Source organism: Carcharodon carcharias, chromosome 15 (assembly GCF_017639515.1).
Source record: "Carcharodon carcharias isolate sCarCar2 chromosome 15, sCarCar2.pri, whole genome shotgun sequence".
Taxonomy (NCBI): domain Eukaryota; kingdom Metazoa; phylum Chordata; class Chondrichthyes; order Lamniformes; family Lamnidae; genus Carcharodon; species Carcharodon carcharias.
The window spans coordinates 63,436,403-63,577,927 of NC_054481.1; the positions used below are offsets into that span (position 1 = coordinate 63,436,403).

Below are 141,525 nucleotides of genomic sequence, written 5' to 3' on the forward strand. Positions count from 1 at the left end.
TTTTATGAAGCACCTGCTGATCTGAGAGTCGTAAGTTTCCTTGCCGCACATTTCACTGTCCTGTGAGCTGGTCCATGTGAGCTGGGCCCTGTGAGCTGGGTCCTGTGAGCTGGGCCCTGTGGCACCATCTTCATTGGCTGGCACCTGTTGAAAGACCTCATGCTTATCCTCTTCCTCTGAGGATACGGCTCTCTCAATGTCTTCCCCTGCTGCTAGAGCACCCCTGGCTACACAGCTGCTCAATGTGACCAAATCCCCAATCTGTGCCTCTGGCCTGAAAGCATAGCAAAATCAGAAAAAGGCAGGGAGTTTTTTTTTGTATTCGCTCTTAGGATATGAGTGTCACTGGCAAGTCCAGCATTGCCCATTCCTAATTGACCTTGATAAGGCAGTAGTGAGTCAGATTCATGAACCACTTCAGTCCATGTGGTGTAGGAACACCCACAGTGATGTTAGGGAGGAAGTTCCAGGATTTTGACTCAGTGACAACGAAAGGACATTGATATAGTTCTAGGTCAGGATGGTGTGTGACTTGAAGGGGAACTTGCAGGTCGTGGTGTTCCCATGCCTCTGCTACCCTTGTCCTTCTAGGTGGTTGATGTCATGGATTTGGAAGGTGCTGTTGAAGGTGCCTTGGCAAGTTTCTACAGTGCATCTTGTAGATGGGACACACTGCTGCCACTGTATGCCAGAGGTGGAGGGAATGAATGTTTATGGTGATATGTAGGGTGCCAGTCAAGTGCCCTGGATGGTCATGAGCATTGTTGGAGCTGCACTAATCCAGGAAAGTGGAGAGTATTCCATCACACTCCTGACTTGTGTCTTGTAGATGGTGTACAGGCTTTGGGAAATAAGGAGATAAGTTACACACTGCAGAATTCCCAGCCTCTGACATGCTCTTGTAGCCACAGTATTTGTATGGCTACAATTAAGTTTCTGGTCAACAATGGCCCCATTGATGGTGAGGGATTCAGTGATGGTAATGCAATTGAACATCAAGGGGAGGATGGTTAGATTCTCTCTTGTTGGACATGGTCATTGTCTGACATTTATGTGGTGCAAATGTTACTTACCACTTACCAGTCCAAGCCTGCATGGTGTCCAGTTCCTGCTACATATGGACATGGGCTGCTTCAGTATCTGAGGAAATACGAATGGCACTGAACAATGTGCGATCATCGGCAACCATCCCCGCTCCTGACCTTATACTGCAGGGAAGGTCATTCCTAGTTGCCCTTGAAAATGTAATGGTGAGTGACCTTCATGAACTATCGCAGTCCATGTTGTGTAAGTACACGCACAATGCTGCTAGGAAGGGAGTTCCAGGATTTTGACCTAGGGACAAACGATATAGTTCCAAATCAGGATGGTGTGTGACTTGAAGGGGAACTTGCAGGTGGTGGTGTTGCCATGCATCTGCTGCCCTTGTCCTTCTAGATGGTAGAGGTCATGGATTTGGAAGGTGCTGTCAAAATAAACCTTGGTGAGTTGCTGCAGTGCATTTTGTAGATGGTGCACACTGCTGCCAATGTACACCACTGTAAGCAGCTGAAGATGGTTGGGCGAGGAATCTACCCTGAGAGATGCCTATAGTGATGTCCTTGGGCTAATATAATTGACCTCCAATAATCACGACCACCTTCCTTTGAGATAAGTATGACTCCAACCAGTGGATACCCCTCCCCCACCCCACAATTCACAATGACTTCAATTTTGCTGGGAAATGACCTGATAATTGGTTGTTTGAAGCCTTTAATGACCTGCCTGCCACCGATTTGCCAGTCAGTGATCTGTCTTGCTGCCCGCATCAGGCAAAATTGGTCAGTGACAGGATAACTTCAGGAGGCTGGCCCCTCTCTGCATCCATTCCCACCTCTACTGGAGGGGGAGGGGTAAAATTGTGCCCAATCTTTCTTTCTGCCTGTGTTTCTATCTATGTGTGGGTGTCTTACTCGGGGGTGGCTAACATGTGAAACATGGCCACATTCAGGGAAGTGGGAGAGAAATGGCGGGGACTTGAAGTTTCTGAGCCAATGAAACAGGTGTGAAGGGGGTCAACCAGATGCAAAGTTCCTCCAATTGGTCATAACAGCTGAACTGAAGCTCACCGATGTACACAGCATTTTAAAATGGATGCAAAAAGAGGAAAAAAAAACGGTTTCAGTGTCTGAGTCTCCATCAATGCCTCGACCAAAGCAGAAGTGAGAGGTTTTACTTCAAAGAAACCAAGGAAGAAATAATTGTATTTCTCTATTTTCACATGATTTCCCCATTTGCGTTTTTGTCCAAAACATAAACACTGCTGGCAGTTTCTGAGTGAGGGATCCTTACACGTGTACGAGGGCTGGAGACACGGATCCTTCACACAGAAGCATGTCGTATAAATTGTTAACTGTATGAGAAAGTGTGGCGGTAAGTAGTGAGTGTTATCCCAAGTGTGGTATTAAACATCTTATGCTCTTGGCTAACAACTGCTCTCTGCTGGGTCCACCTCATAAAGCAGAACATCGCCAATGGACACGTTACACCTCCGGGCAGCGGGAGTCAGGCACCGAGCCACAACATTGGGTTCCCGAATCCCCAGCTCCTCGGCAGAACGGAGCACAACAGCTTCATCCCGTTAGAGAATTAAGTCAGGATGCAGTGATTGGCCTTACCGCCATAGCTTGGATTTTAAAAGATGGCGGTTTGTAAGTGGATGGTTGAAAAAAAGCGTAGGATTTGTGTTTCATTGGGTTGGTTTGAGATGATCAGGTTGTTGCCAATTTCCCTCCTAATTTAAGAGAGGATGCAACAATTCCCAGTGTCAAGTTTAAGTATGGGAGGATGGGGAGTGTGGACATGAGAAGCCACAGAATCGAGCGGAACTGTGGCCTTAATGGGGCCAATGAAATACTGGCAGAGTGTGTCGGAATGAGAGGTTGGAGTGAAAGGGGATTTTAGCTTCCACTTGCTGTGAAATTTCCCTGTCCGTAATATGAGCAGTTTGTACGGATCATGCAAACCAAAGAGGCTCAAGTTTGTTCACCACAACCAGTGAGAGTACCTTAACCCCCTGGGCAAAACGGACTCAAAGACTAGTAGAGTAACGGTGCCTGGGGATTGCGATAACTCACCTGCCTGGCCTGACACCGGCTGTGAGCTTTTCAAAAGCGGAAAGAAAAAATCTGATCCTGCGGCTAAACATGAATTCATACTTCTTAATAAGAGCAATGAACAGCAACAGGTGCAGCCTGAGACTAGACTTTCACTAACTGGCAATGATCTGTAGTCTGACGGCTCTAGGTTACAAACTGGTGTTTTCCTTAAAACAGCTAAGAATAATTGGATTAAAACAGTGACATTTTATTCAGTTGCATGATTAGTGAATTGGAGTGGTTCCGTGTGACTGTTTTGAGTTCTGAATATCTCCCCTTTATTAACTGGAATTAATATACAAAAAAACAACTATATTACAGCTTGAATATTAACCCTGTGACTGGCTGGGCAAATGCACTGTTCAGTCTGACGTTGAGTCAATGAAACCCGGGAGAATTGTTCACATGTGTATTCCCTGGCTGTGGGTGACATTGGCGAGGCTGGATTCACCGGCCAGGCCAGTTGGGTTGGTGGTGGGCGATCTCCCTGAGACACCGCAGCCCCATGTGGTGAAGGTACTTCCGGGATGGTGTTAGGTCGGCAACTTCAGACCCTGGCTTGGCGATGAGGAAGGGACCGGGGGTTTGGGTGGTTTGTAACGTGGAGTGGAACTGGGGGTGGGGTGGGGTGGGGGGCGGTGGTAATGGGTCCCCCGCACCTGCTACCCTTTGCCGATCTTGGTGGTAGAGATCACGGGTAGGGAGATTCTGGTAAAGTGACCTTGCTGAGTTGGTGCTGTGCATCCTGCAATGCGGGGAGGGTGAAGGTTAAGCCCAGTGGCCAGGGCACCAAACAAGCAAACTGCTCAGTTCTGGGTGGTTGGGCCATGAAACATGGTGGAGGTTGGCGGGGGGGGGGGGGGGGGGGGGGGGCGGGTTGGTGGCGGGGGGGTGGAGAGACTTTAAGGGATGTGGAGGTGAGCCACATGATGCGGAGTACCCAGCCTTCGGCCTGCCCTTGGAGCCACAGTGTTAATGTGGCTGCTCCAGTTCTGTCTTTGGTTTATAGTGACCCCATGATGATGGGGTACTCGGCAACACAGGTGCTATTGAATGTGAGGGCCTGCTGCTTGGGTTTTCTCGTGCTCAAAGTTGTCGTCCTCGTGTAGTGAGCCGCACAAAGCGGGCAGGCGCCTGGTTTCGCTGTGCCTGTGTGCCTGAGTCATTTGACCTGAACTGGGCATGAAGGCTGCAATTGGCCGTGATCGGAGTTGGAGAGGGCTGTGGGGAACAACCCGTCAGTATTTCCCTAGATCACTTGTCGCTGCTTGTCACCGACTGGAAATTACCAATGTGTAAATGTCAGGGGAGGGCGCAGTGGGGTCGGCTCTGATCCCCTTCTCGACGGGAAAGTCCACTGCCACCTGTGCACAAGAGACATTCTTCAGTGAATCGTGTTCCTAGAGGATGGCTGCGGTGGGACAGTCCGAGTGCCAGTCAATGCCTTTTGGTGATGGGAAGAAGGGATAGTGCCGCTGTCATTCTCAATTAGTCCTGTCTGTTCCATTTACAGATGATTAACCATTTTATCTTTTTCTCATTTTGACAGTCTTCCCCCGTCCTGCAATCCCCTTGATTACGGCTCTGATTGTGTCTTTCCATCTGACTTTTCAACTATAATTCTAAGACTTGTGTGGGCTTATTTTCATGCTGCTGCGGTTTTGTAAAGCCGAGAGAAATTCTTCAGCTATCGCTTCTCAACATCTTACGTTTATTCTATGAGAAACTTGCAAAACGTTGCACTCTGGCTTGGTGCAGAATTAGTGCAGATGCATCTCCCAAAGCTGGCCAGCAGCACCATGGTACACAGCACACAGAGCGCGGGCGGTATCCCTGCTCCCTCTTACCCTTGGCTATAGCACAGCCATTCTCAGTGCTTCAACTCAGTGTCATTTTTGGCTCTTAATGCCAATGCTCAGTTGCCCCAATACAACTGGGAAGCCTATTGGGCCATTTCAGAGGACAGTTAAGAATCAACCATATTGATGTGGGACTGAAGTCTTGTATAGGCCCAAGGGACAGTACTGAGCCATTGGATAGTTTTATGACAATCCAACAACTTCATATTCAATGAGCTCAAATTTTTTGAGGAGGTGGCGAGTTGTGTAGATGAGGGTAGTGCAGTTGATGTAGTCTACATAGACTTCAGTAAGGCTTTTGATAAGATCCCACATGGGAGAATGGTCAAGAAGGTAAGAGCCCATGGGACCCAGGGTAATTTGGCCAACTCTATCCAAAATTGGTTTAGTGGCAGGAGGTAGAGGGTGATGGTCAAAGGTTATTTTTTCGATTGAAAGCCTGTGATGAGTGGTGTACCACATAGATCGGTGCTGGGACCCTTGCTGTTTGTGATGTACATTAATGATTTAGACATGAATATAGCGGGTGTGATCATTAAGTTCGCAAATTATATGAAAATTGGTGGTATGGTAAATAGTGAGGAGGAAAGCCTGAGATTACAGGATGATATAGATGGGCTGGTAAGATGGGCAGAGCAGTGGCAAATGGAAGTTAATTCTGAGAAGTGTGAGGTGATGCATTTTAGGAGGACTAACACAGCAAGGGAATACACAATGAATGATAGGACCCTAGGAAGTACAGAGGATCAGTGGGAACTTGGTGTACATGTCCATAGATCCCTGAAGGCAGCAGCACAGGTAGATAAGGTGGTTAAGAAGGCATATGGGATACTTGCCTTTATTAGCTGAGGCATAGAATATAAGAGCAGGGAGGTTGTGTTGGAGCTGCTAACATAAAATGCTAGTTAGGCCACAGCTGGAATATTGTGTGCAGTCCTGGCCGCCACACTATGGGAAGCTTATGATTGCACTGGAGAGGGAGCAGAGGAGATTCACCAGGATGTTGCCTGGGCTGGAGCGTTTCAGCTATGAAGAGAGACTGGATAGGCTAGGGTTGTTTTCCTTAGGGCAGAGAAGGCTAAGGGGGGACCTGATAGAGGTATACAAAATTATAAGGGGCATAGATAGGGTAGATAGGAAGAAACTTTTCCCCTTAGCGGAGGCATCAATAACCAGGGGGCATAGATTTAAGGTAAGGGGCAGGAGGCTTAGAGGAGGTTTGAGCAAAAGTTTTTTCACCCAAAGGGTGGTTGGAATCTGGAACACACTGCCTGAGGGAGTGGTAGAGACAGGAACCCTCACAACATTTAAGAAGTATTTGGATGAGCACTTGAAACGCCATAGCATACAGGGCTACAGGCCAAGTGCTCGAAAACTGGATTAGGATAGGTGCTTGATGGCCGGCACGGACACGATGAGCCGAAGGCCCATTTTCTGTGCTGTATAATTCTATGACCCAAATCATCAAACAGCCATGGTGGGTTTGTAAAAGTGAATTATTTGAATTATTAGCCTCGTAACATGGAGCACTCCACCACCGCACCCAACACACTTCCCAAATTGGAGTCCCTGGCTAGAGATCAGGAACAGGATTCCAGGTTCCTCCCTCGTCTCCCGCCAGTGAAAGTTCCTCCCCTTTCACTGCCAGCTCCACTGAGATCAGTCAAGTATGAAGATCGAAGCTCGGGACTTTCCTGGGCCCTGTGTGTATGTAGGTGTGTGTGTGTCACATTGCACCCACTCATGGAGGGATGAGGAGTTCCCGCTCTGCAAAGTACCATTCAGGTTGTATGAAGAGGCCTTTAGTGAGATGTGGATGTCATTCGGTCACGGTTCAGAGAGCAGCACTGAAGGATGCAGATCGTGAATCGATTTTCTGTACTTTCATTTGTTTTTTTTTACTGTAAATGTTACTGAAGTATTGCAAGGCCGGAATCATCTTTCAGTGCAACCTCTGTGTCGTTGCTTCTTGTTTTCACCCCAGCTGCAGCTGTTTTGCTTTAACTCACCCCACCACACTAATACTGCCCAGAAACAAAGAGCCTTCTGCATCTTCTCAGCACAATCTAGAGGCTCCCTCATGGAGGAGGGGGCAATTTCACCTGATCACCATGTGTTGACAGCTTCTGGTGGTAACTCTCTTGCTGAACACTTATGGAGATTCCTCATCGGTTGCATTAGTGGCTTCACCACCGTGATCCAGACAGCATTCATCCCTCAACCAACAGCCTATCAAAAAAAACCCCAGATTAATAGGCCCTTCATATCGCTGTTGTTTGTGGGATCGTGCCGTGCGCAGACTGGCTACCGTATCAGCCCTCATTAAAATGTCAATGGTTTAGCCTGGGATGAAATCCCTTGAGGTGTTGCTGAAGATTTGATTAAGTGCAAATGGTACCAATACATCATAACTAGACCCCCTTCTCTCCCACTCCCAGGGACATCTTTCCTTGTGTAGAGTTAAAGAGGACTTATTTTAGTAAAACTAGAAGACCATAAATGACAATTTAATTAAAGAATGTTTCCTTTAACTTTGCGAACTTTGAAACCCCACAATGTCAAAATTCAACCCCTCCTGCCCAGTGACTCGGAGACTGGTGATGATTGTCTGAGCTGGTTTATGATTCTACATGTCTCATTTTTAACCTTAAACCACATCCTGACCTTTTCTTAATCTATGATATGTGACGTCAATGATCTGCACGATTTATTTGAATGTTCCATGTATTTACTGTAGTGTCGAGCGTGTCATCTGAAGGAGGGGGTTCAGTTTTTATTTCTAGTACCTGACCAGTCCCCTCCCTCCCCCCACACCCCCCCACCTCCCCCACATTCCGCCAGGGAGACAATGGCCACCCAACAACGTCAGCACGTAGCCGCTGTTTCTATCGAGTCACACAGATGCCTTTGGGGTCACAATCTGCAACTAAAAAGCGGGCTCGAAGAGTGATGTGCCATTTTCTGGCCGTTTGGGGGTTAAACAAGGACTGTGAAGCTGGTAAGTGGTAAAGTGAGGTAAACTGAAGTAGGGTTGGAACTAAACCCACTGGCTTGCAGATGGGATGTGGCTTTACTTCCAGTCGGCCTTCTTACCGCAACAACCAATGCTGTTGACCATAGTTTCTTGTTTTTTTTCACAGCGCTCAGAGTCTGTAATTCCTCTGATTTCAGAACCTCGGTCCAACCAGCTGAATTATTATGTAGCCTGCGTTATAAACAGGCATCATCAACTGCTTGGGTCCTGTAACGTTTTAACCAACAATGATTCGAAGCTGAGGATCTTTAAAAAAAAAACTTCCCACTCTCTGATACCCAGCAAATGTCCGCATTAAAGAAACTGAAATGAAGGAACAAGGCTGTGAGGTTGGGTAGAGTCCACCGAGATGGACCAGGTGGCTCAGTGAGCGGAGGTTAGTGGACGCCAAGGTTGAACTTTCTGAGAATGATTGTAAAAGTAAAACAGGACGAGCATAGCGAGAGAGAGAGAACATTAAATGAATATTCACCACCGAATTGTGGAATATTTGTCGGATTGAGCCATGCCTGTGGAAGAATACCGGATTTCCAGCCTTGATTCTAACTGGGATCCAAAGAAAACTGGGGTAATAGTTAGGAACTCACTGGAGGTCGGGGCGGGGGTGTTGGCCGAGGGTTATTGGGACGGGTTTCTTTGGACAGTTGAAGTCTGCCCCTTGTGAAATGCTCTTTTTTCAGCCGAGTAACTTGGTGTTTTTGCGAAAGGCCCCGGGAGAAGGGATGACTGGGCCAGACTCCTATGTCCTGCTGAGAGGGCCGGCATTGAAGAGCAGCCAGAATTAGAGTTCAGAGCGACAAATCTCTTTTTACCGTGTCTTCATTGAACCCTTTCCAACAGCATCAGTCGGGTGTCACAGTGATTATTTATCCGTTGGAGAATTGGCGGTGGCCGCGGATTACTTCCTGAAAAGCCACAGGACTCTGAGTGGGGGTCGGGTGGGGGATGGGGAGGTGATTATTTGATATTGTCACACAAACTTTACCCCCTTTGGGGAATATTGGGAAAGGATCAGCAGGTTGAATATCAACGTAAACAAAAACAGAAATACCTGGAAAAACTCCGCAGGTCTGGCAGCATCGGCGGAGAGGAATACAGTTAACGTTTCGAGTCCATATGACTCTGCAACAGAACAGAACAATACTGAGTAACTCTGGCAGCTAATACAGCAATATCTAGTGCCCTCTACTGCTCTCATCCAAGCTTTCAAAAACAGCATTCTATTCCAGGTTTATGTCAAAATAAAGTAATCAACAGTGGAAGGAACACTGGGCCTGACATGCACACACAACTAGGCAGTAAAGATTGCTGAACTGTCAGTAATATATTGTGCTATGTGTTGGAATAGTTTTATAAGAAGGATCAATGTTAGGGATAAACAATCTTAATAAATATGGTAAACATTGTCAATGGACCTAAACACCCACAGTAACAAGCTCTGTCATCCACACAACCTGTCCCATTCTCAGATACAAACTCCTTATCTCACACACACAACCTGTCCTACTCTTGGATACCAACTCCTCCTCACACACATGTCCCACTCTTAGATACCAACTCCTCACCATACACATGCAATCTGTCCCACTCTCAGATGCCAGCTCATACATGCACAAACAACTGGCTCAAATCTCAGGTACCAACTCACACACTGGTATCCACTCATGCACATGCACATGCACAGCCTGCTCCACTTTCTGATACCAGCTCTTTCATTATCCATGAAAGTACACAGCCCTGTAACAGTGTGTGAATGTACACAGCCCTATATCAGTGTTGAGTGTACACAGTCCTGTAACAATGTGCCAATGTACACAGCCCTGTAACAGTGTGTGAATATACACAGCCCTATATCAGTGTTGAATGTACACAGTCCTGTAACAGTGTGCCAATGTACACAGCCCTGTAACAGTGTGTGAATATACATAGACTTTTATCAGCATTTACATACATACAAGTCTGGATCGTCTGTAAACTCTGCCCACACCCCTCCCCATTTTATGTAGCTCACTTCAAAAATGATCTCCCTTTGCTACCTTTATGCTTGCCTGCAAACTCTATGCTCACTACTTGTTTCCAAATTCAGCCTCCTCTTTGCTGCTTGTTAATACATGTGTTCTGTATGTGGTTTTATGACAGTATAAGTCATTGTCTTATATACGTGGCGTGTGTGGTGTACTGACGGACCTGTACTTCATCAGACAAGTGACCCTGATATTAATCCTGGTGCTTCTCCTCTACAGAAGGTTCCCACAATGAGCTGCCTCTGGAGGATCCTGCTGCCCACAGTGCTCCTTCTTCTCCTGTGTAGACGGGCACAATGCAGTAAGTTCAAACTAATGGCACTTTGTGTTGAATTTCAATTGTCACCAGTGGGGGAGAGGTGGGGAGATTTTTGCAGGGCTACGAGGACTGTTCGTGGTCCTCTTGTGATGAGGTGTTCCAATTTAGCAAATTGCAAAGCAGCCTCTGCCTGAAACATGTAGGGCGTCTGACCTGCCCTCTCAGAGGCCTGCAAACAACATGATGTAGAGTGGGAATGGGGTGGCAACCAATGTTAAACTTCTGACAACCAATTGGAGGAGGAGGAAACCAAAATCAATCTTTGCTCAGTTTTAGATTTATTCAGAAAGTGAAACATTATAAATGTATATCTCCTAACTCTACAACCCATCACCAGTCTACCAAAGTATCCCTTTATATCTGCTTAAGTAATTATCCAAAGAGTTCCCCTCCACCTGTATACACATAACCTTAATTTATACAATCAACAACGAAACCACCACAATGATCAGTAATTCTACCCGCTGTTCCCAATGGGCAGATAATTTTGTAATAACACAATGTATTAATTCTATCACCAAAATTAATTCATTGCAAAATTAAAAAATGCACCAATGTTTGTGCTTCAACTGAAAATTACATTTCTACTCCATTCAATGCTCTTCAGTCAATAATAGACTCAAGCACTGCTTTTTAACTAACAAGGTTATTATCCTGTCTGGTTTATGCAACACTTATTAACCCGTTAATCTCTCTAAACCCCTGCCAAACCACTTAATTGGATTCCAGCCTGGATATTATTCTATATGTAAACCTGAACCCCACCTCCAAAACTCTTGATTATAATGCAGCCATTAATTCACTCTGGGAATAGATAACTCTATATATAAATCCCCTCGATTATATTTCAGCCTGCAACTAACTCCTGGGTATCTGTTATTCTATATATAAAGACCCCCACAAAATCCTCAATTATATTTCAGCCTGCAATTCACTCCTGCTACACCCCAGCTTTAAAGAAGAGTCACATGGACTTGAAATATTAGCTCTGTTTCTCCCTCCATAGATACTGCTAGACCTGCTGAGTTTTTCCAGCATTTTCTGTTTTTGTTTCCCTCACTCCTGGGTATCTGTTATTCTATATATAAAGACCCCAACAAACCCATATTTCAGCTTGTACTTCATTCCTGGAAATCTGCTATTCGATACATAAACCACCTAAACCCCTCCATTGGATTCCGCACTGTAACTCACTCCTGGATATTATTCTATTTATAAACCCACAACCTATCTCGAAACAATTTGATTATATTCCACCTTGTAACTCACTCCTGGGTATCTGTTATTCTTTATAGAAACCCCTGAACTCCTTGATTATATTCCTGTCAGCAACTCACTCCTGGGTAGTTTGCTGATAATATCAAGTGAGGTGGGAAGGTAAGCTGTGGGCAGGACACAGAGAGGCTGCAAAGAGATATAGACAGGTTAAGTGAGTGGGCAGCAAGATGGCAGATAGAGCATATAAGAATAGAAAAGCAGAATTTTTTTTTAAAAATGTGTGAAACTTGTAGGTGTTGATATTCAAAGAGACTTGTACAAGGAATGCAGAAAGTTAGCATGCAGGCGCAGCAAGCAATTAGGAAGACAAATGGCAAGTTGGCCTAAATTGCAAGGGGATTGGAGTACAAGAGTAAAGAAGGGCTTGGCCTAAATAGCCAAGTGGTTATGGTACTGGGTTTGTAACCCCAAGATCAAGAGTTCAAATCTCACAATGGGAAACAATGTAACTTCATCTGAAACAGATGGGAACGGGTTTGTACTCGAAAGAGTTACAAGAGTAAAGAAGTCTTGCTACAGTTGCTCAGGGTTTTCTCCCCTGGGCACGCAGCAGCAAGCGAGCTTCTTTGAAGAAGTGTCCACTCATCTCGGCTCCATCGACGCTGGCGAGCGCATCGTCCTCGGGGGGGATTTCAATTGCACCCTCGGGGTCCGGGACCATCACGGTACCCCGCACTGCACGCGAGGTGTGAGTAAGTTGCGGGACCTGGTCAGGTCCTTCGACTTAGTGGACGTCTGGCGAAATCTCCATCCTGACTCCAGTGTGTTCACCTTTGTGTCACCTGGAGTCGGAGCGTCCAGACTCGACCGCCTTTACGTTTCGAAGGTGTACGTGTCCTGCGTTCCGGCTGCTTCTATACAGCAGGTTCCGTGCACGGACCACCGTCTGGTGTGGGCGGAGCTCACTTCGTTCTGCGCTCGGACGGGGTCCGCGTACTGGCATTTTAATAACCTGTTGTTGGAAGACCAGCGGTTCCTGGACTCGTTCCGTCGCTTCTGGGCCGGCTGGAGAAGGAAGCGGGGAGGCTTCCCCTCCTTGAGGCTATGGTGGGACGTGGGCAAGACTCACGTCCGAGTTTTCTGTCAAGAGTACGCGAAGGGGTCGATAAAGAGACGCAAATCCAGGGTCGAGGAGTTAGAGAAGGAGGTGCTCGACCTGGAGGCACGTCTCCGTCAGCCCGACGCGGACCCGGCCCTGCGGTCGGTGTACGATGAGAAGAAGGGCGCGCTGCGGGACCTGCAACTGGTCAGGTCTCGGGGCACGTTCGTGAGGTCGCGGATCTGTTTCCTTAAGGAGATGGACCGTGGCTCTCCCTTCTTCTACTCACTGAAAAAAAGGCACGGGGTCCGTAAGCAGCTCTTTACGCTGCTGGCCGACGACGGATCCCTTGTCTCGGATCCGGAGGGCATCAGGGCCATTGCCCGAGATTACTACACTGCCCTGTTCTCTCCGGATCCGTCCAGTGAGGAAGCTTGCAGAGTTTTGTGGGAGGACCTGCCGCAGGTCGACCCGGAGTGCGCCGGAAAGCTCGACTCCCCTATAAGTCTGGGGGAGCTGACCGGCGCACTCGACGGTCTTTCTAGGGGCAAAACCCCGGGACTAGACGGGCTGACCGTGGAGTTCTTCAGGGCGTTCTGGGACGTCTTGGGGAGCGACTTCGTGGGGGTCCTGGGGGAGAGCATTGCTACCGGGGAGATGCCCCTTTCGTGGCGCAGGGCCGTGATTGCCCTGCTGCCGAAGAAGGGGGATCTCCGCCTTCTTAAAAACTGGCGCCCGGTCTCCCTCCTCAGCACGGACTACAAAATCTTCGCCCGAGCCATGTCTTCTCGGCTCGGCACCGTGCTGGACCACATGATCCACCCTGACCAGTCCTACACCGTCCCGGACCGAACCATTTATGATAACATCCATCTGGTCCGGGACATCATCCACCATTCCCAGAGGGCTGGTCTGTCGAGCGCCTTCCTGTCTCTCGATCAGGAGAAGGCGTTCGACAGGGTGGATCACGAATACTTACTCGGAACTCTGCGAGCTTTCGGGTTCGGGACGCATTTTGTCGCCCGGATCTGACTTCTGTACACCGCCGCGGAGTTCTAGTGAAGGTTAACGGGTCCCTGACGGCGCCCCTTCGCTTTGGGAGAGGGGTACGTCAGGGCTGCCCCCTGTCTGGCCAGTTGTATTCTATTTGCGTGGAGCCTTTCCTGCGCCTCTTGCGGAGGAGGTTGTCGGGATTGGTTCTGCGCAGGCCGGGCATCGGGGTGGTCCTTTCGGCTTACGCCGATGACGTGCTCCTTATGTTTAGTGACCCGGCTGACCTGCGGAGGATGCGCGAGTGCCAGGAGGTCTACTCTGCCGCTTCTTCTGCCAGGATCAACTGGGGTAAATGTTCTGGACTCCTGGTCGGTCAGTGGCAGATGGATCCCCTACCCGAGGAGCTCAGGCCTTTCACCTGGAGCAGGACCAGCCTCCTCTACCTGGGGGTCCATCTCTGCCCCGCTGAGGAATCCTGGCCAGCAAACTGGCAGGAACTGGAGACGAAAGTCACCGCTCGCCTGCGGCGCTGGACAGGACTGCTCCGAGTGCTATCTTACCGAGGTCGAGTTCTGGTCATAAACCAGCTGATCGCCGCCATGTTGCGGTATCGGCTGGTCACTTTGACCCCTCCCCCGGACTTTGTCACAAGAATCCAGAGATTGTTAGTCGACTTCTTCTGGGACAAAAGATTGCACTGGGTCGCTGCCGAGGTTCTGAGTCTCCCGCTTAGGGAGGGTGGTCAGGCGCTAGTGTGCCTACGCACACAGGTGGCGACTTTCCGCCTTCAGACCCTGCAGCGATACCTCTACGTCGAGCCTCCTCCTAGATGGTGTGCCCTGACGACGTATTTCTTCCGTCAGGTGCACGGCCTGAATTATGACGTGCAGCTCCTGTTTATAGAACAGCTGGGCCTCGGTGGCTCCTTGCAGGCGTTGCCCGTCTTTTACCAGGACCTGATCAAAGTCTGGAAAGTGGTCGCCTCGCGACGCAGCTCTCCCCCGTCAGGAGTAGCGGCTATCGTCAGAGAGCCGCTGCTCAGGAATCCGCCCCTCCGTCCTTTTCAGTGGTTGGCGGAGAGGAGGGCTGTGGCCGCAGGGGTGACCAGGATCGGGGACGTGCTGGGTGGCGGAGGACTGGGCTGAATGCTCCCGCAGGAGTTGGCACGACGCGCGTCTGTGAGTGTCCAGGTCGCAGCCGATGCCATCCAAGACCTGAGAACGGTCGTGCTCGGACCCGACGTTATTTTGGGTCTTGAGGTGGCCCAGGTGCGCGGTGGTCTTCCGTCTGAGCGTTCCCCTGTTCGGACAGAATTCCACATTGGCCCCAAGCCCCGAACCCTCCCTTGGGTGCTGGTGCCCCACAATATGAGCTGCCTCGGGGACATGCCCTCTGTGCCTTTTGGCACAGCAAAGAGGAGCTTTTTGTACGGACTGCTGCTGCACACCTTCCATTTTCTCGCCCTTGTCCGTCGACCGGACACGCCCTGGCGTGCCTTGTTGCCGTCCGGCGGCGGAGGCCCCCGATGGGAGGCCCTCTACGGAGGTGTCCTCCCCCTTTCTATCGGGGACCTGGGTTGGAGGGTGTTGCATGCAGCAGTCCCCTATAATAAGAGGATGCATTGGTTCACGGACTCTCAGGACACGTGCCCTTTTTGCGGTCTTGTGGAGTCCATGGACCATGTATACATAGGGTGTTGTAGGCTGCACTCCCTTTTTAGTTATTTGAAAAACCCTTTATTGATGTTTTGTTTGCACTTCAGCCCCACGCTCCTGATCTATGGGCACCCGGTGCGGAAGGGGGTCGGGAAGGAGGAGGACCTCCTCGTGAACCTGCTCCTGGGCCTGGCCAAGTTGGCCATTAACAGGTCCAGGCAGCGGGTGATCGACGGGGGAGTCCTGCCCGATTGTTTGTCCCTCTTCCGTGGCTACGTTCGCTGCCGGATGTCCCTGGAGAGGGAGCACGCGGTGTCTGCTGGCACTCTCGAGGCCTTCCGTGCTTGGTGGGCACCGCGGGGACTGGGGTGTTTTGTTGACCCCTTTAATCACATTTTGATTTAAAGTTTGTAAGTTTCCTTTAAACTTTGTTCTTGGTTTTACAGCTGACCTGAATTAGGGGCTGTGCCTGATTTATCCCAATTTTGTTGATTTGGTTTTCATTTAAAAGATTATCAAGAGTTCAAATCTCACAATGGGAAACAATGTAACTTCATCTGAAACAGATGGGAACGGGTTTGTACTCGAAAGAGTTACAAGAGTAAAGAAGTCTTGCTACAGTTGCTCAGGGTTTTGGTGAGACCACAGCTTGAAAACTGTGCGCTGTTTTGATCTTGACATTTAAGCAAGAATATACTTGCCCTGGAGGTGGTACGGTGAAGGTTCACTAGATTGGTCCCTGGCATGATGGGGTTTGTCCTCTTGTAAAAGGCTCAGTAAATTAGGCTTATATTCTCTGGAGTTTAGAAGAATGAGAGGCGATCTCGTTGAAACCTACAAAATTCTAAGGGGGTTTTCATAGGGTAGACGCTGAGAGAATGTTTCCACTGGTTAGGGAATCTAAAACACCGGGGCATCGTCTCAGGATAAGGGGCCAATCATTTAGGACTGAGATGAGGAGAAACCACTTCACTCAAGGGTTGTTAATCTTTGAAATTCTCTAGGCTAGAGGGTTGTAGACGCTCCAGCATTGAATACATTTAAGGCTGAAATAGACAGATTTTTGGTCTCTCAGGGAATTAAGGGATATGGGGAGCAGATGGGAAAATGGAATTGAAGCCCAAGATCAGCCATGATCATATTGAATGATGGAGCAGACCCGATGGGCCCTATGGTCTACTCCTGCTCCTATTTCTTGTGTTCTTGGTAGCCATTATGCTGCATATAAACTACCTAAACTCCTCAATTAGATTCCAGCCTATGACTTACTCCTGGATATTTGTTATTTTATATAAAAACAATGCTAACCTGTCAATTGTGTTGACCTTACAGGAGATCAATTCATTCATTCACTGTGGTGAAGGGCTCAAATATTGTGAGATAAGTGAAAATGGGGCAGTCAAATTAAGAAGGAAGTCTGGGAACACTTTCATGCAACAGGAAAACAAATGCCAAATATGTTATCATGGGAAAAAAAGGTCAGTTAGGTCAGAAGATTATTGGATACCTTTCTGGAGAGGGAAGAGAGAGAGAGAGAGGGAAGATGAGACTGAGGATGTGAGGAGACGTTGGGTAGCTGGGATTAAGGGATATGGGAGAAGGCGGGTAGGTATAGTTGAGATATATGGGGAGAAGGGGAGAGGTGGGATTGAGGGAGATGGGGAGAAAGTGGGTAGGTGGTGTTGATTGAGATGGGCGAAGGTGGTTAGATGGGGAGGCAATGGCATAGTGTTATTGTCACTGGACTAGTATTCCAGGGACCCAGGAAAATGCTCTGGGGATGGTAAATGGTAGAAATTGAATTCAATAAAAATCTGGAATTAAAAGTCTGATGATGACCGTGAAACCATTGATGATTGTTGTAAAAATCCATCTGGTTCACTAACGTCCTTTAGGGAAGGAAATCTGTCATCCTTACCTGGCCTGGCCAATATGTGACTCCAGACCCACAGCAATGTAGTTGAATCTTAAATGCCCTTTGAACAAGGGCAGTTAGGATGGGCAATAAATGCTGACCTAGCCAGTGACACCCACGTCCTGTAAATGAATTTTAAAAAAAGGTGTAGTTGAGGCAATGGAGAGAAGGGTGTTCAGTGGGATTGAGCAATATAAGAAGCTTGTTGGTGAGGTTGAGGAATTTGGAGAGAAAGTGGGCAGGTGAAGTTGGTCTGTTAGAAAGGGAAGGTTTGTTGACCTTATCTTGTTTGAGTTTTTGTATTATTTTGAAGGTTGAGGTGACACTGGCAAGGCCTCAGGTATTATTTATTCTTAGTTTCCAACAAGACATTAACTATCATCCACACACTGTGTGACTAGAGTCATATATAGTCTCAGATTGGGTAAGGACAGTCGGTTCCCATCTCTGGTGGACACTGGTGAGCAAGTTAAGTTTTTAACATCAATCCAGTAAATTTCAAATTCATTTATTTGGTGCCAGCCCATTAACTATTAGATTATTTGAATTTAACCTCATTATTTGTAATGGTAGGATTTGAACTCATGACCACTAGATTTTTGGTCCAGAACCCGGAATCTGGCTTCACAAGGATATAGGACGCAACTGTCTCTCGGACACCCCTTGACTTCAGTTTCTTTACTACTTTAAGTCAACGGTGATGATATTTGAAGTTAGAAAACAATGAAATGTGAAAGAAGTTCTCTCTGAAAAATTATGAGCATTAACTGAGGAGGATTTAGGCAGATTTAGATTGCGTTGGGTTTGTTTAGGTAGGCACTTCTCTCCCAATCCTGGTTCTCCCTAGCATCAGTGAAATTAGAACTTATTACCCCGTTTCCTACTAAAGCTCATTCATCACCAAGGCCTCAGAACTGTGAAACTCCTCCCCTCACTCAGCAATTCCAACCTCCTACAACATTTAAAACCTTGTGCATTGAGTCAGCCTGCACTTTAACTCTGCACCCTGGGGTGGTCCTGGGTTCTATTCCAAACTATCTGATTTTGTCTGGTTATGATGGGGACAGGGTCATTGGCCTCAGTGCCCTTGGTTAGGGAGGGAGAAATCCAGTCGGGGTTCTGCCTCTGCTCGTTGAACAGTGTGGGAAAGAAAGTGAATGTGCAGCCATTAGGCATGAACAGGATTGATATCAGGCATCATGGTTAGGTGTATTATGGGGCAGCCCAACAATCAGGGTAGATTCACATGGGGGGATCTGGTCAGTGGGGCAAGGTGTCCTTTCAGACATTATGGAAATATAACCCAGTGAGTCAGTGCTTTCAGGGGAGAAAACCTGGTAGGGATGAGGAGAGCAATAACATTATTCATTAAGTAGCAAGTAGAAAAGAATTCAGTTTCATTTTGTTCCAAACGACTGGCATGTGACGAGTGGGCTTGTGACCCATGAGTGTGTGAGCTGGGCAGGAGTATGAGCCGGGCAGGAGTGTGAGCTGGGTTGGGGCATGAGCAGGCAGGGGCATGTATGGGTGGGGGCATGAGCAGGCAGGAGGACAAGCCAGCAGAAGCATGAACCAGCTGGAATATTAGCTAATTGGGATCTGACACTTAGCCCCTCTCTGTCAACTATGAGGTGTTGAAGTGAGGCCGGGCTCAGAAGCCAATGTTTGTATATGACCGGAGGTCTAGCCTGCAGTTATTTTACGGTAAAATTCCACTTACAATTCAACCTCGAACTGACAACAGCACTTTGAATATTGAGAGTCAGTGGAATCCCTCTGAGACTGGCCAGTCAGATGTCTAAAGTCCTCAACCAGCTTCAAATTGCCTCACTACAACTGACTTGCACACTTCTCTCTTGCACTCTTCTCTCCTACTCCCCTGAAATCACTGACGCAGTAGCGGGTGTAAGAAATGTGAGAGCTGAGGTAGAGTTTCAATGGAATGATCCATTGCGGACAGTCTTGCTAATGCACCCAGGTTCCACTCAGTGAGCAAGTGGAAGAGAGTCAAATATGATTCCTTCAGGGTGACTTTGTTGCTACTGAGAGTCCCACTTAAACATAAGATTGGGAGCCTTAAGAGTAACATGTGCTGGGAACGTAGAGCGACATGGATTAATGATAGCCAAAATTAATTTATAAAAAGCTAATTGTGATTCACAGGCTAATGCTCTGGGGATCAAATCCCACCATGCCTGGCCTGGCTTACATGTGACTCCAGACCCACAGCAATGTGGTTGACTCTTAAATGCCCTCTGAAATAGCCTGCTCAGTTGTATCAAATCCACTATAGAAAAGTCAATAAGGAATGAAAATGGACAGACTACCCAGCATCGACCTAGGCCTTCACTGTCACTAGGTCAAAATCCTGGAACTCCCTCCCTAACAGCACTGTGGGTGTACCGACACCACATGGACTGCAGCAGTTCAAGAAGGCAGCTCACCACCACCTTCTCAAGGCAATTAGAGAGGGGCAATAAATGCTGACTTAGTCAGTAATGCCCACATCCTGCAAAAAAATAAACAAAATTTAGAGCTTTTTGAAGATATAATGGAGTGTATTGATAAAGAAAATGCAGTGGACATGGGTTTTGAAAAGGTATTTGATAAGGTGTCACCTTGGATACTTGTTAAAAGCAAGCTGTACGAGATAGAAGGAATGGGCAGCATGGGTAGGAAGTAAGTTAGAGGACAACAAACAATAGTGGTTAATACATGTTTTTCAGACACCCAGGGTCAGTGTTGACAGGATTGCTCTTCTCAATATAGATAAATGATCTGGACTTGGGCAGAGGTAGTATGCAGGAGAATAAAGAGCATGGTTAACTGTGAAACAAAAAATAAAAAATACCTGGAAAAACTGAGCAGGTCTGGCAGCATCTGTGGAGAGGAGCACAGTTGACGTTTCGTGTCCTCATGACCCTTCAACAGAACTAAGTAAAAATAGGAGAGGGGTGAAATATAAACTGGTTTAAGGGGGGTGGTGGGGGGAGAAGGGGGGGGTGGTGGTTGTAGGGACAAGCAAGCAGTGATAGGAGGAGACAACCAAAAGATGTCACAGACAAAAGAACAAAGAGGTGTTGAAGGTGGTGATATTATCTAAAAGAATGTGCTAATTAAGAATGGATAGCAGGACAAGCAAGGTACAGATAGCTCTAGTGGGGGTGGGGTGAAATAAGACTAAAAGGGCATAAAAGGTATAGATAAATGATTGGTGGAATTCATTAAAAATAATGGAAATAGGTGGGAAAAGAAAAATCTATATAAATTAATGGAAAAAACAAGGAGGTGGGGAAAGAAACAGAAAGGGGGTGGGAATGGAAGAGGGAGTTTAAGATCTAAAATTATTAAACTCAGTATTCAGTCCGGAAGGCTGTAAGGTGCCTAGTTGAAAGATGAGGTGCTGTTCCTCCATTTTGGGTTGGGCTTCACTGGAACAATGCAGCAGGCCAAGGACAGACATGTGGGCAAGAGAGCAGGGTGGAGTGTTAAAATGGCAAGCAACAGGGAGTTCTGGGTCATGCTTGTGGACAGACCGAGGGTGTTCTGCAAAGCAGTCACCCAGTCTGCGTTTGGTCTCTCCAATGTAGAGGAAACCGCATTGGGAGCAACGAATGCAGTAGACTAAGTTGAAGGAAATGCAAGTGTAATGCTGCTTCACTTGAAAGGAGTGTTTGGGCCCTTGGACGGTGAGGAGAGAGGAGGTGAAGGGGCAGGTGTTGCATATCTTGCATTTGCATGGGGAGGCACCGTAGGAGGGGTTTGAGGAGTAGGGGGTGATGGAGGAGTGGACCAGGGTGTCCCGGAGGGAACGATCCCTACGGAATGCCGCCAGAGGGGCTGTCCGAGGTTGGGCAACTGTCAGGTTGGAAGGTTGGACAGATAAAGAAAAAAATTCTGTTCATACAGGATCATTGACATTCTCAGGATGTCCTAAAGCACTTCACAGCCAATTAAGTACTTTTGAAGTGTAGTCACTGTTGTTTAGAACACAATCACAGCAACCTATTTTCACACAGCAAACTGCTACAAATAACAATGAGATAAGGGACCGGATCATGTTTGAACAATGTTGGTTAAGGGGTAACTGTTTGACAGGGAAATATAGAAGGCATATAAAACTTAATGCAGTGAAATGTAAGTAAGGAGATGAAATATATACCAAATGATAAAACTCTAAAGGAGCAGAGACTGATGGGGTCAGGTACACAAATCTTTAAAAGTGGAAGAACATGTTGATAACACTCTTTTTCTAAAGCATACAGAATCCTCGATATATGGATTGGGGTAGGATGTTAAAGTAAGGAAACAATGTTAAATCTATTCAAATCAATGGGACACATGATACCTATTTTCAAAGAGCCATCGAAGGTGTAATGGACCAAATGGGGAAAGGGCAAAGGAATGGGACTAATTGGATATTTATTTCAGGGTTTCAGTACAGGTTTGATGGACTGAATGGCCTCCTTCTCTGCTGTAAAATTCTATGATCCTTATGCTGAAGGAGCTCCTAGTAGAAGATCAATCACACAGACAAGGGAGTGATGAACCCAACAGGATCACCATAATTCACTTCAGTCATGGTTGAGGACCAAGCCCAATGCTCTAGGGAACAGTGTTCAAGATGGGGGATGTTGATGCCAGCACTTGAGTCTTACAACTTGTAAAAAATATTTAAGTAGCTAATTCATGTGCTGCTTGTAACAATTACAGAGAAACGTTAATTTTATTGAAATACTTTAATCTGTATAAAGTCCTTAACTTCTTGGGCTTCACACATGCAATGAGTTGTAGTGAATGTTGTCATGTTGACAAATGCAGCAGCCATCTTAAGCACAGCAAGCTCTCACAAACAGCAATGCATCTTCCACATCTGTGGTGTGGGTTGAGGGAGGAAGCTGTATCCAGAATGAGTCAATATATACAGAGGAGTTAACCACCGCCGCCCCCCCCCCCCCCCCCCCCCCCCCCCCCCCCCCCCCAAACCAACCCAACCCAATAATAACATCTTCTTCCAATAATCTCTTCCAAGCTACAGGTTGTGATGGCCTAACCTGTGTCACCGACTACTTGCAGTACATAACATGCATCTGGAGAGTTACAGCTCCACAGGAGCCTGGAGTTTCATACCATCTTACTGCAGCATCGTAAGTAAAAAATTATTCAAAGTTGCATCTTTGGTGATCTGTGACATAGTGGAGTAAAATGAAACCAAATAACAAACAAATCACACACTTCACATTGCTCCCTCTTACATCATTCGCTCTTACATCATTTGCTCTTATATTGCTCGCTCCTACACCACTCGTTCCTACACCACTCACTCCTACACCGCTCATTCCTACACTGCTTCCCCCTATACCACTCATACCTACACCACTCATACCTACACCGCTCATACCTACGCCACTTGCTGTTACACCGCTCGCTCCTACACCACTCGCTCTTACCACATTCACTATTACATTCCATAGTCTTACATCATTCAGTATTGTATCACTTGCTGTTGCAACATTTGCTTTTACATCACCAGCTGTTACATCACCTGCTCGTGCATCGTTCACTCTTTTTTACATCACTCGCTATTATTTCACTCACTGTTACATAGCGCACACTTGCATCGTTCATTCTTATGACACTTACTGTTATTTCACTCACTCATGTCACACACTTTCGTGTCACTCACTGTTACGTCATTCATTGTTACATCGCATGCTTTTGTACCACCAGCTGTTACAGTACTCACTTGTACATTACACTCTGTTAAATTGTTTTGTTCTTACATCACTGACTGCTAATTCATACGCTCCTACATCATCATACATGCTGACAGCCTAGGTAGCAGCAAATCTTTCATAGTAACAGATTCCCGGAGTCACAAGCTGCTGATGAAAATGTTTGTTAAATTTAACAGTAAGTTGAACATGTGTGTAAATGAACATGTGCACCACAGGTAAATGTAACTTTTCAGTCCATCAAACTCGTCTTTCCAGGTGAAGGGGCCAGTCCCAAATTTTCCCTGTTCCAATCCCTGATGGCCCAATTCATAGAATGGCAAAGCAGTGGAAGGATGCAATGTAATGAGGTTCTAGGGGCAGGTCCACATGGTAGCGCAGCCAAGAAAGGGTACAGTGAAAGAGTCCAGTCTCAAAGGCAGGGCAACAGGCAAAGGGCCCAGTCCCACAGGACACCAGCAGAAGAGCACAGTCCCACAGCGCAGGTTATCAGGGGAAGTGCTGACCACCAAAGTGCATCACACCAGAAAATGATCCAGTTCCACAGGGTGAGTACCAGAGGAAATGCTACTACCACAATGCAGGCCAGTAGGGAAGGGCCCAGCTCCAGAGTGCAGGGCACCGGGGAAGTTGCCAAACATACAGGGAACTAGGGGAGAACGCCAGTCCCACAAGGAAAGACACCAGAGAAAGGATCCAGTCCCACATGGCACCACGGAGAGAGCCCAGATATATGGCAAAGGGCACCAAGGAAAAGGCCCAGCCCAAACATGCTGGTAACCAGAGGAAGGGCCATGCTCCACAGTGCTGGACACCAGTGGAATAGCCCAGGACCAGAGTATAGGGCACCAGGGGAAGGCCAACACATGCAGCGCAGACACCATCAGCGGATGGGCACAGCCACACAGGACACCAGGTAACGGGCTGAGGACATCACCAAGATTGTAAGGAAAAGGAGAAGACAAGGTAAAGCAGGAAGCAGTGACACCAAATTTGGTTTTAGAGGCAACAGTGTAGCAGGAAAGGAAGTCAGAGTGGGATAAAGGGATTCACAACTTTGAAATTGAGAAGAATGGGTTAAAGCCACAGAATGAGAGAGATGGATTGAGAGTGGGGGCAGATAATTCGAGAGACAGAAAGAGGGAGAAGGACAGATTGAGAGTGAAGGACAGTGAAACAGAGGGACCAGCTGGAGAGGGAAACAGGCAGATGTAAAGGGGGATGGTGGAGTTGGCTAGTTGGATTGAGATGGGGCCAGGCACAAATATGGAGAGGGACTGACTAAGACAAATAGGAGGGAGAATGATTCAACAGAGAGTAACAGAATGATAGTTAGACAGAGGGAAAGAGACAGCAAGAGAAAGCATGAGATGACAGGCAAGTGAGTGGATGGAAACAGAACTAGATAGCGAACAAATGGTCATATAGGCTGTTAATGGGGAGAACATCAGGTATAGAGAAAGCTCAGTAGACAGACTGAGCTGTGAAGGTCTTTGAAGTCAGGCTGACTACTTGGATGTCTGAGCTCAGACGTTGTGGTTTCCCCTAAGATCTGGAGCTGTGTTTGAAGTACATTCTGTGCAGAGTTAATGTTATTGTGGTATGGAGATTGCAGCGCAGTCACTCCCGCTCAAGCCCTCTCTCTGTATCTAGTATAAATAGAATTGTAAAACTTGCATAAAGAACCACTGGTGAAAAAAATAACAGAAATTTGCCTCAGTGCAATGTCATATGAATAAAGTGACATCACTAAACATTCCACTGAGTTATTCGGGCTTAAAAATACAAATCGGCATAAGGCCATTTTACAGTTCTGTGGCCCTGGGGAATTTCCAGTCTCCCCAGGTCATTTTTGAAAAGGTTTTATTTCAAGCTGTTTGTGCTACTATAGATTTTTTTGAGTATTTTTGAGAGTTGTTTCATTACTCAGATAATAACTCTATTGAACTCGAAAAAGAAATAAAGTTTCCCACTGCATCTCGCTGTCCCTATCACATCACTTGCTATTTTAGTTTACTATCACTTTTTTGCAACCTATTCCAGCAGAATTCAGTGCTGCTTTCCACCACTATGTCAGCTGTGTTTCAGTGAGTAGCACACTTCTCTCAGACTCAGGAAGTTATGGGGTCAAGTCCGATGAGACTTGAGCCCATAATTCAAGCAGTATTGAGGCGCTACTGTGGCCATCAACGTGACTCCAGGATGGTATGTTGCCTCCCGGTGCCGGGGTCTGAGATGTCACTGAACAGCTGCGGGGCATCCTGAAGGGGGAGGATGATAAGGCAGAAGTCAAGGTACATGTTAGTACCAATGACATACGTAGAAAGAGGGATGAGGTCTTGCATCAAGAATTCAGAGAGTTAGGCAGTAGACTAAAAAGCAAGACCTGTCAGGTTGTAATCTCTGGATTACTCCCAGTGCCATGTGATAGTGAGCTCAGAAATAGGAGAATAGCACAAATGAATACGTCGCTTAAGAGTTGGTGCAGGAGGGAGGGTTTTAGATTCCTGGATCACTGGGACCGTTTCTGGGGAAGCTGTACAAGCAGGACGGACTACATCTGAACCAGAGCGGCACTAACATCCTTGCGGGTGTGTTTGCTAATGCTGCTGGGAGGAGTTTAAACTAATTTGGCAGGGGGAGGGGACACAGAATGTTAGCAGAATAGGGACACATCATAATACAGTAAAACAATCAAGTCAGAGGGAGTACAGCTGCATTAAGCTTCAAGGGACTAAGGCTAGGCTGGATGACCTCGACTTTAATGCCAGGAGTATTACAAGTAAAACAGATGAGTTAAGGGTGAGGATTGACATGTGGAATTGTGATATAGTAGCCATCACTGAGACGTGGTTGAGGGAGGGGCAAGATTGGCAGCTCAACATTCCGGGATATAGAATCTTCAGGCAAGACAGGGGAGGGGGTAAAAGAGGAGGAGGCGTTGCATTATTAGTTAAGGAGTCAGTTACTGCAGTAGGGAGAGATGATATCTTGGAGGGGGCATCAAATGAAGCTTTGTGAATAGAGCTTAGGAATAAAAAAGGGGCAACCACATTATTAGGTGTTTATTATAGACCCCCAGATAGTCAGCAGGAAATTGATGAGCAAATATGTGCACAATTTGTGGAGGTGTGTAAAACAATAACAACAGGGTAATTATATTAGATGATTTCAACTTTCCCAACATTAATTAGGATAGACGTAGTGTTAAGGGCTTGGATGGAGCGGATTTCTTGAAATGTGTACAGGAGAACTTTTTAGGTCAATATGTAGAGGGTCCAACAAGGGATGGTGCATTGCTGGACCTAATTCTGGGGAATGAAGCTGGACAGGTGGCTGAGGTGGTAGTTGGGTGAGCATTTTAATGATAGCGACCACAACATGGTACAGTTTAAGTTTGTTATGGACAAAGAAATAGACAGGTTGCAAAAAATGTTTTGGATTGGGGGAGAGTAGATTTTAATAAAATAAGGCAGGATCTGGCCAAGGTAGACTTGGAACAGTAACTTGTGGGGAAATCTACAGAGGTACAGTGGGGGGTGTTCAGAAAGGAAATGGCGAGGGTACAGGCTCAACATGTTCTCTCTAGGGTGATAGGAAGGAGTAACAAGCCCAGAGAACCATGGATGACCCGAGATATTCAGGTTACAATGAGAAGGAAAAGAGAGGCTTTTAGCAGGTACAAGGGAAGCAAATCAGCAGTGGCATTAGTGATGTACAGACAGTGCAGAGTGGAGCTTAAGAAAGCAATTAGGAGAGCAAAGAGGGGATATGAGAAAGCTCTGGCGGGTAAAAGTAGGGAAAATCCCAAGCTATTCTATCAGTATATCAATGGGAAGAGGATAACCAGGGAAAGAGTAGGGCCCATAAGGGACCAAGGGGGATATCTATGGGTGGAGCCAGAGGACATCGCTAGAGTGTTGAATGAATACTTCACATCTGTCTTCACCCAAGAGAATGAGGATGAAGATATCGAACTCGGGGAGAGAGACTGTGAGGTTCTTAAGCAAATTGATGTAGGGAGTGACAAGGTATTGGAGGTGTTGGCAGGCTTGAAAATGGACAAATCTCCAGGTCCGGATGATTTGTATCCCAGAATGCTGAGGAAGGCAAGGGAGGAGATTGTAGGAGCTCTGACCCAAATTTTTAATTCCTCTCTGGCCCCGGGGGAGGTGCCAGAAGACTGGAGAACAGCTAATGTGGTTCCGCTGTTTAAGAAAGGTTGTAGAGATAAGCCAGGGAACTACAGGCCAGTGAGTCTCACGTCAGTGGTAAGGAAACTCTTGGAGAAATTTCAGAAGGAAAGTATCTGTCTCCATTTGGAGATGCAAGGTTTGTTCAGGGATAGTCAGCATGGCTTTGTCAGAGGGAGGTCATGCCTAACAAATTTGATTGAATTTTTTGAGGAGGTGACCAGGTGTGTAGATGAGGGTAGTGCAGTTGATGTATGTTACATGGATTTCTTCAAAGCCTTTGATAAGGTCCCGCATGGGAGACTTATAAAGAAGGCAAAGGCACATGGGATACAGGGTAATTTGATATGGTGGATTCAAAATTGCCTTAGTTGTAGGAGGCAGAGGGTGATGACAGAAGGGTGCCTTAGTGACTGGAAGCCAATGTCCAGTGGTGTACCACAGGGATCTGTGTTGGGTCCCCTATTATTTGTCATTTATATAAACGACATAGATGACTATGTGGGGGGTAAGTTTGCGGATGACACAAAGATTGGCCGGTTGGTTAACAGTGAGGTTGAGTCATAGACAGGATGGTCAAATGGGCAGATAAGTGGCAGATGGAATTTAACCCTGAAAAGTGTGGGTGATACACTTTGGAAGGAGTAATTTGACAAGGAAGTATTCAATGAATGGCATGACACTAGGAAGTTCTGAGGAACAAAGGGACTTTGGCTTGTGTGTCCATAGATCTCTGAAAGTGGAGGGGCATGTTAGTGGAGCTGTGAAAAAGGCATATGGGACACTTGCCTTTATCAATCGAGGCATAGATTACAAAAGTAGGGAGGTCATGTTGGAGTTGTATAGAACCTTGGTGAGGCCACAGCTGGAGTATTGTGTGCAGTTCTGGTCGCCACATTATAGGAAGGATGTGATTGCACTGGAGGGGGTGCAGAGGAGATTCACCAGGATGTTGCCTGGGATGAAACATTTAAGTTATGAAGAGAGGTTGGATAGACTTGGGTTGTTTTTGTTGGAGCAGGGAAGACTGAGGGGTGACCTGATCGGGGTGTACAAGATTATGAGGGGCATGGACAGGGTGGATAGAGTGCAGCTATTCCCCTTAGTTGAAGGGTCAGTCACAAGGGGGCATAAGTTCAAGGTGAGGGGCAGGAGGTTTAGGGGGAACGTGAGGAAAAACCTTTTTACCCAGAGGGTGGTGACGGTCTGGAATGCACTGCCTGGGAGGGTGGTGGAGGTGGATTGCTTCACGTCCTTTAAAAAGTACCTGGATGAGCACTTGGCACATCATAACATTCAAGGCTATGGGCCAAGTGCTGGTAAATGGGATTAGGTAGGTAGGTCAGGTGTTTCTCATGTGTCGATGCAGACTCGATGGGCCAAAGGGCCTCTTCTGTTCTGTGATACTGTGGGTGTTGCACTATTGGAGGTATCCACTTTTGGATAAGCCATGTCAGCTCTCTTGGGTGGACGTAAAAGACCCCATTGCGCTATGCAAAGAAGGACCTTAGTGGTTCACTTGGTAGTGCTTCTGCCTCTGAAGTGAAAGTCCCTGGGTTAAAGTCCCACTCCAGGAGCAAAGTTTTAAAGTCCCCCATTGCCAGGTTTGTTAATGGATCCATGCTGGTTGGTGAAGTTAAAGCTAAGACACAGCTGCTTTCTTTGCTGGAGAGAGTTTATTGATTTAGTCCACAGTGAACACTATTCCAACACCCCAGTGTCCCAGCTATCCCCATTTATAGGTGTATAAATAGCCATCACCTGTTTAACAATGTAATTGCCATTAAGCCTTAATGATGTAATTAATAAGACATTGACAGGTTTGCAGGCTGGGGTGGGGGTGAGAGGGGGCCCATAAAATTATGCGGGTGAATATCCTGCCACCGACCCACCTGCCCCTCACCTGGCAATGATTTTATGGCCCCAATTTTTCGGCAAATGGGAGGAGGCCAGAGATCGGGGTGTGAAGCCCGGCAGGTTAGCCTGTTTGGGCTTATGCAGAAAGTGGTGGGGGAGTACCTTCTTCACTGGCCTCCTTTTCCAACAGGCTCCCCCCCAACAAGGCCTGTCACCCTGGTGTCCCTTCCCCTCCTTGCCCTTTGCAACCCAGTCCCTGCCGCTCTTCTCCCCCGACTCCAGCCTCCCACCAGGGCCTCCTCTCCTGGCCCCACCAAGAGACCCCCAGAATTGTCTGCATTCTGGGCTCCCAGCACTTTGTTCTGTAGGAAGCATTGTCGATTGTTGTAAAAAGCCATCTGGTTCACTAATGTCCTTGAGGGAAAGAAATCTGTCGTCCTTACCTGGTCTGGCCTACATGTGACTCCAGACCCACAGCAATGTGATTGACTCTTAATTGCCCCCTGAAATAGCCTAGCAAGCCACTGAGTTATAACAAACTGCTACAAAGACACAAAACAGGAATGAAACCGGACGGACCACCGCCATCGACCTAGGCAGCGGAAATGGCAACGGCAAAGCCCTTCTTACTAACATCTGGGGGCTGGTGCCAAAATTGGGAGGGCTGTCTCATACTAGTCAAGCAACAGCCTGACATAGTCATCCTCACGGAATCATACATTACAGATAATGTCCCAGACTCCACCATCACCATCCCTGGGTATGTCCTATCCCACTGGCAGGATAGACCCAGCAGAGGTGGTGCATATTGGTATACAGTCGGGAGGGAGTTGCCCTGGGAGTCCTCAACATCGACTCCGGACCCCATGAAGTCTCATGGCATCAGGTCAAACATGGGCAAAGAAACCTCCTGCTGATTACCACATACCGCCCTCTCTCAGCTGATGAATCAGTGTTCCTCCATGTTGAAATCACTTGGAGGAAGCACTGAGGGTGGCAAGGGCACAGAATGTACTCTGGGTGGGGGACTTCAATGTTCATCACCAAGAGTGGCTCAGTAGCATCACTACTGACCGAGCTGGCCGAGTCCTAAATGACATAGCTGCTAGACTGGGTCTGCGGCAGGTGGTGAGGGAACCAATAAGAGGGAAAAACATGCTTGACCTCATCCTCACCAACCTCCCTGCAGATGCATCTGTCCATGACAGTATCGGTAGGAGTGACCACCACACAGTCATTGTGGAGATAAAGTCCCACCTTCACATTGAGGATACCATTCATCATGTTGTGTAGCACTAACACTGTGCTAACTGGGACAGATTTTGAACAGATCTAGCAACTCAAGACTGGACATCCATGAGGTGCTGTGGGCCATCAGCAGCAGCAGAATTGTCCTTGAATGCAATCTGTAACCTCATGGCCCAGCATATCCCCCACTCTACCATTACCATCAAGCCAGGGGACCAACCCTGGTTCAATGAAGAGTGCAAGAGGGCATGCCAGGAGCAGCACCAGGCATGCCTAAAAGTGAGGTGTCAACCTGGTGAAGCTATAATACAGGACTACTTGCATGCCAAACAGCATAAGCAGCAAAGTGATCCCACAACCAACGGATCAGATCTAAGTCTGCAGTCCAGCCACATTCAGTCCTGAATGGTGGTGGACAATTAAACAATTCACTGGAGGAGGAGGCTCCACAAATATCCCATCCTCAATGATGGGGGGAGCCCAGCATAGCAGTGCAAAAGGTAAGGCTGAAGCATTTGCAACAATCTTCAGCCAGAAGTGCCAAGTGGATGATCCATCTTGGCCTCCCCCGGAGGTCCCCAGCTTCACAGAGGCCAGTCTTCAGCCAATTCGATTCACTCCATGTGATATCAAGAAACGGCTGACGGCATTAGATACTGCAAATGCCATGGACCCTGACAATATTCCAGCAATAGTACTGAAGACTTGTGCTCCAGAACTAGCCAAGCTGTTCCAGTACAACTACAACACTGGCATCAACCCAGCAATGTGGAAAATTGCCCAGTTATGTCCTATACACAAAAAGCAGGACAAATCTAACCCAGCCAATTGCCGCTCCGTCAGTCTACTCTCGATCATCAGTAAAGTAATGGCAGGGGCATCAACAGTGCTATCAAGCAGCACTTGCTTAGCAATAACCTGCTCACTGATGCCCAGTTTGGGTTCCGTCAGGGCCACTCAGCTCCTAACCTCATTACAGCCTTCAAACATGGGCTAAAGAACTGAACTCCCGAGGTGAGGTGAGAGTGACTGCCCTTGACATCAAGGCAGCATTTGACTGAATATCACATCAAGAAGCCCTAGCAAAACTGGAGTCAATGGGAATCAAGGGGGAAAATTCTCTGCTGGTTAGAGTCATACCTAGCTCGAAAGAAGATGGTTGTGGTTGTTGGAGGTCAGCCATCTCAGCTCCAGGACATTACTATGGGAGTTCCTCAGGGTTGTGTCCTCAGCCCAACCATCTTCAACTGCTTCATCAATGACCTTCCTTCCATCACAAGGTCAGAAGTGGGGATGTTCGCTGATGATTACACAACGTTCAGCACCTTTTGCAACTCCTCAAATTCTGAAGCAGTCCATGTCCAAATGCAGCAAGACCTAAACAATATCCAGGCTTGGGCTGACAAGTGGCAAGTAACATTTGCGCCACACAAGTGCCAGGCAATGATCATCTCCAACAAGAGAGAATCCAACCATCACCCCTTGATGTTCAATGGCATTACCATCACTGAATCTCCCATTATGAACATCCTGGGGGTTACCATTGACCAGAAACTGAACTGGACTAGACATACAAATGCTGTGGTTACAAGAGCAGGTCAGAGGCTAGGAATCCTGTGACAATAACCCACCTCCTGACACCTTAAAGTCTGTTCACCATCTACAAGGCACAAGTCTGCAGTGTGATGGAATACTCCCCACCTGCCTAGATGAGTGCAGCTCCCAGAACACTCAAGAGGCTTGACACTGTCCAGGACAAAGCAGTCCACTTGATTGGCACCACACCCACAAATATTCACTCCCTGCACACTGATGCACAGCAGTATGTAAGTGTATACCATCTACAAGATGCATTGCAACAATTCACCAAGGCTCCTTGGACTGCACCTTCAAAACCCAAGACCACTACCATCTCGAAGGACAAGGACAGCAGATAGATGGGAACACCACTACCTGGAAGTCCCTCTCCAAGTCATTCACCATCCTGACTTGAAAATATATCGCTGTTCCTTCACTGTCGCTGGGTCAAAATCCTGGAACTCTGTTCCTAACAACACTATGGGTGTACCTACACCACATGGACTGCAGCAGTTCAAGAAGGTAGCTCACCACCACATTCTCAAGGTCAACTAAAGATGGGGAATAAATGCTGGCCCAGCCAGCAAAGCCCACATTCTGTGAATAAATAAAAGAAATAGGACTTGGTGTAGTCCCAACATTGGCAACCACTTCCAGTGGGGCAGTTGGGACTGGAGAGCTATTGACAGGTGGCCAGCAGCCTCCTAAGATAGAGCAGGTGGAAGGCCCACCTTGAGCCAATTAATGCTCCACATTGGCTGTCGGGCAGTCACCGAGTGGGAGTGAGTTCCCCGTCGACTTTTCTGGTGGCAAGATGGGAAACTCTGCCATCCAAAAATTTCTGTCCCAGGACTTGCTGGCCAAGGGAGGAACTTTGACACAGCTCAAAGCAGGTTTAATATCAGCCTACAAAACCCTTCTAACACTTCATTCTCCAAGTGAGAAAAGAGTGTGAAGATACACATAACAAACAAACTATGCAGAGGAGAGCAGGAGATATTTCCCAGTGCCTTTGTCAATATATGCTCCTCAAAAAACTTTACTAAAACATATTATCAGATCATTGCAGTTTATGGACGAATTGGCTGCTACATTTCTTGCATTACAATAATAATTTCCAAAGCATTTGATTATGATGTGGCACTTTGGTCAAGAGAGGCACTATATAAATGCAAGTTTTTTTCTTTGCTGGCCATTCTTCATGTCTGAGTTTAAGTATGTTGTTGGAGTGGCAGGGTCATAACTAAGTCTGATGCTGCCCTCACTCTAGGTCCACACACCTTCCAGCAGGGAATATTGGATAATGATCAGGATGCAGAATCCCTCTGGGAATTAGTTTCAAGCTCTGGAGTACCCAGTGTCAGAACCAATACCATCTCTTGCTTGAGATTCCAACTGACTGTTGGAGTGTAGAATGTGTAGGGGGGAACTTAAAAAGGAAATTAGGAGAGCAAAAAGGGGGCACGAAAAAACATTGGCAGGTAAAATAAAGGGAAATCCAAAGTTATTTTACAAGTACATTAAGAGTAAGAGCATAACTAGGGAAAGAGTAGGGCCCATTAAGGACCTTGGTGATAATTTGTGTGTGAAGCCGGAAGACGTAGGTAGGGTTCTAAATGAATATTTTGTGTTGGTGTTCACAAGTGAGAGAGACAACTTGGGTATGGAAATCAGGCAGAAGGACTGTGATATAATTAAAGAAATTAGCATAGAAAGGGAGGAGGCTCTAAGTGGCCTGGCAGGCTTAAAAGTAGATAAATCTCCACACCCGGACGAAATGTATCCCAGGCGGTTGAGTGAGGCAAGGGAGGAGATAGCAGGGGCGCTGGCAATAATTTTCAATACCTCTCTGGCCACAAGAGAGGCGCCTTAGGATTGGAGGACAGCCAATGTACCATTATTCAAGAAGGGAGGAAGGGATAAACCAGGGAACTACAGGTCTTCTAGTCTAACCTCAGTGGTGTGGAAACTATTGGAAGCAATTCTGAGGGACAGAATTAATCTACACTTGTAGAGGCAGGGATTAATCAAGAACAGTTAACGGTTTTGTTAAGGGGTGGTCATGTCTGACCAATTTGATTGAATTTTTCGAAGAGGTGACCAGGTGTGTAGATGAGGGCAATGCATTTGACATAGTCTACTTGGACATTCAGCAAGACTTTTGATAAGGTCCCACATGGGAGACTGATATCGAAGGTAAGAGCCCATGGGAGCCAAGGCAATTTGGCAAATTGGATCAAGAATTGGCTGAGTGGCAGGAAGCAGAGGGTGATGGTCGAGGGGTGTATTTGTGACTGGATGCCTGTGTCCAGTGGGGTTCCACAGGGATCTGTGTTGGGTCCCTTGCTGATTGTGGTATATATAAATGATTTAGACTTGAATGTAGGAGGGTTGATCAGTAAGTTCGCAGATGACACGAAAATTGGTGGGATGGTAATCGTGAGGAAGATAGCCTTAGATTACAGGAGGATATAGACGGGCTGGTCAGATGGGCTGATCAGTGGCAAATGGAATTTAATCTGGATAAGTGTGCACTTGGGCAGGACAAACAATGCACGGGAATACACAATGAATGGTAGGACCCTGGGAAGTATCGAGGATCAGAGGGACTTGGTGTATATGTCCACCGGTCCCTTAAGGTAGTGGGACAGGTAGATAAGGTGGTTAAGAAGACATATGAGATACTTGCCTTTATTAGTTGAGGCATAGAATATAAGAGCAGGGAGGTTATTCTGGAACTGTATAAAATGCTGGTCAGGCCACAGCTAGAGTATTGTGTGCAGTTTTGGAATCTGCATTCTAGGAAGGATGTGATTGCACTAGAGAGAGTGCAGAGGAGATTTACCAGGATGTTACCTGGGCTGGAGAGTTTTAGTTATGAGGAGAGATTGGATAGACTGGGGTTATTTTCTCTGGAACAGAGGAGATTGAGGGGGGACATGATTTAGGTGTATAAAATTATGAGGGGCACAGATAGGGTAGACAGGAAGGAACTTTTCCCCTTGGTGGAGGGATCAATAACCAGGGGTCATAGATTCAAGGTAAGGGGCAGGAGGTTTAGAGGGGATGTAAGGAATAATTTTTTCACCCAGAGGGTGGTGGGAATCTGGAACTCACTGCCTGAAAGGGTGGTAGAGGCAGAAACCCTCATAACATTTAAGAAGTATTTGGATGTGCCATGGCATACAAGGCTATGGGCCTTGTGCTAGAAAATGGGATTAGAATAGTTAGGTACTTGTTTGAATGGCGCAGACTCGATGGGCTGAAGGGCCTTTTTCTGTGCTGTCGACCTCTATGACTATATGACTCTATGACTGGGTATTGTACCCGGAATCGGCCTGATGTGTTCGGGATCAGTGCCATGCTCATTATGGAGCTCCCCTATTAGACTGCAAATCATGTGCCATTTCTTCCTATTTTCAACTCTAGGCTGTATGATGAGATTTCCTGCAATCTAAATGTGACATCCTGTTCTGATGCGGATAAGGGTCTCACCGAGTGCAAGTGTGAACTCTATGAAGAAATAGGAATTACATCGGAAAATTACACCATCAGCATCAAAGTGAAAAATGAAGGGAAAGCGGAGTACAGTGAGGAATGCCCTTACTTCAATACAGCACAAAACGGTAAGCGTCAAAGCATAACGGTGTCACTATCAGATGGATTGGTCATCTCAAGAGTTCATGTCTGAGGCAGCAGTGTTATTGGGGAATAAAACCCTTTTCACATTTAGCCTGTTTCATCAAACATTCCCAAGGCAGGTATAACATAAGTCAGATACAGAGTAAAGCTCCTTTGCACTGATCCATCAAATACTCTCAGGGCAGATTCAGCACAGATGAAGAGTGAAACCATTTGTACGTACATGTGAGAAATGAGTGATTTTAATTTGATACCTGTTGTTTTCCTTGGATGGATAGTAAATTAAAATGAGTTTCAAACAGAATTAGACCCAGCTTTCTAGTGAATGGGGAGACAGTTGTCCACGTACAGATTTTGCACTCCCCTAGTGACCATGTGTAATCGCATGAGCACCTTTCCAACATACCCTTGATCATCTCTCTCTCTCTTTCTCTCTTTCAAAATATATCCTATTGCATTTTCACTTCATTTCTTTCCATTTCAAGGTTCTACTCCAGGAACTAATTCCACTACCCTGTTACCCTTTGGGTGAAAATGTTCCTACAGCTACCCTGCTTCCTCCTCCTCCTGTTTAACTTGTGTCCTTCTGGGATTTTCCATAACCACCACCAATCTGATCAATTCACTTCATTACACAGAGCCTTAACACAACCTCAACTATATTCACAATGTCTGTCCCACAACCCTGACCCTCTGCGAGGACCTTTTGATCTGCATTAACGTTCATTTTGTAATTCATAATTCAAACTTGTAAAACAGATCTTTATCCTTTACAGTTAAACCACGTGCACCATTCAATCTGGATGTCTCATATTTTGCTCCATGTGAAGCATACAACTTCACCTGGCAAATAGCCTATGGAAATTACGATTACTTAGAGGACTTCGAGTATGAACTGAGATACAAGAGGATAGAAGATAGCTGGGAGGTAGGACTGTGCCTATCCCTCTTTAATACTGTTACATTGCCTCTTCCCAGAGGTTTTCCCATTGTACCCACGCAGCACTGTTCATGCATCCTTGACCTCTCTTTTGTACTAAAAGCACATATACTCACTGACTTCTGATTCTCAGTGGGGTATGGGTTCAAAGGGCACCAATTCTTAGTGGAGTAAGGGTTCAAAACACACAGATTCTCAGTGTGGTATGGGTTCCAGGCACAAAGACTCCCACTGGCCTTCCACAGAAACCAAGTCCTATTAGGGTTTGGTTTCCACAGATACTGGGGTAGAAGTTCAAGAGACACTGACTCTCAGTGGGGTGGGTGTTCCAGAGGCACTGATTCTCAATCGGGTACAGTTCCACACACACTAACTCTCACTGGGATACAGATTCACAGATATTAACTCTCAATGGGGCTTGGGTTCCACGGACCATGCTTATCACTTGGGCACATACACTGACTCCCATTGGGCTACACTTCAAAAGGGACTGACTCTCATTGGGGTACAGCTCCACACATACTGACTTTCACTGAGGTACGGTTTCACAGACATTAACTCTCACTAGGTAGGCGTTCTACGGGCACTGACTGTCACTGAGATATGTATTCCACACGCACTGAGCATCATGTGATACAGGCTCCACAGACTGTGACTCTTACTTGGCTACAGTACCACAGACATTGACTCTCACTGAGGTACATGCTCCGCAGATACTGACTTTCATTGAGGTAATGTTCCTTGGGCATTAACTCTCACTGGGGTATGTGTTCCAGAGATAGTGAGGGACAGATGGAATAAAGGGAAGGATGTGAAGTAAATGGTGAGCAAGTGGTAGGAAGGCATGCTAGGAGCAGCACCAGGTATACCTAAAAATGTGGTGCCAACCTGGTGTAGCTACAACCCAGGACTACATGCACGCTAAGCAGCAGAAGTTGCCAGCGTTGGACAGAATTGAGTGATCCCACAACCAATAGATAAGATCAAAGCTTGCAGCCCTGCCACATCCAGTTGTAAATGGTAGTGGACAATTAAGTAACTAATGGCTGGTGGAGATTCTACAAACATCCTCAACAATGGCAGAGCCAGCACATCAATGAAAATGACAAGACTGAAGCACTTGTAACCATCTTCAGCCAGAAGTGCCAACTGGATGATATAACTGTGTCTCCTCCTGAGGTCCCCAGCTTCAAATGCCAGCCTTCAGCCAATTTGATTCACTCCATGTGATGTCAAGAAATTACTGATGGCACTGGATACAACAAAGGCTATGGGCCTGACAAAACTCCTGCTGCAATTCTGAAGACTTGTGCTCCAGAACCAGCTGCTCCCTGAGCTGAGCTGTTCTAATACACCCACAATTCTGGCATCTACCTATCAAAGTGGGAAATTACCCAGGTATGTCCTGTTCACAGAAAGGACAAAAAATCCAATTCAGCCAATTATTGCCCCATTGGTCTCTTGATCATCAGCAAAATCATGGAAGGTGCTATCAAGGGCACTTACACAGCAATGGCTGCTACTGGTGCTCTGTTTGGATTCTGCCAGGATCACTCAGCTCCAGACCTTATTTACAGCCTTGGTTCAATCATGGACAAAAGAGCTGAACTCCAGAGGTGTGGTGAGTGACTGCCCTTGACATCAAGGCAGCATTTGACTGATTGTGCCATCAAGGAGCCCTAACAAAACTGAAGTCAGTCGGAATCAGGGGGAAAACTCTCCACTAGTTGGAGTCATATTCAGCACAAGGAAGATGGTTGTGGTTGTTGGAGGCCAATCATCTCAGTCCCAGGTTATTGCTGCCAGAGTTCCTCTATGCAGAGTGCTAGGCCCAACCATCTTCAGGTGCTTTATCAATGATATTCCTTCGAACATAAGGTCAGAAGTTGGGACATTCACTAATGATTGTACATTGTTCAGTACCATTCACAACTCCTCAGATCCTGGATCAGTCTGTGTCCTCATGCAGTAAGATCTGGACAACATTAATCTTGGGCTGATAAGTGGCAAATAACATTTGCATTATGCAAGTACCAGGCAATGACTATCTGCACCTTGAGAAAAAAAGCAAATTCTAGAGATGAGATGAAAGTGACTGCCCTTGTTATCAAGGGAGCATTTGACCAAGTGTGCCATCAAGGGGCCTGAGTAAAATTGAAATGAATGAGAATTGGGGAGAAAAACCTCAAAGGCCTGGAGAAACTTAGCTGGACCAGCCACATTAATACTGTGGCTACAAGCGCAGGTCAAAGACTGGAAATTCTACGATGAGTAACTCACCTCCTGACTCCCCAGAGCCCGTCCACCATCTATAAGGCACAATTCAAGAGTGCAATGGAATACTCTCCACTTACCTGGATGAATGCAGCTCCAACAATACTCAGGGAGCTTGAAACCACCCTGAACTAAGCAGCCTGCTTGACTGGCACTCCATCCATCACCTTAAACTTTCACTCGCTCCACACTGATGTGTTCCACAGTGGTAGCACTGTGTACTGTCTACAAGATGCACTCCAGCAAGTTGCCAAGGCTCCTTTGACAGTGCTTTCCAAACACCTTACCTCCACCACCTAGAAGAACAAGGCCACTGGACACATGGGAACACCATGACCTGCAAGCTCCTCTCTGTGTCACACACCACCCTGACTTGGAACTATATCGCTGTTCTTTCACTGTCGCTGAGTCAAAATCCTGGAACTCCTTTCCTAACAGCACTGTGGGTACACCAGATGGACTGCAGCGATTCAAGAAGGCAGCTCATGAGCACCTTGTCAAGGGCAGTTAGGGATGGGCAATAATGCTGTCCTTGCCAGCAACTCCTACATCCCATTAACCAATATAAAAAAATGCTTCCTCCAGCCAGTGAGGTAATTCCAAGAGATTCAAATTTAATATAAACTTGGAAAATACCTTTACACGGAGTGTAGGATTCTGGACACAAACCCAGGTTGGAAAAAGTCCAGCAAGGTTATAATAAGATAATTAGGTAGTTGCTTGAATTGGATGAATATTAAAGGGTACAAGAAGAGAACAGGAGAGTGTGATTGTACTGGGTGTGATAATAAAGGGTCAGGGAGAGAGTGGCATTAGACTGGGTGAGATATTGTAGGTATAGGGAGTGAGTAGGGGTGGGATTAGACTGTGTGATTCATGTGGACTAGATGGGGTTGTGTCCTGGAACATTCCATGGCCCTGTGTTCACTTTGCAACACTGAGCTGCCCATTCTCAGGTTTATTCCTTGTGCAATTGTCACCTCACAGCTGCCCCATGTGGCTACTTGACGTACTGCCTCATTTTGCCAGGTGAACAATTTCCTCCAAATTCTGAGGCTCCTTCCATGTCAAGTATCGACGGGAAGTTTAGAAAACATTTCTGCTTTATTTTGTGCTAGCTTGTGTCTCAATACAAGACACAGCAACAATAAAAGCAAAAAATGGTTACTATGAAGAAAGGTATCCATTTAATGATGGGATGATGGCTGGAATGGGAGACTTTTCCAGACAGATTGCTGAAAGTTCTCCCTCTCATATTCAGAAGGCAATTCCTAAGCGGCCTTCCCAGGGGCTCTTGCTTCCTCAGTACTGACCCTCAAACTGACCCTCCAATAGTGCAGACCTCCCTCAGTACTGATCCTCCAACAGTGCAGACCTCCCTCAGTACTGACCCTCCAACAGTGCAGACCTCCCTCAGTAGTGACCCTCCAACAGTGCAGACCTCCCTCAATACTGACCCTCCAACAGTGCAGACCTCCCTCAGTACTGACCCTCCAACAGTGCAGACCTCCCTCAGTAGTGACCCTCCAACAGTGCAGACCTCCCTCAGTAGTGACCCTCCAACAGTGCAGTGCTCCCTCAGTACTGAGCCTCCAACAGTGCAGACCTCCCTCAGTACTGTCCTCACTGTAAAAATCTCCCTCAGTGCTGCCCCTTCAGCAGTGCAGAGCTCCTTCAATACTGACCCACTAACAGTGTAGCGCTTCCTCAGGGCTGACCCACCAACAGTGCAGACCTTCCTTGGGACTGATCCTCCGACACAGCAGTGCTCCCTCAGTGCTGACCAACAGTGCAGTTCTCCCGCAGTACTAAATCTCCAACAGTGCAGATCTCCCTCAGTACTGACCCTCCAACAGTGCAGTGCTCCCTCAGTACTGACCCTCTAACGGTGCAGTGCTCCCTCAGTACTGACCCTCCAACAACACAGTGCTCCCTCAGTATTGACCCTGTAACGGTGCAGTGCTCCCTCAGTACTGACCCTCCAACGGTGCAGTACTCTCTCAATACTGACCCTCCAACAATGCAGTGCTCCCTCAGTACTGACCCTCCAATGTTGCAGTACTCCCTCAGTACTGACCCTCCAACAGTGCATTGCTCCCTCAGTACTGACATTTTAACAGTGCAGTGCTCCCTCAGTACTGACCCTCCAACAGTGCAATGTTCCCTCAGTACTTACCCTCCAACATTGCAGTGCTCCCTCAGTACTGATGCTCTAACAGTGCAGTGCTCCCTCAGTACTGATCTGACAGGGCAGTGCTCTGTCAGTACTGACCCTCCAACAGTGCAGCGCACCCTCATTCCGGACCCTCCAACAGTGTAGACCTCCTTCAGTATTGACACTCCAACAGCGCAGTGCACCTACTGTACTGACCCTCCAACAGTGCAGAGATCCCCAAGAATTAACCCTCCAACAGTATAGTGCTTCCTCAATACTGACCCTCCGACACTGCAGTGCTCCCTCAATACTGACCCTCCAACAGTGCAGAGCCCTCTAAGTACTGACCTGACAGGGCAGAGCTCCCTCAGTACTGACCTGACAGGGCAGAGCTCCCTCAGTACTGCCCCTCCAGCAGTGGAGAATTCCCTCAGTACTGACCCTGCAACAGTGCAAAGCTGCTACGTACTGCCCCTCTACCACTGCAGCACTCCCTCAGTACTGACTTGACAGGGCAAAACTCCCTCAGTACTGACCCTCCAACACTGCAGTGCTCCCTCAGTACTGACCCTCCAACAGCCCAGAGATCCCTCAGTACTGACCCTACAACAGTGCAGAGCTCCCTCAGTACTGAACCTTCAACACTGCAGTACTCCCTGATTACTGACCTGACAGTGCAGAGCTCTCTCAGTACTGACACTCCAACAGTGCAGTGCTTCCTCGCTACTGACCCTCCCACAGTGCAGTGTGCCCTCACTACTGACCATCCAACAAGGCATTGCTCCCTCATTACTGACCATCCAATAGTGCAGTGCTCCCTCAGTACTGACATGACAGTGCAGTATTCCCTCAGTACTGACACTCCAACAGTGCAGTGCTTCCTCACGACTGACGCTCTAACAGTGCAGTGCTCTCTCAGTACTGAACCTCCAACAGTGCAGTGCTCCCTCAGTACTGACGCTGTAACAGTGCAGTGCTCCCACAGTACTGACGCTCTAACAGTGCAGTGCTCCCTCAGTACTCACCCTCCAACAGTGCAGTGCTATCTCAGTACTGACCCTCTAATAGTGCAGTGCACCCTCAGTACTGACCCAACGACACAGCAGTGCTCCCTCAGTACTGACCAACAGTGCAGTTCTCCCACAGTACTGAATCTCCAACAGTGCAGATCTCCCTCAGTACTGACCCTCTAACAGTGCAGTACTCCCTCAGTACTGACCCTCTAACGGTGCAATGCTCCCTCAGTACTGACCCTCCAACAACGCAGTGCTCTCTCAGTATTGATCCTGTAACGGTGCAGTGCTCCCTCAGTACTGACCCTCCAATGGTGCACTACTCTCTCAATACTGACCCTCCAACAATGCAGTGCTCCCTCAGTACTGACGCTCCAACAGTGCAGTGCTCCATCAGTACTGACCCTCCAATGTTGCAGTGCTCCCTCAGTACTGACCCTCCAACAGTGCATTGTTCCATCAGTACTGACACTCCAAGAGTGCAGTGCTCCCTCAGTACTGACATTTTAACAGTGCAGTGCTCCCTCAGTACTGACCCTCCAACAGTGCAATGTTCCCTCAGTACTGACCCTCCAACAGTGCAGTGCTCCCTCAGTACTGAACCTTCAACACTGCAGTACTCCCTGATTACGGACCTGACAGTGCAGAGCTCTCTCAGTACTGACACTCCAACAGTGCAGTGCTTCCTCGCTACTGACCCTCCCACAGTGCAGTGTGCCTTCACTACTGACCATCCAACAAGGCATTGCTCCCTCATTACTGACCCTCCAATAGTGCAGTGCTCCCTCAGTACTGACATGACAGTGCAGTATTCCCTCAGTACTGACACTCCAACAGTGCAGTGCTTCCTCACGACTGACGCTCTAACGGTGCAGTGCTCTCTCAGTACTGAACCTCCAACAGTGCAGTGCTCCCTCAGTACTGACGCTGTAACAGTGCAGTGCTCCCACAGTACTGACGCTCTAACAGTGCAGTGCTCCCTCAGTACTCACCCTCCAACAGTGCAGTGCTATCTCAGTACTGACCCTCTAATAGTGCAGTGCACCCTCAGTACTGACCCAACGACACAGCAGTGCTCCCTCAGTACTGACCAACAGTGCAGTTCTCCCACAGTACTGAATCTCCAACAGTGCAGATCTCCCTCAGTACTGACCCTCTAACAGTGCAGTACTCCCTCAGTACTGACCCTCTAACGGTGCAATGCTCCCTCAGTACTGACCCTCCAACAACGCAGTGCTCTCTCAGTATTGATCCTGTAACGGTGCAGTGCTCCCTCAGTACTGACCCTCCAATGGTGCACTACTCTCTCAATACTGACCCTCCAACAATGCAGTGCTCCCTCAGTACTGACCCTCCAACAGTGCAGTGCTCCATCAGTACTGACCCTCCAATGTTGCAGTGCTCCCTCAGTACTGACCCTCCAACAGTGCATTGTTCCATCAGTACTGACACTCCAAGAGTGCAGTGCTCCCTCAGTACTGACATTTTAACAGTGCAGTGCTCCCTCAGTACTGACCCTCCAACAGTGCAATGTTCCCTCAGTACTGACCCTCCAACAGTGCAGTGCTCCCTCAGTACTGAACCTTCAACACTGCAGTACTCCCTGATTACGGACCTGACAGTGCAGAGCTCTCTCAGTACTGACACTCCAACAGTGCAGTGCTTCCTCGCTACTGACCCTCCCACAGTGCAGTGTGCCTTCACTACTGACCATCCAACAAGGCATTGCTCCCTCATTACTGACCCTCCAATAGTGCAGTGCTCCCTCAGTACTGACATGACAGTGCAGTATTCCCTCAGTACTGACACTCCAACAGTGCAGTGCTTCCTCACGACTGACGCTCTAACAGTGCAGTGCTCTCTCAGTACTGAACCTCCAACAGTGCAGTGCTCCCTCAGTACTGACGCTGTAACAGTGCAGTGCTCCCACAGTACTGACGCTCTAACAGTGCAGTGCTCCCTCAGTACTCACCCTCCAACAGTGCAATGTTCCCTCAGTACTGACCCTCCAACAGTGCAGTGCTCCCTCAGTACTGACCCTCCAACAGTGCAGTACTCCCTCACTACTGATCCTCCAACAGTGCACTGCTCCGTCAGTACTGACCCTCCAACACTGCAGTACTCTCTCAGTACTGACACTCCAGTGCATTGCTCCCACAGTACTGACCCTCTAACAGTGCAGACCTCCCTCAGTGCTGTTCCTCCAACAGTGCAGTGCTCCCTCAGGGCTGACCCTCCAACGGTGCAGTACTCTCTCAATACTGACCCTCCAACAATGCAGTGCTCTCTCAGTACTGACACTCCAGTGCAGTGCTCCCACAGTACTGACTCTCTAACAGTGCAGTGCTCCCTTAGTACTGACGTGACAGTGCAGTGCTCCCTCACAACTGACCATCCAACAAGGCAATGCTCCCTCAGCACTGACACTGCAACAGTCTAGAGCTCCCTCAGTACTGTCCATCCAATAAGGCATTGCTCCCTCAGTAAAGACCCTTCAACAGTGCAGTGCTCCCTCAGTACTGACCCTCCCACAGTGCAGTGCTCCCTCAGTACTGACCCTCCCACAGTGCAGTGCTCCCTCAATACTCACTCTCCAACAGTGCAGTGCTCCCTCAGTACTGACCCTCCAAAAGTGCAGTGCTCCCTCAGTACTGACACACCAACAGTGCAGTGCTCCCTCAGTACTTACCCTCCAACAGCACTGTGCTCCCTCAGACTGACCCTCCAACACAGCAGTGCTCCCTCAGTATTGATCCTCCAACAGTGCAGTGCTCCCTCAGTACTGACTTTCCAACAGTGCAGTGCTCCCTCAGTACTGATCCTCCAACAGTGCAGTGCTTTCTCATTACTGACCCTCCAACAGTGCAGTGCTCCCTCAGTACTGACCCTCCAACAGTGCAGTGCTCCCTCAGTACTGAACCTACAACAGTGCAGTGCTCCCTCAGTACTGACCCTCCAACGGTGCAGTACTCTCTCAATACTGACCCTCCAATGTTGCAGTGCTCCCTCAGTACTGACCCTCCAACAGTGCATTGCTCCCTCAGTACTGACACTCCAAGAGTGCAGTGCTCCCTCAGTACTGACAATTTTACAGTGCAGTGCTCCCTCAGTACTGACCCTCCAACAGTGCAATGTTCCCTCAGTACTGACCCTCCAACAGTGCAGTGCTCCCTCAGTACTGACCCTCCAACAGTGCAGTACTCCCTCACTACTGACCCTCCAACAGTGCACTGCTCCCTCAGTACTGACCCTCCAACGCTGCAGTACTCTCTCAGTACTGACACTCCAGTGCAGTTCTCCCACAGTACTGACCCTCTAACAGTGCAATGCTCCCTCAATGCTGATCCTCCAACAGTGCAGAGCTCCCTCAGGGCTGACCACTCTACAGTGCAGTGCTCCCTCAGTACTGACCCTCCCACAGTGCAGTGCTCCCTCAATACTCACTCTCCAACAGTGCAGTGCTCCCTCAGTACTGACCCTCCAAAAGTGCAGTGCTCCCTCAGTACTGACACACCAACAGTGCAGTGCTCCCTCAGTACTTACCCTCCAACAGCACTGTGCTCCCTCAGACTGACCCTCCAACACAGCAGTGCTCCCTCAGTATTGATCCTCCAACAGTGCAGTGCTCCCTCAGTACTGACTTTCCAACAGTGCAGTGCTCCCTCAGTACTGATCCTCCAACAGTGCAGTGCTTTCTCAGTACTGACCCTCCAACAGTGCAGTGCTCCCTCAGTACTGAACCTCCAACGGTGCAGTACTCTCTCAATACTGACCCTCCAATGTTGCAGTGCTCCCTCAGTACTGACCCTCCAACAGTGCATTGCTCCCTCAGTACTGACACTCCAAGAGTGCAGTGCTCCCTCAGTACTGACAATTTAACAGTGCAGTGCTCCCTCAGTACTGACCCTCCAACAGTGCAATGTTCCCTCAGTACTGACCCTCCAACAGTGCAGTGCTCCCTCAGTACTGACCCTCCAACAGTGCAGTACTCCCTCACTCCTGACCCTCCAACAGTGCACTGCTCCCTCAGTACTGACCCTCCAACACTGCAGTACTGTCTCAGTACTGACACTCCAGTGCAGTTCTCCCACAGTACTGACCCTCTAACAGTGCAATGCTCCCTCAATGCTGATCCTCCAACAGTGCAGAGCTCCCTCAGGGCTGACCACTCTACAGTGCAGTGCTCCCTCAGTACTGACCCTCCAACAACGCAGTGCTCTCTCAGTATTGACCCTGTAACGGTGCAGTGCTCCCTCAGTACTGACCCTTCAATGGTGCACTACTCTCTCAATACTGACCCTCCAACAATGCAGTGCTCCCTCAGTACTGACCCTCCAACAGTGCAGTGCTCCCTCAGTACTGACCCTCCAATGTTGCAGTGCTCCCTCAGTACTGACCCTCCAACAGTGCAGTGCTCCCTCAGTACTGACATTTTAACAGTGCAGTGCTCCCTCAGTACTGACCCTCCAACAGTGCAATGTTCCCTCAGTACTGACCCTCCAACAGTGCAGTGCTCCCTCAGTACTGAACCTTCAACACTGCAGTACTGTCTCAGTACTGACACTCCAGTGCAGTTCTCCCACAGTACTGACCCTCTAACAGTGCAATGCTCCCTCAATGCTGATCCTCCAACAGTGCAGAGCTCCCTCAGGGCTGACCACTCTACAGTGCAGTGCTCCCTCAGTACTGACCCTCCAACAACGCAGTGCTCTCTCAGTATTGACCCTGTAACGGTGCAGTGCTCCCTCAGTACTGACCCTTCAATGGTGCACTACTCTCTCAATACTGACCCTCCAACAATGCAGTGCTCCCTCAGTACTGACCCTCCAACAGTGCAGTGCTCCCTCAGTACTGACCCTCCAATGTTGCAGTGCTCCCTCAGTACTGACCCTCCAACAGTGCAGTGCTCCCTCAGTACTGACATTTTAACAGTGCAGTGCTCCCTCAGTACTGACCCTCCAACAGTGCAATGTTCCCTCAGTACTGACCCTCCAACAGTGCAGTGCTCCCTCAGTACTGAACCTTCAACACTGCAGTACTCCCTGATTACGGACCTGACAGTGCAGAGCTCTCTCAGTACTGACACTCCAACAGTGCAGTGCTTCCTCGCTACTGACCCTCCCACAGTGCAGTGTGCCTTCACTACTGACCATCCAACAAGGCATTGCTCCCTCATTACTGACCCTCCAATAGTGCAGTGCTCCCTCAGTACTGACATGACAGTGCAGTATTCCCTCAGTACTGACACTCCAACAGTGCAGTGCTCTCTCAGTACTGAACCTCCAACAGTGCAGTGCTCCCTCAGTACTGACGCTGTAACAGTGCAGTGCTCCCACAGTACTGACGCTCTAACAGTGCAGTGCTCCCTCAGTACTCACCCTCCAACAGTGCAATGTTCCCTCAGTACTGTCCCTCCAACAGTGCAGTGCTCCCTCAGTACTGACCCTCCAACAGTGCAGTACTCCCTCACTACTGATCCTCCAACAGTGCACTGCTCCGTCAGTACTGACCCTCCAACAGTGCATTGCTCCCTCAGTACTGACACTCCAAGAGTGCAGTGCTCCCTCAGTACTGACAATTTTACAGTGCACTGCTCCCTCAGTACTGACCCTCCAACAGTGCAATGTTCCCTCAGTACTGACCCTCCAACAGTGCAGTGCTCCCTCAGTACTGACCCTCCAACAGTGCAGTACTCCCTCACTACTGACCCTCCAACAGTGCACTGCTCCCTCAGTACTGACCCTCCAACACTGCAGTACTCTCTCAGTACTGACACTCCAGTGCAGTTCTCCCACAGTACTGACCCTCTAACAGTGCAATGCTCCCTCAATGCTGATCCTCCAACAGTGCAGAGCTCCCTCAGGGCTGACCACTCTACAGTGCAGTGCTCCCTCAGTACTGACCCTCCCACAGTGCAGTGCTCCCTCAATACTCACTCTCCAACAGTGCAGTGCTCCCTCAGTACTGACCCTCCAAAAGTGCAGTGCTCCCTCAGTACTGACACACCAACAGTGCAGTGCTCCCTCAGTACTTACCCTCCAACAGCACTGTGCTCCCTCAGACTGACCCTCCAACACAGCAGTGCTCCCTCAGTATTGATCCTCCAACAGTGCAGTGCTCCCTCAGTACTGACTTTCCAACAGTGCAGTGCTCCCTCAGTACTGATCCTCCAACAGTGCAGTGCTTTCTCAGTACTGACCCTCCAACAGTGCAGTGCTCCCTCAGTACTGAACCTCCAACGGTGCAGTACTCTCTCAATACTGACCCTCCAATGTTGCAGTGCTCCCTCAGTACTGACCCTCCAACAGTGCATTGCTCCCTCAGTACTGACACTCCAAGAGTGCAGTGCTCCCTCAGTACTGACAATTTAACAGTGCAGTGCTCCCTCAGTACTGACCCTCCAACAGTGCAATGTTCCCTCAGTACTGACCCTCCAACAGTGCAGTGCTCCCTCAGTACTGACCCTCCAACAGTGCAGTACTCCCTCACTACTGACCCTCCAACAGTGCACTGCTCCCTCAGTACTGACCCTCCAACACTGCAGTACTGTCTCAGTACTGACACTCCAGTGCAGTTCTCCCACAGTACTGACCCTCTAACAGTGCAATGCTCCCTCAATGCTGATCCTCCAACAGTGCAGAGCTCCCTCAGGGCTGACCACTCTACAGTGCAGTGCTCCCTCAGTACTGACCCTCCAACAACGCTGTGCTCTCTCAGTATTGACCCTGTAACGGTGCAGTGCTCCCTCAGTACTGACCCTTCAATGGTGCACTACTCTCTCAATACTGACCCTCCAACAATGCAGTGCTCCCTCAGTACTGACCCTCCAACAGTGCAGTGCTCCATCAGTACTGACCCTCCAATGTTGCAGTGCTCCCTCAGTACTGACCCTCCAACAGTGCAGTGCTCCCTCAGTACTGACATTTTAACAGTGCAGTGCTCCCTCAGTACTGACCCTCCAACAGTGCAATGTTCCCTCAGTACTGACCCTCCAACAGTGCAGTGCTCCCTCAGTACTGAACCTTCAACACTGCAGTACTCCCTGATTACGGACCTGACAGTGCAGAGCTCTCTCAGTACTGACACTCCAACAGTGCAGTGCTTCCTCGCTACTGACCCTCCCACAGTGCAGTGTGCCTTCACTACTGACCATCCAACAAGGCATTGCTCCCTCATTACTGACCCTCCAATAGTGCAGTGCTCCCTCAGTACTGACATGACAGTGCAGTATTCCCTCAGTACTGACACTCCAACAGTGCAGTGCTTCCTCACGACTGACGCTCTAACAGTGCAGTGCTCTCTCAGTACTGAACCTCCAACAGTGCAGTGCTCCCTCAGTACTGACGCTGTAACAGTGCAGTGCTCCCACAGTACTGACGCTCTAACAGTGCAGTGCTCCCTCAGTACTCACCCTCCAACAGTGCAATGTTCCCTCAGTACTGACCCTCCAACAGTGCAGTGCTCCCTCAGTACTGACCCTCCAACAGTGCAGTACTCCCTCACTACTGATCCTCCAACAGTGCACTGCTCCGTCAGTACTGACCCTCCAACACTGCAGTACTCTCTCAGTACTGACACTCCAGTGCATTGCTCCCACAGTACTGACCCTCTAACAGTGCAGACCTCCCTCAGTGCTGTTCCTCCAACAGTGCAGTGCTCCCTCAGGGCTGACCCTCCAACGGTGCAATACTCTCTCAATACTGACCCTCCAACAATGCAGTGCTCTCTCAGTACTGACACTCCAGTGCAGTGCTCCCACAGTACTGACTCTCTAACAGTGCAGTGCTCCCTTAGTACTGACGTGACAGTGCAGTGCTCCCTCACAACTGACCATCCAACAAGGCAATGCTCCCTCAGCACTGACACTGCAACAGTCTAGAGCTCCCTCAGTACTGTCCATCCAATAAGGCATTGCTCCCTCAGTAAAGACCCTTCAACAGTGCAGTGCTCCCTCAGTACTGACCCTCCCACAGTGCAGTGCTCCCTCAGTACTGACCCTCCCACAGTGCAGTGCTCCCTCAATACTCACTCTCCAACAGTGCAGTGCTCCTTCAGTACTGACCCTCCAAAAGTGCAGTGCTCCCTCAGTACTGACACACCAACAGTGCAGTGCTCCCTCAGTACTTACCCTCCAACAGTACAGTGCTACCTCAGTACTGACCCTCCAACAATGCAGTGCTCTCTCAGTACTGACACTCCAGTGCAGTGCTCCCACAGTACTGACTCTCTAACAGTGCAGTGCTCCCTCACAACTGACCATCCAACAAGGCAATGCTCCCTCAGCACTGACACTGCAACAGTCTAGAGCTCCCTCAGTACTGTCCATCCAATAAGGCATTGCTCCCTCAGTAAAGACCCTTCAACAGTGCAGTGCTCCCTCAGTACTGACCCTCCCACAGTGCAGTGCTCCCTCAGTACTGACCCTCCCACACTGCAGTGTTCCCTCAATACTCACTCTCCAACAGTGCAGTGCTCCCTCAGTACTGACCCTCCAAAAGTGCAGTGCTCCCTCAGTATTGACCCTCCAAAACTGCAGTGCCCCCGCAGTACTGACCCTCCAACAATGCAGTCGTCACTCAGTACTGACACTCCAACTGCACTGTGCTCCCTCAGACTGACCCTCCAACACAGCAGTGCTCCCTCAGTATTGATCCTCCAACAGTGCAGTGCTCCCTCAGTACTGACTTTCCAACAGTGCAGTGCTCCCTCAGTACTGATCCTCCAACAGTGCAGTGCTTTCTCATTACTGACCCTCCAACAGTGCAGTGCTCCCTCAGTACTGACCCTCCAACAGTGCAGTGCTCCCTCAGTACTGAACCTCCAACAATGCAGTGCTCCCTCAGTACTGACCCTCCAACAGTGCAGTGCTCCATCAGTACTGACCCTCCAATGTTGCAGTGCTCCCTCAGTACTGACCCTCCAACAGTGCAGTGCTCCCTCAGTACTGACCCTCCAACAGTGCAGTACTCCCTCACTACTGACCCTCCAACAGTGCACTGCTCCCTCAGTACTGACCCTCCAACACTGCAGTACTCTCTCAGTACTGACACTCCAGTGCAGTTCTCCCACAGTACTGACCCTCTAACAGTGCAATGCTCCCTCAATGCTGATCCTCCAACAGTGCAGAGCTCCCTCAGGGCTGACCACTCTACAGTGCAGTGCTCCCTCAGTACTGACCCTCCAACAGTGCTGTGCTCCCTCAATACTGAGCCTCCAACAGTGCTGTGTTCCCTCAGTACTGACCCTCCAGCAGTGCAGTGCTCCCTTAGTACTGAACCTCCAACAGTGCAGTGTGCCCTCACTACTGACCATTCAACAAGGCATTACTCCCTCAGTACTGACCTTTCAACAGTGCAGACCTCCCTCAGTGCTGATCCTCCAACAGTGCAGTGCTCCCTCAGTACTGACCCCTCAATGTACTGTTGTCCCTCAGTACTGACCCTCCAACAGTGCTGTTTTCCCTCAGAACTGACACTCAGGCAGTGCAGTGCTCCCTTAGTACTGACCCTTCAACAGTGCAGTACTCCCTCAGTACTTGCCCTCCAACGGTGCAGTGCTCCCTCAGTACTGACGCTCCAACACTGCAGTGCTCTCTCAGTACTGACACTCCAGTGCAGTGCTCCCACAGTACTGACTCTCTAACAGTGCAGTGCTCCCTTAGTACTGACGTGACACTGCAGTGCTCCCTCACAACTGACCATCCAACAACGCAATGCTCCCTCAGCACTGACACACCAACAGTCAAGAGCTCCCTCAGTACTGTCCATCCAATAAGGCATTGCTCGCTCAGTAAAGACCCTTCAACAGTGCAGTGCTCCCTCAGTACTGACCCTCTCACAGTGCAGTGCTCCCTCAATACTCACTCTCCAACAGTGCAGTGCTCCCTCAGTACTACCCTCCAACAGTGCAGTGCTCCCTCAGTACTGACACACCAACAGTGCAGTGCTCCCTCAGTACTGACCTTTGAACAGTGCAGTGCTCTCTCAGTACTGACCCTCCAACAGTGCAGTGCTCCCTCAGTACTGACGCTCCAACAGCGCGGTGCTCCCTCAGTAGTCACCCTCCAACAGTGCACAGCTCCAACAGTACTGTCCCTCCAACACTGCTGACCTCCCTCAGTATTGACCTGACAGTGCAGAGCTCCCTCAGTACTACCCCTCCAACAGTGCAGAACTCCCTCAGTACTGACGTGACAGTGCAATGCTCCCTCAGTACTGACCCTACAACAGTGCCGTGCTCCCTCAGTACCGACCCTCTAACAGTGAAGTGCTCCCTCACTACTGACCCTCCAACAGGGCAGTGTTCCCTCAAAACTGTCCCTCCAGCAGTGCAGTGCATCCTCACTACTGACCCTCCAACAGTGCAGTGCTTCCTCACTACTGACCCTCCAACAGTGCAGTGCTTCCTCACTACTGACCCTCCAACAGTGCAGTGCTCCCTTAGTATTGACCCTCCAAGAGTGCATGTGTCCTCAGTACTGACCCTCTAACAGTGCAGTGCTCCCTCAGTACTGACCCTCCAACAGTGCCGTGCTCCCTCAGTACCGACCCTCTAACAGTGAAGTGCTCCCTCACTACTGACCCTCCAACAGGGCAGTGTTCCCTCAAAACTGTCCCTCCAGCAGTGCAGTGCATCCTCACTACTGACCCTCCAACAGTGCAGTGCTTCCTCACTACTGACCCTCCAACAGTGCAGTGCTTCCTCACTACTGACCCTCCAACAGTGCAGTGCTCCCTTAGTATTGACCCTCCAAGAGTGCATGTGTCCTCAGTACTGACCCTCTAACAGTGCAGTGCTCCCTCAGTACTGACCCTCCAACAGTGCAGTGCTCCCTTAGTATTGACCCTCCAAGAGTGCAATGTGTCCTCAGTACTGAGCTTCCAACAAGGCATTGCTCCCATCAGTACTGACCCTTCAACAGTGCAGAGCATCCTCAGTACCGACGTGACAGTCCAGAGCTCCCTCAGTACTGACCATCCAACAAGTCAGTTCTCCCTCAGTACTGACCCTTCAACAGTGCAGATCTTCCTGCGTACTGACCTTCCAACAGTGCAATGCTCCCTCATTACTGACTCTCCAACAGTGCAGTGCTCCCTGAGTACTGACCCTCCAACAGTGCAATGCTCCCTCAGTTCTGATTCTCCAACAGTGCATTGCTCCCTCAGTACTGACCCTCCAACAGTGCAGTGCTCCCTCAGTACTGACCCTCGAACAGTGCAGTGCTCCCTCAGTACTGACCCTCGAACAGTGCAGTGCTCCCTCAGTACTGACGCTCCGACACAAAAGTGCCACCTTTTCTGTACTGAGGTGCCAGCCTGGCTAAGTTTCTGGAGTGGAACATTAAACATGACCTTCTGACCCTTGACTCATTCAATGATGAATTTTCATGAACGGGCTGTAATGACCACAGTCTGTCCTCACAAAGCAGCTGATTCTGTCCCGAGGCAAAGAGTTTATATTTTCAATAATGAATGAAATTATTTCTTTTCATTTGCAGCACCAGAATGTCCACCAGAAGGCTCCAACTATGCAGAGCTTCTACAGTGCTGACCCTCCAACACTGCAGCATTCCCTCAGTACTGACCTGACAGTGCAGAGCTCCCTCAGTACTACCCCTCCTACTGTGCAGAGCTCCCTCAGTACTGACCCTCCAACAATGCAGACCTTCCTCAGTACTGCCCCTCCCACAGTGGAGAGTTCCCTCAGTACTGACCCTCCAACAGTGCAGTGCTCCCTCAGTACTGATCCCCAAACATTGCAGACTCCCCTCAGTATTGACCTGCCAGCGCAGAGCTCCCTCAGGACTGACCCTCTAATAGTGCAATGCTCCCTCAGTACTGACCCTCCAACAGTGCAGTTCGCCCTCAGTACTGACCCTCTAACAGCGCAGTGCTCCCTTAGTACTGACCCTCTAACAGTGCAGTGCTCCCTCAGTACTGACTCTCCAACAGTGCGGATCTCCCTGAGTACCAACCGTCCAACAGTGCAGTGCTCCCTCAGTACTGCCCTCCAACAGTGCAGTGCTCCCTCAGTACTGACCCTCCAACAGTGCAGTGCTCCCTCAGAACTGACCATCCAACAGTGCAGTGCTCCCTCAGTACTGCCCTCCAACAGTGCAGTGCTCCCTCAGTACTGCCCTCCAACAGTGCAGTGCTCCCTCAGTACTGACCCTCCAACAGTGCAGTGCTCCCTCCCTCAGAACTGACCAACCAACAGTGCAGTGCTCCCTCAGTAGTGACCCTCCAACAGTGCAGTGCTCCCTCAGTACTGACCCTCCATCAGCGCGGTGCTCCCTCAGTAGTTACCCTCCAACAGTGCACAGCTCCAACAGTACTGTCCCTCCAACACTGCAGACCTCCCTCAGTATTGACCTGACTGCGCAGAGCTCCCTCAGTACTACCCCTCCAACTGTGCAGAACTCCCTCAGTACTGACGTGACAGTGCAGTGCTCCCTCAGTACTGACCCTACAACAGTGCAGTGCTTCCTCACTACTGACCCTCCCACAGTGCAGTGTGCCCTCACTACTGACCATCCAACAAGGCATTGCTCCCTAAGTATTGACCCTTCAAAATTTCAGTGCTCCCTCAGTACTGACCCTCCAACAGTGCAGTCCTCATCAGTACTGACACTTCAACTGCACAGTGCTCTCTCAGACTGACCCTCCAACACAGCAGTGCTCCCTCAGTATTGACCATCCAACAGTGCAGTGCTCCCTCAGTACTAATTCTCCAACAATGCAATGCTCCCTCATTACTGACTCTCTAGCAGTGCAGTGCTCCCTGAGTACTGACCCTCCAACAGTGCAGTGCTCCCTCAGTACTGATTCTCCAACAGTGCAGTGCTCCCTCAGTACTGATTCTCCAACAGTGCAGTGCTCCCTCAGTACTGACCCTCCAACAGTGCGGTGCTCCCTCAGTACTGACCCTCGAACAGTGCAGTGCTCCCTCAGTACTGACTCTCCAACAGTGCAGTGCTCCCTCAGTTATCACCCTCCAACAGTGCAGTGCTCCTTCAGTACTGACCTTCCGACACAGAAGTGCCACCTTTTCTGTACTGAGGTGCCAGCCTGGCTAAATTTGAACATTAAACACAACCTTCTGACCCTTGACTCATTCAGTGATGAATTTTCATGAGCGGGCTGTAATGACCACAGTCTGTCCTCACAAAGCAGCTGATTCTGTCCCGAGGCAAAGGGTTTATATTTTCAATAATGAATGAAATTATTTCTTTTCATTTGCAGCACCAGAATGTCCACCAGAAGGCTCCAACTATGCAGAGCTTCTACAGTGCTGACCCTCCAACACTGCAGCATTCCCTCAGTACTGACCTGACAGTGCAGAGCTCCCTCAGTACTACCCCTCCTACTGTGCAGAGATCCCTCAGTACTGACCCTCCAACAATGCAGACCTTCCTCAGTACTGCCCCTCCCACAGTGGAGAGTTCCCTCAGTACTGACCCTCCAACAGTGCAGTGCTCCCTCAGTACTGATCCCCAAACATTGCAGACTCCCCTCAGTATTGACCTACCAGCGCAGAGCTCCCTCAGGACTGACCCTCTAATAGTGCAATGCTCCCTCAGTACTGACCCTCCAACAGTGCAGTGCTCCCTCAGTACTGACCCTTCAGCAGTGCACAGCTCCCACAGTACTGTCCGTCCAACACTGCAGACCTCCCTGAGTACTGATCCTCCAACACTGCAGAGCTCCCTCAGTACTGACGTGACAGTGCAGTGCTCCCTCAGTACTGACCCTCCAACACTGCAGTGATTCCTCACTACAGACCCTCCAACAGTGCAGTGCTCCCTTAGTATTGACCCTCCAAGAGTGCAATGTGTCCTCAGTACTGAGCATCCAACAAGGCATTGCTCCCATCAGTACTGACCCTTCAACAGTGCAGTGCTCCCTCATTACTGACCCTCTAATAGTGCAATGCTCCCTCAGTACTGACCCTCCAACAGTGCAGTTCGCCCTCAGTACTGACCCTCTAACAGTGCAGTGCTCCCTCAGTACTGACCCTCCAACAGCGCAGTGCTCCCTCAGTACTGACCCTCCAACAGCGCAGTGCTCCCTCAGTACTGACCCTCTAACAGTGCAGTGCTCCCTCAGTACTGACCCTCCAACAGCGCAGTGCTCCCTCAGTACTGACCCTGTAACAGTACAGTGCTCCCTCAGTACTGACCCTCCAACAGTGCAGTGCTCCCTCATTACTGACCCTCTAATAGTGCAATGATCCCTCAGTACTGACCCTCCAACAGTGCAGTTCGCCCTCAGTACTGACCCTCTAACAGTGCAGTGCTCCCTCATTACTGACTCTCTAATAGTGCAATGATGCCTCAGTACTGACCCTCCAACAGCGCAGTTCGCCCTCAGTACTGACCCTCTAACAGTGCAGTGCTCCCTCAGTACTGACCCTCTAATAGTGCAATGCTCCCTCAGTACTGACCCTCCAACAGTGCAGTTCGCCCTCAGTACTGACCCTCTAACAGTGCAGTGCTCCCTTAGTACTGACCCTCTAACAGTGCAATGCTCGCTCAGTACTGACCCTCCAACAGCGCAGTGCTCCCTCAGTACTGACCCTCCAACAGTGCAGTGCTCCCTCAGTACTGACCCTCCAACAGTGCAGTGCTCCCTTAGTACTGACCCTCTAACAGTGCAGTGCTCCCTCAGTACTGACCCTCCAACAGTGCAGTGCTCCCTCAGTACTGACCCTCTAACAGTGCAGTGCTCCCTCAGTACTGACCCTCCAACAGTGCAGTGCTCCCTCAGTACTGACCCTGTAACAGTGCAGTGCTCCCTCAGTACTGACCCTCCGACACAGAAGTGCCACCTTTTCTGCACTGAGGTGCCAGCCTGGCTAAATTTCTGGAGTGGAACATTAAACACTTCTGACCCTTGATGAATGATGAATTTTCACGAGCGCGCTGTGATGACCACAGTCTGTCCTCACGAAGCAGCTGATTCAGTCCGAGGCAAAAGGTTTATATTTTCAACAATGAATGAAATTACTTCTTTTCATTTGCAGCACCAGATTGTCAAGCATATAAGAAATAACCAGAGAACTTTCCCATTGGTGGCCTCGGAGTTGACCTCGGACACAGAGCATTTAGCGCAGATTCGCAGTTGCCCTGCAGAAGGTTCTGATTACACAGGGACCTGGAGTGACTGGAGCCCCACAGTGAACTGGAGAACAGGTTAGTGACCCACTCAAAACCATGGGCAGGCTCAGTGGATTTCTTTGTTCAGTGGGTCTCCATTTACACACCTGGGCAGAATTGGAGAACGTTAAGTTCCCTCAGTTCTGAACCCCATGTTAGCAGAATACTCGGGAGGAGATCGGGGTGATCTAGGGAGGAGGGGAGAGGACTGAGGTCAAGGGGACAGCTGAGGAAGAGCAGACACGGGTGGGAGGAGAGAGGGAGGAGGATCAGATGGGAGAAGGGGTAAGGAGCAGAGGGGAGGAGTGGGGAGGAGTTGGGAGGGCACAGAGGTTGAGAAAGAGAGGACTGAGGCAGAGAACAGAGGAGGAATTGAAAGGATAAGGAGATGAGATGGGAGGAGGGGGAGACGACTGAGAGGGAAAGGGTTGGGAGGGGAGGATGAGGAATAGGGAGAAAGGATTAGAGGAGATCGGTGAGGAGATGGGCAGGGTGAGGAAGAGTCCCACTGTGTGCCGCTCACCAACATCACTAACACTTTGATATGATGCTAATTCTGTCGTGATCGATAGAATTCTATTTCCTGTTGTATTAAACTCATCTCAGTCCCTGAAGATGTCAGTCACTTTCTACTGGAGCTGGTTAGTTTTGCTCCCCCCTCATCCCCTAGTTCTCCTCTGCTTCCCAGAATTGCCGATTCCTCCTGAGACTCAGCTCCACTGACTCCTCCAGCCCTTGACCAAATGACTATTCTCTAAATGTTGGCAGTGAGTATCGACAGGGGCAACAGGTTCAGAGATCACAAAGGCCTCCTTGTCTGAGTCATGTACGTGGACCCTGGATCTACCTTCCATTCTTAGCCAGGTGCTGAGACACCTCCTAAAGGCGCTGACACGATTGCCAGTCACTCGCCCAAGTGAACATTTTTCATGTGTAAACCTAAACGGTGGAATGTCCACTAACTTTTTGACTATGGTGGGCCTCACAGCCGTCCAATCCTATTTTTGTGCCACATACCCCATCCCCACCCATATCTGTGGGTGCCTGAATAATGATCAAAGGCTGGGACAGTGGATGTTTTGCTTTGCTTTATTTCTATTACTCAGGCCAAGCATCAGAGCATCAGAAAATCTGGAAATACTTAGCGTGTCTGGCCGCATCTGTGGAGAGGGAAACAGGGTTATGTTTCAGGTTGATGAACTTTCATCAGAATTGGGAATACTTTGCGATGTAATTATTTTAAGCAAAGCAGGGAAGATGGGAAAGAGATGAAAGAACAAAAGGGAAGGTCTGTGATAGGGTGGAGGGCAGGTGGGATGAGATAGCAAAAGGCATGATGCACAATACAAAAGCAAGTGTTAATGAGACAATGGGGGTAGAGATTACGATCTGAAATTGTTAAACTCAGTGTTGAGTCTGGAATGCTGTAAAGTACCTAACCAAGAGATGAGGTACTCTCCTTGAATTTATATAGAATCAAGAAATGTAGAAAAATTTACTGCACAGGAGACAGTTTGGCTCATTGTGACTGTGTTAGCCGAAAAAGAGTTATCCAGCCTAATCCCACTTTCCAGATCATGGTCTGTAGGCCTGTAGCTTGCGGCATTTCCAGTGCACATTGGGGAGGTGATGGTGCAATGGTATTGTCACCGGACTAGCAGACGCCCAGGCTTATGCTCTGGGTCATGGACTCAAATGGCAGCTGGTGGAATTTAAATTCAATTAATAATACCTGGAATTGAAAACTAGTCAATGGTGACCATGAAACTATCGATTGTTGTAAAAACCCATCTGGTTCACTAGTGTCCTTTAGGGAAGGAAATCTACCGTCCTTACCTGGCCTGGCCTACATATGACACCAGACCCATGGCAATGTGGTTGACCCTTATTTGCCCTCTGAAATGGCCTAGCAAGCCATTCAGTTCAAGGGCAATTAGGGAAGGGCAACAAATGCTGGCCTTGCAAGTGACACCCATATCCCATGAAAGAATGAAAAAAAACAAGTATTTTTAAATGCAGTGGGTTTTCTGCCTCTACTACCCTTTCACGCAGTGAGTTTCAGGCCTCCACCACTCTCTGGATGAAAAAAGTACTCCTCAACTCCTCTCTAATCCTCCTGTGAATTACTTTAAACCTATATCTTTCTGCTCAGGGAAATAGGCCCTTCCTATTCACTCTATCGAGGCTCCTCCTAATTTGATCCACCCAATCAAATTTCCCCTCAGCCTCCTCTGTTTCCAAGAAAATGACCACAGCCAACCCAATCTTTCCTCATAGCTAAAATTCTCCTTTCCCAGCAACATCCTCGTAAATTTCTTCTGCACCCTCTGTAGTGCAACCACATCCTTCTGGTAATGCGGTGCCCAGAATGATACACAGTACTCTGGCTGTGATCTAACTAGTGTTCTGTATATTCCCTGCTCTTATACTCTATGCCTCAGTCAAGTGCCCTGCACTCCTCCTCGATCACTTTTTCTACCCGCGCCCCAAACTGTCTCTGCATGTTCCTCTACATTTCTCAGAATCCCACCAGTTATTGTGTGCTCCCTTGCATTGTTTGACCCCCCTAATGCATTACCTCAGCTGCTCTGGATTGAACTCCATGTGCAAAACTTTGCAGCAACAAAGTTCCGCCAGCAGGAAATAAAGTGTGGACAGGAGGGCGGTCTGAAGCAAGAAAGCAATATTGTTGGGAGCATCCAATTGATGATTGACTGGCAGGGGAGGTGGAAAATAAGGAAGATGAAGCTCACAGGGGTGGAAGAGATTTTTTTTTTCGCTGGGGCCAATCAGGTCGGCCCCCGTGATTGGAGGAGAAGCCCCACCAGTGGCGGTGTCGAAGCTGTGGTGGCTAACTTTGCTAGTCTTGACCCCCCCCCTCCTTGGGCCATGGAGCTTCTGGCTCTGATGGCCAGCCCCATACCTGGGAAGCCACTGAGAGGCTGCCTCCACGCAGTTGGTTGTCTCCACAGGCGGCAGGGAGGGCCGCTGTCAGCGACCCGGGAAAACCCCCTTAATCGAGCATTTAATTATTCAAACTGGCTGCCCTCCTCTGGTCACAGGGCAGCCAAGCAGATGGAAACTGGGAAACTTCAGCAGCATGACTGCATCAGGGAGTCAGCCTGACAGGGTTTCCTGGTATTTTACCCCTCCACCGCCTCTCAGCTTTGTTGCCCAGGGGTCAGTAAAATCTGACCCATTTTTCACTTTTCTGCCTATCTGATACCTTCCCGCAATGTACAACAACTTTTTATTTCTTCATTCGTGGGGTGTAGGCCACATGGGCAAAATGTGTACAGGCGAGCAGATTATTGGTGAGTAAGTGTCACTTGATAGCACTGTTGATGACATATTCCATCACTTTGCTGATGATTGAGAGTAGGCTGATGGGGTGGTAATAGGTCAGATCAAAATTGTCCCAGCTTTTTGTGGCTATCAGCCACACAGGCAATTTTCCACATTATCAGGTAGATGGCAGTGTTCCAGTTCTACTGGAATTGCTTGGCCAGGGGTATGGTTATTTCTGGAGCATGCGCCTTCAGTACTAATACCAGGAAGATATTGAGACCTTTGCTGTGCCTGCACTCAGCCATTTTTTTCATTTCACCTGAGTGAATCGGATTGGCTGAAGGCTAGCATCTGTGATGTTGGGGACCTCTGCATGAGGCCAAGATGGATCATCTTGGTACTTGTGGCTGAAGATGGTTGCAAATGCTTCAGCCTTGCCTTTTGCATTGATGTGCTAGGTTCCCCCACGATTAAGGATGAGGATATTTGTGGAGTCCCTTCCTCCAGTTACTTGCTTAATTGTCCAAATCTGTTGGTGTTGGAATCACTTAGCTCTGTTTATCACATGCTGCTTCTACTGTTTAGCATGCATGTGGTCCTGTGCTCATGAGGTTTTTCTTATTCATTTATGGGATGTGGGCATGCCCCTCCCAATCTGCCCTTGAAAAGGTGATGGTGAGCTGCCTTCTTGAACCACTGCAGTCCATGTGGTGTAGGTACACCCACATTGCTGTTAGGAAGGGAGTTCCAGGATTTTGACCCAGGGACAGTGAAAGAACGGCGATATATTTCCAAGTCAGGATGGTGAGCGGCTTGGAGGGGAACTTCCAGGTGGTGGTGTTCCCATCTATCTGCTGCCCTTGTCCTCCTAGATAGTAGTGGTCGTGGGTTTGGAAGGCGCTGCTTAAGGAGCCTTGGTGAGTTCCTGCAGTGCACCTTGTAGATGGCACACTCTGCTGCTACTGTGCATCAGTGGTGGAGGGAGTGAATGTTTATGGATGTGGTGCCAATCAGTGCCAATCAAGCAGCTGCTTTGTCCTGGATGCTGTCGAGCTTCTTCAGTGTTGTGGGAGCTGCACTCATCCAAGCAAGTGGAGAGTATTCCATCACACTCCTGACTTGTGCCTTGTAAATGGTGGACAGGCTTTGATGAGTCAGGAGGTGAGTTACTTGCCTACAGGATTCCTAGCCTCTGACCTGTTCTTGTAGCCACAGTATTTATATGGCTAGTCCAGTTCAGTTTCTGGTCAATGGTAACCCCCAGGATGTTGATAGTGGGGGATTCAGTGATGGTAATGCCATCGAATTTCAAGGAGCGATGGTTGGATTCTCTCTTGTTGGAAATGGTCATTGCCTAGCACTTGTGTGACATGAATGTTACTTACCACTTGCCAGCCCAAGCCTGGATATTGTCCAGGTCTTGCTGCATTTGGACATGGACTGCTTCAGTATCTGAGGAGTCGCAAATGGTGCTGAACATTGTGCAATCATTAGCAAACATCCTCACTTCTGACCTTATGGTGGAAGGAAGGTCATTAGTGAAGCAGCTGAAGATGTTTGGGCCTAGGACACTACCCTGAGGAAACCCTGCAGTGATGTCCTGGAACTGAGATGATTGACCTCCAAAAACCACAACCATCTTTCTTTGTGCTAGGTATGACTTCAACCAGCGGAGAGTTTTCCCCCTGATTCTCATTGACTCCAGTTTTGCTAGGGCTCCTTGATGCCACACTTGGTCAAATGCTGCCTTGATGTCAAGGGAAGTCACTCTCACCTCAGCTCAGAAGTTCAGCCCTTTTATCCATGTTTGAACCAAGGCTATAATGAGGTCAGAAGCTGAGTGACCCTTTTGGAACCCAAAGTGAGCATCAGTGAGCAGGCTATTGCTAAGCAAGCATTGCTTGATAGTACTGTTGATGACCCCTTCCATCACTTTACTGATGATCGAGAGTAGACTGATGGGGTGGTAACTGGTCGGGTTGGATTTGTCCTGCTTTTTGTGTACAGGACATACCTGGGCAATATTCCACAAAGCTGGGTAGATGCCAGTGTTGTAGCTGTACTGGGACAGCTTGGATAAGGGCGCGGCAAGTTCTGGAGAACAAGTCTTCAGTACTATTGCCATAATATTGTCAGGGCCCATAGACTTTGTAGTATCCAGAGCTATCAGCAATTTCTTGATATCACATGGAGTGAATTGAATTGTCTGAAGACTGGCATCTGTGAAGCTGGGGACCTCTGGAGGAGGCCGAGATGAATCATCCACTTGGCACTTCTGGCTGAAGACTGGCTGAATATTGTTGCGAATGCTTCAGCCTTATCTTTTGCACTGATGTGCTGGGCTCCTCCATCACTGAGGATGGGGATATTTGTGGAGCCTCCTCTTCCAGTGAGTTGTTTAATTTCCACCACTATTTTTAGGTATGTCTGTTCCTGGCATGCTCTCCTACATTCCTTGTTGAACCAGGGCTGATCCCCTGGCTTGATGACCATGGTAAAGTGAGGGATATGCTGGGCCATGAGGTTACAGATTCTGAATATGATTCTGCTGCTGCTGATGTCCCAAAGTGCTTCATGGATGCCCAGTTTTGAGCTAGTAGATCTGATCTAAATCTATCCCATTTAGCACAATGGTGCACAACATGATAGACAGTGTCCTCTAATGTGAAGACGGAACTTGTCTCCAAAAGGACTGTGCAGTGGTTACTCCTACCAATCCTGTCATGGACAGATGCATCTGGAACAAGTGGATTGGTGAGGATCAGGTCAAGTAGGTTCTTCCCTCTTGTTGGATTTCTAACCAATCAGGCAGATAATTCCTTGAGGACTTGGCCAGCTCACTCAGAATTGGTACTACCAAGCCACACTTGGTGACAGACATTGAAGTTCCCCACCGAGAGTACCTTCAATGCCTTGCTACCCTTAGCGCTTTTCCAAGTGGTGTTCAATATGGAGGAGCACTGATTCATCATTTGAGGAAGGGAGGGCGGGACGTGATAATCAGCAAGAGGTTTCCTAGACCATGCTTCAGCTGATGGCATGAGACTTCATGGGGTCTGGAGTCAGTCTTGAAGACTCCCAGGACAACTCCCTCCTGACTGTATAGCGCTGTGCCACCATCTCTGTTGGGTCTGTCCAGGGATGGTTTTGGAGTCTGGGACTTTACCTGAAAGTTATAACATGGCGAGTTTGATTATGTCAGACTGTTGTTTGATACCTGTGAATCAGCTCTCCCAATTTTGGTACAAGTCTAACTGTGGACTTGTGTAGCAGCAAGCATGGAATTAGCTGATAGCTTGGGCTCTACATTGTACCATACGTACATACTTATGTGTTACCGATAAACAGTTAATGTTCAACCATACAAGACTCAGAACACCTTTATGAGACTTACTGAACATATAAGACCTAACAATCCCTTTTGTCATTTTATCTATCCTGCCTTCCACCATGTGTCAGATCTGCCAGTTTGTTCTTTAGTCTTAGCCACTCTTTCCCTGCCTTGCCTAAAAATTGTTATATCTCCCAGGTCTGATAAAAGCAGGCTACTGATCTGAAATGTTCACTCTATTTCTCTCTCCACAGGTGTTGCCAGACCTGCTGAATATTTCCAACATTTTCTGCTTTTATTTCAGTTTTCCAGCACCTGGAGTTACCTTGTTCTTGTACAAGCATCAGAGCAGCTGCTTGTATAACATTAGGGCAGACTGGAACCTGGGTCTGAGCCTTCAAGAGAGAAATCTCTTCTAAAACTGAAACCACGATTAAAATTGAAAACTACCACTTTTAATGTAATAAGCTAGTTTTTTTCTGCATTCTATAGCAGCGTGCAAGACAGACCTTGAACAGATACCGTGGCTCCCATTTCTCTGTGGCCTCATCCCTACACTGATCTTAGTTGTGGCAGTTGTGATATTCAATGTACCTCAAAGGTAAGATCACCTGGCATTTCCCTCACCTCCTGTCATGTACACTGGTTCTATCACAGTTCACATATCCTATTCGGTGGGTACAATGTTAGCATGGTAGTGTATTACCTGCCAGTTCATTCCTGATGTACAACCTAGTAACTTCTGTGTCCTTTTCATGCGTACACACCCACACATCAACACACACATGCGCGCGCGCTCTCACACATACTCACACACACATATATACACCACACATACACAAACACAAACACACACATAAACCACACACACCCACAGATGCCACAGACACACAGACACACACGCACACACACACCACACCACACGAGCACACAACCACACACACCCCCATACACACACATACAAACCACATACACCATACACACACACCACAACCACATGCACAAACACACACACGCACGCACACACACACACCAAACACACCGCACACACACCACACGCCCATACACATACACCATACCCTCACACACACTAGACACACACACATACACACAGACACACACATGCCACATACACACCACACACAGACACACACGCCACACAGACACACACAAGCCACACACACACACACAGACACACACATGCCACACATCCACAGACACACACACGCCACACACGCATGCACACCGACACACATCATAAACACACACACACACCGAACACACCATACACACACACCGCATGCCCATACGCACACATCGCATCCTCACAGACATCTCTCACACACACACACACACACACACACACACACCGTGCATGCACACACCACACACATGCGCACACACACACACACACCACACACAGACACACACACACCACACACACACACAAACATACACATCATATATCTACATACACACCACACCCCCACACACAACAAACACGCCACACACACACTGAACACAACAACACATATACCACACACCATACACACACACCACATCTTCACAGATATTACACACACACACACGCATTGAACACACCATAAGCACACACCACACGCCCATACGCACACACCACATCCTCACAGACATCACACACACACACACACTTACACCATGCATGCACACACCATACACCCATGCACAACACACAGCACACACCACACACCCACTACACACACACACAGACACACCACATACATACATCACATGCCCATATGCACACACCCTCACAGGCATCACACACACACAGACACAAACCACACGCACATGCCACACACCACACACCAGACACACACACAGACACACCACACACACACCACATGCACACTGCACACACCACACACCATACACCATACACCACACACACACAGACACACCACACACACACACACACCACATACAGACCGCGCCACACACATACACCACACGACTATACACAGACACCACATCTTCACACACACATACACACACACACACGCGTGCGCCACACGCGCACATGCCACACACACACCACACACACACAACCCACACATACAAACCAAATACACACACACTCCACAAGCACACACACACACACGCCCATACACACCACACACACACCACACACATACGCCCCCCCACACACACACACACACACACTCACATACACACCATTCACATTTGGCCACACACACACATATGCCCACACACACACACAACCACATAGCCCACACACACACACACACACCACACACATACGCCCATACACACACACACACACCATATACATGCGCCCACACACACACATACACACACACACACACACTTGCAAACACACCACACACATACACCCACACCCAGACACACCACAACCACATAGCCCACACAGACACACACACCACAAATACACTCACGCACACGCGCACACACCACACACACACCATAACCACACCGCACCCACACACACACACCCCCCGCACCCACACACACCGCATATACACACCACACTAATGCCACACATACACTCACACATACATGCGCACATCACAAACACTCACACCTCACACACCACACACACCCAAACACACAACACATAAGCTCACACACACGCACGCACACCACACACGCACCACACACCACACGTACGCTCACACACATGCGTGCACATGCACACACACACACACACACACACCACACACAGACACATATGCTCACACACACGCACGCGCACACAACACATTCTCTCTCTCTAAATCTGGTCAAACCTTCTCTCCCCTTAACCTTCTCCCATTCTTTTCCTTGGCCCTTTCCTGCTCAAAGTCCTTCTCTCATTATGTGCAATAGTTTGTTACACAAAAGATGTTCTCCACACACGAATTGTTGCGAAGGTTGTAAGAAAAGTGATCAGATCTCACTTGTGCACAATGTTGTAGAAACACCCTGAGTTGATAAGATATGGCAGGGGAGGAGATGTAGATTATAGAGCTTAATACAGAGATTAATTTCAGAGGAGCTTGATGAAGTTACCCATTTCTGGTATGTCCGTGTAAATAGTAACTGATCACACTGTAATGGTTCCAATAGACTAATAACTGAAAATGACTGGGAGTAATCTTATTTCATGAATGAATGAATTAACTAATGTTTGCAATATTATATTGCACCACATCCTCAGTCAACTGTCTCAAGTGGTCCTTTCAGTCAACACAATCAAACAAAAGTAAAATAGCGGTGATATTGAAAAGCATCAACATGAGGAATGTGACAGAGTTGAGCTGTTGCCTTAGATAACTTTCCATATAGTGTGTCATACGGGAGTTTAAACCCGTCCACAGCCTCATCCTCCCTATATCTGTAATCTCCTCCAGGCCTACAGCCTCCAAGATTTCTGCATTCCTCCAGCTCAGATCTCTTGTGCATCCTCCATATCCTTTGCCCAACCCCTTGACAGCTGTTTTCAAGCTCTAAGCTCTGGAATTCCCTCCATAAACCTTTCTACCTCCTTCTCCTTTAAGTACTTCTTAAAACCTAATTCCTTGGTTTATCTGACCAGACTTTTAGACTTCTTAATCTCTTAATTAGTTCAGCATCCAAATTTGCCTGGTTACACTCCTGTGAAGTGCCTCGGGATAATTTTCTGTGTTAAGGGTGCTTATTGTAGTTGAATGTCAAATACAAGATTCTGTGATTCTGTGAAAATAGCACTCCTCAGTTAGAGACTCAGATGTACAGAACAGCAATGTCTCAGGCTCATTTTTGGAATTCCTGTGCCGAATTAGCAGACCTCATGGCTCAGGATCCCTGGGTTAAAAAGTGAGAAAAAAAATCTGTTAACAGTCAACTTCCTTCCTCCTATAGTTCACAAGAATACTTTTGAGCGATCTCAAAACACTCTGTAATGTTGTATATAGATCGGACTTGATTAATGATCGGTTTGAATCATCAACTCAAGTTCTATCTTTGAGCCCTCTGAAGAATTATTGAAAATCATGCTCTTTAATACAGCACATTATGCCTACATTAAAGGTACATGATATAGATAACACCTCAGAATGTACCTATTCCCAAATCCTTTAAAGACATGCTGTTCATGTAAACAGTTGCAATTGTTTACTCCAAACCTATTTCCCTGAAACAAGACTTCCTGATGCAACTGTTCTTAAGTCCTTTGAAAAACTGGCTTTATCAACTGTTATCTTTCCATACCTCTACCTCTACCATGTTTATTACCCTAGCCCCTAAAGTTACACTTCAATTTACTCATGGCTGATGTCATTACTGTCATGTGTTTCTTTATACAAGCATTTAACAGAACAGAAGACAAGGCCATGCTTTCCCCTCCATGACACTTCAGAGCCATCCTGTTTACATTGGAAAGTCTATTGTTCCATGATACAAGGAAGTTTGACTGTTAATCCTATAACTCTCCACAATGTTTAATAGATTAATAGAATAGTGGTAAGCCAGAGGATTGGGAAAGCTTTTAAAACCAACAGAAGATGACCCAAAAAAATAATAAAGAGGAAGAAAATAAACTTTGAGGTTAAAGTAGCAAGTAATATAAAAATGGACAGTAAGAGCTTCTTTAAATATATAAAAAGGAAGAGAGAGGCCAAAGTGAACATAGGCCCCTTAGAGAATGAGGCTGGGGAAATAATATTGGGGAACCAGGAAATGGCAGAGGAGTTGAATAAATACTTTGCATCAATCTTCACGGTAGAAGACACTAATAGCATTCCAAAAATATTAAATAATCAAGGAGCAAAGGTGGTGGGAGGAAATAAATACAATAACTATCACAAGAGAAAAAGTACTTGGGAAACTAATGGGGTTAAAGGCCAATAAGTCCCCTGGACCTGATGGGTTGCATCCTAGGATATTAAAGGAAGTAGCTGCAGAAATAGTGGGTGCACTGGTAGTAATCTTTCAAGAATCTTAGATTCCAGAAAAGCCCCAGAGTAGTGGAGAACTGCCAGTGTAACACCCTTATTCAAAAAGGGAGACAAAAAACAAGTAACTATAAGCCAGTTAGCTTAACATCTGTCATTGGGAAAATGTTAGTGTCTATTACAAAGGATGCAATAGCAGAGCATTTAGAAATGCATAATATAATTAAGCAGAGTCAGCATGGCTGCATGAAGGGGAAATCATGCCTGACAAATTTATTAGAGTTCTTCAAGGAGTTAACAAGCGGTATAGATAAAGGGGAAGTAATAGATGTAATATATTTTGATTGCCAAAAGGTGTTCAATAAGGTACTGCACATAAGGCTACTTAATAAGATAAGAGCCCATGGTGTTAGGGGTAGTATATTAGCATGGAAAGAGATTGGCTAACTAATAGAAGACAGGGAGTTGGGATAAGGGGGGCATTTTCAGGATGACAGCCTGTAACTAGTGGAGTGCCACAGGGATCAGTGCTGGGGCCACAATTATTTACAATATATATTAATGACTTAGATGAGGGAAATGAATGTACTATCGCCAAGTTTGTGGATGACACAAAAATAGGTGGCAAGGCAAGTGGTGATGATACAGAGGGATATAGACAGGTTAAGTGAGTGGGCAAAAACTTTTCAGATGGAATATAATGTGGGAAAATGTGAGGTTATGTACTTTGGCAGGAAGAATAGAGGAGCTGAATATTTTTTAAATGGAGAAAGACTGCAGAAAGCTACGTCACAGAGGGATTTAGGGGTGCTCGTGCATAAATCCAAAAAGCTAACAAACAAATCCAGCAGGTAATAGGGAAGGCAAATGGAATGTTGGCCTTTATTTCAAAGGGAATGAAATAAAAATAGGGAAGTCTTGCTAAAACTATACAAGGCATTAGTTAGACCACACCTAGAATACTGTGAACAGTTTTGGTCCCTTATCTAAGGAACGATGTACTGGCTTTGGAGGCAGCCCAGAGAAGGTTCACCAGGTTGATCCCAGGTATGGAGGGATTTTCTTATGAGGAGAGGTTGAGTAGGTTGGGCCTGTACTCATTGGAATTTAGAAGATTGAGAGATGACCTTATTGAAACATATAAGATTCTTAGGGGGCTTGACAGGGTAGATGCTGAGAGATTGTTTTCCCTCGTGGGAGAGTCTAGGACCAGAGGGCATAATCTCAGAGTAAGGGATCACCCATTTAAAACAGAGATGAGGAGGAATTTCTTCTCTTAGAGGGTAGTTAACCTGTGGATTAACCACAGAGGGCTATAGAGGCTGAGTCGTTAAGTATGTTCAAGGTTGAGATAGACAGATTTTTAATTATTAAGGGAATCAAAGGTTATAGAGAAAAGTGGAGTTGAGGATTATCAGATCAGCCATGATCTCATTGAATGGTGGAGCAGACTTGAAGGGCCAAATGGGCTACTTCTGCTCCAATGTCTTATAGTCTTACTCCTACTGGAAAGTTTGTGGACATCAGGCAAGGACTGGATCAGGCTTTGTAACTTTACATGGATTCATCCAATCCATTATCAACTAAACCCCTGCTTGTTCATTGTATAGAATCAAAAACAGTCAAAATACCATTGTATAGAATCTCAACAAACCAAACTCTTCCAATTCGTTCCCAGAATCTCACTGGATCAAAGCCTTACCAATTCACATCCATTGCATAGAATTCCAATGGACCAAATCCCTGCCCATTCACTCCTATCATCCAGAATTCCAGTGAATAAAGCCCCTTCCCATTCATTCTCATTGTGCAAGATGCCAAAGGATCAAATTCCTTCTATTCTTCATGCCTGAATCCAACAGTCACTGTTGGCAGGATATTTCACCATGGGGCTTCATAGGCCAGACCAATATTAACCTCTTTTAAGAAAGACATACACATTTTCAATGGGAATAAGTGGAGTAATTAGGACCAGAAAGTGGAGCTGATATTTCTTGTTGATCCCAAGGCAACTAAAGCCATGATCGGAACACTAAGTTAAAGGCAAAATTCTGCAGATTCTGGAAATCTGAAACAAAAACAAAAAATGCTGGAAAAACTCAGCAGGTCTGACAGCATCTGTGGAGAGGAATACAGAGTTAACGTTTCAAGCCCATATGACTCTTCTTCAGAGCTAAAGGGGAGTAGAAATGTGGTGAAATATATACTGTTTAAGCCGGTGGGGAGGTGGTGGGGAGACAGGTGAAGCTGGATAGAAGGCCAGCGATAGGTGGAGGCAAAGGAGAGATTGTGAAAGATGTCGTAAACAAAAGGTCAAAGGGTTAATAGTGGTGGTTCTGGCTAAAGGAGGTGCTAATGGTGACATTAAGAGTGGAAAGCAGAATGTGATAATGGCAGGACCAGGGTAAGCACTCTGGAAAGTGACAGATGGCCCTAGTAGGGGTGAGGTGGGGGGAAGGGAAAATAGTGGGGAAAAAGATCGAAAAGGCTGAAAGCTGGGGATATAACAACGAATAAAAATGGAAATAAATAATGTTAATGAAAATAAGTGGGGGAAAATAAATAAACAAAAAATTAAAAATAAAAATGAATAAGAAGAAAGGGGGGATCAAAAAGGGGTGGGGGTAGAGGAGAGAGTTCATGGCCTCAAGTTGTTGAACTCAAAGTTAAGTCCGGAAAGCTGTAAAGTGCCTAATCGGAAAATGAGGTGCTGTTCCTCCAGTTTATGTTGAGCTTCACTGGAACATTGTAGTAGGCCAAGTACGGACATGTGGGCAGGAGAGCAGGGTGGTGTGTTGAAATCGCGAGCGACAGGGAGGTCTGGGTCATGCTTACGGACAGACTGAAGGTGTTCCGCAAAGCGGTCACCCAGTCTGCGTTTGGTCTCTCCAATGTAGAGGAGACTGCAGTGGGAGCAGCTAATGCATAAACCAAATTGACAGAGGTACAAGTGAAGCGCTGCTTCACCTGAAAGGAGTGTTTGGGCCCTTGGACGGTGAGGAGGGAGGAAGTAAAGGGGCAGGTGTTGCACCTTCTGCGTTTGCGTGGGGAGATGCCGTGGGAGGGGGTTGAGGTGTAGGGGGTGATGGAGGAGTGGACCAGGGTGTCCCAGAGGGAACGATCCCTGCAGAATGCCGCTGGGGGGTTGAAGGGAAGATGTGTTTGGTGGTGGCATCATGCTGGAGTTGGCGGAAATGGCAGAGGATGATCCTTTGAATGTGGAGGCTGGTGGGGTGAAAAGTGAGGACACGGGGGACCCTATCATGGTTCTGGGAGGGAGAGGAAGGTGTGAGGACAGAGGCGTGGGAGATGGGTCGGATATTGTTGAGGGCCCTGTCAATCACCGTGGGTGGAAAACCTTGGTTAAGGAAGAAGGAAGACATGTCAGAGGAACTGTTTTGGAAAGTGACATCATCGGAACAGATGCGATGGAGGTGAAGGAACTGAGAGAATGGGATGGAGTCCTTACAGGAAGCGGGGTGTGAGGAGCTGTAGCTGAGGTAGCTGTGGGAGCCAGTGGGCTTGTAATGAATATTGGCGGACAGTCTATCACTAGAAATTGAGACAGAGAGGTCAAGGAAGGGAAGGGAATTGTTGGAGATGGACCATATGAAAGTGGTGGAGGGGTGGAAATTGGAAGCAAAATTTTTCCAGGTCCAGACAAGAGCATGAAGTGGCACCAAAACAGTGATCGATGTACTGAGAAAAGAACAGTAGGAGTGGGCCTGAATAAGACTGGAACAAGGAATGTTCCACACACCCCATAAAGAGACAGGCATAACTGGGGCCCATGCGGGTACCCGTCACCACACCTTTTATTTGGAAGAAGATTAAAACACATACTTACATTGCAGTTGAGAAGAACTAACCCCACATAGACTGGGGATCAGGTCCTTTGTGTGCTGATGTGCAGGACTTAATTCCACATCAGCTATTGCATAATGAAATCGGTTTTTAGTGTAATTAATGTTCTAAAATCAGAGAGTCTAGGGGAGGCTGTGGGATGTATTGTGCAGTGTGGAAAAACATCTAGAAGCTGCATAGCCACTTCTATCAAATAGACATTCTGCTAGTTTGGCTTGGCTGTTGTCCCTCGCTGCCTCCTCTCATTTTTACTCAATCACATTTCCTCAGGAAGCTGCTTGTCAGCTTAACTAAAAATATAAAAACGCAAGCAGGGCAAACTGAACCTAAAAATAAAAACATGCAGCTGTGGCATCAACCTCAAACCAGCCAGTGGTCTTCCTAAAAGCGGAAGTCACATCTGTTCAATCCTCTTGGATCCTACAGAAATTCACTTTGAATTGGCTGCTATCCTCGAATTATAATTCATTGCAATTATACAGAATGGCTATATAGAAACAACCCAACCAATCCTCCACAAGAGCCGTATCCTAATCCCACATGTCCACCTTGTTCCCATATCCCTTTATCCCAGTCCAGACTGTCCTCAAATGTTGACGTGCTTCAATCACAACTCCCTGTGTAAAGACTTTCAGTGATGGGTTTTCATAAGGTGAGTAGGGAAAGACAATTTCCCCTGTTTAGGGAGGCAATGACAAGGAGTAAAATAATTAGAAGGGTGAGGAGAGAGGATAGGAGCCATATCTTCACACAGTGAATTGGTGGAGAATGCATAGGCGATGGAATTAAATGCAGGCCGTTGGAGTGGGGACTGGGGTGGGAGGGCTGTAAAATTGCGTGGGAGGCTGCATTTTGGAGACCCAGCCCCAGGAACTCTAGGCTGAAATATGCAGGCAGCAGGGAGGCTGTATGTCACATGGAAGCAGCAGGAAGGCACTTGAGTTTGTTAAAAAGTCATTATGTCATATTTGCATATCTCTGACTGGAATTAAATGGTACCTTCCAAATTAAATGTGTGGTGCACAGGGATCACAGGCTTACAGATCCCTAACCATTGAAAGGTATCTGTTTAGTCATGTGTTCGGAGTCTAGATGGAGTTCTTTGGGTCTTATTTGTTCTCCCAAAGTCAGCTGTCCAAGACTATAGTTTGTTAAAACCATTACTCTTTATTTACACCAACTCTATACATATTAAGAATATTGCATGAGGCTGAAGCTTCTGTTCTCTCCAGATTTCTGTTATGCAATCATGTGGTGTTACATCATCATTACAACAGCATCATTTGCTTCTGATGCTAACCCTCTACATCTCCCCCCAAGTCTTTATCCCAATTATATACATCCTCTTACATATCACCATAAAGTCTCAGACCTCACAGGATTAGTCTCCGAGGTTTCTTGACCAATCTTCCTGACTTTGTTCTAATCTCTTTCTGAGGTCGAGGACATTCTGCACTCTCCCTTTTGTCAGCCTAAGGGTCCTCCTCCTGGGTGACTGTAGAGCTTTGTCTTGTTTCTCTGTTCTTCCTCACACTGTTTTACCTTCTAATGGTCATTCAAGGTAATGTTGGGTTTTAGTTTCTGTTGCAGAGCTGGAAGCTGTGTTCTCCAACTCCTTCCTATCAACAACCCTGATGGTGAAAAACCATTTTGTAGTGAAGGTTCTGTAACTCAAGAGCTAAATTAAGTTCTTCATTCTTCTTCATTAAGTCTTTGGTTTGCACACCTCTTTCGGCTTCTCCATTTGTCCGAGAATATAGAGGTGAGTCAGCTGGTTACGTGAATGAATATAGAACCTTTTGCAAAATTTTGGAATAATTCATTTGCAAATTGCAGACCATTGTCTGACACCTCAATGTCCAGAATGCCATGTGATTGCACAAATTCTCTTCTGTGATTGAATGACTGCTTCCACCGTGATGCTGTGCAATCTGTTCACTTCAATCCACCTTGACTAGTAATCAATGACAATAAGGAATATCTTGCCTTTAAAATAAAATAAAAATCTATTCCAAGGCACTCCCAAAGTCTTGATGGAAAAGTAGAAGTTGATAGTGGTTCTTTTTGCTCTTAGCTGTACACTGCACACATAAGACAATTGGAAATCATTTCTTCTATAGAACGAGTCATGCCTGGCCACCAGACTGATTGCTGGGCTCTCGCTTGACATTTTGCTTTCCCTAAGTGACCTTGGTGAAGTCTTTAAAGAAATAAAGCCGAAGTGTTCTCAGAGTGACTATTCTGCCATTAAAAGCTAGGAGATCATCAATGATTGTGAGGTGCTTTCTCTGTACGAAGTACTGCTGTAGTACTGGATTGTTAGGAGTATAGTCTTCCCTTCCAGACATTATTTTCTTGTCTGGACACATTCGTCATCTTGCTGCTGTGCCTGTTTTATCTTTGCAACTTCTTTGCAGTAGCCCCCTCCTCAATAAAATGCATATCCTCTAGATTGGTTCATTCAGTAGGTATCCTCAATAGCGTGTCTGTTGTTGCCTGGTACTTCCTTTGAATGTACTCTGTTATGGAGTCATATCTCATTAAACTTAATCAGAATCTTGGATTCTAGGCAGCATCTTCGCAATCACTTTCATGTTTAAAAGAGTGATGAGTGGCTTAAAGTCTTTTCAATTTTGATCTGCAATCCTATCACGTAATCCGAGAGTTTCTTGCACGCCCTTGTTGCTGCCGATGCTTCCTTCTCAATTGTAGCATATCTTTTCCCTGTGTCTGTGAATCCTTGAAGTGAAGTAAACTGGTCTACATTTACCGTTTCTCTGTACTTGATATAATACTGCACCCAAACCTGTAGATGATGCATCTGCTGCTATAATGGTTGTTAGCTCATGTGCTAAAATTTCAGAGCATTTTGTTGGCCCGCTTTCCAGAAACACTGTTGACCCTGTCTCAACAGCTGTCTCAAAGACTCACTGACTTCTGCCAGATTTGGTAGGAGCTTGCCCCTTGGTTGACCATCCTGAGAAATCTCTGAAGTTCAGTAATGTTCTTGGGTTGTGAAAATTCTCTGATCACCTTTGATTTTTGTATGTCAACTGTTATTCCAGAGGCTTATACAATGTGACCTAGGAATTTAATCATAGGTTTGGCGAACTCACATTTTTCATTCAATGTTAGGCCTGCATTCTGTAAGACTTTCAGGACTACTCCAATTCTACGGTCATGCTTTTCTCTCATGGAGCCATGTTGTACAAATTGCAACTTACTCCTTCCATGCCTTTTAGGGTTTGAGACATTGTTCTCTGGAAAATTTCAGGAGCGGAGCACAATTCTATTAAAGCAATAATGACCGAATGGTGCTATAAAAGTGGATTCTTTGTCCAGAGGCAACTGCCAAAATCCACTGTTTGCATCCAACTTGGTGAATAGAGTACGTTTGGCTAGTTTGGCAAGACTCTCATTGACTGTGGACTTCACATTCCACTGATTAAATCCACACAGATTCTAATTGAGCCACTTAGCCTTGGAACATGACCTATTTTGTTGGCATGGTTACTGGTGAGATAACCCCTTGATACAGCATGTTCTCAATTCCACCCTTGACTTTGTCCAAGAGTGGGTAAAGGAATTTCCTTGGTGTAAAAAGGCAAATTGGTTTAGCATCAGTTTGCAGGGTAATATGGTACTCAGTCTTCAGAATTTCCAAGCCTATAAATAATCTTGGAAATTCATTCCTGAATGTATTGCTGTAATGCTCATCAGCAACTTGATCAACTTTATAGATTAGCTTCAATTTTAAGCATGCCTTCCTGCTTAGTAAAGAAGATTCTTGATTCTGGATGATATACAGAGGTCCAATGATTTCTCTATCTTTATACTTCAATTTTACCATGTGTTGGTCTATGACTTTCAGTGTATTCTCACCTAGAACCTGTAACTTGATAGATGAAGTCGGTAGCATAATACGCTTAAGCCACTTTATTTTGTAAGATAGGACAGAAACTCCTCCCACTGTGTCTAATTTAAACTATGTGAAGTGTCCATCCACTACAGGTTTAAACTCCATTATTTATTTTCCATTTCATTTACTTCCCCTTTAAAAGTTATTTCCTTTTTCTGTGTTTCTTCCACTTCTTGTATGCGGTATGGCTTTAATATTTTCCTTCTTTCTGTGTTTTAGATCAGCCAACAATTTTTAAATATTCTGTTTTTCCACAGTTCCCACCTCACTCTTGGTATCCTGCAGCCTCAGTGGAGGGATGACATACAAAGCTGGCACAGGGGTTGGTGCCGGGACCCCATAGACTAGAAAGTTTTGTCTGGACACAGTGAAAAGTAGAACATTTCTGGGGCTATCAGCTCTTCTACTGACTCACCCAGCCCCAGACAATCTTCTGTCCTGGGATCTCTGCCCCATTTGAAGGGCTCTCAGTGGGTAACCCAAGACGGAAATCACTCCTCCAGCAATCCATTGGTGATCTGATGTGCACAGAAACAGTAAGATATTCAGTAAGGAGCATTCAGAATCAGATCTGCACATGCTGTTAGAACAGTGGATCCTTCTTTATTTCTCTTAGGCCCCTTCTGCTGGTACATATGTGTATATAGCCTCATGTGGGCAAAATGCATAATGCAATTTTCAGTAGAGTACAAAAATGGCTACATGTCTGTACTTTAAAAGGAGTTAATTGTGCGCAGTCTTTGGATGCAATAAACTGAAATATAAATGCAGGTTCTGACTCCCTCTTTTTCTTTCTCTCACTGAATCATCTTATTTTACAGACTGCGGAAGAAACTGTGGGTGATGACTCCCAATCCAGCCCCATTCTTCAAACCACTGTTTGTGGATCACGGAGGAAATTTCACGGTAATAATCCATCAGATGTTTAATGGGAGTTTGAATATTGGGGATTCGTGCAGCACAGAGCAAATGCCTCAACTCTAAGGCAGGGACGTGGAAATTAAAATAGCAGGCAACATAGGAATGTAATTACAGTGTAGAGTGATATGGGGAGGGAGGTTAGTGACACTTGCATAACTATAGTGCAGAGCAACACAGGGTTGGAAATACCTTCAGGCTTGAATTTAGGCCCTCTTACTGAGGGGTGCCTAAAACAAGTTATAAACCAGTAACTAATGAAAGATGGCCCAACCAGATATTGGGTTGGGTACCTTTCAGGTGTACTTTGGGCAAGGGACTTTGGTCCCCAACATTTGTACTTGTTACACTTGATTTATGTCTATGAAACAGACAATACAAGGTCCCATTTCTTCCCCATGTTTTAGTACTCTTCATTGGAAGGCGTTCTGTGAGACACTCTCTCGTCTCATGGTGGGATGTTATCTTGTTGGGGCTGGAACGAGACAGTGTCTTGATAGTCATTTTACTGTCCTAACGGGACTTCTCCCACCTAGAAGGAGCATGGGAACTCCTTTGCCAAACCCAAGCTGACTGAGCCTTGGGCACGAAAATGACCAGTAAGTACTAACTTCAGCAGAGAGTGAGCAGGATATAGAAACAGGTTGTTCTCCGTTGGTGATCCTCTCTCACGGCGGATCTCTTTCTCACTCTTTTCCCTCCCTTTTACTGATCCCATTATGATGGGAACATCACTTGTTCATTGTTCCTGCACTGTCCCACCTCCAAATCAACATTCATCAAAACTCTGGAACTGCTCCCCCCTCAGTCCTTACCTGCCTCCTACACCCTGCTACCTTTTAAAAACCAAGCATGGGGTCAAATAAAATCATACTATGGTTGTAACAGCCAATTGTGTCCATGCCAGCTCTCTGCAAAAGCAACTCAGGTACTCCCTTTACCCTACCTTTTCCACTTAGCTCTGCAATTTTTTCTCCAGATAATTCACTTTTGAAAGCAATGATTGAATCTGCCTCCACCACATTCAGGTAGTGCCTTGCAGATCCTAGCCACTCACTGCACAAAAAAGCTTTTCCTCATATCACCATTGATTCTTATGCCATTATATTGGTGTCCTTTGATTCTTAATTAATCCCCCTGCAATGGGAACAGTTTCTCCCTGTCTCCCCAGTCCATATCCCTCACAGTTTTGAACACCTCTATGAAATCACCTCTCAACCTTCTTTTCTCTAAGAAGAACAACCTCAGATTTTCCAGTCTATCCACCTAAGTTCCTCACTCCTGGAAAACTTCTCGGAAATCTCTTTTGCAGTTTCTCTGAAATTTTCACATCCTTCCGAAAGTGTGGTACCCAGAATTAGACACAATATTCCAGTTGAGGCTGAGAGTTGAGAGTGACTACCCTTGACATCAAGGCAGCATTTGACTGAGTGTGGCATCAGGAACCCTGGCAAAACTGGAGTCACTTGGAATTAGGGGGAAAACTCTCCACTGATTGGAGTCATACCTAGCACAAAGGAAGAAGGTTGTGGTTGTTGGTGGTCAACCATCTTAGCTCCAGAACATTACCATGGGAGTTCCTCAGGGTAGTGTCCTAGGTCCAAACATCTTCAGCTGCTTCAGCAGTGATCTTCCTTCCATCATAAGGTCAGAAGTGGTAATGTTCGCTGATGATTGCACAATGTTCAGCACCATTTGTGATTCCTCAGACACTGAAGCAGTCCATATCCAAATGCTGCAAGACCTGGACAATATCCAGGCTTTGGCTGACAAGTGGCAAGTAACACTTGTGCCAGCAAGTGTCAGGCAATGACCATCTCCAACAAGGGAGAACCTAACCATTGCCCCCTGATGCTCAATGGCATTAGCATTGCTGAATCCCCCACTATAAACATCCTGGGGGTTACCATTGACCAGAAAATGAACCAGACTAGCCATATAAATACTGTGGCTACAAGAGTGAATAATAGGCTAGGAATCCTGTGGCGAGTAACTCCTTCTGACTCCCCAAAGCCTGTCCACCATCTACAAGGCACAAGTCAGGAGTGTGATGGAATACTCCCCACTTGCCTGGATGAGTGCAGCTCCAACAACACTCAAGAGGCTTGACACTGTCCAGGACAAAGCAGCCTGCATGATTGGCAAATCTTCCATAAATATTCACTCCCTCCACCGCCAATGTACATTGGCAGCAGTGTGTACCATTTACAAGATGCAGGGCTCCTTAGACAGCACCTTCCAAACCCATGACCACTACCATCCAGAAGGACAAGGGCAGCAGATAGATGGGAACACCACCACCTGGAAGTTCTCCTCCAAGTCACTCACCATCCTGACTTGGAAATATATCGCCGTTCTTTCACTGTCACTGGGTCAAAATCCTGGAACATCCTTCCTAACAGCATGTGGATGTACCTACACCACATGGACTGCAGTGATTCAAGAAGGCGGCTCACCACCACCTCCTCAAGGACAACTAGGGATGGGCAATAAATTCTGGCCCAGCCAGTGAAGCCCACATCCTGTGAACGAATAAAAATAAATTTTATCATTCCTTCCTTGCTTTTATATTCTATGCCTCGATCTAAAAAGCCCAGGTCCCTGTGTGCCTTATTAACCTCTTTTTCAACAATTTGTGTACATATACCCCGGTCTCTCTATTCCTGCACACTGTTTAGATCCGCATCCTTTGTTTTATATTGTTTTATATTGCCTCTCCTCATTCTTCCTACCAAAATGTATCACTTCACACTTCTCTGCATTAAATTTCATTTGCCACATGTTCATCCATTCCACCAGCCTGTTATACTGTCCACAGTTCACAATAATTCCAAGTTTTGCATCATCTGCAAATTTTGATGTTGTGCTCTGCACCCCAAGTCTAGATCGTTAATATAGATTAAGAAATGCAGCGGTCCTCATACCAAACCCTGGGGAATCCCGCTATATAGCTTTCCCTAGTCTGAAAAACAATTCTTCACCATTCAACAATTTCCTGTCACTCAGCCAACTTCATTTCCATGTTGTCACTGCCCCTTTTATTTCATGAGCTTTAACTCTGCTTACAGGCCTTTTGTATGGCACTTTATCAAACACCTTTTGGAAGTCTATGTACACCACACTATTATTGCCATCAACCGTCTCTATTACCTCATCAAAAAACTTAATCAAGTTAAAAACAAAAGCAAAAATACCTGGAAAAAGCCAGCAGGTCTGGCAGCATCTGCGGAGAGGAACATAGTTAATGTTTCAAGTCCGAATGACCCTTCAACAGAACTAAGTAAAAATAGAAGAGAGGTGAAATTTAAGCTGGTTTAAGGATGGGGGGGGCGGCAGTGGGACAAGTAGAGCTGGATAAATGGCCAGTGATAGGTGGAGATAACCAAAAGATTTTACAGACAAAAGGACAAAGAGGTGTTGAAGGTGGTGATATTATCTAAGGAATGTGCTAATTAAGGGTAGAAAGCAGGACAAGCAAGGTACAGATAGCCCTAGTGGGGGTGGGGTTGGGTGAAGGAATCAAAAAAGGCTAAAAGGTAGAGATAAAACAATGGATGGAAACACATTTAAAAATAATGGAAATAGATGGGAAAATCTATATAAATTATTGGAAAAAAAAGGGTGGGGGGGGTGGAGAAATCGGAAAGAGGGTGGGGATGGAGGAGAGAGTTCATGATCTAAAATTGTTGAACTCAATATTCAGTCCGGAAGGCTGTAAAGTGCCTAATCAGAAGATGAGGTTCTGTTCCTCCAGTTTGGGTTGAGCTTCACTGGAACAATGCAGCAAGCCAAGGATGGACATGTGGGCATGAGAGCAGGGTGGAGTGTTAAAATGGCAAGGGACAGGGAGGTCTGGGTAATGCTTGCGGACAGACTGAAAGTGTTCTGCAAAATGGTCACCCAGTCTGCGTTTGGTCTCTCCAATGTAGAGGAAACTGCATTGGGAGCAACGAATGCAGTAGACTAAATTGAGGGAAATGCAAGTGAAATGCTGCTTCACTTGAAAGGAGTGTTTGGGCCCTTGGACAGTGAGGAGAGGGGAAGTAAAGGGGCAGGTGTTGCAACTTCTGCGGTTGCATGGGAAGGTGCCATGGGAGGGGGTTGAGATGTAGGGGGTGATGGAGGAGTGGACCAGGGTGTTCCGGAGGGAACGATCCCTGCGGAATGCTGCTAGATGGGGTGAAGGGAAGATGTGTTTGGTGGTGGCATTATGCTGGAGTTGGCGGAAATGGTGGAGGATGATCCTTTGAATTCAGAGGCTGGTGGTGTGATAAGTGAGGACAAGGGGGACCCTATCATGTTTCTGGGAGGGAGAGGAAGGTCTGAGGGCGGATGCGCGGGAGATGGGCCGGACACGGTTGAGGGCCCTGTCAACCACCGTGGGTGGAAAACCTCGGTTAAGGAAGAAGGAAGACATGTCAGAGGAACTGTTTTTTTAAAGTGGCATCATCAGAACAGATGCAACGGAGGCGAAGGAACTGAGAGAATGGGATGGAGTCCTTACAGGAAGCGGGCTGTGAGGAGCTGTAGTCGAGGTAGCTGTGGGAGTCGGTAGGCTTGTAATGGATATTGGTGGACATTCTATCACCAGAAATTGAAACAGAGAGGTCAAGGAAGGGAAGGGAAGTGTCAATCAAGTTAGTTCAATACAATTTGACTTAAACAAATCTATGCTGGCTTTCCTTAATTAATCCACATTTATCCAAGTGATTGTTAATTTTGCCTAAGATTATTGTTTCTAAAAGATTTCCCATCACTGAGATTAAACCCACTGCCCTGAAGTTGCTGGGCCTATCTTTACATCCTTTTTTGAAAACTAATGGTGGAATAATTCAAATCAGAAATGCTCAAAAGGCCAGAATTAGAGGAAGACAGTTGTCTCGAAGAGTTGTGGGGCTGCAGGAGATTAGAGAGGGGTGAGGTCATGGAGAGATTTGAAAACAAGAATGAGGGTTTTAAAATCAAGATGTTGCTTAACCTGGAGCCAATGTAAGCCTGTGAACACAGGCTTGATAGGTGAAAGGAACTAGCTGTGAGTTAAGGCACGGGCAGCAGAGTTTTTATGACCTTAAGTTTACTGAGGGTAGAATGTGGGAGAGTAGCCCGGAGTGCTTTGGAATAGTCGAGTCTAGAGATAATGAATGCGTGAGGGTTTCAGCAGCAGATGAGGTGTGACAGGGACAAAGTTGGACATGTGACATCATGTTTGTGAACAAACTGGTTTAATATCAGACTGTTGCCAAGAAGGGGGTTGGAACCAGTGGCTAGGGAATGGAGTTTGAATTGAGGATCAAAAAAAATGGCTTCAGTCTCCCCATGATTTAATTTCTGCTCATTGAGTACTGGATGTCTGATAATTTAGTGAGAATGGAGGAATTGGGAGAGGTGATGAAGTAGAGTTGAGTGCTAACATACTTTAAGTATGGACAGCGTGCTTTAAGTACAGTTAGCCTTTCAACCACCACTTTATCAATTTTAAGCCCATCCAATATGTCAACTACTTCCTCTTTCACTATGACTTTGTCAGCGTCTGCTTCCTTGGTAAAGACAGATGCAAAGTATTCATTTAGTACCTCAGCCATAGTCTCTGCCTCCATGCGTAAATCCCCAGTTAGAAGCCTAATTGGCCCCATTCCTTTTACCATCCTTTTACTATTCTTTAACCTATTGAAGACTTTTGGATTCCCTTTATAAGTTGGCTCCCAATCTCTTCTCATTATCTGTCTTTGCCTCTCCAATTTTTTTGTTTCCTTCTGAACTTTCTATATTCAGCCTGGTTCTCACTTATATTAGCAACCTGACATCTATCATACGCAGCCTTTATCTGCTTCATCTTACTCTCTTTCTCTTTCATTGCCCAGTTTCATTACTCAGTTTAGTTGCCTTATCTTCCCCACACCCCCTTGTTTGGAATGTACTTCAACTGCACCCGAATTAACTTCTCTTTAAAGGCAGTACATTGTTCCATTATAGTTTTGCCTGCCATTCTTTGATTTCAATTTACCTGGGCCAGATCCATTCTCACCCCATTAAAGTTGGCTATCTCCCAATTAATTTATTTTACTCCAGGCTGTTTCTTGTACTTTTCCAAAGCTCACCTAAATCCTATAACATGATGACCACTTAAATGTTTCCATAGTGACACTTGTTCCACTTGACCCACTTTATTTCTCTCCTCCTCCTTTCCTCTGACCAACAATTTTCAATTTACCTCAACTTCTTGCCTACTTTCCCCAACTATGGTGGTGTCTTGCACTGTGGAAATGACTTATTCTCTTCGTCTCCTGCCCATATGGCTCAGCCTTTCACCTGAGAATCTCAGTTCAAAACAGAAATCTGAACCTGAATGGGGAAAAATCTGAAAGGTTGACAAGTTGTCTGGCTGGTCCCTGGTTAAATATGGGGCTGGATTTTACCGTTGGCGAGCGGGGTGGGGGCAAGGCCCACTCATGGATGCATAAAATGATGCACGGTGACGTTGGGCGGAACCCCCGACATCACCGCGCCCCATTTCAATTTTCAGGAAGGTGGGGGTGCAGCAAAATCAACTGTGCGCCCACCAACCTGTCAATGGCCAATTGAGGCCATTGACAGGGTCGATTAAAGTAATTAGTGGACCTGCCCATCCAACCTTAAGGCTGGCGGGCAGGCCAGGAGCTCCGGCGCAAACTAGAAAAAGCACGAGACCTCATCCACGGGTGGGATGAAGTTTCATGTAGGGTTTTTAAAATTTTAATAAAGTTTTTTTGGAAATTATGAACATGTCCCAACTCATGTGACATTGTCACGAGGGGATGTTAGGGAAATTTTATTTTTCTATTTTGAGCTTTGTCACATTTAGAGCCAACCTCCCTGAGGCAGCACTTACCCTCAGGGAGATGAGTACGCTCTTTCATGTGCATGCGCGAAAGAGCGTGCTCTCGATTTTAGGAATTCACCCCTCCCCCGCCCACACAGGGAACGCCTAGCGCTTCCCTGCAGATGTTACACTGGGCGGTCCTTAACTGGCCCACCCACATAAAATGGCATTGTGCCCGCCCGTCAACTTCCCTCCCAACTGGTGGGGGGGGGATAATTCAGCCCATGATGTGCAGCTTCAGCTGCCTGCACTATTCGGTTCCACCACCAGATGTCATGCAGGTACTGCAACCATTGCCTGTTGCTGTTCTATTGCATCATGCTGCACTACTAATTATTTTTTGACATGCAGTGAGTGTTGCTGGTTAGAGAACAGTTTGCAATGTATGGAGTGAGGAGAAAGTAGAGAGAAAGGCTGCAGGTTACTCTAAAAAAAGGATTGTTAAAGTAAAACTCCCTCTAATCTGTCTCATCAGCTCTCCTAGGGCCTTTTTTAATTCTTCCGTGAGATGTGAGCCAAGACCAGCAGTTTTTTGTCCTTCCCTAATTGCCCTTGAGAAGGTGGTGGGGAGACACCTTTCTGAACTGCTGCACTCTGTCTGGTGTAGGTACACCCACTGTGCTGTTAGGAAGGGAGTTCCAGCTTTTTGACCCAGCAACAGTGAAGGAACGGTGATATATTTCTAGGTCAGGATGGTGTATGGCTGGGAGGTGAACCTGCAGGCGGTGGTGTTCCTGTACTTCTGCTGCGCTTGCCCTCCTAGATGGTACAGGTCGCGGGTTTGGAAGGTGTTGCCGAAGGAGCCTTGGTGAGTTGCTGCAGTGCATCTTATAGGTGGTACACACTGTGCGCCAGTGGTGGAGGGAGTGAAATAAACAAAGAACATGCTGGAAAAACTCAGCAGGTCTGGCAGCACCTGCGAAAAAGAAACTGAGTTAACCTTTCGAGTCCGCATGTTCAGAGCTCTGAAGATCTGAACTAGAGTCAAACAGACTCAAAACATTAACTCTGTTTCTCTCTCCACAGATGCTGCCAGACCTGCTGAGTTCTTCCAGCATTTTCTGTTTTTATTTCAGATTTCCAGCTTCCGCAGCATTTTATTTTTATTTCAGTGGAGGGAGTGAATGCTGAAGGTGGTGGAAAGGGTGCCAATCAAGGGGCTGTTTTGTCCTGGATGGTGTTGAGCTTCTCGAGTATTGCTGGAGCTGTGCTTTTCTGACATGTGCCTTGTAGATGGCGGACAGGCTTCAGACAGCATACGTTCAATATATAGTACTGAACAGAGTGAAGCCCCTTTATACTGACCCCATCAAACACTGGTAGGACAGGTGCAGCACAGGTTGGATGCAGCTGAGTGGGAAAATTTCCCTTGTAATTTTGCTAATTCCTAAATGACGCAGCCTCCACCCAACCACCCCAACTTCCTCATAGCCCTGTAGCAACCTCAAACTACTCCATTGCACTGTACTCTCTCCATAGCTCTGTAATCAATCTCTTACTATTCCCATTGCCACATTCTCCATAGCCCTATATCAAATACATACTAATCCCACTACCCTGCTCTCCCTGTGTCAACCTCGTTCCTGGGATGAAAGGCTTATCCTGTGAAGAAAGATCGAACAGGTTGGGCCCAAACTTATTGGACTTTAGAAGAGTGAGGGGTGATCTTATTGAAACATGGAAGATCCTGAGGGGATTTGATAGGGTAGAAACTGGGAGGATGTTGCCACCTGTGGGAGAGGCTCGAACTAGGACTCCAGGGGTGGGTTTACAATGGTACACACTGTGCCATGGCACAGGGCTCCCAAACAACAAGAAGGCCCCAAAATAAATGGGTTTCAAAACATTCGAACTAGGTGTGCAAACTGATGCTGCATTTGCAGAGTTAAAACGGGAAGTGCTGAGTAAATGAGTTACTTTTGGGACAGAGTCCCTGTGTGACGGGAATGACAGGCACCCAGGGTGGTCTCAGTAACATCTCTGACCACCCAGGGTGGTCTCAGTAACATCTCTGACCACCCGGGGTGGTCTCAGCAACATCTCTGACCACCCGGGGTGGTCTCAGTAACATCTCTGACCACCCGGGGTGGTCTCAGTAACATCTCTGACCACCCGGGGTGGTCTCAACGACATCTCTGCCTCTGATCAGCTACAAAAACATACCCGATGAAAACACCTTCCAGATGCACTCACTTTACTGACAAATGATCATTTCACAAAGCGGGCCTGTCTCAGTCTCTGTCAAATCTTCACAAAGTAAATAATAAGACTCCGCTATTCCACCAGGAAAGCAATGCTTAGAAAAGTAAGTTCGAAAGGAGATTGAAATGTTCAGAAATTATATTAATAGATAGCTAGAAATGGCTCCGTTTCCAACTAGGTTGCTGCAGCTATTATATTTCCCCCTTTTTTTTGATAAATCCCTTTCCTCCCACATACACTCTCTCTCTCTGATACAAGGCATGCCACTTGCTAACAAGCCTAGAGCAGACAGCTAGGGGCACACGGTGAGCTAACTTGCTTTACCTTGCAATAATGAAATCTGTTCGCTCCCCTAAGCCCATGATCACCAATGCAAGTAGGGAGCTCACTCACTCACTCTGGTTGTTTGAATGAATAGCCAGGGCCACAGGTTAAAGGTGTCAGCTCCAGTGCTAGCAGTCTGGCCTCTGGGTCAGACAGTTGTGAGTTCAAGTCCCACTCCTGTCCAGGCAGTCACTCCAGGGAAGCGCTGGCCTGTCAGAGATGCCGCCTATGGATATAAAAGATCCCATGAGGTTATTTTGAAGAATAGCAGGTGAGTTACCCTTGGTGTCCTGGCCAATATTTATCCCTCAATCAACATCACACAAGACTTATTAGAGTCTGGTTCCAGTTCCGTTTCCTCGATAACTAGATGCCGGATATCGTTAACATTCCTTTTTACCTTTACATCCTAGGGATAAAAAAGAGATTCAAGTAGGATGCAAAATGGAACACAGTTTAAAAATTACCTTGAAACAGAGAATGTGGTTGTCATAAATGGGAACTTTCCAGAACAGCGCTGGGAGGTTTAATTACGTAGGCATAGGGATTTCTAATGGAAATGTAAAAGGAGGCCAAAGGAAGCTGTAAAGAATATTGACAAAATGGGGTTTGGCCTAATAAGTGGCAGATGGAATTCAGTGTAAGTAAGTGTGAGGTAATGAATTTCTGTTAAAAAAATCAGTAATGATATTCCTAGGGTACAGAGGGAGTTAATGCTGATTTACCAGGATGTTGCCCAATATGTGGAGACACAAATGAAAAGAAAACCTTGAAAAATTGTTCCTGTTTTTGTAATGCAGGTTAAGGAGCAATATAATAATTTTAGCAATTATGATATGATAGTTAAGGATAGATAGAAGCAGGCTGTTTTGAGTGGTTGAGAATCAAGGAATAGGAGTCATAGATACATGATACATTAGAGAGTATTTAGAACAGAGGGCAGGAGAAGCTTCTTCAGAGTCATGAGACTGGAATTCATATTCAGGGTTAATGTTTGGGCAGAAAGTGCCCACATTTTAGATGAAACTGGATGGATGAAAGATGAAGGATTCAAGGGATCTGGGAACATGTTGGGAAAAATGTGATTAGAACTATTTGCTTGTGTGGAGGGTAAACATCATCCCAAACCGGTTGGCCCAAATGCAAATGGCCCGTTTTTCATCATTTTGTAACTTCTATGTATAAAAAGCAGGGCAAATTTAGGGCACTAAAATGGAAACTAGTTTCAGCCTATAGTTTTGGTCTGATTATCCTCCACCCTGTTATATAAATGAAGAAAGCAGCATAGAAAGGGAGGAGGTTCTATATAGCCTGGCAGGCTTAAAAGTAGATAAATCTCCAGGCCCGGATGAAATGTATCCCAGGCTGTTGAGTGAGGCAAGGGAGGAGATAGCAGGGGCGCTGGCAATAATTTTCAATACCTCTCTGGCCACAGGAGAGATGCCAGAGGACTGGAGGACAGCCAATGTGGTACCGTTATTCAAGAAGGGAAGAAGGGATAAACCAGGGAACTACAGGCCAGTCGGTCTAACCTCAGTGATGGGGAAACTATTTGAAGCAATTCTGAGGGACAGAATTAATCTACACTTGGAGAGGCAGGGCTTAATCAAGGACAGTCAGCATTGTTTTGTTAAGGGGAGGTCATGTCTGACCAATTTGATTGAATTTTTCGAAGAGGTGACCAGGTGTGTAGATGAGGGCAATGCATTTGACATATTCTACTTGGACTTCAGCAAGGCTTTTGATAAGGTCCTGCATTGGAGATTGCTAATGAACGTAAGAGCCCATGGGATCCAAGGAAATTTGGCAAATTGGATCCAGAATTGGTTGAGTGGCAGGAAGCAGAGGGTGATGGTCGAGGGGTGTTTTTGTGACTGGATGCCTGTGTCCAGTGGGGTTCCACAAGGATCGGTGTTGGGTCCCTTGCTGTTTGTAGTATATATAAACGATTTAGACTTGAATGTAGGAGGGTTGATCAGTAAGTTCGCGGATGACACAGAAATTGGTGGGGTGGTAAATAGTGAGGAGGATAGCCTTAGATTACATGAGGATATAAACGGGCTGGTCAGATCGGTTGATCAGTGGCTATTGTAATTTAATCCAGATAAGTGTGAGGTGATGCACTGGGGCAGGACAAACAAGGCATGGGGGAATACACAATGAATGGTAGGACCCTGGGAAATACCAAGGATCAGAGGGACCTTGATGTGCATGTCCACCGGTCCCTTAAGGTAGCGGGACAAGTAGATAAGGTGGTTAAGAAGGCATATGGGATACTTGCCTTTATTAGCCGAGGCATAGAATATAAGAGCAGGGAGGTTATGCTGGAACTGTATAAAACACTGGTTCGGCCACAGCTAGAATATTGTGTGCAGTACTGGAATCTGTATTATAGGAAGGATGTGATTGCTCTAGAGAAAGTGCAGAGGAGATTTACCAGGATGTTGCCTGGGCTGGAGAGTTTTAGTTATGAGGAGAGATTGGTTAGACTGGGGTTATTTTCCCTGGAGCAGAGGAGATTGAGGGGGGACATGATTGAGGTGTATAAAATTATGGGGGGTATAGATGGGGTAGACAGGAAGGAGCTCTTCCCTTTGGTGGGGGGATCAATAACTGGGGGCCATAGATTTAAGGTAAGGGGCAGGAGGTTTAGAGGGGATGTGAGGAAGAATTTTTTCACCCATAGGGTGGTGGGAATCTGGAACTCACTGCCTGAAAGGGTGGTAGAGGCAGAAACCCTCATAACATTTAAGAAGTATTTGGATGTGCACTTGCGATGCCATGGCACACAAGACTATGGGCCTAGTGCTGGAAAATGGGATTAGAATAGTTAGGTATCTGTTTGACCGGTGCAGACTCGATGGGCCGAAGGGCCCTTTTCTGTGCTGTTGATTTCTATGACTCTAAGACAGGTTCTGGTCATTATCACATTGTTTGAAAGAGCTTACTGGGTGCAAACTGGCTGTGGTGTTTCCCACATTCCCACTTCAAAAGTACTTCATTGGCTATACAGCTTTGGGATTTCTGGTGGTCGTGAAAGGCACTATATAACTACAAGTCTTAAAATTTTGGTATGGCTATGAGGTGGTTTTAAAAGTACCAGCCCACCATGCTGGGACAGGAGGAATTGTAGTCCACACACATGCTTATAGTTAGCTTCTTAACTCAATAATGCCAAGTTAGACTCAATGACAAGAAATAAATGGAGACAGATTCGCCTGGCACTACTCTGGGCTACATCCTATCAGCTGGTTTCATAGTCTTCAGAATCATTCCTTGACTCTTACTCCAGACACCCTGTCCAGCACAGAGAGACACCAGAAGCTGGATTGGAAAACGGACCATGGTCAGATGTTGGAAGGAAGATGCTGGGCAGTCCCAGAACCTCATTCCACACATCCCATTCTCTCTTAATAATCAGCAAGCTTTGATGGAGGAGAGGAGTTTCGATAAAACCTCGCCCAGTTTGGTCAGAGATTGAAATGTAAAGCCAAGTTTTAATTGATTTTAATTTACATGATTGTAACACGGTCCGGCCTAAATCCACAACAGCATCTCATGCTCTTCCACTGAGTGCCACTGTTATGAGACTTTCCAGTGACTGATGAGATCTCAGTGAAGTGCAATGTTTCCCTGGTCTCCAGGGTAACAGATGTGCTGACAGTGCTGTTTTGCCTCAGTAAACTGTTGGCACCAGAGCAGGGCTCCAATATGCTGTCCCCATCTCTGAACAAAATTATACCAATAGATTGAGTGGGTATCGAGTCAGCTTCCCTCTCCTACCTGCAGACAATCTCTCTCCCTCTCTCTCCCTATGTATAATCTGTCCTTGGTTTTTGGCTTTTCTCACCAGCAAGTTCCATGTTCCATTCTATGTTTCTATGGAGAAAGCGAGAGCAGGCTGTTGAGTTGGATGATCAGCCATGATCATAATGACTGGCGGAGCAGGCTCAAAGGGCCGAATGGTCTATTCCTGCTCCTAGTTTCTATGTTTCTATGTTTGCTCACCTTGCGTCACAACATTTACCCTCACCATCATTCAGACAAGAGGTAAGCTTAGATTTCAATAAGGCAATTATTTATATAGACATTTTTTACAAGTGAAAAAGCACTGATCAACTTGTGTATTTTCTTGGCTTCGCCTTTCAAGATGGGGGAGGTTTGGGGCGGGGGTGGGAGGGAGGCGGTGGTGGTGTAGTGGCCGAAGAACAAAGCTGAGCACAAGGTAAAAGCAAGGGGTAACAAAATCCTCCACTGCAGGGGACACAGTTTAAGGATAAGAGGTCTACCATTGATAACAACGATGAGGAGAATTTTTTTCCCTGCAAGGGTAGTCAGTATGTGGCATTCTCTTCCCAGAAAGCAGTGGGGGCTGGATCATTGAATTAATTCAAGGCAGAGTTAGACAGATTTTTGATAGACAAGGGAGTCAAGGCTTATGGGGGGAAAACAGGAAAGTGGAATTGAGACCACAACCAGATCAGCCATGATCTTATTGAATGACGGAGCAGGCTCGTAGGGCTCAATGGCCTTCTCCTGCTCCTAAGACCTATGGACAGAATTTTACGCTGGTGGGGTTTTACGGTCCTGGCGAAGTCAACGGAGTTTTGAATGACACGCTGCATTTTACGACACCACCTCTGCCGCGACAAGGCCGTCAAATTCCACCCTATGTTTCTATGTTCATACTAATCCTACTGTCTCACTCTCTCCCCATGGCCCTGTATGAAATAAACAAATATGTATGACCTGAAAGCCATTTCAGAGATGGGGTTGCAAGGTGACCACAGCTAGAACCTAAATATTCAAGCTGGGAAGCTGGGAAAAGGTAAAGGTGGTGGGGTAGCTCTGTTAATTAAGGACAGCGTGACTACAGTCATGAGAAATGACCGTAGAAGATCAAGATGTAGAATCAGTTTGGGTAGAGATAAGAAGTAGCAAAAACCAGAAGTCACTTGTGGGAATAGGCCCCCTAACAGTAGCTACACTGCAGGATAGAGTATACAGGAAGAAATAATTGGGGAGTGTAAGAAGGTTACTTCAATAATCAAGGGTGATTTTAATCTTCATATAGATTGGAGGAAACAGATTGACAAAAATAGCCTGGATGATGAGTTCATGGAGTTTATTCAGGACAATTTCTTAGAGCAGTGTGTATTAGCCAACAAGGGAGCAGGCTATTTTAGACCTGCTAACGTGCAATGAGACAGGAATAATTGATTATTTCATAGTGAAGGAGCCTCTAGGTGACAGTGATCATAACATGAAAGAATTTCATATTCAGCTTGAGGGTAAGAAGTGCAGGCCTGAGACTAGTTTCTTAAACTAAAAAAAGGCAATTACAAGAATGAGGACCGAGTTAATAAAGTGAACTTGCAAAATAGGTTAAAAGTTAGGGCAGTTGGGAAAAAGTGGTAGATATTTAAGGAGATATTCCATAACTCTCAGGAAATATATATTCCATTGAGAAAGAAAGGACATACCATTGTGGTTAATTAAAGAAGTTAAGGGTAGTTTCAAATTGAAAGTAAAAGCATTCAATACTGCGAAGATTAGTGGTAGGTCAGAGGATTGGACAGAATTTTAAAAATCGGTAAAGAATGACTGAGAAATTAGAGTATGAAAAAAGGATAGCTAGAAATATAAAACAGGTAGTAAGAGTTTCTGCAAGTATTTAAAAAGGAAAAGAGTAACTAAAATGTGTGCTGGTCTCTCAGAATGAGAATGGGAATTAATATGGAAAACAAGGAAATGGCAGAAGCATTGAACAGGTTTTTTGTGTCTGTCTTCGCTGTAGAAGACACAAAAATCATACCAAGAATATTTGAAAATCAAGAGGTAAAAGGGAGGGAGGAACTTCAAACAATCACAATCATAAGGGAGAAGGTACTGGAAAAACGATTAGAACTAAAGGTGGACAAGTTCCCTGGACTTGCACACAAAATAAGAGCTTATGGTGTTGGGGGTAACATATTAGCATGGACAGAGGATTGGTTAGCTAACAGGAAGCAGAGAGTAGGGATAATGGGTACTTTTCGGGCTGGCAAGCTATAACTCATGAAGTGCCACAGGGATCAGTGCTGGGGTACCTGCTATTTACAATCTAGATCAATGAGTTAGATGAAGGGACCAAATATATAGTAGCTAAATTTTCCGATGGCACAAAGATACAAAGGAATGTAAGTTGTCAAGAGGATATAAAGAGTCTACAGAGGGACTTAGATAGGTCAAGCGAGTGGGCAAAAATTTAGCAGATGGGGTATATGTGGGAAAATGTGAACTTGTCCACTTTGGCAGGAAGAATAGAAAAGCAGCATATTATTTGAATGGAGAGACATTACAATACAGTGGGATCTGGGTGTTCTGGTGCATGAATCACAAGAAGCTGGTATTTTGGTGTAGCGAGTGATTAGGAAGGCAAATGGAATGTTGGTGTTTATTACAAGGGGAATCAAATATAAAAGGGAAGAGTTGCTACAGCTGTACAGGGGCTTAGATCACTTCTGGAGTACTGTGTACAGTTTTGGTCTCCTTACTTAAGAAAGGATAGAATTGCATTAGAAGAAGCGGTTCAGTGAACGTTCATGTCACTGATTCCTACAATGAAGGAGTTATCTTATGAGGAAAGATTGAGCAGGTTGTGCCTATACCCATAGGAGTTTAGAAAAATGAGAAGTGATCTTATTGAAACATATAAGATCCTGAGGGGACAGGGTGGATGCTGAGAGGATGTTTTCCCTTGTCGGGGAATCTAGAACTAGGGGACACAGCTTAAAAATTAGGGGCTCTCCCATTGAAGACTTAGACATGGAGAAATTTCTTCTTTCAGAAGGTCATTAGCCAGTGGAATTCTCTTCCCCAGAGAGCAATGGAAGCTGGGTCATTGAATATATTCAAGGCTGAGTTAGATTTTTGATCAACCAGGGAGTCAATGCTTATTGGGGGACAAATAGGAAAGTGAAGTGAGGCCATGATCAGATCAACGATGGCCTTATCGAATAGTGAAGCAGGCTTGAGGGGACAAATGGCCTACTCCTGCTCCTAATTCTTGTGTTCTTGTGTTTTGTTCTTGTGAATCTCATATTATTCCCATTGTCATGCTCTCTACCCATAGGGCTGTATCAATAGACTATTCCCACTGTCATGCTATTTTCATAAATCTGAATCAATCCCATACTATTCCCACTCCCCTGCTCTCCCATTGCCTTGTATAAATCCCACACTGACCCCACAGCTACACTCTCTCCATCGCCCTGTATTAATCCCATGCTAATTTAAAAAAAAATTATTTCACAGGATGTAAGCATCACTGGCTAGGCCAACATTTTTATTGCCCATCCCTAATTGTCCTTGAGAAGGTGGTGGTGAGCTGCCTTCCTGAACCCCTGCAGTCCCAGTGGCATAGATACAACCACAGTGCTGTTAGGGAGGGAATTCCAGGATTTTAACCCAGTGACAGTGAAGGAATGGTGACATATTTCCAAGTCAGGATGGTGTGTGGCTTAGAGGGGAACTTGCAGGTGGTGGTGTTCCCATGCATCTGCTGCCCTTGTCCTTCTAGATGGTTTAATACAGAGCTATGGAGAGAGTTTTGGAAAGCGTTTTTGAAGGAGTCGTGAATTTCGGCAGCGCATCTTTTATATGGTACACACTGCTGCCACTGTGCGTCAGTGATGGAGGGAGTGGATGTTGAAGGTGGTGGATAGGATGCCATTAAAGTGGGCGGCTATGTCCTGGATGATGTCAAGCTTCTAGAGTGTTGTCAGAGCTGCACTCATCCAGGCAAGTGGAGAGTATTTCACCACACTCCTGATTTGTGCCTTTTAAATGGTAAGCTGGCTTTGGGAGTCAGGAGGTGGGTTACGCACTGCAGAATTCCCAGTGTCTGACCTGCTCTTGTAGCCACTGTATTTATATGGCTGATCCAGTTCAGTTTCCAGTCAATTGTAATCCCCAGGATGTTGATAGTGGGGAATTCATTGATGGTAATGTCATTGAATGTCAAGGAAAGATGTTTAGATTCTCTCTTGTTGGGATGGTCATTGCCTGGCATTTGTGTGGCACAAATGTTACTTGCCACTTATTAGCCCAAGCTTGAATGTTGCCCAGGTCTTGCTGTATATGGGCATGGCCTGCACCAGTATCTGACGAGTTGTGAATGGTGCTGCTTTTAGTGTTTGGCACATAAGTAGTCCTGTGTTATAGCTTCACCAGGTTGACACCTCATTTTTAGTTATGACTGGTGCTGCTCCTGGTATTCCCTCCTGCACTCCTCATTGAACCAGGGTTGTTCCCCCCGGCTTGATGGTAATAGTAGAGTGGGGGATATGCCGGGCCATGAGGTTACAGATTGTGGTTGATTACAACTCTGCTGCTACTAATTGTCCACAACGCCTCACAGATGCACAGTTTTGAGTTGCTAGATCTGTTCAAAATCTATCCCATTTACTACAGTGCCACACAACACAAAGGAGGATATCCTCAAGGTGAAGGCGGAACATTGTCTCCACATGGATTATGTGGTGGTAACTCCTGCCAGTATTGTCATGGACAGATGCAGCTGTGACAGGTAGTTTGTTGAGGGCGAGATCAAGGAAGTTTTTCCTTCTTGTTTAGTTCTATCACCACCTGCTGCAGACCCAGTCTAGCAACTCTGTCATTTAGGAGTCGGCCAGCTCGGTCAGCAGTGGTGCTACTGAGCCTCTCTTTGTGATGGACATTGAAGACCCCCACCCAGAGAACATTCTGTGCCCTATCCACCCTCAGTGCATCCTCCAAGTAGTGTTCAACATGAAGGAGCATTGGTTCACCATTTGAGGGGGTTCGGTAGGTGGTAATCAACAGGAAGTTTCCTTGCCCGTGTTTGAACTGATGCCATGAGACTTCATGGGGTCCAGAGTCAACGTTGAGAACTCCCAGGGCAACTCCCTTCCAACCGTCTAGTTCCACTGCCATGACCTCTCCATAGCCTTCTGTCAATCCCATTCTAGTCCCACTACCTATATTTCAGCCACCCCCTTCCTCTCCCACAAACCCTCTGGGATCACATGTCCCATTGCACCCCAACCCCCGCCATTGCCAGTTGTTGCAGAACAGCAACTGCCTTCCCAAAATTCATTGCATCAAATTGAATCTTCAGTTGATTGTTAGTTGTGTTTTGATGTCGACCATCACTGGACACTAACTGTACAACAAAGGGGATCTTCAAAAAGATTTGTGATGTCCACAGATGCCAATCATTGACCTTATTAAGATAAAGAGAATGAAAACATCCGGCATTTGCTGCAATGACAGGAAGTTCAGCCTAAAGTTGGTTCTGCAACAAATTGATGACTTTCTCAGATACTTGAAGATTAAGGAGATAGACTTCCTGAATGTTGCACTGATCAAGACCTACATCTGCCTCTTACTTTACAACAGTTGGCAGTTGCTCTTTGCAGATATGTTATAGCAGTGTGCACATTAAGTGGCCTGTTTGGAATCCCAGTGCTGCAAACCCTTTCCTATTCAGTCTCATTGTACAGAATCCCAGTGAACCAAAGCTCTTCCAATTCTTTTCCATTGTATAGAATTCCAATGGTGCAAACTCATTTTTCATTCACCCCCAAATTATAGAATTCTAATGGCCTTAACCCCTTTCCATTCAGGAGAGATAGGGACTTGAACCCTATTTAGAATCACCACATTCAGGAGAGGAAGAGACCCATACCCCAGTAAAAGCCAGTGCCCTCAGGAAAAGTGGGTCCTAAAACCAGTGAGAGTCAGCGACTTCAGGGAAGATGTGAAGAAAATTGGTTTCCAAGGTGACTAACATCGATACTGACCAATTGGTCACCAGTATAAGAAAGCAAACCACATTCTCCCAATGAGTTGAAGTGCTGAACACTCTTCAGCCTTTCCAGAATTCTCATCCACTAATGAAATTCACAAGCTTTGGTTCGTAGATAACTCTTTCAGAAAAAATACTGCTCTGGAATTGAACATAACCCCTGAGTGCCACTCGATGCGATGCAAAAATCTGTCAGTGACTTCAGATCAGCCCCTTCTTGTTATTGCTTCGTTGAACCAGTTACCATGCAGAGGGTTTGCTCTGAAGTGTTGTGCTATCCTCCTTTCTGACCTTAACTTCCTTTGATAAAAATTGAAGAAACACAACTCTGCAGTTGCCCAGAGAATTGAACACCCTCACGAAAGGACTCCACTCTGCAATGGCCTTGTACAGGCTGATTGTTGGAGGGGAGTAAACTACATCAAGAAGGATTTTCAATAAAAAGCTCATTGCTGCTCTACTTTAATCAGTATGTTCCAACAATTTCCAATTTTGCGCATCTGCTCAATACACCGTGAGTAACAGGGACTAGAGAAATAACAAAAAAATCGTACTGTTTGCAGGATCACAGGAATGGATCAGATTGAGAAGGTCTTTCAGTACAAGTGATCTTGGCCTTCAAGATTAACAATCCCACCCTATCGATGGCGAAACCTTCAAATCCATTGGTCTCAATGTCCATGCCCAATATGTAATGACTCCACCTCTGAATCGTGTAGTTTGATAACTGGTTTGGATACACAGATCCAGGGCAGAGAATATTCTCACACTTAATCACTGGGCATCACATCTGGGAGTTGTAAATTTGAACCAAAGCTTTGATTGAGTTGCCTGTCTTCACTGGCTGAGTTTACCATTTAGTGGGATAATTAACCCATTGTAGACAGCAATGTCGATGAAGGCTAAGAGTTTGAGTACCACACTCAGGCTTCAGTTTATAATTCAGATTCAATAATCCACATTGACACTTCTGTGCAGTAGTGAGCAAATGCTGCATTGTCAGAGGTGCCATCCTTTTAATGCTAAATTGAGGTCTGTTTGCTTGTTCAAGAGTTTAAATATTTCATGTCAGTGTAAGAAGAGCTGGGTATTCTCCCAGTGCCCTGGCTAACTTTGCTCCCTCAGTCAACTCAAGCCTGTGATATTAAAACAGAAAATGCTGGAAATACTCAGCAGGTCTGGCAGCATCTGTGGAGAGAGGAATAGAGTTAATGGACATAATTTTCCCAGCCCCACGGTGGCAGACTTGGGGGTGGGGGGGTGGCCTCAGGAAAACATCAGGGAGCCCAATGCATGCCCGTAGCTGGGGAGGATTCCCAGAGGCAAGCCTGGATGTTGATCAGTTGCCAGCTGAATGGAGGCAAGCAGCCAATTTAAATAATTAAGGATCTAATTAGAGGTGATCTAGAGGGCTAGCATGAGGCTTGGCCTAAATAGCCAAGTGGTTATGGTACTGGGTTTGTAACCCCAAGATCAAGAGTTCAAATCTCACAATGGCAAACTATGAAACAATGTAACTTCATCTGAAACAGATGGAAATGGGTTTGTACTCGAAAGAGTTACATCTTAGGCCTAAATGGCCAAGTGGTTATGGTACTGGGTTTGTAACCCCAAGATCAAGAGTTCAAATCTCACAATGGCAAAACTATGAAACAATGTAACTTCATCTGAAACAGATGGAAACAGGTTTACTCAAAAAGAGTATCAAGAGTTCAAATCTCACAATGGCAAACTATGAAACAATGTAACTTCATCTGAATAGGAACAGATGGAAACATGCTTGTACTCAAAAGAGTTGCTGGCAGCAGAACAATTCCCCCATCCATACCCTGCCACTTAGGGAGGTCACCCCCAGAGGGCCATCTGAGCCAGTTTCCATCCCACATAGAGAAGCCTACCAGCAGCAAAGGCTACATCCAGGTCCCAAACACTACCACTGGAGGAGTTTCCCTTCTGCTCTGAGGGGCCTCACAGCTGGCCCCTTATAGCTTAAATTTATGTCTTTGAGGGTGCCTTCCTTATAAGTCACTCTCGAGGTCTTCCACCTTCCTTAGCAGCACCTATTGCTCCCAGTGGGGCTGCCAAGGCTCCAGGGTTACCTGCTGTCTGATTGGACCAGCAGAATTGGAAGGTTGGTGAGTGCAGAGGTGGACAATTAGGAGGGCTTCTCCGGAAAAATAGCTCCTCCAGTCTGAATCCCAGCCAGGTCATCAACCTGAAAGGCTGGGCTGGCTTTTTCCATGGGCTTGAGAACCCCATTTGATCCCAATGTGGGGACTCTGAAGCCCCTTGGATTTAGTAGGAAAATCCAGCCCAACCTTTCAGGTTGATGACCTTCCATCAGGAATAGATTTTCTTGATTTACTTTATTAAAAGCTCCTCATAATTGACCTCCCCCCCCACCCTACTCTGCCTCTATCCATCTCATTGTCCCTTCTCATGAATTTCTCTAGTCTGTCCTTGTAAAAAAAATCTCTCAGCTCTCGTGTCATTTTAATAAATCCTTCTGCACCATCTCTGTGACCTTAACATTCCTTAAACCAAGATGTCCAAAATATCCCAACTCCAAATTGATGTACATTGTACCAAGAGTAGGTCGTTTAGCTCCTCAAGTCCATACTCTATTCTGTCAGATCATGGTGGATCTCTGCCCCACCTCCATTTGCCTGCTTTTCCTCCACAGCTCTTACCTAACAAAAATCTATTAGTTTCAGTCAGGTAATTATCTATGCTGGCAGATACAACGTGAATTTTACAAATCTGTACTAGTTTCCTTCCTCTTTCTAGATAATAATTTAATTCAATGTTACAGTCCAAGAAGGATCCCTTTTAAAGTAATCTCACATCTGTGTCCACTCTTTAGGAGAGAGATCTAGGGGCTAAAGTTAGCCAATTCCAACTATTGGTCTTTCTGCATTGGCTATTCAGAGTCTGGACAGATTAGAGCCACCGTGTTTTGGACATTTCCTCAATCCTGCTGGAAGGTGCACGCACCAGCACTAGGTGAGAACAGAATTGTCAGGCCTTCCCATAGCCGAATGACCAACCAACAATCATGGTCTGGGTTTTGTCAAGGATAGTGAGAATCTGGGAAGGCCTCCACTGGCAGCTCGAGAATTGCACCCAGTGTGAAATTCTGTATATAGAAAAGAAGAAGGAATTTGAAGAAAATAAAAAAGAGTTTCCATTATATTGAGTTGCTGATGATTTTTCAATTTCCCAGTCTGAGATGAGGTAGATTAATCCAAATATCTTTGTTGCTTTTAAATGGATAAAGTTATGAGTAGAAGTCAGCTGGATGCATGCACATATACATACATGAACACACAAAGACTCAAACTCACACAGGAGCACTCAACATTCATAGGACATGCATATGTTAACCAGCCCTGGATCAGAAACCTTGAAGCGTTCTCATGTTTTTTCCTGTTTGGTGGTCCCATGAGATATTACAATCAATCAGCACCAGAGCTGTCAAATTGAAATAGCAAGTGAGAAAACCTCGAAGCTAGCTCAACACTTTCACAAAGAGTGAGAGGCGCCACAACAGTTTCCTCTCTAAAGCAAAGCAGATCAGCAGCACGTACTAGGAAGAAACAGGAATTGGCGTGCAGAATTTGATGTTGCTGTGGTGATGCTGCTAACACAGCAAATTTATCTGTGCTTCATCGCATCAGACTCCTGCTTTCATTTTTTAACCCATCCCTAATTATCATTGAATTATAGAATGATAGAGCACAGAACTCATTCATCCCATCATGATTCTACTAGTTTTTTGAAAGAGCTATCCAATTAGCCCCACTCCTGTGCTCTTCCTCATACTCCAGTAAATTTTGAACACCTCTCTTAAATCTCCTCTTCTCTGCTCTAAAGGAAAACAATCCCAGCTTCTTCATCCCTGGCACAATTCTAATAAATCTCTTTTGCATCCTCTCTGAGGCCTTGACATCTTTCCTAAAATGTGGTGCCTAGAATTGAATTTCTGCGGAGACATAATCAGTGTTTTACAAAAAGTTAGCCTAAATTCCTTGCTTTTGTACTGTATAGAGCCAGGAATCCCATATGCTTTTTCCAAGATTTGTGTACATACACCCGCAGGTCTTTCTGTCCCTGCAAGCCTTTAAAATTGTACCATTTAGTTTATAAGAAGTGAGTAGTGAACAAAAATGTCCACGAAAGCTATTTGTATGGTCTTCAAGAAGGCATTCAAGAAAGTCATTCATCAGAAACCGTTAGCTAAGATTGAATCCCAATTCAACTGGGATTAGGATTCCCAATTTATGGGTCTGTTTAGGAAGTTATTTGAGCAGCAGGATACAGAGTGTAGGGATAATAGTTATCTACTCAAATAGGTGCGGTTCTGACCAGTGGTGTCCCACAGGAATCTACATTGGGACCTCAGCCAGTTTTTATTGTATTTATTAACTTACTTAATGAAATAAAGAGCCACATACCCAAGTTTGCTGATGACACAAAGATAGGTGGCATTGTAAGCAGTGTAGATGGAAGCATAAAATTATAAAGATACATTAATAGATAGAGTGAATTGAGTAAAACTGCGACAAATATATTTCAATGTGGGCAAATGTGACCACTTGGGACCTAAAAAGGATAGATCAGAGTACTTTATAAATCATGAAAAGTTGGAAACATTCAAGAGTTTAAGTGCAACTGATAGGGTAAAAAGAGAAACACTATTTCCACTGGTCAGAGAATCTAGGACTAGGGGGACATGATCTAAAATTGGAGCCTGACCTTTGAGGAGTGAAGTTAGGAAACATTTATAAATACAAAGGTTGGCAGAGGTTGGGAGCTCTCTTCCAAAAATGACTTGGATGCTAGATCAATTGTTAATTTTAAATCTGAGATTGATAAATGTTTGTTATAGGAAGAAGAGTGCACCACTTAGCTCCTCAAAGCTGTTCTGCTATTCAATGAGATGGCTGATCTATGACCGAACTCCATATACCTGCTCTTGAACTATATAGAACCAAAGAAAAGTTACAGCACAGAAGGAGGCCATTCGGCCCATCTTGTCCATGCCAGCCTGAGAACACCCAGGTGCCCTTTCTAATCCCACCTTCCTGCACACAGCCCATTGCGCTGCAGTCTACAGCACTTTAGGTGCAGATCCACGTACTTTTTAAAAGAGTTTAAAGTTTCTGCCTCTACCACCAACTTGGGCAGTGAATTCCATACACCCACCACCCTCTGCATAAAAAAGTTCTTCCTCATGTCCCCCCTACACCTTCTGCAACTTATCTTGAATCTATATCCCTAAGTACATCTGGTTAATAAAAATCTATCCATTTAAGATTTTAAATTAATAATTCATCTAGCATCAGTTATCATTTGCAGAAGAGAGTATCAAACTGCTACCGCCCTTTGTGTGTGAAAGCATTTCCTAATTTCAATCCTGAAAAGCCGGACTTAATTTTTGGATTAGCCCCCTAGCCCTATACTCCTTAACCAGTGAAAATAGTTTCTATCTACCCTAACTGAATCTCTTAGTTTCCTGAAAAGCTTCAAGCAAACCACCTCTTACCCTTCTAAATTCCAGAGAATACAGACCTAATTTGCATAATCTCTCCTCATAATTTAATCCTTGAAGTCCAGGTATCATCTGGGAAATCTACTCTGTACTCCCGCCACATCCAATATATCCTTCCTAAGTTGGCATGTCCAGGACTGCTCTGTATAGCTGAAGCATGATTCTACCACCTTGTATTCTAGCCCTTGAGGCATAAATGGCCAGGCTTCCAGTAAATTAGCGCCCAACAATTCACCTGCAAAATGTGCTATTTCTATCCACACAAGTGGGCTTTGTTAACAGAAAAGTTACACTTTGAACTGAGTGATCAATATTTTCTCATTTAAAATTGAAACTAGCCACACTTACAAATGGCTAGCATGGAGCATATAATAGGAGAGTAAAGTACTGCAGATGCTGGAACTCAGAAATAAAAACAGAAAATGTGGAAATACAAAACAGGCCAGACAGCATCTGTGGAGAGAGAAGCAGAGTCAATGCTTCAGGTCCATGTTCTGCACTGGCTCTGATGAAGGGTCACTGATCTCTGCTTCTGTCTGCATAGATGCTGCCAGATGTGCTGAGTATTTTCAACAAGTCCTGTTTCATTTGGAGCAAAAATAATTCCTTTTGCCAGCCCTCCAAAAGCAATCACATTTCTCATGTGCCTCTAATTCCCCTTCAGCAAGAAACCCAGTAGCAGCTGCCTGAGACCTGGGTTGGCACAACATTAAACAGGAATTCCAAAAAAAAATGTTAAGATATGAAGGAAACATAAACAACCCACTGAGTAAAACAATCAATGTCAAAGCAATAAATTGATAATTAAAAAAAATGAGTAATTAATAAAACTGACCATTAAAAAGGGCCTAGAAGCAGAGCTAAAACCTTTCTTGCCTTTTCACTTAAGAAGCAGAGCTAAAGAGAGGCAGAATAGGCACCAAACCTGGACACTAGGGAAGGGGGGAGGGGACCAGTGCTAAGCTAAGGGGTTGAGTTTAACCAACACGGATACCAGTGAGCCTATCAGTAGCAAACGTGGGAGAAGAACAGCCTGTGATTGGAGGAGCAGCTCCTTTCAGGATCTTCCACTCCACTTACCTGCATTTTGAAAACTAGCTCTGGGGGCCACATTGAGAGGCTTCATGTGGTGTACCCTTACATTTGTGCAGTCATTTTCCCACACAGCCAGGGATGTATCCTAGACTGTACTCTGTACTGGTGGCAGGTTATCTTCCGTGGTTCTCTTGCCCCTCTGTTCAGTATCTCCTAACTCAGGAGATGATACCAGGTGCCCTATTCCCAGGCTACTGCCTCTGTTCTTTAAGAAACTACTGGAAGATAGATATGAACAACCTCAAGGTTTAGTAGGATGGGGAAGAAACTCTCTCAAGCTTCAGTCTGTGCTGGGCTAACTGAACTCAAACTAGGGAACAGTTAAGGTGTTCCATTTTGCCTCAATGCATCAGGTTATCAAGCAGAAAACAAAGCAGATAGGTTATGTTATTGTAACTGGTATACAACAAGGGGATTTGGACAGACTTAGTGAGTGGGCAAGAACATGGCAGATGGAATATAATGTGGAAAAATATGACGTTATCCACTTGGGAGGAGGAACAAATGTGCAGGGTATTTCTTAAATGATGAGAAATTAGAAAGTGTAGATGTACAAAGGAACCTGGGTGTCCTTGTCAACAAGTCACTGAAAGCTAATGTGCAGGTGCATCAAGCAAATAGGAAGGCTAATGGTATGCTCACCTTTATCGCAAGAGGATTTGCGTACAGGAGTAGCAAAGTCTTGCTTCAATTGTATAGAACCTTGATTAATCCGCATCTGGAGCACTGTGTGCAGTTTTTGTCCCCTTACCTTAGGAAGGATATTATTGCCTCAGAGGGGATGCAATGAAGGTTCACCAGACTTGTTCCCAGGATGGCAGGATTGTCCTATGAAGAGAGACTGGGGAAACTGGGCCTGTATTCTCTAGAGTTTCGAAGAATGAGAGGTGATCTAATTGAAACCTACAATATACTTAAAAGGGATAGACAGTGTAGATACAAGTAAGATGTTTCCTCTAGTTGGGGAGTCGAGAACCAGGGGACACAATTTCAAAATAAGGAGGAGGACTGAGATGAGGAGAAATTCTTTACTCTTTGGAATTCTCTACCCAGAGGGCTTTGGAAGCTCAGTCGTTGAGTATGTTTAAGGAAGAGATTGACAGATTTCTAAATACCAATGACATAAAGGGATATGGGGATAGTGAGGGAAAAAGGCATTGAAGTAGATGATCAGCCATTATTGTATTGAATAGCAGAGCAGGCTCGATGAACTGAATGGCTTACTCCTGCACCTACGTTCCCAACAGAGGGGCAGGCAGAGCCAGAGAGAGAAATTGGCTGAGATAGAGCGACAGATGGATGGAGAGATGGACAGACACAGAAACAGGCAGAAAGGCAGAGATAGGGGGGGAAGCAGAGAGGAAGACAATCTGGTTGAGGGATAAATATTGGCTAGCACATCAGAGAGAACTGTTCTGGGAGAACTGTGAGTGCGAGAGTTGGGGGAGCAGGACTGTGAGAGCGGGGTGGGGATTGTCAGGGAACAATCACATAGGGCTGAATTTTGCAGTTGGAGAATAGGGGGCGGGGCCCGCTTGCCGACACGCAAAATGACGCGGGATGACGTCGGGAGGAACCGCTCGCCAACCTGTCAATGGCCAATTGAGGCCATTGACAGGATAATTAAAACAATTAAAGGACCTGCCCGTCCAATATTAAGGTTGGCGGACAGGCCAGGAGCCCTGGCAGCAGATAGAGAAAACATGAAACCTCAACCACCGGCAGGATGAGGTTTCATGTAGGATTTAAAAAACTTTAATTAAGTTTTACTGAAATTTATGAACATGTCCCATCTCGTGTGACATTGTCACATGAGGGGGACATGGTAAAGATTTTTTTATTTTTCTATTTTTAATGTTTGTACAAGTGTAAACGATCTCCCTGAGGCAGCACTTAGCCTCAGGGAGATGTGCGCTCTTTCATGTGCATGCGCGAAAGAGCACACTCTCACATTTGGGGAATCCCCCCCTCGCCCGCACGGGAATGAGTCACGCTTAAAATGGCGGCAGGGCCGGCTTCTCCAGCAGGGATTGGCTCCCCGCCCGCTAGAGATTGGGTCGGGCCCACCCACCTGACAGGAAGAAGATTCTGCCCATAATATCTGGGATGTTTGGTCACCCTGGCCTGTCAAGACAGATGGGGCCTCATTTCTGTTATAGGGTGCTGGTAACAGTTTGGCAGGTCTGTAAAAGCCTTCATAGTCCTTCGTAGGTTAACTGCAAGTCTTTATTGACTTTTAGAACTATTTACAAATATACAGAAAAGGGTACAAGCTAGGAACAGTCTCCATGCTTATTGGTACACACAGTTCTGTCCAACACTAGACTGGCCCTGGGTGCAGGTCGTGTACTTTCATATATCACTATGTGAGCAGCAATGTAGTATGAATCCCATATTAACCCAATGTATGCCAGACCTTTATACTACACCTCCCCCAAAATCTTTATCCAATCCATTATGTGATTATAGTTACCTTATGTCTTACATTGTTATTACCATCCTATATTTACATTTTTATTACTACATTACAACTACCCCATCTCCCACTTGAAGCCCTTGAGCAGAATTTTACATCCCACAGGCGGGCGCATGCCCAACCCGATTGGGCAAAAGAAATCACACAAGATGAAGTTGGCCAAGCATCCTGACACCATTCCACACCCGAGCAATCTCCTGATCGGTGGAGACACGCTAATGTCGGAGCCGAGCCCGCCATCAATTAAAAGGCCACTTAAGGCCATTAAAAAGGCAATTGCTCGTGATTTTACACTGCAATGTTTTGCTCATAGCACAGGCAAACAGGCAGCGCACTTTTTAAAAAACCTTATTCAAGGGCGGGATTGCATTGTGAATAGTGAGGAGTTTAGGAGATAGTTTGCTACCGGTTGCTTATTTGAACTTGACAGCTTCATCTCTGTTCTGAGCATCATTCTCAGCATTTCCAGGCTTCATTTCAGGACTCATCAGTGTTTCCAAGGCCCCGAGAATTTTGACCGTGTGGACCCTTCCAGGTATCAGACAGCCTTCTGTTACCATGGTAATGGGGATTGTGGTCTCCACTGGTGGCACCACCTCGGAGGAGGAAAAGAGGGGCAGAAGGGAGAGCAGGCCAGGTGTCCCAATGCAGCTTCCAGGGGAGGGACCTGTGCGCAGGCATAAGGGGCGCAGGGCGAGCTGGAAGTCCAAGGCAGAAGGGGCCACAGAAGATGACACTATCCTGCTGCCAAGGTTTACAGACAGCAATGCAGCTACCTCAATATGTCCGATTTGCAATGCAGAAGGAGGCTCCGCTTCTCCAGGGGACAGTGACCTCCATTTGCCAGATGATTGGGCCTGAGATCAGCTCCAACTGTGTGGGTGAACACTCTATGTCAGTGACCCTGAAGGTCATAGTGGCCCTCAACTTCTATGCCTCTGGCTCTTCCCAGGGGTCAGTGGGGAATCTGTGTGGAGTCTCCCAATCAGCTGCCCACAGTTGCGTCAAACTGGTGACAGGAGCTCTGTTCAGGCAGGTACTGACCTTTATTAATTTCCGTATGGACGAGGCCAGCCAGGCTGAGCAAGCCAGAGACTTTGCAGCGATTGCTGGCTTCCCCCGTGTCCAGGGCACAATAGACTGCACACATGTGACCATCAAGGCGCCAGCAGGTGAGCCCGGTGCCTTTGTCAACAGGAAGGGATTCCACTCCATGAACGTGCAGATAGTGTGTGACCACAGGATGCAGATTCTACAAGTTTGTGGAAAGTACCCTGGCAGCTCCCATGACGCCTACATCCTCAGACACTCCCAGGTGCTGAGGCTCTTCAGTACTCCAGCTCAACTGGATGGATGGCTGCTGGGTGACAAGGGCTATTCATTGACAAGGTGGCTTATGACGCCTCTCCACCACCCAAGAACAGAGGCAAAGCAGCATTATATTAGGTGTTATGCCTCCAGAAGGACGGTGATAGAAAGAACCATAGGTTTTCTGAAGATACGCTTTTGATGCCTGGACTGTTCAGGGGTAGCATTACAACTCCTTCCAGTGCCTGTGTTACTGATAGTAGTTGCAGCCTGCACTCTCCACAATCTGGCACTGGCAAGGGGGGACCCACTGGAGGAAGAGGATCCTGAGGCAGCTCCACAGACCACAGAGGATGAATCCTCTGGAGTTGCACTTGGACCTGCAAGCCCTCACACAGGCATAACCTCAGGTAGTCAGTGCTAGCGTGGGAGGTGGATGAGGCACCCAGTATCCCAGCTAGGTGCCCATCCATCAGTGGCTCTAAACTTTATTGCACAGGCCCTGAGTGGACTTTGGGTTCAAGTGAAAAGGTCATTACAGACATCCTGGATGGAGGCAGCAGCCCTGGCATGAGGTGGAAGCAGTGTGAGTCAGGGGAGCACAGTGAGGAAAACATTGAGGGCATGGTGGCAGAACTCTGTATCCTTCAGGGATGCAGGGACACCATGAACACCTTGATCCAACGCTCCTTCAGCTAGGCTGCCAAAGATCTGCTTCCGCCTCATGCCAGGGCTGCTGCCTCCATCCAGGATATCTGTAATGACCTTTTCACTTGAACCCAAAGTTCACTCAGGGCCTGTGCAATAAAGTTTAGAGCCACTAATACCCAGCATTGGATATCGGCATACCCTGCACTAAAATAAGGTGAAGCATGCTCAGGCCATTAAGACAAAAGCAAAATTAATATAATTTTGACACACAACAAATGAACATTACCATATCTGGTGTTAATGGCCACACCAGTAAACATATTAACAAAACCTGGCAGAACAGAAGATCACCTGTGAACTGTCCCTCATGTGCTTATGGTGCCTCAAACTTACATTTACGAGTGCTCCCCCACCCCCCAACCCCCTTACTGGCAGCGGCATTGGAGACAGCCTGCTGACTCTGCTATCCTGTTGGCCTTGATAACCTTGGCGGTCGTCCTCTGGCCAGTGGAACCTGTGCTGGCCCCGCCTGGGAGGGAGCCTCATCAGGTGCCACAGTCATTGGCAGAGGGGTGGAGGAGCTGCTGCCATCATCCAGAGCACCCTGAGAGGACCCTGCAGAGACAACAGCAGTTCATGCATAAATGTGAGGTTGCTCTGGACCTCCCTGCTCACCACTGATGGATGGGCACCTAGCTGGGATACTGGGTGCCTCATCCACCTCCCACGCTAGCACTGACTACCTGAGGTTATTGCCTGTGTGAGGGCTTGCAGAATCTGTCATTCTGTTCCTGGAGTTGCCTCTCAGGAGAGTCACCACTCTCTCAATGGAGGAGGCAGTGCATTCAGCCATAAGGGTCAATGCAGTGCTTATACTCCACATGGACTCCTCCGTAACAGAGACCATGGCACTCAGACCCTCATGGATCTCTGCCAGATCCTCTCGCACATCCCGCTGGATATCCAGCATCTGCCACCTAATGGACGACTCCAGAGGCTCATCATCTGCCTTCAACTCAGCATCGTCCTGGTCCCCAGCAATGCTCCAACTGCCAGCACTCTGGGCACTCTCTGCCTCCACCTGCTCCTCAAAGGAGTATGAAGTGCCCTCACCACTGTGCTCCAACATTCTAGCCGATGATCTAATGCCCACCGAGGTGCTGGTATCTGCGCTGGTGCCTGGTGCAGAAAGCAGGTGTGACACAGGTGAATCTGAAGCCCGGCAGTTCTCTGGTGTCAAGGGTGGCTCTTCAGGGTCCTGCATTCGAGTGCGTGCTGGTGAATCTAAGGGAGAACAACGACATGTCATTAGTTTAAGTCATCACACTGTCACTGTGCATACCAAAGTGAGACCGTGGAGATCTGCATCACAGTGCTGTTGTCTTTCAATGATTAATGAGGACTCCAGGTTTGAGGCTCCCATTAACGACAAGACTAGAAACATAGAAAATAGGAGCAGGAGTAGGCCATGCGGCCCTTCAAGCCTGCTCCACCATTCATTACGATCATGGCTGATCATCCAACTCAATAGCCTGCTCCCTCTTTCTCCCTATATCCTTTGATCCCTTTTACCCCAAGAACTATATCTAACTCCTTCTTGAAAACATACAATGTTTTAGCTTCAACTACTTTCTGTGGTAGTGAATTCCACAGGCTCACTGCTCTCTGGGTGAAGAAATTTCTCCTCATCTCAGTCCTAAATGGTCTACCCCATATCCTCAGACTGTGACCCCTGGTTCTGGACTCCCCCACCATCGGGAACATCCTTCCTGCATCTACCCTGTCTAGTCCTGTTAGAATTTTATAGGTTTCTATGAGATCCCCCCTCATTCTTCTGAACTCCAGCGAATATAATCCTAACCAACTCAATATCTCCTCATATGTCAGTCCCGCCATCCCAGGAATCAGTCTGGTAAACCTTCGCTGCACTCCCTCTATAGCAAGAACATCCTTCCTCAGATAAGGAGACCAAAACTGCATGCAATATTCCAGGTGTGGTCTCACCAAGGCTCTGTATAACTGCAGCAAGACATCCCTGCTCCTGTACTCGAATCGTCTCGCTATGAAGACCAACATACTATTTGCCTTCTTTACCGCCTGCTGCACCTGCATGCTTACCTTCAGCAACTGGTGTATGAGGACACCCAGGTCTCATTGCACATTCCCCTCTCTCAATTTGTAGCCATTCAGATAATAATCTGCCTTCCTGTTTTTGCTACCAAAGTGGATAACCTCACATTTACCCACATAATACTGTATCTACCATGTATTTGCCCACTCACTCGGGTTGTCCAAATCACACTGAAGCATCTCTGCCTCCTCCTCACAGCTCACCCTCCCATCCAGCTTTGTGTAATCTCCAAATTTGGAGATATTACATTTAGTTCCCTTATCTAAATCATTTATATATATTGTGAATAGCTGGGGTCCCAGCACCGATCCCTGCGGTACCCCATTAGTCACTGCCTGCCGTTCAGAAAAAGACCTGATTATTCCGATTCTTTGTTTCCTGTCTGCCAACCAGTCTTCTATCCATCTCAATATGCTGCCCCCAGTCTTATGCGCTTTAATTTTACATGCTAATCTCTTACACAAGGATCTTACCTTCGTCAGAGTCCCTTAGAGCATAATTCCTCTGCACTATCCTTCAAGCTCACATTCTGTAATTGCACTTCTGCCGATTGTTTCTGAGACTCTTCATGCTGAGAAGTTCAACTTGCTCTTGCCATTCTAGGTTCTTAATTTTCATTTCTTCATATATATCTTTGGAAATGTAATGCTTTCCCAAGTTTTTTTCCGAATGTCCAACCATTTTCTTCAGCTCCATAGTCTCTTTCTTGTCCCTCTTGCCTCCCTCCTGGAATATTGAACATTCCTGAGTCTTCTCTGCCAACTGGTTCTTCAGTTCTTCCAAGGCAGCAACTTCTTTGAGCGTATTTTCTGCCTGCTGTTATGCCTGGCTGTATTTCTGGTTGAGTTTTCCCAACTCCAGCTTTGATTTGCCAACATTAGAATTCAGAGTTGTTATTTCCTCCTGGCACCTTTGTGACATCTCAGGGATTCATTTGTTCAGATCTCTAACAGTTTGATTCATATTGTGCATTTTCAAAGGTATATCCTCAGTTTGAATTTTGTGTTTCAAATCTTCCAACTCAACTTTGATGCAAACATTTTCCAACCTTATTTCATTTTCCTTTTGCAGGTTATTGTGTATTTTCAACTTCATCAGATAGCTTTCCTTCATTCACAGTCAGCTGCTCACTCTTCACTGCTAGCTGCTGTTACAGTTCGGGTAATGTCTCGGGGTTTCCAAAAGATATATTTTTTGGACTTTTAGAAAGTTCTTTGCCTCTCTGGCACACTTGTGTGGTTTTCTTGGGTAATGTCTTTTTCCCTTTCATAGTCTTACTGGGGGTTTTCTATCACTCTTTTTAAGTTCTGTGTGCTCCACAAGTTGAAGAGTAAAATATTCGTAAAAGGCTTTTAATATATTTCATCGAAGCTGGTTGAGTATTCATTAATGTCTTGCATTAGGATTACTTCATCTGCAAGTTCACAAAACCAGTATAAAAGGGTATTGATTTGGACTTTTTCTGAATTTCTACTTAGACCTGATGGACTCCGGTGGTTCAGGATGCCATATTTTCCTTTAGGTTCGAACCTTGGATTAGTCCAAATTGTTGTGGATGAGTGGAATTCTGATCCATGGTTAAATTCTTAAAAGTTCAGATTTGGCTTTAAGAGCTTTCTGAAGTTCAGGATGGCATTGCCATTCACTTGGAGACAAAGTGTTTGCTGGTTTTGGCAGGCTCCGCTACAATGGCTATTGCGCTCAGACTGAAAAAAAATTTTCAACAATGGCTGTCTGGATCGACTGCCTGCAGAGTTCTTTTGCTCAGCGTTTTACTTTAAAGTCACAAATTTGTTGAATCCTGGCTCTCTCAGCCAAGATTAGAAGCTGTGATTCTCCCACATTATTTAACTATTATCTTTTCAATTTTGGAGTGAGCTTGGGTATTAAGTTTAGCGATGGGTTTATTGAAATTGAACTTCTGATTCTGAATTATTTAAAGATTTCTCAGGGTTTGGTGTAGCCTTGAGTTTTAAAAGATTTATCTCACCCCTGCTAACTCTGCATTCTGGGATTAGAAGCTGGATTTCCAAAGGAGGTTCAGTGGAGTCTAATGCTGCGTTAAGGAATTTTAAATCTCTGCCCTCAGCTTCCAAACCTTTCTTTGGAGCTTGTTCCGGGTGATTTTTCCTCTGCGCCTGTGCTTCTGGAGTTTCTTTTCAGGTCAGACTGCTTTGCTGATTTTTTTCTCAGTCTTTCCAGCATTTTAGTTTCTCTCTGCATTTCCTGTGAGGTCTTGGGTTTTTCCACAAGCTGCCACCATGTTGTAGGGTGTTGGTTACTGTTCAGTAGTTCTGAAGAAGTCTTTGTAGTTTTATGTAGATTAACTGCAAGTCTTTATTGACTTTTAAAACCATTTATATACAGTAAAGAGTACAAGCCAGGAGCTGTCTCCATGCTTGCTGTTATGCACGGCTCCTTCCAACACTAGACAGACCCTGGGTGCAGGTCATGTGTTCTGTTACATCACTATGTTGGTGGTACTGTACTCAGTACTACATTAACCCAAAATGTGCCAGACCCTTATACTATAATTTCAACTCTCCCATTCACAGTTAAAACTTTCTAATGTTGACATGCTTGTAACAATAGAAATCTATTTTATTCTAGTCTCCAAATATCTATCCCAACATTATATCTAAAAACATAGCTTGCTTCAAGAAAATATAAGTGTAATGGAAACAAAAAACAGCCAGCATGTTAAAACATTACCAATAAGATTGTTTTGAAACAGAAAGTAGCAAGCTTTCAGAGGACCAACTGTTGCACCTCAGTCACAAGCATCTACTTGGTACATAGCTGAACTGTTCAACAGCTCAGATCTGTTTACATATAGTTTTATGTGGAAAATATCACAGCCCTGGCAGTTCTTATTATAATTTTGTGTTTTTTTCTTGCAAGACAGTTATGCTTGGGCAATGAAGTCAGAATTAGTATGAGACTGCATTCCACAAAGAGTTTGATATTAATCTTCCATCTCTGAAATCAGCATTCAAATTTCATGGGGACTGGCTAGCTCTTCAGCCAATAACCATTATATGTAAAATGGGTTTGGACACAGTCCAAACATGATGCAGGCACAATCGTGTCCCTTTTGGGCTCCAGTCCACTACACAGAAATACCCATAATTTGGCACAAAATTGACAATCAAATTTACAGCCATAGGATAGCTGATATAGAAAAATGGAAATGTGTCACTAACAAGAGGCATAAAAGCAATTTCAAAAGCTTCTACAGGTATGTAAAAAGGAGTTAGTAAAAGTAAATGGCAGAGGCAGTAGAAATTATCAGGTTAAATTAAAAGTTAAACAAATACTTTGTATCTGTCTTCACAGTAGAAGACACAAAAAAATCCTGGAAGTAGTGGGGAACCAAGGCTTTAGTGAGAATGAGGAATTTAAAGAAATTAGTATAACAGGATAAATTAATGGGGCTACAGACTGACAAATCCCCTAGACCTGAAAGACTACATTTTAGAGTTGGTTTTGATTTTCCAGAATTAGTTTTGATCTTACAGAATCCCCTAGATTTTAGGAGGATGGAGTGGTCAACTCCCATGATAGAGTGGTTAGCTCCCTGCAGATTAGAAAGTAGGAAATGTATGCCCAATAACCAGGAATGGAATGAGAGAGAAAAACGGAGAATAAGCTAGTTAGTCTGATATCAGTAATAGAGAAAGCATTCAAATCTATTATTAGGGAAGTGGTAATAGAGCACTTAGAAAATCATAATATGATTAAGCAGAATCAACATGGATTTACAAAATCAAAATCTTGTTTAACGCTGACATCGTGTTTGAGGTTGTAAGTAGCATGGTAGATTAGGGGGAACCAGTGGATGAGGAGAAATTTCTTCACTCAAAACATTGTAAATCTTTACAATTCTCTACCTCAGAGAACTGTGGATGCTCAGTTGCTGAGCATACGTAAGACAGAGGTTGACAGAATTTTTGTGCACTAAGGGAATTAAGGTGCATGGGGATAGTAAGGGAAGGTGGAATTGAAATACAAGATTAGTCATGACCTTATTCTATAGTGGAGCAGGCTCAGAGGGCTAAATAGTCTACTCCTTCTATTTCTTATGTCTTACATCTCACAAGTGTAATGGGACTCCCCTTCTCTCACTGGAGCTAAGGCATAATTTTCTGGGAAGATTGAAGGAACTTTAGCCTGGACTACATCATCAGACATGTGCTGTACCAATCTTGGGTGTGCTTGATAGGAGAGTGGGATCTTTATTCTGACAATCTTTCTCTCAGCAGTTGTCTCCAGTCACTTTCCCTACTTGTCTCTCAGTTTTATTGACTGTACTGGATTCAATGTTTCTCTAAGTTTTCCAGCTTTGTCTCTTCTGAGCACTGAGGGTCCCAATGCTGTGTAATCTCTTCCCTCCAGCTTTGCTCTACAGAAGTAAAGTCTGATCAGAGTTTGCTACTCTGATGCATTCTCCCCCAAGACCTAAATGCTGCGAACTCTCCAATCAGGCTTCCAACCCTGCCATAGTACTGAAACAGCTCACATCAAAGTCACAAATGATATCCTATGTGACTGCGACAAGGTAAGCTTTCCCTCCCTCATCCTTCTTGACCTGTCCACAGGCTTTGACATAGTTGACCACTCTATCCCCCTCCAATACCAATCCACTGTCATCCAGCTGGGTGGAGCTGCATTCATGCAGTTCCTTTCTTATCTACCTACCCTTAGCCAGAGAATCACTTGCAATGGCTTCTCTTCCTGCTCCCGCACTATTACCTCTGGTGTCCCGCCAAGGATCTATCCTTGGCCCCCTTCTATTTCTCATCTACGTGCTGCTCCTTGGCGACATCATCCAAAGACAAAATGTTAGTTTTCATTCTAGATTGATGATACCCAGTTCTATTTCACCTTCACCTCTCTCGACTCCTCCACTTTTGTTAAATTATCAGACTGGTATTCAAATTATCTGACATCCAGCGCTGGATGAGCAGAAATTGCCTCCAATTAAATATTGGAAGAACTGAAGCCACTCTTTTCTGTTCCCACTCCAAGCTCTGTCCTCTGGTTACTGATCCCTCTCGCTGGCAACAATTAAACCAGTGTTCACAGCCTTGGCGTCATATTTGATCCTGAGATGAGCTTCTGACCTTATATTCATGCCATCACTAAGACCTCCTATTTCCACCTCCATAACATTGCCCATCTTCACCCTGTCTCAGTTCATCTGCTGCTGAAACCCTCATTCATGCCTTTGTTACTTCTAGGCTCGACTATCCTTACATACTCCTGGCTGGCCTCCATATTTCTACCCTCTATAAACTTCAGGTCATTTATGTCCTAACGCACATCACATACCCCTATCACTGCTGTGTTTGCTGACCTATATTAACCTCCTGGTCAAGCAACACCTTGATTTTAAAATGTTCATCCTTGCTTTCAAATCCTTCCATGGCCTCACACTTCATTATCTATGTAACCTCCTCCTCCTCCACAACTTCCTGAGATATTTAGATTCCTCTAATTCTGGCCTCTTGTGCATCCCCAATTTTAATTGCTCCACCATTTGTGCCTGTGGCCTACAGCTGTGTAGGACCTAAGCCTGGGTCATAAAAAGCATTATAGAGATGTAAGTTCTATATTTATTTCTATCCTGGAAGTTCTTGGCACCATACCCTTTACCTGGTTTTCTATGATTTAAAAAGGCATGTCCTTCTTCAATAATACTTACTGTTATCATATTAACTGTTTCCATTGATCCCACATAATGCAGCAGAATGTTTTGATATAGAAGTAAAAAGGACCATTCTGGGTTATGTGATGCTGTTGAATTTCCAGTATCAGCTAATAAATGACATTGGTTGATCGATGTTAGTTAATTTATATTACGAAGTTGGTTGCATTTTGTAATTCCTTGCATAGTGGAGTTATTTTGCTGATCCAAATATTGCACTCCATATCAATGTTCCACTATTCAAATTGTCTGTTAAAATTTTATAGGTAAAAATATTGAAATACGAGTCAACGTCTTGTCACCTTTAGTTGCTTTTAACCAGATCTCTCTTTACCGTTTCAGAGCTGGGTTAATGCCCAACATCCAGATGCATTGTATGAAGTCAATGAGAAAAATGTAATGGTCTTGGAGAAGGGGGACAGTGTACAGGTATATGATGAACCTGTTGCTCTTCAGAAAACGTTGATGATGGGATTGAAACCCTGGGACAAACAGTCTGAGATCCACTCCTCATGGCAGGCCTTGTGTGGCCCAAGTTCCTGTGTTTCATCTCACTCTCGGGGCCAGTTTGGGAACAACATCCAGCAGTGGAAGGATAAATCCTATGGACGGGTATCTATCAACACTGTAACAGTAACTGATGAGGTTGTACCTTGTTGTTCCCAATGTAGTTACAAATGCAAGTCAACCAAACCACCCTACTTAACCCAATGTAATAGCAATTCTGATGCAGATAATTCAAATGAGCAGGATTATCCTATCAGCAACCAACTGTTCAGTCATTTGTACCCAGTTACATCAGAAACCCTTCAGAATTGTGACAGTACCACACCATTCAACGCCATGTCCTTGTTACAATCTGCTGGTGCCCAAGAAGGGACAAGTGGGAACGTTCTTGATCTTCATTGCCTCAACATGGCTGACTGGGGACCAGAAAATGAACATTTTCCTTTGAATGATGGTGAAGATGCCTCTTGGAATGGCAGAAATGTAGGTGAAGGTGGTTCTTGGAGTGATGGAAGCCTTGATACCATCTCATCATGCAGTAGGCTAGAACCAGACCTTGGTTATCCAAAGACATTACTGGATTTAGATACTGTTGACAGTGGATTCATTGAGACTGACACTGATTCTATGACTGCTGTGGATTCCGGATATAAAACAAACACAGACACAGGTGGAATAATCAAAGTAGAGCAGGAACAAGAACCGGATGATAATAGCCCTGCTAATTCAGAGCAGGAAGAGCAGTATTACAGAAGCTATGTCAAGCAGTGGGCTAGATCCACCTCTAACTTTATGGATTGCAGCAGCCATGGATAATGGCCCTGGTTAATTTCTAATCTCATTTCTAATGCCTGGCAGGCATGGCTCAGTGGGGCATAAACGTTGTCATGATGTTGGAAACATTTTGTACTGATGCCATTTCCTGCATAGCTAAAAATGACAGCACTTAGTGGGAGGAATTGACATTGATTAAAGATGGTCAACACTTGTTTTCCTTTGAATCGATTCCAAATGGAGAAAAAAAGAATTGTGTTGCAGAACATGTGTTTCTACAATTATTTTTTAATGACAAACTGAGCCTTGTCATTTACGACAGTGTGTAGTGTAATATTAGCTCATTGTGTTTAGATTTCCTGCCAGTGTGATACTTCAGAAATTCTGCTAATTAACTCAATCTCGCAAAACCTGCAACATCTTGCATCTCCAGTGTTGTTGGATGTCAGTTAATGTAGAAAATTAAAAACTCACACTTTGGCAACACCTCTTGTGAAATTGCTTTCAGCTAATCCTCTGATTGTTCCCAGAAGCAGTAACCAATGTGTAACAGAATCTATAATTATACTACTGGTTGCTTCTGTTCCTCAAATTTGTTTCAACCAATTCCTGTGTTAGTTTTAAAGACAAAGCCAACTTGAGCTGAACCAAACCATAGTTAAACCCATGTAAAGTAATAGGGTAGAGAGGGACTGATTGGTCAGCAACTCAGCAGCAGCCTTTTAAATTCCTTTGACTTGGAGAATCAGATTCCAACTAGTGGATTAACACAAATCAGGCAGCAGAGACTTTTTGCACCATCCAGTCATCTAGTCCTAAAAATGTGAGGTTAAATTTTCCCATTGTTCAAACTTGGGAATATTGGGGGAAATGATAAGAGTGATGGCATGGGGAGAGCTTGAATATTTGCATTTTGAGGTCTTGCTGCACTATATGGTTTGACTTGTTCTTGGCTTTGAAATTCTGGCTTTTATTATAAATGGGAACGTTAAAATTTTTATGCTGAAAGCTTGAACACAGCCCTTTAGACAGCACTATTCCACTAGGCATCATCAATAGAGTTGAGTGTTATTTGAAAAACCTTTTATTGATGTTTTGTTTGCACTTCAGCCCCACGCTCCTGATCTATGGGCACCCGGTGCGGAAGGGGGTCGGGAAGGAGGAGGACCTCCTCGTGAACCTGCTCCTGGGCCTGGCCAAGTTGGCCATTAACAGGTCCAGGCAGCGGGCGATCGACGGGGGAGTCCCGCCCGATTGTTTGTCCCTCTTCCGCGGCTACGTTCGCTGCCGGATGTCCCTGGAGAGGGAGCACGCGGTTTCTGCTGACACGCTCGAGGCCTTCCGTGCTCGGTGGGCACCGCGGGGACTGGGGTGTTTTGTTGACCCCTTTAATCACATTTTGATTTAAAGTTTGTAAGGTTCCTTTAAACTTTGTCCTTGGTTTTACAGCTGACCTGAATTAGGGGCTGTGCCTGATTTATCCCAATTTTGTTGATTTAGTTTAATTGTTTTCATTTTAAAAGATTATCAATAGAGTTGAGTGTCAAAATATGGTATTTAAGTCTAGTAAATATCCCTTTAAACTCTGTTACAGAATATTAGCCTTTTACGAAATAAGTCTGTGGAGATTCTCAACACAGAACCTTGGAGTTTAAATTGAACAAATAAATTAGTTTAAATCTTCTAAAACAGAGAAAAAACAATCCAGTAGCAGCCTTGCATCAAGGCCCACAGAGAAAAGAAATATGACAAAGAATGAAGAATCACTGTGTGCATGTGGACATTATTTATCAAGGTTCAAACTTGTTCTCAGATTTGGAATCTTTATCTACTTGAGTTAAATAGACTTTCTACCATAATTACATTACTAAATGATGCAATTGTTTCCTGCTTGTGTATGTTAAATAAATTTGCTAAAAGTTTAACCTAAATCAAAGTCTAAAAGGTGTGACTTCCTGCTCACTCATCACATTTAAAAGAGGTCCTATGAAAGGAATATATAAGTTTGGTGGCTTCATCGGACACTTGCCAGCAATCACCAGTGGGTTTATTCTGGACACATTGCTCAAAGCTTATCAAGGCCCTGAAGGTAAAGTAAACATTCTTGACAGTTGGAGAGTTGGAGATAAGAGCTAAAATAACTTGGGGCTGAATCTTTAGCTCAGCGGGGGGGCACAATCAGTGGGCCTGGGAGCTGCCAGGAAACATGCCCACGACCGCAATCGGCCCATATCTGCAATTCAGGCTGGCTAGCCAGTTAAGGCCCACCATGCGTGAAACGTGGCTTCCCAATGGTTGGGAAGGGCCGGGTGTGGGCAGGGAAGGGGGCCAGTCAGCCACCGGATCCAATGGCAACCTGGCGGCCAGTTTAAAAACAGCGCAGCCAGCCCTTTGAAGGCTAAGAAGCATACAGTCTGCGTTGCGGAGATGGTACTTATGGCCTTGGCAGTGGTTGGAGATGCCAGGCTGGGAGTGTCTGAAGATGTAAGTGTCATGGGTGGGCACTTGGCCCCCGCTTTTCAGACGAGTGTCTTGCGGTCCTCCTAGTGGAGGTGGCTGCCAGGATGGACACCCTTGTACCAGGGGACGGAAGGAGGAGGCCACCACACCTGACGAAGAAAGCCTGGGAGGAGCTGGCAGCTCGGGTCAGCAGCCATGACATGGTGCAGCGCACATGGGTGAAATGCCGCAAGAGGTTCAATGACCTGCTGTGCTCGGGAAGGGTGAGTACCAGGTTGGCATGGACCAGTGGGGTGAAATGTTATGGGCTGGCCGTCCCCCGTGGAGTTCAGGGGTGTTAGCGTCTGAGTGTCAACTGTCAATAATGCTGGAGCTGGCCAAAGGGATAAGCCCCGGCAGCTTGGACTGAGTGCCTTGCAGCTCGAGGGCCATGACTCGGATGTGACCTGCAAGGTGTTCCTCAGGTGGGCTTGGCCAGGCTGCAATTGCGCTGCAGGTAGACAGTGGACTAATCAATGCTCCTCTGACCTTTCAGGAGAAGGCAGGCCATAACCAATTGGAGAGGTCACGAACAGGTGGAGTCCCCTCCCAACCTGCTGCTGCTGACCAAGTTTGAGCAGGACGCCCTTAAGCTGGAGAGCTAGCACGCTCCCCGTGCAACCGGGCATGGAGAGGCCGGGGTGCCAGACGAAGGTAAAAGCGCAGTGCACAGAGGTGAGAATTTTGACTTGTACCACCATTCTAGTGTAATCTCTTCATTGATGGGAGCCTCAGACCTGGAGTCCCCATTGATCATTGGAAGACGAGGGCACCATGATGCAGATCTCCATTGCCTCAATAGGTTGCCTGGCATGCACAGTGACAAGAGCGACGACTTTAACTAATGACATGTCCTTCTTCACCCTTAGATTCGCCAGCTTGCATTCATTCTCAGGACCCAGAAGGGCCACCCCGATGCCAGAGGACCACCGGCTTCATCTGCGCCTGCGTCACACCCGCATTCTGAGCCAGGCACCAGCGCATATACCAGCACCTCGGTTGGGCGTTAGATCATCGGCTATGCTGTTGGTGCATATGAGTGGGGACGCTTCACACTCGCTAGAGGTGCAGGCGGAGGCAGAGAGTGCCCAGGGCACCGGCAGTTGGAGGGCTGCTGGAGACCAAGATCATGCAGGTGATGAGCCTCTGAATCATCCATTGGTGGCAGACACTGGATGTGCAGCGGGATGTGCGGGAGGATCTGGCGGAGATCCATGAGGGTCTGCGTGCCATGGTCTCTGTTGCAGAGGAGTCCATGCAGAGCATAAGTACTGTGTTGATCCTCATGGCTAAGGGAACTGCCGCCCCTATTGAGAGAGTGGCGACTCTCATGGAGAGGCAGCTCCAGGGACAGAATCCAGGGTTCCTGAGATTGCTCTGGGGCCTGCAAGCCCTCACACCAGCAATGACCTCAGGTGGTCAGTGTCCATGTGGGAGATGGATGAGGCACTCACTATCCCAGCTAGGTGCCCATCCTCAATAATGAGCAGGGAGGTCCAGAGCAACCTCACGTTGGCACATGGGCTGCTTGTCGTCTCTGTGTTCTCCTCTCAGGGTGCTCTGGATGATGGCAGCAGCTTCTCTGCCCCTCTGCCAGTGACCTTGGCCTCTGATGAGACTGCGATGACTGGGGGAGATGCCAGCCATGGCCCTGGCCGCACCCTCCCAGGCGAGGCCAGCACAGGCTCCACTGGCCAGAGGACGACCGCCAAGGTCATCAAGGTCAACAGGACAGCAGAGTCAGCGGCTGCCTCCAATGCTGCTATCAGCAAGGTGGGGGGGGTGGTGCACGGCACCAAGACATAGCACTCACAAACATAAGTTTAAGGTACCATGAACACTGTTCACAGGTGATCTTCTGTTCAGTTATGTTTGGTGTATATGTCTACTGGTGTGGACATCAACACCAGTAATGGTTATGTCAGTGTGATTTGAATGTGACAATAACATTAAATTCGCTTTTGTTTTCATGGCCTGAGAATGCTTCACCTTTTATTTTTGGTGCAGGGTAGCCAGCATGTAATGGCGGATGTAAGTGGCTCTAAACTTTATTGCACAGGCACTGAGTGGACATTGGGTTCACATGACAGGGGCATTTCGGACATCCAGGAGGAGGGGGCAGCCCTTGCATTAGGTGGAAGTGGATCTTTGGCAACCTAGCTGAAGGAGCATTGGATCCAGGCATCCCTGGTGTCCCTGCCTCCCTGACGGATACTGAGGCCTGCCTCCACATCCTCAGCGTTCTCCTCACTGTGCTCCTTTTTTTGACTCACTATTGGATTTATCCTTTGTAGCCTGTGGAGCTGCCTCAAGATCCTCTTCCTCCAGTGGGTTCCCCCTTGCCAGAGTAAGATTGTGGAGTGCACAGCATGCAACCGCTTTCAGTGACACCCGCTCTGGGGGGTATTGTACTCCCCCTGAAAAGTCCAGGCATCGGAAGTGCATCTTCAGAAGACCTTTGGTCCTCTCTATCACCGCCCTTGTGGAGGCGTAACTCCTGTTGTAATGCTGCCCTGCCTCTGTTCTTGGGTGGCAGAGAGTTGTCATAAGCCACCTTTTCAACAGAAAGCCCTTGTCACCCAGCAGCCATCCATCCAGTTGAGCTGAAGCACTGAAGAGCCTCGGCACCTGGGAGTGTCTGAGCGTGTATGCGTCATGGGAGCTGCCAGGGTGCCTTGCACAGACTTGCAGAATCTGCATCCTGTGGTCACACACTATCTGCACGTTCATGGAGTGGAAGCCCTTCCTGTTGACAAAGGCACCGGGCTCACCTGCTGGCTCCTTGATGGCCACGTGTGTGCAGTCGATTGCACCCCAAATGTGGGGGAACCCAGCAATCGCAGCAAAGCCTCTGGCTTGCTCAGCCTGGCTGGCCTTGTCCATTTGGAAATGAATAAATGTCATTACCCGCCTGAACAGAGCATCAGTCACCAGCTTGAAGTAACTGTGGACAGCTGATTGGGAGACTCCATAAAGACACCCCACTGACCCCTGGGAAGAGCCAGAGGCATAGAAGTTGAGGGCCACTATGACCTTCAGAGCCACTGACATGGGGTGTCCACCCACACAGTTGGAGGTGATCTCAGACCCAATCATTTGACAAAACCACGACTACCACAAAATCTAAAATTTGTTACAAAAACAATACAACACCAGCGGTACACCAATAATGTTACCAGAGGTATCCATACGTACAACCACTAATAGCTGATCAGTCCTTGTTGATTGTGGGTCCTCAAGCCAACTGGCTAAAGCCACCTCATTTTGGCTGGAGGAGCAATGTTCCTTCAATAACCACTTTCTATACCTTTTTTATCAATATTCAGGATATTACACTGACTGGCCTCACTGTCCAGTAAAAGTCTTTCAAAATCATACATTATCCAATGAAACTTTGAGTTCTTAGAACTGTGGAGTTAAGGGCTGAATGGTCTACTTCTCTGTGTAAACATTCTATGATTCTGGCATTATTCAGCTTTCATGAGTTCCTGAAGCCTTAATCAGGTTTTACACCATCTTCTTCTTATCTCATCCAATGGCTGACTTTATCACTCCCTTGAATTATCCCTTTTCCTGGCCTTCAAAACAGCTTTCAGGAGTTTCATTGTTCATATTGGCATGTTATGCTCGGAGCTATTCATAATAGTTATTCAATTTAGCTGTTTGCATTTCTTATCAGACTATTGAAATATAAGTGTTTGCACTAAGCTTACACGCTAATTAACTTCTGCATTCCAACAAGCATTTCTTAATATGGCACAGTTTAGCTGGAAGACTAAACACAGCTTTGGAGCGGGATTGTCTGTTGGTTTTAGTCCTAGTTTATGACTGTAAGCCTCTCAGCTAAACATTCCATGGCCTGAAAGTGCTGCTTCCTGTCACAGCCCATTGGTTCTGGTTTATCTGTGATAATGCAGCAGCAGCTTTTTAGCAGGTTACTTCAAAAAGTCTTGTTCAGCCTTGCAAAGCATCCTGTTTAAATTTGATCAATTTTTAGGTTATTGATCGAATTACAGCAAACCTGTATTCTTACACCTGTTGTGGAGTATCTAAAGACACTTGACACAAATCAGCTGGAAGAAGAACCAAGCAGTTATTGATTGACGCATATGCATACATGAGAAATCAAGGCATCCCAACGATACAAAGTTTTTTCCCATATGTTTATAGCATTTTTGCAAACATGATAACATTAATCATGATTACATAATACCTTGTTTATACTTTCGATCTCAGACATTCATGGTTGTGTAAAAATAATCTGCACCTGCACCTAGTTTTTCTTTTATTCTCCTTTCCCTTTCAACACAAGTACCCTTTTCCCTACTTATTCTGACCTCCTCAGTTTTCTAGCCCCCTCTTATTGGCTCTCTTTTCAGCAGAATTTAGCAAATTATTAAAAATAACAATGTCTTATCCCATCTAACCTTGTAATCTCAGACACTAGCCTTATGTCACTATTGGAATCTGTCTGGTTAGATCATACCCTAATTATTCTATTAGTCCTAAATTAGCTATGTCTGCAAGTTCAGAAAGGCTAAGCAAAATTTGTAACTTTAAGCATATATGTAATCTTGTGCATTAACACTTCAGTCCCCCTACTTTGGCCCCAAGAGGAGAATACATATGTGCCAAGGTACACTATAACCTACCACCAAGGAAAGCTCCTCGGCCCATGTGGGTGGCCAAGCCCATAGTTAGGCTCGCTTCAAATGGCAGGATGCAAAACTTCATATTTTCCCTCTCCCCTTGAAATTGGTTGTGCCTCTGACGGCGGAGGCAACACTTGGACAGTAGACCAATAGCAATTAGCAACTAGTGCATGGGAAGAATTCTGTCCAGGGTGTACATCCATCCTAAGAACCCAATCCCAGATCACCCACCACCATGTGTCCTCCAATTCTTTCCTCACATTCTCTCCCAGTTGTTTGACCTCCTCTTGGATCCGATGATACTGCTTCATTGCCTGGGCCTCTATCCTCAATTGTGGCAGATGTTCTGGCAGTTCAGGGATTCGCTTCCCCTTAGGGAGCAAGTATTTCAGTAATATAAACAAAAATAGCTGGAAAAACTCAGCAGGTCTGACAGCATCTGTGGAGAGGAAGACAGAGTTAACATTTCAAGTCTGTATGACTCTTCATCAGAACTGAAGAGAAATAGAAATGAGGTGAAATATAAGCTGTTTAAGGGCGGTGGGACAGGTGGAGCTGGATAGAGGGCCAGTGATAGGTGGAGGCAAAGGAGAGATTGCCAAAGATGTCATAGACAAAAGGACAAAGGGGTGTTGACGGTGGTGATATGAGCTAAAGGATGTGCTAAAGGTGACATTAAGGGTAGAAAGCAGGATGAGCAAGTGACAGACAGCCCTAGTGGGGGTGGGGTGGAGGGAAGGGAACAAAATAGGCTAAATGGTGGAGATAAAACAATGGATGGAAATAAACTTTAAAATACTAGAAATAGGTGGGGAAAGAAAAATATATTTTAAAAATATATAATAATTATTAGAAAAAAGGGGATCGGAAAGGGGGTGAGGATGGAGGAGAGAGTTCATAATCTGAAGTTGTTGAACTCAATGTTAAGTCTGGTAGGCTGTAAAGTACCTAATGAAGATGAGGTGCTGTTCCTCCAGTTTGTGTTGAGCTTCACTGGGGTATTGCAGCAGGCCAAGGATGGACATGTGGGCATGAGAGCAGGGTGGAGCATTGAAATGGAAAGCGACAGGGAGCTCTGTGTCATGCGCATGCAAAGCAGTCACTCAGTCTGCGTTTGGTTTCTCAAATGTAGAGGAGACTGCATTGGGAGCAGCGAATACAGTAGACTAAATTGAGCGAAGTGCAAGTGAAGTGCTGCTTCAATTGAAAGGAGTGTTTGGGCCCTTGGATGGTGAGGAGGGGGGGAAGTAAAAGGGCAGGTGTTGCTCCTTCTGCGGTTGCACTGGAAGGTGCCGTGAGAGGGGGTGATGGAGGAGTGGACCAGGGTGTCCCGGAGGGAACAGTCCCTATGGAATGCCGACGGGGTGGTGGGGGTTGGGCGGGGGGGGGTGGGGGCGTGGTGAAGAGAAGATGTGCTTAGTGGTGGCATCATGCTGGAGTTGGTGGAAATGGTGGAGGATGATCCTTTGAATGCGGAGGCTGGTTGGGTGAAATGTGAGGACAAGGGGCATCCTATTGTGGATCTGGGAGGGAGAGGAAGGTGTGAGGATGGATGCGCGGGACATGGGCCGGACACAGTTGAGGGCCCTGTCAACCACCATGGGTGGAAAACCTTGGTTAAGGAAGAAGGAAGACATGTCAGAAGAACTGTTTTGGAAAGTGGCATCGTTGGAACAGATGCGACGGAGGCGAAGGAACTGAGAGAATGGGATGGAGTCCTTACAGGAAGCGGGGTGTGAGGAGCTGTAGTCGAGGTAGCTGTGGGAGTCGGTGGACTTGTAATGAATATTGGTGGACAGTCTATCACCAGAAATTGAGACAGAGAGGTCAAGGAAGGGAAGAGAAATGTCAGTGATGGACCATGTGAAAATGATGGAGGGGTGGAAATTGGAAGCAAAATTAATAAATTTTTCCAGGTCCAGATGAGAGCATGAAGAGGCACCGAAACAGTTATTAATGTACCGGAGAAAGAGTTGTGGGAGGGGGCCTGAGTAGGACTGGAACAAGGAAGGTTCCACATGCCCCATAAAGAGATAGGCATAACTGGGGCCCATGCGGGTACCCATAGCCACACCTTTTATTTGGAGGTATTTCAGTAAATTGTCCTTCAGACCATCAGTTAAATTCATCTGCTCCCTACGGGGATGCTGGATGCAAACTATCATCAAATGTCTGATTGTCCTTGTGGCCCAGGGATAGAAGAAGAAGCTTGAGTTGATCACTGGGCAGTTGTTATAGCCATATTGGTACTGAGGCTCATTGGTGGTCAAGTAGTATTCCCTTCATCCACAATACGCCACCTGTGTTGGCTCATGGAGGGCACTGGAAATTTCAAGGGTGCAATTTAGGGTGATGTTAAACCCACATGCGGCTCTCAAGCCCATCCCCATGAGATGTAAGCAAACAATATTATTCCTTTTTTCTCTGCATCCAGCCAGTTAGATCCCTGCAAAATATGAACCTTCCCGGTTGCATATTTGGGCACAGGGTAGAACTTAAGCCAATTGCTATCTCTTATAATCCCAATATTTTCTACCTCATATAGGGGCTTGCCTTCCTGTAAGTTTGGTATAGCCAACACCATCCTTATTAACCTTAGGTGGGTGGCGACTTAGTGTTCAGCTGCCAGGGAAGCCCGCATTAAACATCTCAAGATACTTCAGGAAAAATGTCCACTTTTCAGCGCCCAGCCCTGCAGGGTGTCATCTGTAATCCAATCCAGTACACTCCCCACCCCCTGTGAAGCTGAGCTAAATTATGTTGCACCTTCCCCACCAGCCATGCACCATAGGCTGTATATACTCGGTCCCTGCCTGCTCGGGTGTTGGCTTTGGATAAGGTGGCAGAAACTGGATTGATTGTGTGGGCATGGTCCTCTAGGACCTGTATGGTTCCTAACAAAGTTCTAGATAAATTCTCTCTGCTTTGCCCTTCCAGTTTGTTAGTCCTTAGCCTGAGGTCCTTCACAGTTTAGATGTCAGGCGATTAATCTTGTCACCATCCCAGCTACGTCCAGAAAATTAACTGTGAATGTCCCTGCTCTATAGAAGTTGGCTAGGACATTTCCCAAACCCCTTTTATGGCAGGAAATCTCAGATCTCCAACTCCCTGAAGCCCATGACAACCACATCGAGCAGCCTATGATAGAAAGGCCTCGTCTGTGTTTCACACCAGTCTGGCAGTTCCATCTGACTGATGTTAAGTACAACCAAGATTATTTCATAGTAAACATTTTCAAAAAGGGTCCCGCCTGAGTTTTGCATTACAAGTCCGCTCTGAGGGCCCGGGCAAACATGTGGGCACCTTAAGGGTTCCTCAGCGATTGTAGTTGTGGTTTTAGGTGCTGATGTTGTTGGGAAAGTGGGGGTGGTTGTAGTTGTGCGGGTGTCCCTTGGGCATAATCTCCATTCACCATTCACTTGCCTGACCTTCCTTTTTTTAAATTTATTCATGGGATGTGGACGTCGCTGGCTAGGCCAGCATTTGTTACCCATCCCTAATTGCCTTGAGAAGATGGCGATGAGTGGCTTGGAGGGGAACTTCCAGGCTGTGGCATCCCCATGGGTCTACTGCCCTTGTCCTTCTAGATGTTAGTGGTCGTGGTTTGGAAGCTGCTGTCTAAGGAGGCTTGGTGAATTCCTGCATTGTATCTTGCAGCTGTTACACACTGCTGCCACTGTGTGTCGGTGGTGAAGTGAGTGAATGTTTGTGGATGGGGTGCCAATCAGGCAGGCTGCTTTGTCCTGGATGGTGGCAAGCTTCTTGAGTGTTGTTAGAGCTGCACCCATCCAGGCAAGTGGAGAGTAATCCATCACACTCCTGACTTGTGCCTTGTAGATGGTGGACAGGCTCTGTGGAGTCAGGAGGTGAGTTACTCGCTGCAGGATTCCTAGTCTCTGATCTGCTCTTGTAGTCATAGTATTTATTTGGCTCATCCAATTCAGTTTCTGGTGAATGGTAACCCCGGAATGTTGATAATAAGGATTCAGCGATGGTAATGCCATTGAATATCAAGGGGCGATGGTTTGATTCTCTCTACTTGGAGATGGTTCATTGCCTGGCACTTGTGTGGTGCTAATGTTACTTGCCACTTATCAGCCCAAGCCTGGATATTGTTCAGGTCATGCTGCATTTGTACATGGACGGCTTCAGTGTCTGAGGAGTCGCGAATGGTGCTGAACGTTGTGCAACCATCAGCGAACATCCCCACTTCTGACCTTATGATGGAAGGAAGGTCATTGATGAAGCAGCTGAAGGTGGTTGGGCCTAGGACACTACCCTGAGGGACTCCTGCAGTGATGTTCTGGAACTGAGATGATTAGTCTCCAACAACCACAACCATCTTTCTTTGTGATAGGTATGACTCCAAACAGTGGAGAATTTTCCCCCTGATTCCCATTGACTTCAATTTTGCCAGGGTTGCTTGATGCCACATTAAGTCAAATGCTGCCTTGATGTCAAGGGCAGTCACTCTCACCTCACCTCTGGAGTTCAGCTCTTTTGTCCATGTTTGAACTAAGGCTGTACTGAGGTCAGGGGCTGAGTGGTCCTGGCGGGCCCCAAACTGAGTGTCAGTGAGCAGGTTATTGCTAAGCGAGTGCCGCTTGATAGCACTATTCATGCCCCTTCCATTACTTTATTGATGATTGAGAGTAGACTGATGGGAATGTGTTCCTGCCTGTGTTCACATATTCCCAAGCCCCTTTCATCATTGCCCAGTGACAATGTGAACTGAGAAACAGCAAGACACTGGACTTTGTTGCAGTTGCCCACCATTTGTACCCGGCAGACCAGCTGTGTAGCGCTCGGTCCTACACACATGGTACTTCGGTTATGGAAGTCTACACATTGCATATGCCTCCCCCCACCCCAACAGCCTCAATCTTACTCAGAAGTAAAAGCCCAGTACTCCAGCGTAAACATAATTTCTTCCCTATCTAACGTTTAACCTGCCACTTCCCGGATCGCAAGTGGCGTCGCACAAATTCGTATAAAACAGGCCGTATGATTCCATCGCTCAATCTTCTTGGTCCCTCCTCTGATGATACATGCCATAAATGTTAGTAGCAGGGTGACATTCATCTGTGGGGAGAGAGCACAAAGGATGCCGGTCGTCACCGGTTAGCCCTTATTATCCTTCATGCTACTTTACCTTTTGATCCAGTGTTTCCCTTGCATATCCACGCAAGCGCAAGTGTCTCTGGTCATCAGGACCTTGCAAGATCTTTGCCAGCAGAGAGCTAAACCTGGTTTTGCTGCTAGGACCCTAACCATCACCTGGTCCCCTAGTTATAATATATTTTCCATCTCTTCCACCTCATCTACTTCCTTATCCCTGATAATCTGCAGGTCCCTAACTTCCTGCCTTAAGTCACATGATTGTTTACACAGTTCTCTGACAAAACGCTTGACTCTATCCTGAGCTGGCCCTACATCCTCACTGCATGTACGAGTGCCTTCAAGCAGTCTCATAGCTCATCCAGTCATTAGTTCGAATGGAGTTAGTCCAGTCATTCGGTTAGGAGTTGCTAGTAGTTTCATCAGGATACTAGGTAGCAGATTGGCCCAACCTTTACCAGTTTCAGCAATGGCCTTTGAAAGTGATTTTTTGAGGGTTCTATTCATTATTCTACCATTCCCGAACTCTCTAGGCAATATGGTTTTGTTTAATTCCCAAGAGGGTACATGCCTGTTTGATTATTTTACTTACAAAATGTGTTCCTGATCTGAGTTTATTACAGTGGCAATCCCCATCGGGATATCATTTCTTCTGCAAAGATCCTTGCAACAGTATTAACAGAACAGTCCCTTGCTGGGAACATTTCTATTCACCGGGTGAACTGGTCTATTACAACCAGGCAGTATGTTTTGCCTTGACCAGGGGATGGGGGTCCAGTAAAGTCGATCTGGAGAAGTGCTCCCAAAGCCCCTTGCATCTTGGCTGGTGGGCCATTTGGACTTTCCTGGCTTTGCCGGCACTAAACTGAGCACAGGTGATACATCACTGACAGTGCTTCAGTACGTCTCTGCCCATTCACAGCCACCACCAACATTGCTCCAAGCGTCCAAGCACAGCGTGTCACCCAAAGTGTTGGTTCCCATGATAAATCTTAAGTAGGTTCTGCCGTATGCATTTAGAGGCCAGTGCATACCATTCTTTCTCCAGGCTCTATGTTCATCTTTGTTTGTCCCTCTTCTATTCCAATCTTCTTTTTCTGTCTCAGGTGTCTCGTCATGTATTTCTTTCATATTTATCTCCTCCAGGCCAAAGGCACAAGCTGCCACTGGCTCTGGGGACCCTAATTCTGCCACTTGCTTTGCTGCTCTGCCCACTGATTTCCCTTCTGGATAAGGTCCTGAACCTTCTGGTGTGCTTTGATTTTGATCACAGCAGCCTGTTGCAGTAGATGCACCACTTCTACCTGTCTCCTCAGTGCCGCCTCATGCTGTATATCTTCTTTGCTAGAGGTTACATACCCCCGTCTACTCCAGGTGGTCATGCAATTGTGGACAGCCCCAAAAGCATATCAACAGTGTATAAATTCATGGCATGGTCCTTAACTAGCCTCAGGGCTTCAGCGAGGGGTATCTGTTAGGCTATCTATGCCACATTGTCCCTCGCAAAGCTTCCTTTGGTGACTGTGGTGCCCTTGCTGTTTACCACCGCCCAGCCTGTTCTAGGCGTTCCATTCACATATTTACGTGGCCCATCTACAAACAAGTAAGGTCTGCATTTTCGAAGGGCTCCTCACTGATTCGGCTAGGGTTCTCTGACGCGATAATTTCCTCACACTCATGAACTTCTCCTATATCCACAATGCCTTCCACAGGATTGGGACCAATATCTCTAACTATTCGCACTGACTTGTCTCTTGGCAGCAACACCGCTTCCCATCTAGCTCTCCGACTGTCTGAAATTGTTTTTAATCTACCCATGTTTAACAGTTCTACCAGAGTATGTCTGGTATGCAAGATGACCAGTCATCACCATTGGCTAACTAACCTTTATAGCCCAGGTAGCACAGTCAATTGCCGTGACACATTGGAGCATTCCGGTGACAACAGGGAATTACTTGGTGGGAAAGTATGCCAAAGGTCTCAAACAGTTTCCATGTTTCTGTATGGCTACTGCATTATAGTGTCCATTGTTGTTATTTGTGCAGAAGTGGAACGGTTTTTCCATGCCTGGTAACCTAAGTGTCGGAGCTGATGTGAGAGCTTGTTTAAAACGCATATATGCCCGCTCCAGTTCCTATCTCCAAGCTATAGGGTCCAAATTGGCTTTGCCTCCCTTTACTAGTTCTTGTACAGGAGCGGCTATTTGAAAGAATCCTCTACAAATTATGGCAGTGGTTGAAAGGACGCAGATCTTTCGCACACCTCACACATGAACTGGTCTGGGCATCTTGTTAATGGCTTTCTTTCAAACTAACAGTGCTGATCGGCTTCCCTGTTCTATGTCATACCCCAGATTCTGTACCTTCATTTGAACCATCTGGGCTTTCTTGGGGTTGACTTTGAACCCTGCCTTGGCCAAATCTTCCAGAATAGCAATGACCACTCCAACATGTCCCTTTGGCATCGTGGAGGCTATGAGAAGGTCATCTACATATTGTAGCATGGTGCTGTTGTACTGTGTTAGGTCTAAGGGTTCTAATGTCGAACTCATGACATGATTGAATACTGCTGGACTTCTGTGGAATCCTGGTGGGACCTGTGTCCATGTGTACTGTCAATTTCCCACTGTCGAGGTGAACTTCATTTTGACTCCTCTGCCAGTGGGATTGACAAGATCCATTAGCTATGTCCAGGATGATGAATATTCGATATTCCAGCTTGAGCCCGTTGAATATCATCGCGGGATTAGACACAATTGGGTATTACCTAGGGGTAATCCCATTGAGCGTGGAATAATTAATTGTCAGGCAATATGATCCATCTGATTTTTTAACTGGCCATATGGGTGAGTTAGTGGTCGACGTGGTTGGTCAGACCGCATCTCTATCAATTGTTGGACAATTTCTGCAACTGCCCATTGGGCTTCCGGTTTAATGGGATATTGCTTCTGGGGCTTGTGCACTAGCCACTTGATAGATATGGGTTCCATATTCACTAATCCACAATCTTGTTTGTCTTTCTTTTATTCATTTGTGGGTTGTGGGTATCACTGGCTAGGCCAGTATTTATTGGCCATCCATAATTGCCCTTGAGAACGTGGTAGTGAGCTGCCTTCTTGAACCGCTGCAATCCCTGTGTGTAGTTACACCCACAATGTTGTTAGGGAGGGAATTCCAAGATTTTGACTCAGTGTCACTGAAGGAACAGCGACATATTTCCAAGTCAAGATGGTGAGTGGCTTGGAGGAACTTGCAGGTGGTGGTGTTTCCATGTGTCTGCTGCCCTTCTCCTTTTAGATGGTAATGGTCATGGAGTTGAAAGGTGGGGTCTAAGGAGGCTTGGTGAGTTCCTGCATTGCATCTTGTACACAGTATGCAATGCTGCTACTGTGTGTAGGTGGTGGAGGGAGTGAATGTTTGCGGATGGGGTGCCAATCAAGCAGGCTGCTTTGTCCTGGATGGCCAGGCAGGTGGAGAATATTCCATCACACCCCTGATTTGTGCCTTGTAGATGGTGGACAGGCTTTGGGGAGTTAGGAGGTGAGCTACTCGCCACAGGATTCCTAGCCTCTGACCTGCTCTTGTAGCCATAGTATTTATATGGCTAGTCCAGTTCAGTTTCTGGTCAATAGCAACCCCCAGGATGTTGATAGTGGGGGATTCAATGATGGTAATGCCATTGAATGTCAAGTGGCGATGTTTTGGTTCTCTCTTGTTTGAGATGGTCATTACCTGGCTCTTGGGTGACGTGAATGTTACTTGCCACTTGTCAGCCCAATCCTGGATATTGTCTAAGTCTTGCTGCATTTGTACATGGACAGCTTCAGTATCTGAGCAGTCGTGAATGGTGCTGAACATTGTGCAATCATCAGCGAACATCTGACCTTCATTGATGAAGCAGCTGAAGATGGTTCGGCCGAGGACACTACCCTGAGGAACTCCTGCAGTGATGTCCTGGGACTGAGATGATTGACCTCCAACAACCACCATCTTCCCTTGTGCTAGGTATGACTCCAACTAGCGGAGAGTTTTTCCCCTGATTCCCATTGACTCCAGTTTTGCTAGGGCTTCTTGATGCCACACTCGGTCAAATGCTGCCTTGTTGTCAAGGGCATTCATGCTCACTTCACCTCTGGAGTTCAGCTCTTTTGTCCATGTTTGAGCCAAGGCTGTAATGAGGTCAGGAGCTGAGTGGCCCTAGCTGAACCCAAACTGAGCATCAGTGAACAGGTTATTACTAAGTAAGTGCTGCTAGATAGCACTTTTGATGACCCCTTCCATCACTTTACTGATGATCAAGAGTAGACCGATTTGCTGGGTTGGATTTGTCCTGCTTTTTGTGTACAGGACATACCTGAGCAGTTTTCCACATTGCCGGGTAGATGCCAGTGTTGTAGCTGTACTGGAACAGCTTGGCCAGGGGCGCAGCAAGTTCTGGAGCACTATTGCTGGAATATTGTCAGGGCCCATAGCCTTTGCAGTATCCACTGCCTTCAGCCATTTCTTGATATCTCATGGAGTGAATGGAATTGGCTGAACACTGGCATCTGTGATACTGGAGACTGCTGGAGGAGGCCGAGATGGATCATCCACTCGGCACATCTGGCTGAAGATTGTTGCAAATCCTTCAGCCGTATCTTTTGCACTGATGTGCTGGGTTCTCCCATAATTGAGGATGGGGATATTTGTGGAGCCTCCTCTTCCAGTGAGTTGTTTAATTATCCACCACCATTCACGATTGCATGTGGCAGAACTGCAGAGTTTAGATCTAATCCGTTGGCTGTGGAATCGCTTAGCTCTGTCTATCACTTGCTGCTTATGCTATGTGGCATGCAAGTAGTCCTGTGTTGTACTTTCACCAGGTTGGCACCTCATTTTTAGTTATGCCTGGTGCTGCTCCTGGCATGTCCTCCTGCACTCTTCATTGAACAGGGTTGATCCCCTGGTTTAGTGGTAATGGTAGAGCGGTGAATGTGCCAGGACATGAGGTTACAAATTGTGGTTGAGTACAATTCTGTTGCTGCTGATGGCCCAGAACGCCTCATGCTTGCCCAGTCTTGAGTTGCTGGATCTGTTTGGAATCTATCCTACTTAGCACGGTGGTAGTGCCACACAACATGATGGAGGGTATCCTCAATGTGGAGACGGGACTTTGTCTCCACAAGAGCTGTGCAATGGTCACTTCTACCGATACTGTCATGGTCAGATGCATCTGTGGCAGGCAGGTTGGTGAGGATGAGTTCAAGTATGTTTTTCCCTCTTGTTGATTCCCTCACAGACCCAGCCTCGTAGCTAAGTCCTTTAGGACTAGGCCAGCTCAGTCTGTGGCAGTGCTTCCGAGCCACTCTTGGTGATGGACATTGAAGTTCCCCACTCAGAATACATTCTGTGCCCTTGCCACCCTCAGTGCTTCCTCCAAGTGCTGTTCAACATGGAGGAGCACGGATTCATTAGCTGTAGGGGGACTTTATGTAATCAGCAGGAGGTTTCCTTGCCCATGTTTGATTTTTTACCACGAGGCTTTATAGGGTTTGGAGGCATTGTTGAGGACTTCCAGGTAACGCCCTCTCAACTGTACACCACTGTGCCACCACCTCTGCTGAGTCTGTCCTACTGATGGGACAGGACATACCCAGGGATGGTGATGGTGATGTCTGGGACATTACCTGCAAGGTATGATTCAGCGAGTATGACTATGTCAGGCTGTTGTTTGACTAGTCTGTGAGACAGCTCTCCTAATTTTGGCACAAGCTCCCATATGTTAGTAAGGAGGACTTTGCAAGGTCAACAGGGCTGAGTTTGCCACTGTAGTTTCCGGTGCCTAGGTTAACGCTAGGTGGTCCGTCCGGTTTCATCCCTTTTCAACTTTGTAGCGGCTTGATACAACTGAGTAGCTTGCTTTGCCATTTCAGAGGGCATTTAAGAGTCAACCACATTGCTGTTGATCTTAAGTCACATGTAGGCCAGACCGGGTAAGGACGGCAGATTTCCTTTCCTAAAAAGGACATTAGCGAATATGATTTTTACGGCAATCAACAATGGTTTCATGGTCATCATTATTATTATTCAATTCAAATCTCACCAATTGCAGTGGTGGGATTCAAACCCAGGTTGCCAGAGCATTACCCTGGGACTCTGGATTAGTCTGGTGACAATACCATCATGCCACACCCTCCCCTGTTCCCATACCTTGGGAACCTGTTGGCAGATCAGTCCCCAGATCCTGCACTCTTTCCAGTCCACCTCTATGGCACTGGCTATCGTTATGTTTGCCATCCAAGGTGTCGCTGACTCAGAAACTGGGTTCTGGGTCCAGTTCAGTTAGGCCAAATTATCTGTCTCTCTTTGGGGACAATTCTCCCAATTCTCAGAGTATATCAATTCCCAAGACCGTACCTTCCATGGTCTTGCATTCCCATAAGTGGGTTGGAATCATGAGATCCCTTACTTCTAATAATATGGTCTCGCTCCCTTGTGCTCGGAGGGGTCCCACCTATACCTGCTATAACTATATAGTGTTGAGAGGGAAGGGGTAAATCGATTATAGATACAGAGGCTCTCGTGTCTATTAACATTCTGCACTGTCGGCCCCCTAACAATGTGCCCATATACATCCTAGGGTCCTCTGACCTAATTGCACTGGGGATTGGGACGTCCTATTTCTCAGAGGCCATCTTGATCACCTCCCTGATTTCTTCTCGGGTAAGGGGTGCATCCTTTAATGTGGACCCTTGCTTTTGCCCTTGTCCTTCTTTCCCTGCCCTCTCTTCCAACAGTCTATCTGGCTGTGGCCTAACTTCCTACAATTGCTACACCTTAGGCCCTTGTTTCCACTGTCTGTCTGAAAATCTCAGGCTATAGGTCCTGCTTTGCCACAGGTGTCACGGTTCATGGTGCCGGCCATTGCGGCCACTCTCTTGGTTGTGGGCATTCCCTTCTTATGCCTTGTATCTACCTTGGTAGCCCACTGCAGTATCTCATTGTAATCTGTCCCTACTGGCAATCCCAATTCTAAGACCTTTTGATGTTGCGGACTAAATCCTTCCTTTAACATTTTCAGGAACATTGGGTTACCTCTATCCAGGTCCTGTATTCCAAAGAAATCGCAATACTCTGTATATTTCCTCTCTGCATAGTCATAGGCAGTTTCACCTTTATTCTGGGTTTTCCCGACTACAGCTGGCCAATTAGAGTGGGATCCCCCCAGTCCCTGCTGCACCTCTGCCGTTAACCGGTCAAATTTCTGTTTATCTGTCTGTCCTTTGACTGTTCTTCAGTCGCTTCTCTTGATTTCTTCTGGCATCCTAGCCCACAGGTGATAGCGACTCTTTGTCCTAACTAACGCGTGAATATCCTAAGGGTATAGGGAGTGTATATCTACCATTTCCTCACTCTTGCGACTCTTATTCCAAAAGTCAGTTTGATGTTGCTTTGGTATAGGCAATGCTCCCACCAGCATTTGCTTTTCAGCAGGGGTGAAGGGAAATAGTGGAATCCTCGAATACATTGACTTGTTGTTCTTGCATTACTAGGGCCATGGCTAGTGGCCCTGTGGAAGGTGGGTCCAGAGATGCAATCTCATAAATCACCCCCAATCCCAGTCACTTTTAACAGCTTCCTACCCTAATCCTTTCCAGTCACCGCCATTATTACTGGATGGGGAAACAAGTTGTGGCACTGTGTTCATTTTACTTTTGTCTTTTCTCAATCTGATTTTTTACATGTTTACTAAGTCTTAAGTGGCTACTGATAATTATAATCATGCCCTTTTCCTCCTTGCCTTTATTTTGAGCCTTCCAACATCCCTTATGGTGAGAAGGGGGTTCATCCGGGTCCAATTCTTTCTTTTTCATCTTCTCTATCAACTTCTGCTATTTATTTCTTATAAATCTGATTATTGACCTTTCTGATCCCCACTAATTCTCATCTAATCCTGACATGATTATATGGTACCTTGCCTCTGGCCTGCACGTGGGTTCTGACCTGCCTGTCTCCCTGCATGACCCGACCTGGTCTATCGCCTAGGAATGTTTCTGACCTATCTATTGGCGGCTCACAGCTAATCTGCACAGTTCCCGCCTTTTTCATCTCCAGCTGACTCTCAGATTCAGGCCTCTGCAAACTGTCACATAGTCATCAGACTTACACCCTAACTATGTGTGGTAAGAAAAGTACTCACCTGCCTGATGTGTCCAGCCAATCAATTCCTTAGTTGCTGATGGAAACCCTGCTTATAGAGCCAATTGTTTTGGAGTATCTAGAGACACTCGACACAGGTTGTGGAGGGAGTGAATGTTTCAAGCGATGGATGTGGTCCCAATCGAGCAGATTACTTTGTCCTGGATGGTGTAGAGCTTCTTGATTATTAGTGACCTGCACTCATCCAGGCAGGTGAAAAGTGCCAAGGTGACAGGCCAAAGTGTCCTAGTTTGATTCTCTGGGAAAAGAATGAAAAACGGGCATTGAATTGAAAAACAAAAACAGATTACTCGTCCCTGATAACCTGTATCCTCTGACCAAAAATAACCTAATAGTTTCAAGCTTTCCTCTCCAGTCTCTACATGGCCTCATTTACTTACATGCAAGTGAAGGATGTGTGTGAATAATCAAAGAATTACCAAGCTGGTAAGAAGGTTTAAAGCTAGTAACATTATGAAAAGTATCACAGTGTCATTTCCTCTCTCTGATTGATAGATTTTTGCTAGCCTCGGGGATAAAGGGATATGGAGCCAAGATGGATGAAAGGAGTTAGGATACAGATCAGCCATGATCTCAACGAATGCAAGCAGGCTCTAGGGGCTGAACAGCCTCCTCCTCTTCCTATCCTTCCCCAGGGACTTTGGCCATCTCCTTTCCCCTGGGCATTAACCATCATGTTCTGTTGCTTGCTAGGAAATACCAGCCTTGCATTCCCAATGCATGATGCACACCAGCTATCTTTAAATAAGAAAGCACAGGCATTCTGGGGAAATTCTCTCCATGTCTTACTACTGTGTAAAATATATAGGCGCCACCAATGAACCAGGAATGGACTTAGCTCTTGTGAAATCAACTCTTTTACTGCCAGCACAAGCAAAATCCATGCAGCTGGCCCAAGAAAAAGAGCAATTTGAACAGAGAAAGAAAGATAGAAGAAGAAGAAAACAGAATGTGACAGAAAAAAAACAAGAATCCAAAACGGAGCAGAGAAGGAAGATGGAAAGGTAGAAAAAGAATGGGAAAAGTAATAGAAAGAAAATAAAACAGGAAAGGAATAGAGAAAAATAACCTGAAATAAAAATTGATGAGAGGCTAAGTGAAGAGCAAAAAGCAGAAGGAAGCAGGAGAATGGTAGAAAAAACTGAGAAAATAAAGTTAGTAATTTCTAAGAATACTTTGAGTATATTGGAGAAGGAACTGCTATGAATCTTATGTATTTGGCAGAGCTTTTGATAGGTGCCATCTAAGAAGCTTGTTGATAAAAACAAGGCTCACAGTATAAAAGGAATGGACCATCATGGATAGGCAGTAGGATAGAGACAGCAGTGGTTACAATATGTATTTCAGACTGAAGGGTTATAAACATTGATGTTCCCTACGGGTCTGTCTTGGGATCATTGCCTTTCTTATTGTAAATAAATGATCTAGGCGATATTTACAATATTTACAGGTGACACAAAAATAGGCAGTATGAAGAGGACTGTAAGTGACGTAAGGGGAATAGCCAGGTACAGATCTAGCAGCTGAAAGTTAATGTGGAAAAATCTAGGTGACACATTTTGGGACGGTGAATAAGAAGAGAACTGATATGCTAAAGTGGAGAGGAGACACAAATAGGGAGGTAATACATATATTTTGTTTAAGTAGGAGAATCAAGTTGATAAAACTATTGTTACAGATAGTTTATAAAAAAAAGGAAGGATAAATGTTTATTACTAAACACCTGAAATGTATTTGCAATCGCACCCAATCAAACACTGAGAGATACACATACTCTCAAGAAAAGATGATGATTACAAAAGAAGTAGCATGCACTTAGGTTTTATACATCCAAAGATTCATGGTCACATTTGCTTCTCTTCAGATGAAGCTTTGAAACATTGCAGGCCTGTGATTCATTTTTGGTCCACTTAAGAAATTGAGTCTGGAGATTGATCAAGATGGATTTGCAGTGGTTTGCTGCTTGCAGTAGCAGAGTTATCTTGCTTCACTCTGGTCAAAGTGCAATTCAGCCCTTGTAGCAAAAGGCCTGTTTGATTCTTCAAATAGATTGGTAAAGGCTAGCCTGAATTCTCTGCCTGTTGATGGATCTTAGGCAGGGTAATGTTCTTTTGCTGGTCTGGATCTTTTCTCCTCTGTTTTTTCTCCCAAAAATGTGTCTTATTAAATGTCCCTTATCAGAAACCTGGTTTCTGTCATGTGACCAGAGTATCTGTTTTTCATTGTCCTCACAAATGGTCTCTGACGACTTGGCCATTGACACACAATAGGGTCAGAGTTTCACCCTTCACATATCATTGTGATAGAATGGGGTTTTTGCAGACCCATCCTTTGGAATTCCACTGTAAACTGAAAAATCTGCAAAACGTATTGTGAACTAGTTTCTTTAATTATTTGGAAAAGGGTAGCCATTAATCCACAGGAAAGGTCTGTTGCATTTTAATGACTTGTCTATGAGATGTCCCAAAATTTTGCTTGCATTCTAATGTCTTCACCAGACATGAAGGCTAGCTCCTGGTGTAGTTTCATGTATATTGCAGGAAAGAAAAGGTCACCTGACTTCCCAATTCAATTTTGTTTTTTAAAAGTGAAGGGCCCATTCTCCATTTTGTTTCAAAAGTACTGTTCATTTTTCATAAATCCTTGAGTCTATGTTGCATAAGCCTGACACTATTAAAGAAAAAGCACCTGGGAGCTGAAATGTTATAAACAGGTAGAATATAAAAGCAGAAAAGTGATGCCAAATTTGTAAAGATCAGTGGTTATGTCCAAAATTAGAATATTTTAGGCATCTCACTTTTGTCAAGGCCATGAAGATTCATTGAAGTAATGACAGGGGGACTTCAGTTTTAGAGATAAATTAAACAAAATAACCTCATGCTGAGAACGTTCAGATTAGGTCTGATGGAGGTGCTGAGAATTAGGTGAGACTTTGATGACGTAAATAGGGAAAAACTATTTCCACTGTTTGGTGAGTCAGTAACTAGAGAACACAAATTTGCCAAGAGCAAAAGTTAAGATTAGGAGAGGTTTTTATATACACTATATAGATAGCTAGTAAGATATGGAATAACTGACCAAAAGCAGTGGGGGTGGCAGTATCCAAATAGATTTAAAAAAATAAAAAATAACATCAATTTATCCCTTTCATGGGATGTGAATATCACTAACAAGGCCAGCTTTTATTGCCCATCCTTAATGGCCCTTGGGGAGGTGGTGGTGAATCAGCTTCTTGAACCACTGCAGTCCATGTGATGTAGGTACACTCACAGTGCTGTTAGAAAGGGAGTTCCATAATTTTGACCCAGTGACAGTGAAGGAACAGCAATATAATTCCATGTCAGGATGGTGCGTAGCTTGGAAGGGAACACGAAGGCATCTATTTCCCTTGTCCTTCTAGGTGATAGAGGTCCTAGGTTTTCAAGGTGCTGTCGAAGGAACTTTGGTGAGTTGCTGCAGTGCGTCTTGGATACAGTACACACTCTAGTCACTGTGCACCAGTTGTGGATGGGATGCCAATCAAGCGGATTGCTGTGTCCTGGATGGAATTGAACTACTTCAATATTGTTGGAGCTGCACTGATCAGGCAAATGAAGAGTATTCCATCACATTCCTGACTTGTGCCTTGATGGTGGACAGGCTTTGGGGAGTCAGGAGATGAGTTACTCACCACAGAATTCCCCGCCTCTGACCTGTTGTTGTAGCCACAATATTTATATGGCTGTTACAGTTCAGTTTCTGGTCAATGGCAACCCCCAGGATGTTGCTGGTGGGGGGAATTTAATAATATCATTGAATGTCATGGAGAGATGGTTAGATTCACTCTTGTTGGAGATGGTCATTGCCTGATACTTGTGTGGGGTAAATGTCACTTTCCATTTATCAACCCAAGCCTTGCGGCATAGGGACACAGACTGCTTCAGTATCTAAGGATTTGCAAATAGTAGCAAATATTGTGCAATCATCAGCAAAAATTCCCACTTCTGACCTTATGATGAAGGTCATTGATGAAGCAGCTGAAGGTGATTGAGCCTAAGGCACTACCCTGAGGAACTCCTGCAGTGATGTCCTGGGGCCGAGATGATTGGTCTCTAACATCCACAACCCCCTTCCTTTTAAGTGGGAGGAGACAAGGAAAGGGCATTCCTTTCCATACAGGGTATACAGGGAGCTTTTTCAAAGAGATAGCATAGAATGCAATAGGCCAAATGGGGAAAGGGCAGGGGAATGGGACTGATGAAACAGTTCTTTCTGAGAGAGGACACAGGGTAATGTGACGAAAACCTTCAGTGCTGCAAAATGATATCGGGTGCCTCTCACCACAACTTTTCCCATTTGTTCATCGTAACAA

General features: G+C 46.3%; 1 protein-coding gene across 5 annotated transcripts; it reads left to right on the plus strand.

Annotated features, from left to right (window-relative positions):
- Positions 1-2,346: 2,346 nt before the first annotated feature.
- Positions 2,347-117,781, plus strand: LOC121287884 (interleukin-21 receptor-like). Of its 5 annotated transcripts, none has more exons than XM_041205890.1 (10): positions 2,347-2,412; positions 8,168-8,406; positions 10,274-10,355; positions 22,286-22,400; positions 35,294-35,490; positions 36,283-36,434; positions 56,910-57,078; positions 64,154-64,262; positions 77,197-77,281; positions 115,769-117,781. In XM_041205890.1, the coding sequence occupies exons 3-10, from the start codon at positions 10,286-10,288 to the stop codon at positions 116,747-116,749; spliced, it is 1,878 nt and encodes a 625-aa protein (XP_041061824.1). In that variant the 5' UTR covers positions 2,347-2,412; positions 8,168-8,406; positions 10,274-10,285; the 3' UTR covers positions 116,750-117,781. The 5 variants fall into 5 exon arrangements, with proteins under 5 accessions (XP_041061824.1, XP_041061827.1, XP_041061823.1 ...); XM_041205893.1 differs by having other exon boundaries at positions 22,292-22,400; XM_041205889.1 differs by lacking the exons at positions 2,347-2,412; positions 8,168-8,406 and adding an exon at positions 7,906-7,994.
- The last annotated feature ends 23,744 nt before the right edge of the window (positions 117,782-141,525 follow it).

Bases quoted from the DNA above. Each gene is read 5' to 3' on its own strand.
- LOC121287884 (XM_041205890.1), top strand. From the start codon at position 10,286: ATGAGCTGCCTCTGGAGGATCCTGCTGCCCACAGTGCTCCTTCTTCTC. The intron at 10,356-22,285 runs GTAAGTTCAAAC...ATCTCTTCCAAG, and splicing joins GTGTAGACGGGCACAATGCA to CTACAGGTTGTGATGGCCTA. The intron at 35,491-36,282 runs GTAAGCGTCAAA...TATCCTTTACAG, and splicing joins CTTCAATACAGCACAAAACG to TTAAACCACGTGCACCATTC.